This window comes from Rattus norvegicus, chromosome 6, assembly GCF_021556685.1.
Source record: "Rattus norvegicus strain SHRSP/BbbUtx chromosome 6, alternate assembly SHRSP_T2T, whole genome shotgun sequence".
NCBI lineage: Eukaryota > Metazoa > Chordata > Mammalia > Rodentia > Muridae > Rattus > Rattus norvegicus.
This window is the reverse complement of record NC_141539.1, coordinates 146,645,584-146,789,762: the sequence shown is the minus strand read 5'-3', so window position 1 is coordinate 146,789,762 and position 144,179 is coordinate 146,645,584. Positions and strand designations below refer to the sequence as shown.

Here is a 144,179-nt window from a genome sequence, read left to right as displayed (position 1 = left end):
CCCAAGGGCAGTTCCCACGTCCACTTACCCTGCTTCTCACGTGACTGAGGCCCTGAGGTCCGACCTTCTCCCCCATCAGGTGCTCTGCGCCCCTTCCTCTCCCAGTTCCTCACCTGCGCGAACCTCCAAGCCCCGCCCTACTCCACATTCCATTGGCCGTGGGCTCTTTATTGATTGATCAGAAACCAACTGGGGGCAAGGACCCCCCACTGTGCACACCGGGATTCCCGATGCTGGGGCCGGATTAAGTCAAGGCATTAGAACCCCAGCAAAAGCCACAGTGGGAGGATTGTGTTAAAGACTCGAACACTGGGAGTCTCAATGCACCAGGACCACAGTGAGGGGAAGGAACGGAAAGAGTTTTTCATTTTTTTTTTCACACTTTTTTATTCCATCCTCTAACACTTGTAACCTGCATTTACCAACCTTAAAACACTTTAGAGCCAAAAACTCTTTCTCAGAGCTTCCGTATCCTCAGACCTTGCATGAACTTTAAACTTTACCCTTTCCTTCTATCCAGTTGTTCACTGTGAGACACGGGAGGTCGATAACCGGGATCCGTTACAGAAAAGTGAGTTTCTTTAGGTAAAAAAACTCGTCCAGTCTTCAAACCCTTCAGAGACCTGAGAGGAGTAGATTTTACCAGAGTAGGCAGGAGTAGAATTCATAGGCCTACGTATCAATTAATGGCAGAGATTGGCCGGTTACCCGGATGCCCACCCGACTGGGATCCTGTGGTGTCGATGGCTTCACTGGGGACCAAGGTCCCACGGCAAGGTCAGCCTTGGCTGCCAGGCCTGGCAACCCTGACCTTCCTGGGGGAGAAACTCGGGAGACCGACCTGACTCTGTCTTAAGCAACACAAGGCCTGTCCTGTGCCCCATTTGTCCACGGGCAGGGTCCTGGCAGTGGGGGAGTCATTGGGGCAGTAACGCCCAATGGTCAGTGCACCCCAGTCCAGGTGCAGTCCTTTGTCATTGTTTCGGGTCACTGCTAAGATTTGGGAGTCTCTGTCATGGTGAATTTAATCATCTTAAGTGCCATTCTCAGCAGGTTCTCTGACAGCTTTGGGATGAGAATCTGAGTTAAACAACCTTTGTCTGTTTTTAGTTATCTATCTGCTCTAAACTGTCCTTGTGTGTTAAAATAAAATAAATACCTTTTAAAGAGTAAAGACAGAGCATAACCATAATTTTTGGAAGACAAAAACTAAGTTCTAACAATTGAAAAAAACGTGATGCCTTCACAATTAATACCAAGTGGGTTACTATTACGTTACAAGGTTTGACTGTCAGGGCCACGAAGCGAGGTCCGTTGTTTTTTGTTTTTTGTTTTTTTTTCCAACCCATAACAGAGATGACTGCCAGCCATGTGGCTGCCTTAAGTCAGTGGTGAAGCTATGACTCCTCCTTCTTTAACCCATAGTCAAGATGGCAAACAGCCATGTGTTGTTTAAACCATTCCTCCTACCAGCTTGGGTGTAGCTGTCCATGGAAAGGTCTGAAACAAACACAATTGGATAAATGTCCCAGCAGACACCTGGTGGCATCTGGCAATCGAGGGTTAGACCCAAAAGTGTCCATTTTCTAGTCTTAGCTGGAACCCAAAGGCTCAGCTGCACATAAACCTGGGGCTGTACAGTTGGGAATGAGGGTAGCCTGGGGTCAAACATCTAATCATTTTGCCTCTGACTCCTGAATGCTAGGATTACAGCCATGAAAACCACCATGCACAGCTCAGAAATGGAGTCCTGAATTTACATTTGTGGGTTTGCACATTTTCTTCTGTTTTTTAAAGCTTTTTTGTTTGTTTGTTTGATTGTTTGTTGTTTGCTGAGACAGGACTTCTCTGTGTAGTCCTGCCTGTCCTGGAACTCTCTCTGTAGACCAGGCTTGCCTGGAATTCACAGAGATCCTCCTGCCTCTGCCTCCCAAGTGCGGGGATTAAAGGCGTGAGCCACTAACACCTGGACTCTTTTTGAGACTTTATTCCACCTCCTTAGGAACTCTCACATTCCATGCATATACTTTTTGGATTGCTATATATTCTTAGTAATTAGCCTTTTCCTCCCAAGCAACATCATTCTTCGTAATTTTATCTTCTGAGTTCTACTTGGTCCAGCATTAGTATAGCGACTTCAGAATTCTATTGGTTAAGGTATTCACCATAAATATTCTTGTAGACAGTACAAAGTTTAATATTGCTTTTTAACCAGTTGAATACTCGCTGTCTTTTATTCGGTGTGTTTAAACAATTCATGATTAATATATTTTATGTATTTAATATTAAAATCTGTGGCATTTCTAGTTATAAATTGAACATTTTTATTATTCACTTCATGCCAATGTTGAATTACTACTCATTCCTTTTTATTCTCTTTGAAAAGCATTTGTTAACATTTAATGAATTTCCCTACATTAGACTTCAAGCCACCAAGAACCACTGCCTTAGTTAGGGTTTCATTGCTGTGAAGAGATCCATGACCAAGACGATTCTCATAAAGGTGAACATTTAATTGGAGCTGAATGTTCAGTCCATCATCATCTTAGCAGGAAGCCTGCAGCCTGCAGGCAGACACGGTGCTGGAGGAGCTGAGAGTTCTTGATCTGAAGGCATCCAGGAAGGGACGTCTTCTGCCCTGGGCAGAGCTTAAACATAAGACATCAAAGGCCACCTCTACAGTGACACACGTCTTACAACAAGGCTGTAAGTACGTCCTGAGGCAGCTCTGCTCTGACTTCCCAGGAGACTCCAGTGCTTCCTTGATCTGGAAGGCGTGTTGTATTCAATATGATAGAGCATCACAATTATTTTTCATACTTGTAGTTATCCCGGTGTTTACAGTGTACACTTTTAATGAATCAGAATCTACATTCAAATTACATGCACTGTGAAGACCTCAGCATAATAAATTAATATTTTCCTTCCTAACTTTGTGGTGCTGTTATTAGCATTAGCACATATTTTACCTCTGTGTGTTCTGTAAACACATGGACTATTGATACTATTTTTACCACTGCCAATTTTCCTTCGGTAAATTGGAATGGTAAAATAAAAATTATTTAAACTTTCATTTACTTGATTCTTAGTATTTTTTTGCACAGTGTAGATCCCAGTTTCTCTCTGGTATCATAGTCTTTCCTGCTTGAAAAACATTTTATCATGAAGTAGATCCACTGATAGAATTGAGTACACAGATGATGTGTACTCAGCATTTGTTTGCCTGCAAAGTCTTTATTCTCTTTACTTTACTTTGTATGTACAATTATGGATTAGTAGTCTCTTTCTTCATGTAGGCCATGTTAAAGACACCTTCAAGCTACTACAAGTTCTGATATGACAATGACTATACTTTTTATTTCACTTTCTGCAGTACTGCTGTTATTGTGTCTCTGGTTGCCTTCAAAATCTTTTCTTCTCAGAAATTCAACTATGGCACACCTATGTGTGTAGGTTTTTGACAGGCTTGTTGTTTTGGGTAGAGATGTAGCTGGTTGCATTTCAGATTTATAGGGCTTTATATTTTTAATTTCTAGAACTATTTATCTTTTTAATACCTTATAATTTTTAAGTTATGTAGCTGGTATTAATCTTGATTTTTAAAATCTATCAGCAATTGCTTCTTCAAATATTTCTTTTTATATTAAACACAGGTTTATTATGAAGATGCTTTCTGGTGGGCAGGTTCACTGGCCCCAAGGACCAAGGACAGGGAAGTTGCCATGGGGAAAGGGGATGGGGTAGGGGGGAGAGAGGGGCGTGGGGGCGTGGGCACTGAGAAAGGAGAGGAGAAAAAGAGCTCTTGTTTCCAAATCTTTCTTCTGTTCCTTTCTAGTCATATTGTGACTTGTGTTATTTTAAAACATCTTCATCTAACCCAAGGAGCTTACTGTGTGTTTTCAGGGCCTATGGGATGTTAACAAGTCACCCCAGGTTAGTTCCTATGTCTTTTTAAAGTGTGGCTTTTCCTGTCTCTGTACGTATGTATGTATGTATGTATGTATGTATGTATGTACATATGTATTATTTTTAAGTTTTTATATAACCTATATTCTATAAGAATATAAACTGAAAACACTTTTGATAAATTAATTAACCAATCTCTCTCTCTATTTGAGGAGGCCAAAGAAGGGACAGACTGACATTGGCCTCACCTCTGTACTGCAGATCTATGAGGAAGCAGCTCAACTCTCAAATAGGAGACCCAAGCAACTTGTAATTCACTCTCATCACCATGAACTCCTTATGCCTGATTCTACCTTTATAATATCCCAACATCATCTTTAGTCTTACACACAGCCTTGCATGTAAAACAACTGTTAGATGTAGACCATGTCACCTGTACTTTGGTGATAGGATAAACCATACATTATGCATATTAAGCTGCCTTTAACTCTCAAAAACATTAATTTCATGTGACTCAGTGTAACACTAAACTACTAAAAGATATTATAAATCCCTTCTTGAGAGATTCCCAGGCAAAGGTCCAAGAATACTGAATTAGAAATGAAAATTTTAGTATTTAAGATTGGAAGTTAAGAAATCAGGCTTTCATTATCAGTTTATTCTTCAGAATTTTTTGGGGGGGTCAACATTCATGTTCTGGCTAGTTTTGTGCCAATTTGATACAAACTGGAGTCATTTCAGAGGAGAGAACCACAATTCAAAAATGTTCCATAAGACTGGGCTGCAGGCAAACCTGTAAGGCATTTTCTTCATCAGCCGTTGATGTTTGAGGGCCCAAACCATTTTGGATGGGGCCATAGCTGGGCTGGGGGCCCTTTGTGCTATAGAAAAGCAGCCTGAGCAGGCCACAGTGAACAAGGCAGTAAGCAGCGCCCTTATATTAGCATTTTGGAGACTTGGTCAGCTTCATTTTCTTTACCAATTAAAGAATTAAAAAGCTGGAAAAATCTTGACAGCCTGCTGGTGGAAGAATGCGTTTGTTATGCAAAACCTTTGTTTTAAGTTGCCAGGCTTTTGTCTCAGGTCAACAACTTAGAGGGACAGAAGAGATGGCTCAGTGGTGAAACGATTTTTGTGCAAGCGTGAGGACCCCAGAACCCACCTGAAAACTAGGCACGGTGCCAGTGTGTTTGTAACCTCAGTACTGTGGAGTATGAGGGAGACAGACAGATCTTAGAGCTGGTTGGACACCAGTCTCACAGAATCAAGAAAGTGTATACACTTGTGAGTGTGCATGAGTTTCTGTGAGAGCATATATAAATTAGTTTGTGAGTGTCTGTGTGAGTGTGTATGAGTGTGTGTGAGTACGTGTGTGTGTGTGTGTGTGTGTGTGTGTGTGTGTGTGTGTGTGTGTGTGTGTTACGTAGAGTGAATTTGGGTATAGAAGCAAATGGGTATGACCTGTCTGGAGTTGATGAGGAAAACAGTAGTCATTCTGCACATTCCAAGTTTTAAACATCTAAGATAAAATCAGAAGCTCTGTGACTTTTACAAGAGCAGGGAGCACAGTTGCCAGGAGCAGAGAGCACAGTGGTCAGAACACCTGCCTGAAAGGCCAAATGAGCTGACAGTAGGGAGCACTAGATTTCTGCGGTGTCTACAAAATGAGAGCTACTAGAAAAGCTTTATGGCTTCTGTGTACCTGCAGCCAGCAATGTGGGACGACTTGTATACACATCTGAGCCACAACATTCAGGACAATGGCATAGTTTGACAACCCAGGCATAGTTTGGACATTTTTATGAGACAGACCTTGAGTTGATTCAAATGTGAGTGCATAGCACCCCCCCCCCCCATTAAGTCATCTGACCCCTACTTAGCCATAGAGGTCATATAGTCTTCCACATCAAACATTCACTTACTATAAAATGCTTCTAGCACAAGTGCTGAAAAGATGACCATGTTTTCTGTCAGTTACATTCTATTTTTATCTTTTATTTTTTTGAAACAGAAATGAATTTCAAGAAGTTGGTGGGAATCTAATAAAATGAATTACTAAAGCTGCAGTGGACTATGTGCAGAGAGGGGATGGTTAAGTGCCTGACTCAGTAATTCACAAGAAAAGGCTTTGTTATTTTTATTCAAAATAAACAATGCACCAGGGGGTTGCCTTCAGGGCCATTTGCCTTATGTGTTCTTTTGTAACACAGCTCTTGGGGCAGCCTAAAAGCCACGACCCTGAGATAGCTACGTTCACTGTCTAGATGGCCACTCTCCTCTTGTCAAAACCCCAAGTGTGATTGAGACTCAGGTAAACGATGCTTGGATCTCACTAAACTTGACAATCCATTACCAAAAGCTGGAGTAAGCTTGGCCAATGGAGCCTGGAAGGGATGGATATCTGCAGAAGATACTGTAGGGATGGTTTTATTCACTTAGGTGCATTAAAAAGTCCACGACAGAAAACAGCTTGTCTAAGGCCACCCTTGTCAAGCTTGGTCACTGTCCTCTTGGTGCACAGCCCTGGACAAAACCCATCCAGAGCCAAGCACAGCTAGAAGACTCCTGGTTTATAATAAAATCAGGGAGATCAGGGAGCTGCTGCTGGGCCTTGCCCTTCTCAGGACTCCTAGGGATTTTGACACACATTGTCCTTTACAGTCATTCAATTAGGGTTATTCTCATTTCACCTGATAACAGAACTCCTCACCTATGGCCCTCAGTGTCCTTGGTAATCAAGTGAACAATAGTAATGATGGTAGGAGAACTATTCTATACCAAATGTTAATCCTGAAATTGGCCAGAAAAAAACAGCTGCAACATTTTGAGCCAAATTTAAGGAAATCTTTAAATATTAAATATTGACCAAGGGATAGACATTACTGAGGACTGTCAATGCCCACATCGACACAGCACCGAGAACCAGGCGTAAGCCTGCAGGATTAAAAAACACATACACGAGGTAAAGATGCAGAACGCCCATTCTGTAGCTTTATTTTCCGAATATATATCCCAAGTTGACCAGGTGGAAAAATCTAGGAAGAACAGTAGGAAACCCCGGCTCAAGACTTCAGTAACAAAAGACCGAATACGTGCCCCCAATTTACTGGGGAGAAATCCAGGAAGACCAGTCTAAATCTCAAAAACAAAAGACAGGGAAGACCAAAGACAGGAACGAATGGACCATCGCTCCTTAGTTAGGAACAAAAGGCTTCCACATGCATCAGCAGGGCTCCATAGGGGTCAAACCCTGCGTGGGACCCAGGAGGTTCTGACAGAGGACCATTTCCTGGAATTTTCCAGTTAAGAATGGCCTCGAGCCATGTGTTGCAGTAGTTTATAAGGACAAACCTATAGGACAGGTATTTTCCTATGGGACTTTGTTGTTTTCTAAGAACTACAACTTCCAGCTTTTCAGGAAGTTACCTGGTCCCTGGTCAGGTGAGGCATACAGGTTAATTTTGGGCATTTACACTACCTTGATCTGTTGTCATCATAATCTCTTCACCTCTATTCACTGCTCCTCTAGTAAGCAGTGTGTATTATAAATGAGGTATTGCAAGTTAGACCGCAGGGAAACAAATAACCCTATTAAAAAATGGGGTTCAGAGCTAAACAAAGAATTCACAGCTGAGGAATGCCGAATGGCTGAGAAACACCTAAAGAAATGTTCAACATCTTTAGTCATAAGGGAAATGCAAATCAAAACAACCCTGAGATTTCACCTCACACCAGTGAGAATGGCTAAGATCAAAAACTCAGGTGACAGCAGATGCTGGCGAGGATGTGGAGAAAGAGGAACACTCCTCCATTGTTGGTGGGATTGCAGACTGGTAAAACCATTCTGGAAATCAGTCTGGAGGTTCCTCAGAAAATTGGACATTGAACTGCCTGAGGATCCAGCTATACCTCTCTTGGGCATATACCCAAAAGATGCCTCAACATATAAAAGAGACACGTGCTCCACTATGTTCATCGCAGCCTTATTTATAATAGCCAGAAAATGGAAAGAACCCAGATGCCCTTCAACAGAGGAATGGATACAGAAAATGTGGTACATCTACACAATGGAATATTACTCAGCTATCAAAAACAACGAGTTTATGAAATTCGTAGGCAAATGGTTGGAACTGGAAAATATCATCCTGAGTGAGCTAACCCAATCACAGAAAGACATACATGGTATGCACTCATTGATAAGTGGCTATTAGCCCAAATGCTTGAATTACCCTAGATCCCTAGAACAAACGAAACTCAAGACGGATGATCAAAATGTGAATGCTTCACTCCTTCTTTAAATGAGGAAAAAGAATACCCTTGGCAGGGAAGGGAGAGGCAAAGATTAAAACAGAGACTGAAGGAACACCCATTCAGAGCCTGCCCCACATGTGGCCCATACATATACAGCCACCCAATTAGACAAGATGGATGAAGCAAAGAAGTGCAGACCGACAGGAGCCGGATGTAGATCGCTCCTGAGAGACACAGCCAGAATACAGCAAATACAGAGGCGAATGCCAGCAGCAAACCACTGAACTGAGAATAGGTCCCCTGTTGAAGGAATCAGAGAAAGAACTGGAAGAGCTTGAAGGGGCTCGAGACCCCAAAAGTACAACAATGCCAAGCAACCAGAGCTTCCAGGGACTAAGCCACTACCTAAATACTATACATGGACTGACCCTGGACTCTGACCTCATAGGTAGCAATGAATATCCTAGTAAGAGCACCAGTGGAAGGAGAAGCCCTGGGTCCTGCTAAGACTGAACCCCCAGTGAACTAGTCTATGGGGGGAGGGCGGCAATGGGGGGAGGGTTGGGAGGGGAACACCCATAAGGAAGGGGAGGGGGGAGGGGGATGTTTGCCCGGAAACCGGGAAAGGGAATAACACTCGAAATGTATATAAGAAATACTCAAGTTAATAAAAAATAAAAAAAAATAAGTGAGGTATTGCATATAAGTAATGGGTATAAACAAAATTTCTACTGCTATGATCCATTACTAGCTTGAGTCCATTCTCAATGTATTTAAATGAAAGCTCTCTCTATCTCTGTCTCTCTCTCCATATATATATATATACTATACATATATATTATGCATACATATTGTATATTTTATACATGATCTATATATGGAATTAAGCTCTTATATTAAACTGACAAGATGATTTTATTTGAATAGATAGGCATGTTCTATTTGGAAAACACTGGATTTTCCCATATTTGTAGGATTCTACACTAATAGGCTAGTTCAGGAATACATATGTGAACCATTCTGTTTAGGAAAAAAATGAGATCAGGCTGATTTATTATGGCAGCCTATTTTGGTAGGCTCAACTTCTCATTCTTACAAGGCTCTGTGACCTGAGTTGGGGCCTGGTTCTCTCAACCATAACGCTTGCTCGATCTAGCAAAAATGTTTTAAATATCTATGACTTACACAGCAACAAGGGGGAATGGAAGTAGGGGGCACTGCCTTTTAGGAAGAACCAACAATCCTCTGAGGAAGATAAAAGAAAGGACATCTAGAACTTGAGATGGGCAGTGTTGCTGGAATTTCCAACCCCAATAAGCCCATATAAAAAATACAATCCAATTATTAGAAGCTCTATGTCTAGATTGGGCAAATACAACAGGACACTAACTTACTCCCCAGCTATAAGACCCCTTTCCTACTTGCAGTTTCTCCTGGTTACACAGTTCTGGTCCATTGTGCTTCCTCCTCCGGCGTCCTCTCTCCTTCCCCTCTCGTCTGTGCTCTTTTCCTTCTCTCCTGCCCCCAGTATTGAACCTACAGTCCCACCTTTCCCCTCCACTGCCCAACCACAGACTCTAGCCTTTATTATCCAGTTAAAATGGGGAGAAGGCTCACCTGAGATCACCCGAGTACCTGCAGCCCTCGGGAGGAAGCAGAACTAACATCAGAGTGCAAACAGCTTCAGGCCAACCCACAACAGGACTGAACCAGAGAGTTGGAAAAGAGAGTGCAGTGAATGGGCAATTACTAGATGCAAGAGAGGATGGGAGACTTCACAGGACATCCTGGGGCTGAGAGGACAGAGAGTCCACATGGAGAAGAAAGAAGGAATGAGCCAGTGAAGAATGTCAGCTCCTGAGGGCTCCTTGTGGGCACTCAAGGAGGAAGCCCCGTGTGGGTGGAAAACATAACAGGAAGCAGAAAAGCCCCTTCCAGATGGCTTGAAGGGCCTTGAACGCCACAGCAAACACTTGGGATTTCTATCTGTAAGTCATTCTGAGTCTGGGAGCGCCATGGTTTGTTCTGTCTTTCCTAGGAGAGGTCCTGGGAATAGAAGGAAATTGTAAAAATAGTTAATTAAATTAAAAATTTAAAAATAATTGGAGAGGGGAAAAGTTAAGTTTAGCCTATTATATAAAGGAAAAGCCATCACGATTACGTAAAAGAGAATCTATTTGAATGAAAAGGTTGTCACACATGCGTGCGGTATGGCAAGCCTAAATATCTAGAGCTTGGGAGGCTAAGGCAGAAGAGTGGAGAGTTTGAGACCAGCCTGAGCTACATACGGAGGCCTTGTCTCAAAAATAAAAAAGAAAGAGCAGAAAAGAGGAGACAAGAGAGGGAAGAAAAAAGACTGGAGGGAAGGGGGCTGCTTTCAAGTGGGGGTAGCTCGAATGAATTAATGGTTGAAATTAGTTGTAAACAGTGCCAAAGTTGACAGAAAGGGTAACAAGTGAAAGCTAAGTAAAGACTGGGGATTCAAACGTAAAAAAGCAATTTGGCTTGTGTTTGATCTCACATACCTCTTGTAACAGGCTGGTTCTGCTGTATTTTACAAGTACCGGTAACTACTGCTTGTAAAGTACAGAGTATGTTTTGGAAAGCAAATGCTTTTCTTTAATGCTTCCGACTCATAAGCGTAATTCTGGGGAACACATACTTTGACTGTTTTATTAGTTTCTTGTTGGGGGAGATGCTCTTTGTAATAAAAAGGCATTTGTCTCATATCTTAAGTTTATTTTTCTTTTTGAGTTCAGAATATATGGTTTGATTTGAAAATTGAAGATAGAGGACGTGAATGCCCTTTTAATTTAAAGAAAAAATAGCTGATGGAAGATAACAGAAATATAGTTACAGAGAAATAGCACCTTCTACTTTAGCAGGACAGCTGCTAGAAGGAGTAGAGCTAGAAATAAGAAATTGGGGACAAAGGGTATTGCCCCACTTCCACAGGAGCATGTGGGCATTGGTGTCTGCTCTCATAAAGCTGCCACCTACACATCATTACAGACTGCTTTGTAGATGGTGCATGGCACATACATATTTGCCCCGTCCTATAGGGCAGTTGACCAGAGTCTGGGGTTCACCTAGGAGAAAATGGGGGACAAGAGACGCAAAGAATGGACAGCAAGACAGAAAGTCTGATCAAGCTGACAATTTTTAATTTTTCTCAGGATCCCCATTGTTCATATGAGAAAAGTGAAGCTCTCTGACCCTGACCCTAACCCTAAGCCCTAACCACTAACCCCCCAACCCTAAATCCTAACCCTAACACCCCTAACCCTAACCCCTAACCCTAACCACCTAAGCCCTAACCCTAACCCCTAACCCCCTAACCCTAAACCCTAACCCTAACCCTCTAATCCTTAACCCTGACCCTGACCCTAACCCTAAACCCTCACCCTCATGCCAGTCAAGGTGGCGACGGCCTCTGAAGGAATGAGGAGGGGCAGGGGTAATGGCTGGTGTCCCGTCTTCTCCTCTGGCATGCAGCAGTGCATGGAGGGTTGGAGTGCAACCCATGGTTGGATGTGATACACAATGGCAGTAACAATGACTGCAGCGATGCCAAAATCTCTGTGATGACACAAGGTGAGGGTGAATCCTCCATCTTCATCCAAGGGCACAGGAATGACTCCAGGGACCCGAACCACAAGAGATGAATCTTCATGCTCCCAGCATCATCATGTCTGATCAGCCACTCTGGCAACTAGCACACTCCTGCAATATCCTGCAGAAAAAACAGAAATATGCCCTCTTCCCCATATGAAATACCTGAACTGGATCATGCCATATGACAATATGTGGATGCTTCCGTTTCCCCTAGGCCTAGTTGGAGGGTGCCATAAACGTTCAGAGAGTTCCTTGGCATCCAAATTATAAAATTTAAAGTAAAAAGAGCATTATTTAAATAATTATATGGCATACAGGGATATAACTCCCTCTTTTTTATTTATTATTATATTATTTTAAAGTTTTATAACACCTGTTTTATAAGGTATAAGTCCTCGAGGATTATGTGATACAGGAAGAAATTGAGGACACTGAGGACTTGTATTTATAATTTGACTTATATACCAAATTATTGTCTCAAGCATTATTGTTCTGGTGATATAAAGAATGAGATTGTTTGGCTAATTGTTGCTATGTAAGGCCTAAAATCTGCCTGGTATCATTGCCTTCCCTGGCTAAGGGGTCCAGGCAATCTAGACTGAGTTCTTAAATGGCCAATAAAGGAACAGTACAGTCTGGAAAAGCAGTTAGTGCTCTTAACGTCTGAACCATCTCTCGAGCCCTACACAAGCTTTATTTACCTAAACATTAAACATTACTTAGAAATGCCAAATCCTGCAAATATTGTCCAAATTCAGCCTTAGGAATCCTGAGCTGGCAGGGTGAGGCCGGGAGTTGAGTGTGAGCAAAGGGAGTCTTCCTCTTTCCTATCAACTCCACTGCCATTTCCAAAGAGCTGGGTGTGAGTCTGTGGTTTTGTTCAATTGCCAGAGCCAGAGCTCAGGAAGGACAGTGAGTAGTCAGACATTCACACTAAATTCGTCACTCACTGATTTCGTGCAGAAAACTTGCCTCCAATCAGTTGTATAACATAAATAATTGTAAAATTTGAGGGTTAGCACTATCTTAAAAGGGAAAAAGTTTGATCATTTGCAAACCATAAGCCACACATTGGCTATCAGTCTATGAATTGAAAGCTTGATTTTTCAACGTTTTAAAAACAGTGGCTACAGCACATAATTCAATAATCTGTGCTGAAGCAAGGGGAAACTCAAGAGAATAAATGTGATCCAATTATATATGTTGCCTGTTCATTAGATGAACCATCTATAAATACAGTAAGCACATTTTCTATGGGCTGCATGCACAAATTTACAGAAAATACAAAAGCATGCATAGAGTAAAATTATCAATTTTGCCTGAAAAATTTGTATATGTAGTCAGCCAAATATCAGTATTTTGTAATAACCAATTTAATTACTGTTTGGAATAAGGTATGTTTCACCAGCTTACTTTTTAAAATACTTTCAAAACTCTATCTTACAATTCTGTATTAACACAACGACAGCTTTATCTTCCCTGAGGATATCAAGCAAAGGCTTAAGTCCTCTGGTGGCAAGCTTAAGGTGAGATACATAGTCAATTAACATATCTTTAGAAGCTTTAAAAATATTTTGAATGTTGAAAAGGAAAATTGCATCTTTTCTGGAGCAACAACTACTTCCCAAAATTTAAAGCTCATTGTGAGAGTAAAGGTTTGTAGTAAAATTCCTTCAGAAGGATCAGCTAATAAAATGTCTATATAATGAATAATATACACTGAAGGATTCAAAGTCCTAACTTCTTGTATTGAAGTGGCAACAAAATTACATAATACAGGGCTATTAGCCATTCTTTTGTAAAATTTTTATTTATTTTATTTTATTTTTTTTGCTATATATTGAAAAGCACACTCATACAAGCATGTCCCATTGGGAACTCACTGAATTCGCCTAGAAAATTTTTTTTTTTATTAACTTGAGTATTTCTTATATACATTTCGAGTGTTATTCCCTTTCCCAGTTTCCGGGCAAACATCCCCCTCCCCCCTCCCCTTCCTTATGGGTGTTCCCCTCCCAACCCTCCCCCGATTGCCGCCCTCCCCCCCACAGCCTAGTTCACTGGGGGTTCAGTCTTAGCAGGACCCAGGGCTTCCCCTTCCACTGGAGCTCTTACTAGGATATTCATTGCTACCTATGAGGTCAGAGTCCAGGGTCAGTCCATGTATAGTCTTTAGGTAGTGGCTTAGTCCCTGGAAGCTCTGGTTGTTTGGCATTGTTGTACTTTTGGGGTCTCGAGCCCCTTCAAGCTCTTCCAGTTCTTTCTCTGATTCCTTCAACGGGGGACCTATTCTCAGTTCAGTGGTTTGCTGCTGGCATTCACCTCTGTATTTGCTGTATTCTGGCTGTGTCTCTCAGGAGCGATCTACATCCGGCTCCTGTCAGTCTGCACTTCTTTGCTTCATCCATCTTGTCTAATTGGGTGGCTGTATATGTATGGGCCAAATGTGGGGCAGGCTCTGAATGGGTGTTCCTTCAGTCTCTGTTTTAATCTTTGCCTCTCCCTTCCCTGCCAAGGGTATTCTTTTTCCTCATTTAAAGAAGGAGTGAAGCATTTGATCATCCGTCTTGAGTTTCGTTTGTTCTAGGGATCTAGGGTAATTCAAGCATTTGGGCTAATAGCCACTGATCAATGAGTGCATACCATGTATGTCTTTCTGTGATTGGGTTAGCTCACTCAGGATGATATTTTCCAGTTCCAACCATTTGCCTACGAATTTCATAAAGTCATTGTTTTTGATAGCTGAGTAATATTCCATTGTGTAGATGTACCACATTTTCTGTATCCATTCCTCTGTTGAAGGGCATCTGGGTTCTTTCCAGTTTCTGGCTATTATAAATAAGGCTGCCTATGAACATAGTGGAGCACGTGTCTCTTTTATATGTTGAAGCATCTTTTGGGTATATGCCCAAGAGAGGTATAGCTGGATCCTCAGGCAGTTCAATGTCCAATTTTCTGAGGAACCTCCAGACTGATTTCCAGAATGGTTTTACCAGTCTGCAATCCCACCAACAATGGAGGAGTGTTCCTCTTTCTCCACATCCTCGCCAGCATCTGCTGTCACCTGAGTTTTTGATCTTAGCCATTCTCACTGGTGTGAGGTGAAATCTCAGGGTTGTTTTGATTTGCATTTCCCTTATGACTAAAGATGTTGAACATTTCTTTAGGTGTTTCTCAGCCATTCGGCATTCCTCAGCTGTGAATTCTTTGTTTAGCTCTGAACCCCATTTTTTAATAGGGTTATTTGTCTCCCTGCGGTCTAACTTCTTGAGTTTTTTGTATATTTTGGATATAAGGCCTCTATCTGTTGTAGGATTGGTAAAGATCTATTCCCAATCTGTTGGTTGCCGTTTTGTCCTAACCACAGTGTCCTTTGCCTTACAGAACCTTTGCAGTTTTGAGATTCCATTTGTCGATTCTTGATCTTAGAGCGTAAGCCATTGGTGTTTTGTTCAGGAAATTTTTTCCAGTGCCCATGTGTTCCAGATGCTTCCCTAGTTTTTCTTCTATTAGTTTGAGTGTGTCTGGTTTGATGTGGAGGTCCTTGATCCACTTGGACTTAAGCTTTATACAGGGTGATAAACATGGATCGATCTGCAGTCTTCTACATGTTGACCTCCAGTTGAACCAGCACCATTTGCTGAAAATGCTATCTTTTTCCATTGGATGGTTTTGGCTCCTTTGTCAAAAATCAAGTGACCATAGGTGTGTGGGTTCATTTCTGGGTCTTCAATTCTATTCCATTGGTCTATCTGTCTGTCTCTGTACCAATACCATGCAGTTTTTCTCACTATTGCTCTGTAATACTGCTTGAGTTCAGGGATAGTGATTCCCCCTGAAGTCCTTTTATTGTTGAGGATAGCTTTAGCTATCCTGGGTTTTTTGTTATTCCAGATGAATTTGCAAATTGTTCTGTCTAACTCTTTGAAGAATTGGATTGGTATTTTGATGGGGATTGCATTGAATCTGTAGATTGCTTTTGGTAAAATGGCCATTTTTACTATATTAATCCTGCCAATCCATGAGCATGGGAGATCTTTCCATCTTCTGAGGTCTTCTTCAATTTCTTTCCTCAGTGTCTTGAAGTTCTTATTGTACAGATCTTTTACTTGCTTGGTTAAAGTCACACCGAGGTACTTTATATTATTTGGGTCTATTATGAAGGGTGTCGTTTCCCTAATTTCTTTCTCGGCTTGTTTCTCTTTTGTATAGAGGAAGGCAACTGATTTATTTGAGTTAATTTTATACCCAGCCACTTTGCTGAAGTTGTTTATCAGCTTTAGTAGTTCTCTGGTGGAACTTTTGGGATCACTTAAATATACTATCATATCATCTGCAAATAGTGATATTTTGACCTCTTCTTTTCCGATCTGTATCCCCTTGATCTCCTTTTGTTCTCTGATTGCTCTGGCTAGAACTTCAAGAACTATATTGAATAAGTAGGGAGAGAGTGGGCAGCCTTGTCTAGTCCCTGATTTTAGTGGGATTGCTTCGAGTTTCTCTCCATTTAGTTTAATGTTAGCAACTGGTTTGCTGTATATGGCTTTTACTATGTTCAGGTATGGGCCTTGAATTCCTATTCTTTCCAGGACTTTTATCATGAAGGGGTGTTGAATTTTGTCAAATGCTTTCTCAGCATCTAATGAAATGATCATGTGGTTTTGTTCTTTCAGTTTGTTTATATAATGGATCACGTTGATGGTTTTCCGTATATTAAACCATCCCTGCATGCCTGGGATGAAGCCTACTTGATCATGGTGGATGATTGTTTTGATGTGCTCTTGAATTCGGTTTGCCAGAATTTTATTGAGTATTTTTGCGTCGAAATTCATAAGGGAAATTGGTCTGAAGTTCTCTTTCTTTGTTGGGTCTTTGTGTGGTTTAGATATAAGAGTAATTGTGGCTTCGTAGAAGGTATTCGGTAGTGATCCATCTGTTTCAATTTTGTGGAATAGTTTGGATAATATTGGTATGAGGTCTTCTATGAAGGTTTGATAGAATTCTGCACTAAACCCGTCTGGACCTGGGCTCTTTTTGGCTGGGAGACCTTTAATGACTGCTTCTATTTCCTTAGGAGTTATGGGGTTGTTTAACTGGTTTATCTGTTCCTGATTTAACTTCGGTACCTGGTATCTGTCTAGGAAATTGTCCATTTCCTGAAGATTTTCAAATTTTGTTGAATATAGGTTTTTATAGTAAGATCTGATGATTTTTTGAATTTCCTCTGAATCTGTAGTTATGTCTCCCTTTTCATTTCTGATTTTGTTAATTTGGACGCACTCTCTGTGTCCTCTCGTTAGTCTGGCTAAGGGTTTATCTATCTTGTTGATTTTCTCAAAGAACCAACTTTTGGTTCTGTTGATTCTTTCTATGGTCCTTTTTGTTTCTACTTGGTTGATTTCAGCTCTGAGTTTGATTATTTCCTGCCTTCTACTCCTCCTGGGTGTATTTGCTTCTTTTTGTTCTAGAGCTTTTAGGTGTGCTATCAAGCTGCTGACATATGCTCTTTCCTGTTTCTTTCTGCAGGCACTCAGCGCTATGAGTTTTCCTCTTAGCACAGTTTTCATTGTGTCCCATAAGTTTGAGTATGTTGTATCTTCATTTTCATTAAATTCTAAAAAGTTTTTAATTTCTTTCTTTATTTCTTCCTTGACCAGGTTATCATTGAGTAGAGCATTGTTCAATTTCCACGTATATGTGGGCATTCTTCCCTTATTGTTATTGAAGACCAGTTTTAGGCCGTGGTGGTCTGATAGCAGGCATGGGATTATTTCTATCTTTCTGTACCTGTTGAGGCCCGTTTTTTGACCAATTATATGGTCAATTTTGGAGAAAGTACCATGAGGAGCTGAGAAGAAGGTATATCCTTTTGCTTTAGGATAGAATGTTGTATAAATATCCGTTAAGTCCATTTGGCTCATGACTTCTCTTAGTCTGTCTACATCTCTGTTTAATTTCTGTTTCCATGATCTGTCCATTGATGAGAGTGGGGTGTTGAAATCTCCCACTATTATTGTGTGAGGTGCAATGTGTGTTTTGAGCTTTAGTAAGGTTTCTTTTACATATGTAGGTGCCCTTGTATTTGGGGCATAGATATTTAGGATTGAGAGTTCATCTTGGTGGATTTTTCCTTTGATGAATATGAAGTGTCCTTCCTTATCTTTTTTGATGACTTTTAGTTGAAAATTGAATTTATTTGATATTAGAATGGCTACTCCAGCTTGCTTCTTCTGACCATTTGCTTGGAAAGTTGTTTTCCAGCCTTTCACTCTGAGGTAGTGTCTGTCTTTGTCTCTGAGGTGTGTTTCCTGTAGGCAGCAGAATGCAGAGTCCTCGTTGCATATCCAGTTTGTTAATCTATTTCTTTTTATTGGGGAGTTGAGGCCATTGATGTTGAGAGATATTAAGGAATAGTGATTATTGCTTCCCGTTATATTCATATTTGGATGTGAGGTTATGTTTGTGTGCTTTCATTCTCTTTGTTTTTTTGCCAAGACGATTAGTTTCTTGCTTCTTCTAGGGTATAGCTTGCCTCCTTATGTTGGGCTTTACCATTTATTATCATTTGTAGTGCTGGATTTGTAGAAAGATATTGTGTAAATTTGGTTTTGTCATGGAATATCTTGGTTTCTCCATCTATGTTAATTGAGAGTTTTGCAGGATACAGTAACCTGGGCTGGCATTTGTGTTCTCTTAGGGTCTGTATGACATCAGTCCAGGATCTTCTGGCCTTCATAGTTTCTGGCGAGAAGTCTGGTGTGATTCTGATAGGTCTGCCTTTATATGTTACTCGACCTTTTTCCCTTACTGCTTTTAATATTCTTTTTTTATTTTGTGCGTTTGGTGTTTTGACAATTATGTGACGGGAGGTGTTTCTTTTCTGGTCCAATCTGTTTGGAGTTCTGTAGGCTTCTTGTATGCTTATGGGTATCTCTTTTTTTAGGTTAGGGAAGTTTTCTTCTATGATTTTGTTGAAGATATTTACTGGTCCTTTGAGCTGGGAGTCTTCACTCTCTTCTATACCTATTATCCTTAGGTTTGATCTTCTCATTGAGTCCTGGATTTCCTGTATGTTTTGGACCAGTAGCTTTTTCTGCTTTACATTATCTTTGACAGTTGAGTCAATGATTTCTATGGAATCTTCTGCTCCTGAGATTCTCTCTTCCATCTCTTGTATTCTGTTGAAGTTTGTATCTACAGCTCCTTGTCTCTTCTTTTGGTTTTCTATATCCAGGGTTGTTTCCATGTGTTCTTTCTTGATTGCTTCCATTTCCATTTTTAATTCCTTCAACTGTTTGATTGTGTTTTCCTGGAATTCTTTCAGGGATTTTTGTGTCTCCTCTCTATGGGCTTCTACTTGTTTATTTATGTTTTCCTGGAATTCTTTCAGGGATTTTTGCGATTCCTTTCTGTAGGCTTCTACTTGTTTATTAATGTTTTCTTGTGTTTCTCTAAGGGAGTTCTTCATGTCTTTCTTGAAGTCCTCCAGCATCATGATCAAATATGATTTTGTAACTAGATCTTGCTTTTCTGGTGTGTTTGGATATTCCATGTTTGTTTTGGTGGGAGAATTGGGCTCCGATGATGCCATGTAGTCTTGGTTTCTGTTGCTTGGGTTCCTGCGCTTGCCTCTTGCCATCAGATTATCTCTAGTGTTACTTTGTTCTGCTATTTCTGACAGTGGCTAGACTGTCCTATAAGCCTGTGTGTCAGGAGTGCTGTAGACCTGTTTTCCTCTCTTTCAGTCAGTTATGGGGACAGAGTGTTCTGCTTTCGGGCGTGTAGTTTTTCCTCTGTACAGGTCTTCAGCTGTTCCTGTGGGCCTGTGTCTTGAGTTCACCAGGTAGGTCACTTGCAGTAGAAAAGTTGGTCTTACCTGTGGTCCTGAGGCTCAAGTTCACTCGTGGGGTGCTGCCCTCGGGCTCTCTGTGGCGGCAGCAACCAGGAAGACCTGCGCCGCCCTTTCAGGGAGCTTCAGTGCATCAGGGTTCCAGATGGCCTTTGGTGTTTTCCTCTGGCGTCCGACATGTATGTGCAGAGAGCAGTCTCTTCTGGTTTCCCAGGCTTGTCTGCCTCTCTGAAGGTTTAGCTCTCCCTCCCACGGGATTTGGGTGCAGAGAACTGTTTATCCGGTCTGTTTCCTTCTGGTTCTGGTGGTGTCTCAGGCAGGTGTCCTGCCGCTCCTGGGCCCTCCCCCACGGGAGTCCAGAGGCCTTATACAGTTTCCTCTTGGGCCAGGGATGTGGGCAGGGGTGGGCAGTGTTGGTGGTCTCTTCCGCTCTGCAGCCTCAGGAGTGCCCACCTGACCAGGCGGTGAGGTCTCTCTCTCTCACGGGGTCTGGGAGCAGAGAGCTGGTGCAGGCCGGGATCCGTAAAATTTTTTAATGATAACATTTCATGGCCTCTCTGAAATTGTAAGCAAGCTCACTAAATGAAAAGCTTTCACAATCTCCAGGATGTAAAGAAATGGCATAAAAATGGTCCTCTAACTCTGTCTTGAAATGGCAGTCGGAGTAAGCAAGCAGGCTGTAGTGCTCTCACAAGTTCCATAACAATCTCTATGTGTTTGATTTTTTTCTTAATTAAGATAAGTGTGAGTTAGCCATTGTAACACTGGCAATCCTTAACCACAGTCTTTAGTTCTCCTTGTAACACCAGAGCAGAACCTCAACTTTGGAAAGCAAAACTCAACTCCAACAAACAATCTGGTCTCTAAATCCAGTCTCCAAAACACCGCGTCTATCCCTCATGCCATAAAGTTTGACTGCCAGTTCCTGCATATGAACGCACAATGGTGCGGCCTTCCATACTTCATCAAAGAGATTTTGCCCTAAATTCTTTTATGAGCCTGGTTTCTAGGATAAAAATTGCATAAAAATATTATCCCAATTTAGACCTGTTTCCCTGGGTTGGCTCATGCCACATGTTGTCTAGAATGGCTCCATTACCAGTTTTAAGTCAACTTTCTGTTACCAATGTTACAATTTTTTAACCATATTCGATAACTTAAAAGCCAATAATCTATAAGCAAGACATGTAGAGAGTATTTATACATTAAAACCAACCAGAAACAAAAATGAAGTGGCTGCACATCTTTAATATTTAGACCAAACACCATTTTTACTTTTTCTAGCTGTAATTTTAAGAGAAGCACCTTGTCACCGCTAAGTCTAATAGTCAGTCAGGGATTTTTCTAAGAGAAACAGCCATCAGCTCCCGTACCATAGAAGCTGAGGAGCTGCTAGCGCCTTTAAGATTGGCTCCTGCAGACGCTCAGCTGGGGCAGCTTCTCCTGCTGTCCTAGGCTCCTAGCTACAGGTGCAGGGCTCCAAGGGCTGATTGAAACTGCTTTTTTATTTATTTGTTCCATTTTGAAATGAGTTAAAACCAAATCAAGACGTGAACGACTGGCAGATAAAGTTTTTTACCATTTTTTTCTTTTGAACATGAAACATAAAACATTTAAGTAACGAGAAACAAAGACCACAGACATGAACTGACAGACATGGACAGCTTAGTGCACAAAGAACAGACAATAGACATAGAGGGAACAAACTAGATGGTGTCCCACCAAAGGGACTCAGATATCCAACCTATGGAACCCAGGACCAGAAATAAGCATCTCCAATAGGAGCCAGCAGAGAGGTGGGACGTCTCCTGCCTTCCTTCTGTCCCTAGGAGAGCACTGGAAAAGTTTAAGCTCATTTTCCTTCTCTTTCTCCAAAGCATACGGGGAGAGTCCGGGAGGACTGTTTTTCCCAAACCCATTCTCTCTATGGCTAGGTTGTAAATTATCTCTAGTCAGGGTCCAAAGACTAAAACATAACTCTAAAAGAACACATACGCAAAAATACTTTACCATTACCTTGTCTTTTTTTTTTTTTTACAAGTTTTACTCACACTCACCCCAATATGTCCCTCCTTCTGCGCCAACCAGCTTCCCGGGACGACCCATCAGAAAACCTTCTCTTTCCCAATCTAGGTGGGACCTCCATTTGTCAATGCCTGCACCAACAGGGCACCAAGAACTGGACGTAAACCTGAAGGATTAAGAAACACACATATTTGGGTCATTCGTATCATAAGAATGCCAAATCTGTAGCTTTATTCACTGAATATATACCCCAAGTTCACCGGGTGGAAAATCCCAGGAAGCACAGTGGGAAAACCTGACTTAAGGCTTCAGGAGCAAAAGACTAAACACGTGCCCCAAATTTATTGGGGAGAAATCCAGGAAGCCCAGCCTAAGTCCCAGGAACAAAGACTGAGAACAAAAGACAGGAGCGAATGGACCATCGCCCAGGTATACGCCCAGGTCTATGCCCCATGTGTCGCTATCCGGCCAGAGGGTACCTTGGTTAGGAATAAAAGGCTTCTACCTGCATCAGCAGGGCTCAGCAGGGATCAAACGCTGCAGGGGACCCAGGAGGGTCCGACATATTTTAACAAATATTCCAGCTAATTATAACACTTTTGAAGTTAACAAACCTGTGACTTTAAAGAATATGTTACCATCTTTATTCCACTGTAGTGATTGGAATTGTAGAAGTAAATAGTTGATGGTTTCATTCTATTTGCTGTGTAAACCCATTAAAGTTTGCTAAACTGTGAAAACAAAAATCTATGAAACTTACGTAAGTTCAGAAAAGTAGGAGAGCATTATTAAATCATTACATGTTATTAGAACAAGGAACTTTAGTTTATGTTACTCTTGCATTATACAATGGGCATTATGTCCCATTTGTTATTAAAATGTTATTAATGACACAAATCATAGTTAACTGAAAATTTAATCTTTAATTTTTATTTGAATATCCAAAATATACATTTTAACAAAAAATTAGTGTAAACATCAACAAAGGAAAACCCTTATCTCTCTAAAACATGTGCCATTCTTATATTAGCACATGTATATTCCATTTTCACCTATGCAAACCATCCTATAATTTGCTGAGAAATCACACACAGCTCTTCCAATGTACAAAATACATTCAAGCTAATTTTCATTTGTAAATAAAAATTTGTCCAATGTTTTTTATAAATAAAGAGACATAAAGCAAAGACTCAAACTCAAACCAGTTGCATTTTAGTTGATGCTAATCTCATGTAATTCACAAATGTATCAGCAGATGGCAAACACGAACTCTACATTTGTTGTGTTTGGCTTTAGCCTAATGCAGTAATTGGCAAAATTCATGATAATTGTTTATTGATGGCTTGGTTTTGCACAGAGTTCTTCTGAACAAGCAATTTAGTAGTAGTTTAGGACAAGATTATATGTCTAAAACTGGCTTTGACAGTCAGGAAAACCGAGGCGGGCGGGGTGTAGAGTCTGGGGTTGATCACCCAGCAGACTTTTCTCTGAAGGAAGAAAACTTGATTCTCTGGGGCTGGCATTTTCTGAGCCAGAGAGAAACTCTCTGAGGCTGGAGAAAAGGGGTGGAAAATCTCATTCTGTCTCTGTCTCTGTCTCTGTCTCTCTGTCTCTCTCTGTCTCTGTCTGTCTCTGTGTCTCTCTCAAACACAGGCAGTGCATGAAGGAAGCTCCAATAATTTTACATATATACATTTAAACACACACCTCACACACACAAAACATTTGGTGAATGAGGTAAAACTCAAACAATCCCCCCACAGCTTAGCTATAGCAGCAAAATCTTTCAAGTAGTACAAAAATTACAGTTTGATTACATTCTCATGAACGATTACAAAAACCAGTATATTACCCAATACTTTACATGAATAAACATTTTATGTATTATAGGTGAAAAAATTACTTCCAAGAACCCACGTACATTGGTAACTAAGCAACTTGTTATAGGTTAACAAAGTGTGAGCAAGTAAGGCAATTTTCTCAGTCAGTTTTTCTTACTGGCAGGCTGCAATTTGGGCTACAAAGAAAGAATACATTATTTTATTATTTAATCTTAAAAAAATCTCTAAAATCAATTATTTTATTATTTATCTCTAAAAATCTTAAAAGAATCACAAATATAGAAACACCCATTTCTACCTTAAATCCCCAGGGCACATCTACTCATTAACAAATTTTTTATTAAATCATATCAGCAAGCTGAGTGCAAAAATGAGTCTAAGAAATTAACAACCACCTTGGTCACCAGGCCAGCCTTCGCAAGAAAGGCACCCCAGCTCGTGCCAGTCAGGCGGCCACGTTCTTTCTAAGTTGTTCCCCATGATTTTCTACAGCAGAGCCACTAACAAAAATATCTTGACCTAACTTTCCTAACAACCCACATCTCTAAGTTCTTTTCAAGGGTGGTGGTTGAGTCATTGATCTGCTCCAGCAGCGATGTTTGAAAAAGATCATAGTTATTGCCGTAAGTGCCAACGACACTGCCTAGGGAGGGCCTTGGAGCCTGCAGATTAGGAGGGACATGAAGACTTCAAGAGCAACCGGCAGAGCAATGCTCCACAGCAGCATGGAGTCCTCAGGACACAGCCATTGTGACTGTGCTAACCAATGGGCCACGTTCCATCAGTTCCAAAGCTTTTTGCCGTTTCTCTTGCATGGCCTCCAACAATTATATGTCTAAGTGACCATTTTATCCTAAATGCTACTTTACCCTAAATTTCCTTTTATTGTTGTTTTTATTATACGTCTGGGTGTGGATGTGTGAACAAAGTGCAGCTTTCTGAGGAGGTCGGACATAGAATCCCCCTGGAAACAAATTTACAGGAGGTCATGAACCCCACATGTGGGGGCTGAACTCAGGTCCTCTGATTCCTGTTTATGATCTCAGCCTCCGAACGATCTCTCTCCATCATGCCCCACATTTCTGAACGTCTGATCTTTATACTGTATCCTTGTCTCTAACACACAAATGCAATTTAAGGAATTCTTTAAAATGAACTCTTATGAATCTTATTAGGCCCTTAGGAGAGAGAATAATATGTCTAATAAGAACACAAATGGGGGCAGAGGGAGGGAAGGGGAGGGAGGGAGAGAAGGAAGGAGAGGGGAGGGGAGGAGGGGGAGAGGGGAGAGAGGGGAAGGGAGAGGGGAGAGTAGGAAGGAGACGGGAGGGGAGAGGGGAAAGGGAAGAGGGGAGGAGAGGGGAGGGGGGAGGGGAGGAGAGGGAAGGAGAGGGGTAGTTTAAAGTGACATTAGATTGAAAAGCCAGGACAACATGGAGATCCAGATATTTGCATGATTTGTGAGTAGTTCTGTCAGTCACTATGAGGGAGGCTGGAAAGATGAGAGAGAATAGAAATAAAATAATTGATGTAAACTATATGAATATCAGTGTGCATGAAAGCAACTGTGGCCATTTTCTTTCTTTCTTTCTTTCTTTCTTTCTTTCTTTCTTTCTTTCTTTCTTTCTTTCTTTCTTTCTTTCTTTCTTTCTGTTTCTCTCCCCATCCCTTCTTTCTTTTTTATGTTTGGGAAACATTAAAGAAGATGCATCAAAGGGGTGTGGCTACACTGAAAGATCGGATATATCTTGTTAAAATTTGCCATCTTTTAATAAAAATTATGCTTACTTGATATGCCTTCTAAGGCCTCATTTCCTTTGTAATCTACCCTTACTAGAAGTGAGTTGCCAATCCTTTGTTCAGCTTTTAAAATCCAAGTATATGTATATAAAAATGCCCTAGCACTGACACAGGTGCTGTGGAAATCTCATTCTCCTCCATCTGTCTTCAGCTCCCTGCAGAACAAAAATAGGATATCATTTTAACATTTTTTTGAAGATGGCTTTATGGCTACAGTTTAATGAGCTATTTGCTGACTGCAGATTCTGTGTGGGTGTAAATTCAAAGGCCTTTGACATTAAATATTCCAAAGAAGATGAACTGGAAAGTCTTAAGAAGAAAGTAGATAAAAATGGAATTTAGACAGGATGCATTTTATACACAGCTTTTTTCCGATGTTACCAGCAAAGCTCCAAACTAATGGTTTAAAATACCCTTTATACAGGCACAAGATGCTTTCATTCCAGTTGCTCAGTAACCAAAAAGGTGGCCTGCTGAAATTCAAAAGACAGCAAATAACCTAAAGATCACATTTGTTATTACATTATCTTGAATGCTGGGATTCATGGCCTATTTTGAGTTAGGTAGACCAGTGGCTGAAAGAGAGTAGCCGCGCCCCTTTGTATCACTTTTTCTTCATACTTCTCGTGATTCCTCTCACCTTGATCATATAGGCTGTAGTGCTACACTGACGCTTAGTTCTGGTTTGAAGAAAACCTTTCTTTTGGCCGTTAAATAGGCTAAACCAGGGCTCTAAAGGGGCACAGAAATTAATATATCTGATATATAAAAGAATAGTTTTATCATAAAAATGAGTTATTGCTAATAGTTTGTTGTTGTAAAAATATAAAAAATAAAAAAGTATGGTTGTCTTTTATCCCCCACTAGGTCTGGCACCTCAGTGCCCCAAGATATCTGCTGGATCTTAATTCTCAGTCACCAAAGCCTCTCACCTGCTTTGCTCCATTCCATATCGCACTGCCGAAGGCCTCTCTCTGAGCTGTCAGCAATCTCTCTACCTGTTTAGTTCCCAAGGCAGGTTTCCATGCCAGAAACACACATCCCAACTCTGTGGCGGCTCAGACCAGCCCCTCAGCTCCTTCTCCAGCAGATGTATGCATGAACACTGCCACACTTGCAGCCATAATGACCAAGAGGTGCAGCTCACACACGCTGGCGCCGAGACAGCTCAGATCACCTTTATTTATACAACTAATTTTTTCATAGCTTAGGAGGTTTTGCACTTATTTGCTCATGTACAATGTCTTTTAAGAACTACCTAAGTTTAACAGTAAAGTACGTCCTGTACTTTCCTCCTTCCTTATTATCCTCAATCTCTGTGGTTTCCTCATGAACTGTATCAAGAAAGAGGAAACAGCTTCAGCGAGCAGTTAATACCTAACCCAGCACATTGGTACACAACCAAGAGACCATGGTTGGCAGCAATTGCAGTTGCAGTATAGAGAAGTAAGAGACTACATACCTGGGAATTCTAATTTATCTATTGGCACCTAGCATCTCCCCATATCCTAATCAAGAGATCTAATTTCTCGAACACCCAGGGCTCTCAGCACAGTTGATCATCCTTGCTTGTCTCACCACTGAACGTTCCAGTTAAGTCTTGGTATCAATGATACAGCAAGGTTTCTAATCTTTTGATAATTATCTAGCTGTTGTTTGGCACAGGTTTCTGGGCACATTTTTGTCAGAACTAAGTTCCCATCGGAAGAGAACATCCAGACCAGGCCCTTGTGTTGACTTAGCCACATCACCACTGTTAACAGAGGAGTAGTGATTTATTCCACTCCTACGATTCTCAGAGACAAACAAGAATGAACCACAGCCCGAGTTTTCTTTTTCTGGTTCTGGGGAAATGCCTGTCATAGACAAAGTGAAAGTCAAAACTTCCAGTAGCGAAGCCAAGAATGCAAACGCAAGGCAAAAGTGAGCTGAGCATTCTCTCAGGAAAGGCCAGAGATTCTGCACGAGTATCCCCATGTCCTCAGGCTGCTGAGGGCGTCCCCGCCTTACAGAACGGTACTGGGCAGGGTCCAACAGCATTGGGTAAAGGCCAAAGGACTGATAATCTCTGCCCTGTTAACTATCTCTGGACGCTAGAAGCTCATGGCTTCTAGAAATTTAACATTTTCTTGCTTATTCTATGGCAAAAAAACCACTGGCTTCTTTTCTCTTTAACTCTGTGTTTTATTAAACTTTATAACTCTCTGTGCTTTTTTTAATGATGGTTAAATAAGCACTTGGGAAACTTAACTCTTTCTTACTGTTCTGTATTTTATTAATTGCTGGGGAAACTTAACTCTTTATTAACTCTGTATTACTTGTGTTTTAATAAGTGTTAATATCTGGCCATTAACATATGTTGTTTAGCAGCAGGGAATTAAATAAAAGGATTTATTGCTAGTGCTCCCTTCTCTGCTGACTAGGGGGCTTATTGATTCTGTTTGAATCAGAGAGAAAAAGGAAAAGAAAGATGTCACTCACGCAGACACACACACACCAGGTGAAGTGGAAAATGGATGCACCCACACATTTGGATGGATGGATAGATGAAAAGGGCAGAGCCCCCCAAGCTATGACCTTACTTCTTTTCTCTGTCCTTTTTATAGGTACGAGTTATTAGAAAACTATCGCACAGATAAAATGTTACAAAAAGGGGAGTTTACTGAAGGATGTGGATAGTGAATCCAAAGCAGAGTAATTGTGAAAGCTCACATTATTCCTTATCATGCAGCCTTTACTCAATATTTTGTGAGGAGTGGGCACATTCTATTCTTGACTTTAACCTTATTATATCTTTCTGGCAAAACAACTAAAACCATCTCTTAAAACTTTCTTCCTAAAATTTTTTGAGAGAAATCAGGAATTCTATAAAGCCATTCATTCATCTATGCAGTATTAATTCATGAAAGTTCATCTTTATGTTCATCTGCAGAAAATTGGCTCAGTTGGGTGGGTGAATGTCCAGGTATCTGTAGGTTATGTAATAATGACAGGAAAGGCACATCATCTTCAAGAAACAACCCTGAAATGAAGTCTCTTTGGGAACCTTGCTTCTCAGAGCATCATAGGTCATGCAAAATGGTGGGCCACCTCCAGGAAGGCCACCTGCCAGCCTTAACCTTTCCAAGAGGGCTTCTGACATCAGGCCTTGCCAAAAGAAGTGCAGTCTACATTATTCTCATGCACCTTTCCCAGTAATGGCTTAGTTACTTCCAATGAACTAAACTTCTGAAAGTATAAGCCAGCCCCAGTTAAATGTTTTTCTTTATAAGAATTGCCATGGTGATGGTGTTTCTTTACAGCAATAAAACTCAAACTAAGATGGGGTGGAGAGATAACTATCAAAATATCACGTTGGCAAAGGTAAATTCAAAGGTTCAAATGCAGGTACTATAACCAAATATCAAGGCAGTACCACAAAGTCAGAAATTTGGGTGTGAAATAAGAAGAGTAGAACATTAAGGAGAAAGGTTTGCATTGTAAACCTATAATAGATACATACTGCATGATTTGATTGGATTTATTGGTAAAAATTACCTCACCAATGGGTGAAATAACAGTGTCTATTTACTTTTCTTACTTCATGTTAAGTAGATGATGTCATTAGAACACTATGATTTGTATTTATGGATAACACTCATTTGAATGATGCTTAAAGTGGCTAATTTTCACCAGTTGCAGGACCATCCTTTTGCTATTGGAAAATAGCAGCAAACTAAAATTATTATTACTCACTATATTATGAGTTATAAACTTGACATCACCTCCACTAACTCACTTTATTTATAGGACGACATGGAGCCTTAGTTTTATTTTATGAGATTTATGTGAGAGGACCTATTAATGTACTCTGCAAACAGAAAAGATTGGCTGATGAGAACTCTCTGAACAGCAATGTGGGCTCTGGACATCTAGACATCTTTCTAAACAGGGCTTACAGAAGTCCGTGCGTGCGTGTGTGTGTGTGTGTGTGTGTGTGTGTGTGTGTGTGTGTGCGTTTGTGCGTGTTTGTGTGTGTGTGTGTGCGTTTGTGCGTGTTTGTGTGTGTGTGTGTGTGCGTTTGTGCGTGTTTGTGTGTGTGTGTGTTGTATTATATTAGGTTTCTATTGATGTGATAAAAACACTATGGCAAAAATAAACATGAGGAGGACAGGGTTAATTTGACTTACAGTTGCAATCCATCATCAGGGTAAGTCCAAGCAGGAATTAAAGGCAGGAACCTGGAGGCAGGAACTGAAACAAAGACTGCCAAAGAGTGCTGCTTCCTGGTTTGCTCCCTGTGTCTTGCTCAGCTTGCGTCTTTAAATACCATTTAAGACCACCTGTGAAGGGGTGATTCCACTCCCAGTTAGGTGGATCTTTTCACGGCAATCATTTATCAAGAAAAATGCCTTGCAGACTTACCTGAAGGCAACTGGATGGAGGCATTTCCTCAATTGCAGTTCCTCCTCCCACAAAGTGTCCAGTGGACAAATTCTAAACAAGGCAGGTGCTTTGTCATTCCCGGACTTATTTACAGTCCAGAGTGAGGGCAAGTGTTTGCCAGTAAAGCTGTGCAAGATGGAGTTGGCTGCTTTCTTTCTTGGACACAATTGGAAAACAAGCTTGAAACCTTTCATTCAACAATTCCTGGGATGGCATGGAGTGGTGTTTGAAAACCAGTTCTTGTATGTTGAAGAGAACCAAGAGCAAGGAGTAGTCATAAGTGCTGATCTCTGGTAGTTATCCAAATATATTGATGATATTTTAGATTTTTCTGTTAAGTTCTAGAGATGTTTTAGAAATTATCAGTAGCAAAATGTTGCTGAATTTGGGTAAAGGCTTGAAATACACTGGGTGAATAGGAAGTGAGTCCTTTAACTACAAATGAAGCACGACTTTAAAATCAGTGATTTTTTTTGTATTTGTTTTTGTTTTTTTTTTCCGGAGCTGAGGACCGAACCCAGGGCCTTGCGCTTGCTAGGTAAGTGCTCTACCACTGAGCTAAATCCCCAACCCCGAAATCAGTGATTTTTAACTGATGTAAAAAAGAATAAAATAGGCCCTTCATCTTTTAAGAATTCCATCTTTTAAGAATTTGGAGGCTTAAAATGAATGTGTCTACTTTTACTATAATAAGCATAATATTAAACTACCATAATCTTGAAACAATTTTCATCTTTTTAACAACACAATGAAAAATAAATTTATAGAACAGACATGTATTCAATGTGTAGTTCTGGCAAAGGGAGTGAAAACGTTCCTCTGTATACTTTCATTAGGCATACAATCTGAATTGCTTTCCTCTGTGATGAGTAAATTGACCACTTGTGGTTTATGGACTTCGAGTAATTTAATTTCTTGGAAGTCATACAAGCAAAAATACTACATATGTTTTCAGGAAGATGATTACTTAAAGAAAAAAAGAGTGAGTGATGCCAAGTTTGGAAATTCTGTTTGAAAACAGTGTTCTAACAAAATGAAACTCAAGATGGTCTCCCTAAGTTTCTAAAATATGTTTGCTAAATAATCTTTGAAAACTAAGGATATAAGGTTTAAAATATGCCATTTTTGAGTTGTTGAGGACACAAGTGAAAAGCAGAGTAGCGTTATTTTCACCTGCCCAAGCACAGAAATGCAGTACCAAGCACAGGAGAAACGGGAAATTTCTTCAGAAACAGGAGCTCAGCCACAGCTCATATTATTGTCAAAGGTTGAATGTTAGTGAGTTAGTATAATCTTTATGCAAGTAGCAAATTAAAAGAAAAAAATGCATCCTCCAAAGTAAGCTTTACCACAGCAGCTGCACACTACATTTACCAGGTTTTTTTCTCAGTCTGTGAATGAGTTTGTTTCCTGTAGAAGTTCTACTGACTGATTGTTGGTTGACTGTGAAAAGACTGGGGAAGCCACTTATTATCATTTTTCTATACCTTTAATGTCTTCAACTTCTCTGCATTAGAATATTTTCTAGTCTTTCCTATGTCAAATAATCACCTTTCTGAGTTTCATAATTCTCTGCCTCTGACTCCTTTCTTAAACATTGGCAGGAATCTGCCTCTTTGTCAGTGTCAGAATAAGTTTCTTTGCACATTTATTGAAAGAAACCATTTTTCTGTACCATAAAAAGAACAAGACTCAGGCTTCAAAGCATATGGTTTTATTACATAAACATCAAGAGTCATCATACAATGCTCCACTTCAAAACAGATGTGTGTATATAACACATATATACACATACAAATATATTTTAAAATTTCCTAGAAGTGACAGCTTTTCCTTTTTGCACTTAAAGCATACTCCACACCAAGCTTCACATATATTTTCCTAATTTAATATCAGATCAGATTTCTTCAATGGTAGATGTATACAGAAACTATGATGGAGGCACTCATGTTTTTTTTTATTCTTTGTCAGTTTGTTGTCAAAATTAAAATTTTAATTACTTGAATAATGTCTTCTAACTCCCCCCACTTATCTCAGAATACCCTTATACCCTAAGTAAACACTCCAATTTGAGCTAAGAAAGCACAAGTTTGAAATAATCACATTTAAAGATGTGTCTAAAATTGATTACACACACACACTGTGAACTATTTAGATAACCGCAGTGATTGAATCTCTTTTAACTGTTTTCAAAGAAATGATAGCCTACTTTGATTTTTAATATGTGTTTTTATAAATAAATTTAAAAGTCATTAAATGTGTTGATGTACTCTGTATTTTACATGCCTACAGAGAAATGCTAACAAAATTAAAGTTACTGGTTTCTTCCTTAAAGATTAAGCCACCCCCAGCGTAAATTTAGTATAACCATGTATGTGTGAGATTTCTACGAGTTTACAGTTTGCGTATTTAGAGGCAAGTATCATGCTTACGTGTAGCAGGAAATGAGTAGTGATGATCATGATTCATTACTTGAGATCAAATCTATGGAGACGATTTGTAATATACCAGACAATGAAGGATCCAAACGAGTGAGGAAGAGTTCAAAACTATAACCAAAATGTAGCAGAGGCCATTTATTTCTGTTCAGCCAGAATTTTCTAAGGAGTTCATCACAAGGTTTAATGATGACGTTGTCAAAGGCTCATGGAACCTTAGACCCAATTATTGCTGTTTTGTTAGCACAATGAAAACTCATGTTTTGCTTGTGATTATACGGTGTTCTCAAACCAAGCATGAAATGTATCAATTTAACTGTGATTAGTAACTCAGAAAATTGAACTGAAATTTGCTTAGATTTGGGAATTAATAAAAATATACAGTGCAATGTTACTTATTTAAAAATAGTAGGGGGTGATTGGGGAGGGGAACACCCTTACAGAAGGGGAGGTGTATGGGAGGGGGGCTTATGTCTGGAAAACTGAGAAAGGGAATAGCATTTGAAATGTAAATAAAAAAATCCAATGAAAAATAAAATAATATTAATTTGTACGTTGTCAGAGATTAATTTTCATAAATATCTCCAGAGTCCATGATGTTTGATCTTTTATACATATTGTTGGTTGGTATTTTAATATTCCATTGTGGAAGAGAAGAATTGGCTCTAGCCACATGAATGTCAGTTTATCTTTCATATTTATTATACTGAGAACTCCTTCAGACATTTCGAATATATATTTTCCAATACATGACCTTCATGTTAATCACCAAAGGAGATAAAACACCTAAAGTATAACAAAGGGAGTGTTAACTTCCCTTGGGTTACCATTTCTCAATTACAGAGCTTAATTTGGCTGAAAGTTCTATGAAATAAGCATATTAGGAATAATCTTAGAGAAAAAATGATTGAAGTTATGCTTATAAATCAATTTTAACAATTACTTTTACATAAACATCATAGTCACAGCAAAATACCAACAACTAAGTAGTTTACATTCATGCTTCAACATTCAAGTCACTCAGCTCCATATGTATCAGCTACAATGCTTATCTACCACACAATTGGTTTAAGAAAAAGTAGAAAATGGTCAGATAGAGTAGGAATTAAATATGTGACCTTGCGGGTTTAGAGAGCTTTGAGTGCTGGCCTTCTCAGAGCCAGTGGAATAATCTCATACTGCCACAATTTCTTCCCTATTACCTAGTTACATTCATGTAGCTATAAATATATGCTGTATGTATTTTCTGTATTTACAGTATATATACACCTACGTATACACAATGCTTTATTCTCAGAATTATTCATGAACATGAAGACCAATTTGCACAGCATAATGAAAACATTTATTTTTCTTACATAATATTAACTTGTTCAAAAGTGCAAAAATATCATACAGATTAATATTCTTTCTCTCACTAAAAAATCATCTTTTAAGCTTTAGTTTTTTTATAATTTACAAATAAATTATGAAATACAGTTCATTCACAAATTGAAATTAATTACAATGTTGTTGCAACAAGGCATTGCTGAGGTCTTGATTTTAGCATACTTGAAGTCATTTGTCTTTCAAAACAAAGACATCAATAAGTTATTGTTAGTTCTTGATGTGTTTACTTTTGAATTATTCATAAAATATGCAATTACAATTCTAAAGCTCATGCTAGTCAAATGATGTTTGTGTACAGTATTAATCACTTTGCCACTTTTTTTTGGAATAATCTTCTTCAGAATAATTGGTCATTCTGCTGAGATGACTAAGCTACATTTCTGGAAAGTTTATACCCTCTAGAAAGGGATAAAGGGTGAGTGAGACCAAATTGAGTGGACGCCCAGGAGAAATAACAGCAAATCCAGGAACCATTTCAACTGCTGCTCCCAGGTCTTCAGCCTCTCCTGCCTCACGGTCAACCTGAAAAATGGTCAGTTCTTTAAAACATTGATTGTACTCTTCCATTAAATATCAGTTGTGGTGCTCCATTGCTCATGTTGTCTGTCACTTCCTGTTATCAAAATAACATGAATTAATTAAAACTCACTTTTAGAATAAGACATTGATATGCTTGATAGAAACACAAAAATTACAGGCCATTGAAAACCATTTTTTTTGGGGGGAGGACAAGAATAGATACTGTTGTTGTGATTTAGGAAATGAAATTTCATGGCATCTTGTAGCACATGAAAATGTTTAAGCGACAGTCTAGGTTTATATACACAAATTAGTTCACTTTATCCACATACCCACCCCCACCCCCTTTCTTCGATTCTTTTCTGGAAGGAACTAACCTAGAAAAAATACGCCTAAGTGACCAGGTTTTCCCAATACCCAAGCTCCTCTGACAAGCACATCAACACTGCGCCAGCACATTCTACAGGTGTTCATAGAAAACCAGGGGCCTCTATGTTTGCAGTGAGGAAGATGTTGTGTTTAGACTTTATTATGTTTTAAACAGGTTCTCGAGATGTAGCCCAGTCTGGCATTAAACCTGAGTAGCTCAGAGTTGGTTCAAACTTGAAATCCTTCTGCTTCAGACTCGTGGGTGTTGAGATTCTAGGTGTAAACCATCATGGCTAGCCAGGAAAATAGTTTATAATGACACTGTCACTTGCACAGTGAAAGAGCAACAATGAAAACTTGGGGCACGTTTTTAAAGGATTCAGAGAAATTGCTTGGTAAGACATGTATATACAGATACAAAAAATAACGTAAAATTAAAAGTTCACTTGTAACTATAGAAAATACTGAAATCTTAGTTTATTTGAATTCATAGAGTTTATTGACTGTTTTTTGTTTGTTTGGTTGACTTTGGGAGGTTTTATGCAGCCCAGGCTTGTTAGACACATACTATGTTATCTGGGGATGGCTTTGAATTTCTGATCCCCTTGTTTCCACATTCTGAGTTTTAGAAACCCAGGAATGTGGCACTATGCCTGGTTCACAAGATGCTCAAGATACTAGGCAACAACGCTACCATCTAGGTTACATTCCCAGGTCCTGTATTTGTGCTATTAAGCTTTTCATTACACAGTGAGATGTCTTGAGTTCAGAGGCCAATTCACATTTGTCATAGTACATGCATTATAGTTTATTAGCAAATTTGTCTATTATGCAAGACTGACAATTCTACATTTCAAGAAGCCGACTTTCAAAAGGGTGGCAAAAACATTATAAGTTAAGCTGTTTTCTTAGTCTTTTGCTTGCTACCCATTACTACCTTGTTTCTGTTGGGGAGGCTTCTAAGGATGAACACAGTGAAAACAAGACTGAAAATGTGGAGTAATTGGGTTGTTGTTAAGCTTATATGATAAAAAGCAATTGACAGAAAGTTAACCACTCAATTCCCCAAATTATTAAAAAATTTAACAAAGCACATTTTATTTATCCTGCTAGAAGAGAAAGAAAACTTCTTAGTAAGTACATAGAAATAAGACTCTCAGTTGGCCTTTCCTTTCCCTAAAAATACTTCAAATTATAAAAGCCTAAGACTCATAAAACTAAAGTATCAATCTTTTTTGTAAGATTTTAAGAAAAATAATTTCTAAAATCTTATAAATTCAAAGAATATTCTTAATGAGATTCATTCAATCACAGACAGAGTAAAATTACCATTAGAAAATAATAGTGAAAGTTAGTTTTAAATGGATGAGTCTCATTTGCAAATTGGCATTTCCAATTTAATAAGACTATACTCCTAATTTGGGCAAGAACGTACTTGAATATTTATAAATAAATATATTTCCTTTAAATGGACTGCAAATGTAACTTTCTTCATTTCCAGTTATTTTCTTTGGCTAAACTGAGAGCCTTGAATATTTATTGTTAACAACTGGAAATAGGTGAAATGAATTGGAAATGTATATCAGATAATTTTACCAGAAGAAAAATTCCAGGCAGATATTTTACTATAGTAATGTTGAACTTTGCCTATCTATTCATGCAATTTTGGCATGATAGAAATACAGTTTGTCTTTATCCAGACTCATCTATTATTAAACGCAAAAGTCTCATCTGTGAATGATGATACTGAGTCAGAATTGTGATGAAGCAGAGGGAAGAGTGACTCATCCAAGCAGAACTGTGCTTGGATGTTTAGAGGAAGGCTGAATATTTGAAATACTCAACCAACTTTGAAGCTATAAAATTTTGCCATGTAGGTTTACGTCTGCTCCTCAGAGTAGCCCTTCTAAAACTGATACTTTGAGGAGCACACATCAGTCCAGACTGATCCGTGGACACCATGGCTTTCTAATAGAGGCAGTGCTTCCTGTAGCAACATTACAACATGGTAACTCCCTGGAAGTCAGCGTACCTTGTAGGTAACTCTGGTGTCGGGGGCACCACCGGGCAGCTGGGCAAGTCGGTTATTTCAATAGCCCTCAATCTCTAATGTAAATATAACAATTATACAATAAATATTGAAGAAACATATGCAAAGAAAAGCTAAATAACACCAGCATAAAAACAGAATATAAAGGAGCTACTATCACAATATGCAACAATCTTCTATTTTAATGACCTACTTTAAAACTAGTAAGTCCTTCTATTTATAATGTCAATTGTTTTATTTTGAATGACACAAATATGACCACAATTGCTCCCTTGGAGTAATTAATGAGAATCTCTTCTCTTTATGTATAGATAGTATAAAAAACAAAGACAGATGAACTATAAAACAAGAATTTCTTAACTTTAAAAGATGATAGAGAAATGTATCTCTTGCTACTATTTCTTTTTTGCTATGATTGTATGATTGCTATGATTTCAAGAAATAAATCAAAGTGTAGTTTGCCCATTATCTTAGTGAGTTAGTTTTACAGATGTTTATCTCTTCCTGAGTAGATGAAGTAATAGGAACTGAATTTAAAAATGTGTATCAGATGTTAGTAGGAACATATACAGATCTTTCTATACTGTTTGCTGCTTAATGCAGCTGATATAACTTCCTGTTTTAATAGGTTTCACGAAACAATTATGCAAGCAGCATTTTGTAAAAACCAGGGAAAGCTATCCAAAGATGCATGGAGTTTAGATGAGAATTCAGTGAAGCTTTATATGGGTTGTAATAGCCGCACGGATAGACAAGGCTTTCTATCGTCTTACTAAAGAGTCTCTTTTATACTTGAGGATCCAATTTACATAATCAAATGCATCTACTTATAAGCACAAAGGATGTACTAGAAAAGAGAATTCATGTGATTTCTAAAGCTGGCATTATTGAGTGGAGACTGAATTTAGTTTATGTTTTTCCTCAGTATAATACATAAAAATCCATATTTATAAGGTGCTTAATATTTTATAAAATGCTATTTTAGGAGCTTGGTTTCAAATAGACAGAGGCTACAAAATTCTGTTGAAAATAGCTGTGTTTATGAATTACAGAGAAAACTAATTAAATTTTCCTGTTCTTAATATAATAGGGTCAAAACTACTAAATGTGATCCCACAAATTGCCATGTAAGCTTGCAAATTGATTCACCTAGATTATAGTGTTTATTGTATGGCAACAGTGTGAGGCAAAATGAAAAAAAAAAACTCACTTTCTCAGCCATTTCATGAGAGTGATGCAGGGAATGTTCCCTTTCTGAGAACATCCTCCTTTGCTCATAGCTGGCTAGACGACAAGTGAGCCAAGAAGAGACAGTGCAGCCGCCAATGCCGATACATGCCAAAGACATGGAGGCGAGATGCAGTGGGTACAGGGATGAGGTCTTTTTTGTGACTGCCCGAAGAAACTGAAAATTCAGGATGCCTCCGATGAGTCCACAGATGCAGCAGGCTGAAAAGAGGATCATCTGAGAAAAAGAAGAAAAGGGAGTTAAAGTTGATGAGGCTGAGAGGTTCAGAACACAGAGCCTCATGTTGCTGCAGGCCAAGGATGCTGAACCTGCAATGAAAAGATTATGTTTTCTTTCTTTATAAGAACAGGTGTGCCTGTCAGTATGGACTCCATTCAGCCTGACATAGGGTTGATGAAGTACATCATAGAACTCCCAAAATGGAAGCAATGGTATATCTTATGAAACTCTTAAGGAAACCAAATCTAGCTTTTGTCTAGATTCAGATGAAAATAACACCCATGTCCTATATACATGCTTGTTGTTTGAGGAACAGATATCAACTGTGTGATGCCTAATATAACATAATTGTATTATACATTTATGCAATATTTATACAATATATTGTATAATACAACAATAATAATAATATTAGTGCAAGAAGCACTAATAAGATTTGGAAGAATGAATGGTGATCAGGTCAGATTCTCTGACTTAAATTCAATTTCATTCTGTTGTCTTCTCTAAGTATCCCAGTGTCTATAACTTTCTCCCTAGGTGACCTTCAGGAATTTATCTCAATCTTCTTTTTTCCCCTCATTACTCTCATCTTAGGGACTTTCTATTACCTGGTTCAGCATCGTTCAAATATTTTTCTTGCTCTCTGGCACCACTGTGAACTATTACAGTGTTGTTTGATTGACTTTGGTTTTTATTGTTGATCTTACTATTGGCTTAACACGAGTCTCTGTTCATAAAGACAAGAAGTTAACTCAACCTAAGGAGGATCCTTGGCAGCATGTGATTTCTGTTTAGTAAACATTCTTTGAGTACTTAGTACATTTAGTTGACTATTTAAAGAACTTCATAATAACTTTTGAGCATCGGGCAACTCTAAATTACCTTATGGGATTTAATAGATCTTTATAAGGCCATACTAACTTATTACCCATCCGTATTTCTATTTTCTGGAATATAGTAGCCTATTACACTTCTCTCCCTAGTCCTTGAGACAAAACATCAGATCCCTTTTATGGTAGGCATGGACTAACTTGTACAGTTGCACTATCCCCACCCAAGCCTTGTCCATTGGTTCACCATTTTATCTCAAGGACACATTTTCCTGAGAGTAATTTTGCTTTTTCTTTGGACCCCTAACAGAAAAAAGTTGTAACTTTTTCAGAAGGCCTTCCTGGACAGTATTGATCTCACCTGTTGTGTTAATTCTTTAGGGCAAACAGTTTTATAACTTACTTTAGTGTTTATTTTTACATTATAAGATACTGTTTGTTGTCAGTGGCTAGTTGAGTTCAACAATTATTTTTTGAGTATCTAGTACCTACTGGCCTTAAGTGAGACAGCTTCCATATAATGAGGAATTCTGTGTTAATATTCTTTTTTTATGATTTGTGAAGTGTTTCTTGTGTTTTAAGCCACAGTGAGTTTGTTTTTTTTTTTTTTTTTTTTTTTTTGGTTCTTTTTTTTGGAGCTGGGGACCGAACCCAGGGCCTTGCGCTTCCCAGGGCAAGCGCTCTACCACTGAGCTAAATCCCCAACCCCCTGTGTTAATATTCTTGAGTGTAGTGAAGTTTAACATACAAGCATGACATGGCCAATGGGGGTGGAGAGGGTGGGGGGAAGGTAGGCTGATTTAGGAGTAGAGAGAGGAATAAATTTATCCAAACAGTGTTGTAAGCAATTTTCTTGAATGAAGTTCCAAGTGAGGGCCAGGCAATGAATGTATGAAGCAGCACTAAATAAAGTTTGGCAGGCACAGTTTTCTATTAGTCCAGTTATTTGTTTTATTTCTCCAACTTAATTCTCCCTTACTTATGGTGGTTCTGCTAGTGTACTGTCAGCAGGGCTGAAGAACTTATGATGGAGAAATAGAATCTTTGTATACCTGATTTAATATAGCATTGAAAATTGATTACCAAATCAAAAATTCATTCAATTTAGTAGCAATATGTATTTCAAAATTTAAGTAGAATCAACCAGTTACATCCTATTTTAAATAATACTCATTTGCCTTGCAGCTTCTTGAGGCATTTACTAATTCACAGACAATACTGAATGATTGTACATTCTAGAATTCAACTAGGGAATGAATGTTATTGTAAAAGCAGATGAAATATTTATTTTAAAATAAACATGTCTCTTGTTAATGTTAGTCTCAATATCTCTAATGACACTGCATTTTATGTGTTGGTAGAATATTGTCACCTATGAATTAAAATGTTAGAATTAGTGTTCAGGTTCTCAATCATATACTGTTTTAAATACCATTAGACAAGAGATTCTGGACTGAAGAGATATAGTAAAGAAGAAATGTAAAACATTTAATGTACAGCATAAAATCCTTGGGGCTACCTATCTAGTGAACTTCATAAAATACAGAAAGATAATGGATGGTCTAATGGTAACTACGTCTACCATTTGCATAGTGATTTCCAATTAGAAGGACAGTGAAGACACAAGTGTCTTAAAACTTAAATCATACCCCTTTCTTCTCCCATCACTTCCATTAATTTTTGCCTTCTTTTAATTTCTCCTTCCAATAAGCTGTTTCAATACAATCATAACAAGTATCGAGAGTTAAAAGGTATAGAAAGAATAAAGGCCCCTCCTAAAGAGTTAGGGAAGAATCATAGATGCCAACTACAAATACAAATATATTTCCCAAAGAATTCCCATTTCATTTAAAAGTTTAACAATTATATTACACATGAATGTCACAGTGGATGCTTTTTCTGTCTTTCCTCAGTAGATATGATCACGAAGAAATTCGAGAAAGATGGAAGATTTGGATGGCTGGGCGGGTCCCATTCTCCTATAAAATGTTAAGATGTCTACTTTTCAGCAGGTAGTTAACAGGGAGTCTGTTGCCTACCCCGGAGTCCTATGGTGGTACAATAAACATCTGAAAAAGGTTAAATGAATACTCACAGTAATTAATGAATTAAATAAATCATGAATTAAAGACATGAATTAAATAAATCTTAAAGAATTAACTGTAACCATAGCATCACATCTGTCTTGGTGCTTTACAAAACTAGCTTCTCAGTTAAAAAAATCCTTAGACCCAGATCTATATTTAACAAGTTTAATTCCCCAGAAAGTAAGGTTTACCTTTATTTGCTTCTGGAAGGACCCAGGTGATTGCCTGCAAGTCTCTAAGTGGAAAACTGCACACAATCCCCTATATGGCCCCTATACGGCAAATATTCAAGTTGGAATATTCATGTACTAAAGGAGCGTACCAGAGATTTTCAGGGACTTTGGTGTTTTTTCTTATCTCTTATACTCTTGATATTTCTTTAAAATGATATGTCTAGGATTTGATTCACAGTTTTCCTTTAATTCTAAATTAGCTGCACTACTAATAGTCATCATTTTTTTCTTGAATGCTTGAATTTCAACTTCAATGTATTATATAAACAATGCAATAACTTACGACAAGTCCTGACTTTTTCTTGGCGCACAGTATTCCACATATGCCGCAAAGAAGAAACTGCAAAAGAAAGGAAGAATTATTGCATTAACATAGAGAGGAGAACCCTGGAGTTTTATCTTATTATAATCCATTCATGACATTTGCTCCCAGGGAGTTTACATGTTTCAGATTCCCCTCAAAACCAAAAAGTTCCTTGTTGTAGGGTACTAAAGACTAAAAAAGGGCTAAAACATATTTATTGTTCTTAAAAAGGTAATTGTGCAGCAAGCAAAATCAGTTTATCAGCAGGAAAAAATGTAAAGGATAGGAACTAGAATTTTGCTCCTTTTGATTCATTTTACTGTCATTTCCTTTTCTACTCTCTCAGAGACAACCATGTTATACTACGTATATTCATAGTAAGCACTTAGGACTCAATAAGTTATTTTATGGATAGGGAAGATAACCAAGATAAAAAGATCAGTCATCAAACAAAGAGATCATCCTCCATATAGACATTATTTGTACCTTTCACTTTGAGACGACAACTACATCATTTTGAATAAAAGATTGTCTTTGTGGACATTCCAAAGAACCCAAACAGATGAAGGTGTTGATAGCTTACGATTTCATATAAATACAAAATAGTCGCAGAGTTGCTTTGCAGAACTATCGTCCACCCATGTTAAAAATACTTTATAACATAAAATAGTCAAGAGTTTAATCTGGAAAGAAATGTTTATGGATATTTGAATGCAAATTTATTGATACTTAACTTGGTGTAACCGTGTAGCTAAACTAATTAATTCATCAATAAATAAAAAGAAGGGGCTGGAGAGATGGCTCAGAGGTTAAGAGCACTGACTGCTCTTCTAGAGGTCCTGAGTTCAATTCTCAGCAACCACGTGGTGGCTCACAGCCATCTGTAAGGGGATTGGATGCCCACTTCTGGTGTGTCTGAAGACAGCTATTGTGTACACATACATCAAATAAATTAATTAAAAATAAATAATAAGGAAGAGCTGATGGCAGTGCCAATCCCCAGTGCACAGGTTTTTAGAACTTCAGCTATCAAAATGGGCAGAATCTTTCTTTATCATGTCGGTGGTACCCATCTATTTTCTTGTGCAAACTGTGACACAATCCTGACCAACCGCTCAGAACTCATCTCTACTCAGTTCACAGGCACCACTGGTAGAGCATTTATTTTTCACAAGGTAGTTAACTTGCAGTACAATGAAGTTCAAGATTGGGTCATGCTCACTGGCTGCCACATGGTTCGAGATGTTAGCTACAAAAACTGCAATAGCAAACTGGGACGCATCTATGAGTTCGCCACTGAAGACAGCCAGCATTGTAGGTAAGGCCGTGTGATCTTGGAGCGTGCACTAGTTCGAGAGAGTGAAGACTTTAGGAGCATGAGCCATCTGATAACTCTTGAATAAAAAAGATAAATTCATCTTTTCCCACTGAAAACAAAACGCTCCTTACATACACTGTCACCTTAGCATCAGAATCAGACTCAGGAGCTGAGGAACAAGAGGTTGTGAAAATCTAAGATGGAACCTTTTTTTTTCCCTTTCTTTCTTTTTATTTTAGTTTTGTATTTTCCATCCAACAGCAGTTTGTAGAGAGAATTTAATGCATGTGTCATTATTTTCCCCTGTGTTTACACCTTGAGGCAGAAGAGTTTGCAGTTACTTGGTTGGCTTTGTAAGGAAAAAATTGGGGTCCTTAGAGTGAAAAGGAGTGTTTTGTGTACATTCTGAATGGAGAATATGCCAAGATCATGGTTTTAAAATTTATCTTAGCTTCATTTAAAAATTGTTTTTAACCCAATTACTTCACTTAATTTGTTAGCTGCAAGAAGAGATCCAAAGGCAAATGGAAAGAACTAGAAAATAACATCCTGAGTGAGGTAACCCAATCACAGAAAAACACACTTGGTATGCACTCATTGATGAGTGGATATTAGCCAAAAAGCTCGAATTACCCAAGATACAATCCGCAGACCACAGGAAGCTCAAGAAGAAGAAAGACCAAAATGCAGATGCTCCCGCTACTTCTTAAAAGGGGGGGAAAATACCCATAGGAGGGGATATGGAGGCAAAGTTTAGAGCAGCGACTGAAGGAATGGCCATTGAGAGCCTGCCCTACATGTGGCCCATACATATATACAGCCACCAAAACTAGATAAGATGGATGAAGCTAGAAAATGCATGTGGAAAGGGACCGGATATAGATCTCTCCTGAGAGACACTTCCAGAGCATGTCCAATACAGAGGTCAATGCTAGCAGCAAACCACTGAACTGAGAACACAACCCCGTTTAGGGGAATTAGAGGAAGGATTGAAAGAGCTGAAGGAGCTTGCCAACCCCGTAAGAGCAACAATGCCAACCAACCAGAGCTTCCAGGGACTAAGCCACTACCAATAATTTGATAGAAGGACTGTTTTGTGTTCCTTGGTTTGTCTGGAAAGCTATACATACCACCATTATTTATTTACAATAAAGTTCAAAAGGCCTGAACAGCATAAGCAGCATTCTCTATTACAGGTTGGTACATCTAGATGTGAGAAAATTGCTTATTCCCATTGAATCACTGAAAGGACTTCTGGAGTGAGAATGTGTAGTAGGAGAGATGTTAGGTAGCGTTTTCTATTGCCTTTAGTTGAGTGTTTTTGAAACATTCTCTAAAGGTTATTTATTTAGGGTATATAAAATAACAAAAATCTGAAGTACAATTGTAGAAATCTTGGCTTAAATTTAGCCATGTTAATTTATAGAGAAGAATATTCCCCAACAAAGTAGCAACCCTTTTATTCTATTGTCTGTCTTTATTTATAGCAGGTTGTGGCACTGGAAAGGAAATTCACAGATGATCTAATCTAGTTAGTCTTATTAGTTTACAAATCTTAAAAGGCCTGAAGAACTACAAGCCCAGGAAAGTGTAATAACTAAAGGTTACACGTGGAAATTATCCATCATGTGGATACCAAGTGCATGCAATTTGAAGTCTTTATTGTGTCTGTTAATTTGTTTATAATTCTATAGTGGAGGTGGTTTTCAAAGGGAGTTTTTAGTTTTTAGATTTTAGTGTGAGCATAGTATGCATTACACTAACAAAACACCTGTTCACCTACGAGGACATTCTTTAACCTTATTATTGCTAACATTTGTTGTAATTAAATGAGTAGAAAGTTAGTAATTGCACTTTAATATTCATCATTTTATAAGGGCATTTTCTAATTTGAGGTATTTAAGTACTTCATTCAAGATGCAAAACTCACTATAAAATTTAAATAAAAAATAAATTCACTAATGTAAGCTACTGATGGCTCTTCTCTCTCTCTCTCTCTCTCTCTCTCTCTCTCTCGCTCTGTGTGTGTGTGTGTGTGCATGTGTGTGTGTGTTTGTAACCAACCCCGTTCCTTTCTTAGCCCTTCCCTTTTAAGAAACAATAACCATAAATACTAGAAGGCAGCTAGCAAAGCCTTTCTATTTCCAGGACATGTGTAAGAATATATGCCAAGTCTAACTATAAAAAAACTATAAAAAATGTTGTCACTCACATGGCTCCAGCTGCATATGTAGCAGAGGATGGCCTTGTTGGGCATCAATGGGAAGAGAAGCCCTTTGTCCTGCCAAGGCTCGATGCCCCAGTGTAGGGGGATGTTGGGGCGGGGAGGTGGGAAGGGGTGGGTGGGTGGGGGAACCCTCATAGAAGCAGGGGGAGGAAGGATGGGATGGGGGTTTATGGATGGCAAACTGCGAAAGGGGATAACATTTGAAATGTAAATAAAAAATTCAATAAAAAATGTCACTCACAGAAGGCAGGAATTCAAATTAGATTGAACACACTATGCCTAAACTGAGTGAAGGCCATCAACTATTGGAAAAGAGAAGATTTTACTCTTAACCAGTTGTTTATATGAGGCAGACTTTGGCTGTCACAAGAGGGAGGCTACAGAATCTTGAAAAATTATCAACCCTGAGGCCTATGGGCAGGCACTGTCTAAACCGAGATGGGCCCGTAACAACAAAGAACCCTCAGCATTAGTCACCTGACTGTCACCGTAAGCCTGGACAGTGGGAATAACAAGTAATACAATTCTGAAGAACAGAGGGTGACATAGAAAAAGGAGACGTATGTGGAGGAGGATAGTTCTGAAGCAGAGGATGGCCACCGATGCTGGAGAATAGTCATAGAACTGGGAAACTATTTGGAGTATGAGCCAACCACAGGTCATGAGGAACAGAATTTAAAGACTGGCATCTCAAAGATAATCATAAGAACAAAATGTCATTCCTCAGTAGAATGATTCTCCTCATATTGATAATTTAAATTAGTATATTAAATAAAATAAACAATTCTTAATATGGTCTGGAATTTTGAGACAAAGCATCCAGCCAAATGTGAGATTTTGTGAATACTATGTCACACTTGGCCAGGGCATTGTAGTAGGTCAAATTATAGAGGTGACGGACTACTCTTATCTTAAGAGCCCATTAAAATTATTTTTCATATTACATTAATTGTATCAGATGAAATAATTTGAACCAATGTTTAAAAGATTGCCTGTCCAGAAAGCATTAAAAATGCCCCACTTTTCTTTCCAAAATTTGCTGAACTGAAAACTGAACGAAATACTTTAATAACTGTCATACGATCACACAATTTTATAAGGATTGGTTAATTTAAAGAATCACAGAAAGATTATCATGAAAATCACAAAGGTTAAAAGTAGAAACAGCATCTGAGTGGCACTGTAATGTTTCTTCTGTAGCTGGGTTGTGTAAACCAACCACTGTCGGCTCTTTACATTTTTTTCTTTTTCTTTTTTTTTTTTTTTTTTTTTCGGAGCTGGGGACCGAACCCAGGGCCTTGTGCTTGCTAGGCAAGCGCTCTACCACTGAGCTAAATCCCCAACCCCTTCTTTTTCTTTTAATTGGATATTTTCTTTGCTTACATTTCAATGTTATCCCCTTTCCCCATTTCCCCTCTGGAATCTCCCTATCCCTTTCCCCTCCCCCTGCCACCACGAGGGTGTTCCCCACTCACCCACCCACCCACTCCCTCTCTTCTCCCTGCCTTTGCTTTCTCCTCTCGGGGCCATTGAGTCTTCACAGGGTCAAGGCCTCTCCTTTCATTGATGCCAAATAAGGCCCATCCTCTGATACATATGTGGCTGGAGTCATCGGCCCCCTCCATGTGTACTCTTTGCTTGGCGGTTTAGTCTCTGGAAGCTCTGGGTGGGTGGGGTCTGGTTGGTGGTTATTGTTGTTCTTCCTGTGGGGTTGAAAACCTCTTCAGCTCCTTCAGTCCTTTCTCTAACTCTTCCATTGGGGTTCCCGTTCTCAGTTCAGTGGTTGGCTGTGAGCACCTTCCTCTGTATTTGTCAGACTCTGGCTCTCAGGAGACAGCTATATCAGACTCCTGTCAGCAAGCACTTCTTGGCATCCACAATTTTCTGGCTTTGGTGGCTGCATACTGGATGGATCCCTGGGTGGGGCTGTCTCTGGATGACTTTCCCTCAGTCTCTGCTCCACACTTTGTCTCTGTATTTTCTCCTGTGAATATTTTGTTCTCCCATTTAAGAAGGACTGAAGCATCTACTCTTTGGTCTTCCAACTTCTTGAGCTTCATGTGGTCTGTGGACTGCATCTTGGGTAATTTGAGATTTTGGGCTAATAGCCACTTATCAGTGAATGCATACCATGTGTGTTCTTTTGTGATTGGGTTACCTCACTCAGGATGGTATTTCCTAGTTCATTCCATTTGCATATGAATTTCATGAAGTCATTGTTTTTGATAGCTGAGTAATATTCCATTGTGTAGATGTACCACATTTTCTGTATCCATTCCTCTGTTGAAGGGCATCTGGGTTCTTTCCAGCTTCTGAGTACTATAAATAAAGCTGCTATGAACTTAGTGGAGCACGTGTCTTTGTTATATGTTGGAGTATCTTTTGGGTATATGCCCAGGAGAGGTATAGCTGGATCCTCAGGTGGTTCAATGTCCAATTTTCTGAGGAACCTCCAGACTGATTTCCAGAATGGTTGTACCAGTCTGCAATCCCACCAACAATGGAGGAGTGTTCCTCTTTCTCCACATCCTTGCCAGCATCTGCTGTCACCTGAGTTTTTGATCTTAGCCATTCTGACTGGTGTGAGGTAGAATCTCAGGGTTGTTTTGATTTGCATTTCCCTGATGACTAAGGATGTTGATCATTTCTTTAGGTGCTTTTTGGCCATTCGATATTCCTCAGCTGAGAAAGTTTTGTTTAGCTCCATATCCCATTTTTTTAATAGGGTTATTTGGCTCTCTGGAGTCTAACTTCTTGAGTTCTTTGTATATTTTGGATATAAGGCCTCTATCTGTTGTAGGATTGGTAAAGATCTTTTCCCAATCTGTTGGTCGCCATTTTGTCCTAACCACAGTGTCCTTTGCCTTACAGAAGCTTTGCAGTTTCATGAGGTCCCATTTGTCGATTCTTGATCTTAGAGCATAAGCCATTGGTGTTTTGTTCAGGCAATTTTCTCCAGTGCCCATGTGTTCAAGGCTCTTCCCCACTTTCTCTTCTATTACTTTCAGTGATTGGGTTTTATGTGGAGGTCCTTGATCTACTTAGACTTGAGCTTTGTACAGGGCAATAAGAATGGGTCAATTTTCATTCTTCTACATGCTGACCTCCAGTTGAACCAGCACCATTTGTTGAAAATGCTATCTTTTCCCCCACTGAATGGTTTTAGCTCCATTGTCAAAGATCAAGTGACCATAGGTGTGTGGGTTCATTTCTGGGTCTTCAATTCTATTCTACCTGTCTGTCTCTGTACCAATACCATACAGTTCTTATCACTATTGCTCTGTAATACTGCTTGATGTCAGGGACAGTGATTCCCCCAGAAGTTCTTTGTTGAGTATAGTTTTCACTATCCTGGGTCTTTTGTTATTCCAAATGAATTTGTAAATTCCTCTTTCTAACTCTATGAAGAATTGAGCTGGAATTTTGATGGGGATTGCATTGAATCTGTAGATCACTTTTGGTAAAATGGCCATTTTTACTATATTAATCCTGCCAATCCATGAGCATGGGAGATCTTTCCATCTTCTGAGATCTTCTTCAATTTTTTTCTTCAGAGACTTGAAGTTCTTGTCATACAGATCTTTCACTTGCTTGGTTAAAGTCACACCGAGGTACTTTATATCATTTGTGACTATTGAGAAGGGTGTCATGTTCCTATTTTCTTCCTCAGCCTGTTTATCCTTGAGTAGAGGAAGGTGCTGGGCACAAAAGTTGATTTTGTACCCAGTCACTTTGATGAAGTTGTTTGCCAGGTTAAGTAGTTCTCTGGTGGAACTTTTGGGGTCACTTAAGTATACAATCATATCACCTGCAAATTGTGATACTTTGATTTCTTCCTTTCCCATTTGTATCCCTTTGACTTCCTTTTGTTCTCTGATTGCTCTGGCTAGAACTTCAAGAACTATATTGAAAAAGTAGGGAGAGAGTGGGCAGCCTTGTCTAGTCCCTGATTTCAGTGGGATTGTTTCAGGTTTCTCTCCATTTAGTTTAATGTTAGCAACTGGTTTGCTGTGTATGGCTTTTACTATGTTTAGGTATCGGCCTTGAATTCCTGTTCTTTCCAGGACTTTTATCATGAAAGGGTGTTGAATTTTGTCAAATGCTTTCTCAGCATCTAATGAAATGATCATGTGGTTTTTATCTTTGAGGTTGTTTACATAGTGGATTGCATTGATGGATTTCTATATATTGAACCATCCCTGCCTCCCTGGGATGAAGCCTACTTGATCCTACATGATGGATGGTTGTTTTGATGTGTTCTTGGATTCGGTTTGCAAGTATTTTATTTAATATTTTTGTGTCGATATTCATAAGGGAAATTGGTCTGAAGTTCTCTTTCTTTGTTGAGTTGTTGTATGGTTTTGGTATAAGAGTAATTGTGGCTTCATAGAAGGAATTTGGTAGCGCTCCATCTGTTTCTATTTTGTGTAATAGTTTGGACTGTATCAGTATGAGGTCTTCTATGAAGGTCTGATAGAATTCTGCACTAAACTCATCTGGTCCTGGCCCTTTTCTGATTGGGAGACTTTTAATGACTGTTTCTATTTCCTTAGGAGTTATTGGACTGTTTAGATGTTTAACTGGTTCTGATTTAACTTAGTTGCCTGGTATTTGGCTAGAAAATTATCCATATTTCCCAGTTTTGTTGAAATAGGCTTTTGTAGCAGGATCTGGTGATTTTCTGAATTTCCTCAGATTCTGTTGTTATGTCTCCCTTTTCATTTCTGATTTTGTTAATTTGGACACACTCTCTGTGTCCTCTAGTTAGTCTTGCTAAGTATTTATCTATCTTGTTGATTTTTCTCAAAGAACTAGCTCCTGTTTGGTGGTTTTCAGCCCGGAATTTAATTATTTCCTGCCTTCTACTCCTCTTGGGTGTATTTGCTTCTTTTTGTTCTAGAGCTTTTAGGTGTGCTGTCAAGCTGCTGACATATGCTCTTTCCTGTTTCTTTCTGCAGGCACTCAGAGCTATGAGTTTTCCTCTTAGCACAGCTTTCATTGTGACCCATAAGTTTGGGTATGTTGTGCCTTCATTTTCATTAAATTCTAAAAAGTCTTTAATTTCTTTCTTTATTTCTTCCTTGACCAAGTTAGGAAGTAGAGCATTGTTCAGCTTCCATGTGTATGTGGGTTTTCTGTTGTTATTTTTGTTATTGTAGACCACCCTTAGTTCATGGTGATCTGATAGGATGCACAGGATTATTTCAATCTTCTTGTATCTGTTGAGGCCTGTTTTGTGACCGATTGTATATGGTTAGTTCTGGAGAAGGTACCATTAGGTGCTGGGCGGAAGGTATATTCTTTTGTTTTAGGATGAAAAGTTCTATAAATATCTGTTAAATTCATTTGGTTCATAACTTCTGTTAGTTTCTCTATGTCTCTGTTTAGTTTCTGATTCCATGATTTGTCCACTGATGAGAGTGGGGTGTTGAAATCTCCCACTATTATTGTGTGAGGTGCAATGTGTGTTTTGAGTTTTAGTAAGGTTTCTTTTATGTATGTAGGTGCCCTTGCATTTGGAGCATAGATATTCAGGATTGAGACTTTTCCTGGAGCTGCAACGTGCCACGCCTCAAAGATGGCGCTTGTTTCCACTTTCCACTCTCCTGACGGTGAGGGCTCCTTGAGTATACAAGTCCTTATTTGGCTATGCCTGCCTGGCCTGCTAGCTTCCGCATAGTGACAGCCTGTCTGCATGACCCATGTGGCACATTGAGGTTGGTCGGCGTTGGGTATTTAAGCCGATGCAGGGCGTTCCCCGGAGAGAGAGAAGAAGCTTGTACAAGGTTCCTGAATAAACTGCTTGAAGAAGATCTCTGCTAGTTGTGTCTTCCTTGCTGGTCGAGTTTGGGCGTGACACTGGATGAATATGAAGTGTCCTTCCTTATCTTTTTTGGTAACTTTTGGTTGAAAGTTGATTTTATTTGATATTAGAATGGCTACTCCAGCTTGTTTCTTTGGACCATTTGCTTGGAAAGTTGATTTCCAGCTTTTTACTCTGAGGTTGTGTCTGTCTTTGTCTCTGAGGTTTTTTCTTGTATACAGCAAAATGCTGGATCCTCTTTATGTATCCAGTCTATTAGTCTATGTCTTTTTATTGGGGAATTGATGTTAATTATTGAGTCCATTGATGTTAAGAGATATTAAAGAATAGTGATTGTTGTTTCCTGTTATTTTTCTTACTAGAGGTAGAATTATGTTTGTGTGTCTCTCTTCTTTTGGTTTTGTTACAAGGAATTACTTTCTTGCTTTTTTTTAGGGCGTAGTTTCCCTCCTTGTTTTGGAGTTTTAATCTATTATTCTTTGTAGGACTGGATTTGTAGAAAGATATTGTGTAAATTTGGTTTTTGCCATGGAATATGTTGGTTTCTCACTCTATGTTAATTGAGAGTTTTGCTGGATACAGTAACCTGGGCTGGTATTTGTGTTCTCTTAGGGTCTGTATGACATCTGTCCAGGATCTTCTGGCTTTCATAGTCTCTGGTGAGAATTCTGGTGTAATTCTGATAGGTCTGCCTTTATATGTTCCTTGACATTTTCCCTTACTGCTTTTAATATTCTTTCTTTGTTTTGTGCATTTGATGTTTTGACTATTATGTGATGGGAGGAATTTCTTTTCTGATCCAATCTATTTGCAGTCCTGTATGCCTCTTGTATGTTTATGGGCATCTCTTTCTTTAGGTTAGGGAAGTTTTCTCCTATAATTTTGTAAAGATATTTACTGGTTCTTTAAGTTGGGAGTCTTTCCTCTCTTCTATACCTATTATCCTTAGGTTTGATCTTCCCATTGTGTCCTGGATTTCCTGGATGTTTTGGGTTAGGAGTTTTTTGCATTTTGTATTTTCTTTGATTGTTGTGTCAATGTTTTCTATGATATCTTCTGCACCTGAGATTCTCTCTTCTATCTCTTGTATTTTGTTAGTGATGCTTGCGTCTATGACTCCTGATCTCTATCCTTAGTTTTCTATCTCCAGGGTTGTCTCCTTTTGTGATTTCTTTATTGTTTCTATTTCCATTTTTAGGTCCTGCATGGTTGTGTTAATTCCTTTACAAGTTTGGTTGAATTCTCCTGTATTTCTTTAAGGGAGTTATTTATGTCCTTCTTAAAGTCCTCCATCATCATCATGAGATATGATTTTAACTCTGAATCTTGATTTTCAGGTGTGATGGGGTATCCAGGACTTGCTGTAGTGGAAGAACTTTTTTCTGATGATGCCAAGTACCCTTGGTTTCTGTTGCTTATGTTCTTGTGCTTGCCTCTCGCTATGTGGTTATCTTTAGTGCCTGCCCTAGCTGTCTCTGGCTGGAGCCTGTCCTTCTTGTGTTCCTGGACATTAGAACTCCTCAGAGTGCAAGTGTCTTTGTGATCCTATAATCTTGGGATCCTGGGATCCTTAGTGTGTCAGAGCTCCTGGGAGTCAAGCTATCTCTGGGTGTTGCAGGAGTGGGTGGGGGTAGGCCAGGGCCCTGAGTTTGCTTTGAGCACAGATAAAAGTTGAAAGGAACCAGAGCCTCTGGGTTTCTTTATTGTTTCTATTTCCATTTTTAGGTCCTGGATGGTTGTGTTAATTCATTTAGCAGTTAATTCCTCATTCCTATATGGATCCCAGTTATGCTGGGTGTTGGGGAAGAAGTTGTGGCCTCAACTGTGACCTTGAGTGTGTCAGAGCTCCAGTGCTCTTGGTTGTGTCCGATCTCCTGGGAGTTGAGCTTCCTCTGTGGTCCTGTGGTCCTGTGGTCCTGTGATTCTGGGTGTGGTGTGTTGAGGCACCTGGATGAAGGGCTTCCTCTGGGTGTTGTGGGAATAGGTGCGGGACCAGTGCTCAAGGTCTGCTCTGGGCACAAGTTCAGACTGGAAGGTTAATTTTTTTTTACTACAGTCCAATCATTTCTTAGTTAAAAGTGATCACTATGAACTTTCTTAAAATTATTACTTTGGAGGTTAACACATAAAATGCACATAAATCCTGCCTAGACCACAGAACAATGAACTTCCTTCCGTTGGGATTGCATTTCCTTAATGATTCCTATAAAAACTGTGTAAAATGTACATCACTTTGAAAAACCTTTCTAAAGTCAGTGGTTCTCAGGATTGGCTGCAGATCAATTAAAATGCCCTAGGAATTTACCACTGGAACGTTGAGTGGAATCAGAAGTCAGCACTTTTTAATCTTCCCAGTGATTCCTGAATACAGTAGGGATCAAAGAATCACATGAACTAAGGTTCGCAGGCATGACTAACTGTACCTTACCTACCATGAAATCACTTGCTTCAGCTTCTATAGTAGCATTGACTCCATGATTACTCTCAGGGAGAGATGGAAAAGCATGAAGGCCAAATTAAGACTGTTCACTGGAGAAGTGTTGTCTAAGTTCATAACAGAAGGTCAAGAAGTCAGGTTATTTAGACTTGAATGGCTCTTAGAAACAGGTAGCTATTTCATTCTCCTGTAATTTTAGTCCATTGTGCCTTTCATCATTGCTAATAGGTTTTTTTTCCTCTTTAAACCTCTGATACTTCATAAACTTTCTCCAAATATTTTTATGCTTAAAGTTATCTTGATATATAATTAACCATGATGTGGGATGATCTGGAAAAATCCAAGTAATTGTATATTAAAATTTGAGAAAATAGACACTGGGGAGATATATAAGCAAATAATAATTATAGGAAAATATTAACAAGAAGGAAACATAATTAAGTGACTTCAATAATAAAATAGCAACTGAATTAAAATGTGCTCCAAAAGCCTGAATCTCCTGTTTTATTTATAGAATACAGTGGCTCAGTCAGAGTCTCAAACCCAAACTCCAAAAGACAAATGGGAAAGCTGTCAGAATTGAAATGAAGTCATAACTCACTCAGGGCAGACCCATCTTTTTGTTTGTGGGCTCTTTGTTTCATTTTGGTCATTTTTCTGTTATCTTTTTGTTCCTTTCTTTTTGCATAAGAAGGAAAGAATTGTATAATACAACTTACAACTTGTTCGTACATGTGTAAACTATTTCTAGAAAACCACAAAAGAAACAAATAGTCATTACCTGAGCTATGAGCATGATTGCAAAATGATGAAGGAAAAGATTTTTCTTCTTTTGAGTTGATATGTCTTTACATCATAATAATATTTGATTATTCAGAAAGGTTAAAAAGCGCCTCTCATCTCTACTAGGTACAAATATTATGGAGGTAGCCCACTGAGGTATTCATCTGTACTAACGAACCACTCAGTTTCAGGGTCACTGTATTTTTAAAAGTCCATAAATAAGCACGTTCTAATTTCCTTTCTCTTGCTGTGATAAAACACATTGACTAAAGGCATCTAAGGGAGAGCAAATAATGCATTAGGCTTACATTTCCAGATCATAATCCATCATTGCAGGAAGTGAGGCTAGGAACTTGAAGCAGAAATCAAGGAGAATTTACTTACTGCCTCACGGATTTCCAGACGTGTGCTTGACTAGCTTTCTTGTGTAGCTCGGAACCACATGTCCAAAGAATGGTATTACCCACAGTGGGCTGGCCCTTCTACATCAGTTAATTAATGCAGTTTCCATGTAATACATGCCCCATCTGATCCAGGGTGTCTCTTAATTAAGATACCCTTTTCAGCTGACTTTTAGTTAGAGCTAACTGGGATAACTCAGAGAAGTCAACCCATATTTGGAGGTTTAAGAACTCTTCTAGAGTGTCCTTAATCACAACCACAAGATTGCTTCCCATATATATAAGGCTGGTTTTTCATGATAAATTGAATTGAATTGAATTCAGATAATACTAGGATTACACTTTCCTGGCCCAAATCAAAAGTACTGAAGAATAGTTTTTAAGAATTGAGATCAGTCCTTCTTGAAGTAAATGAAACATATCATGGAGATTCATGAAGCTTACCATGAGATTTCTTTTCCTTTTTTTAACTTTATTTTTCTTGGATATTTTATGTATTTATATTTAAAATGTTACCCCATTTCCCCCCTTTCCCATACCCTCTCGGCCTTCCCTCTGCTCCCACTCCCACCCACCCACTCCAACCTCAACGCCCTGGCCTTACCCTACATAGGGGAAACAAGCCAAGGAATTTTCCTCCTATTGATGCTGGACAATGCCATCTTCTGCTATATATGTAGCTGGAGTCATGGGTCCCTCCATGTGTACCCATTGGTTGGTGGTCTAGTCCCTGGGAGCTCTTGTGGGGTCTGGTTGGTTGATATTGTTGTTCTTCCTATGGAATTGTAAAACCCTTTAACTCCTTCAGCCTTTTCTCTAACTCCTCCATTGGGGTCCTCTTGTTCAGTCCAATGGTTAGCTGCAACCATCCTCATCTGTATCAGTAGGGCTGTGGCAGAGCCTCTTAGGAGACATCCATATCAGGCTCCTGTCAGCATGTATTTCTGGAATAGTGACTGGGTTTGATGGCAGTGTATAGGATGGATCCCCAGGTGGGGCAGTCTCTGGACGCCTTTTTCTTCAGTTCCTGCTCCACTCTTTGTCCCTGAATTTCCTCCCGTGAGTATTTTGTTCTCACTTCTAAGAAGGAATGAAATATCCTCCATTGTTGGTGGGATTGCAAGCTGGTACAACCACTCTGGAAATTCGTCTGGCGGTTCCTCAGAAAATTGGATATAGTACTATCTGAGGATTTTGATGGTGTAAAAACATCTGTGCACACCCATGCCTGTTCACTGAATGCAGTGTCTGGGATCTTATGGTATTTTTGACAAATTGACTTTCTTTTGCCCAAATGGCATGAGTTACAAAGCACTGGAATAATGCTTTCCAAGAATGTCTTCTGTAAGCCATTTTAATCTTCATCAGAGTAACATAGAGAGATTCAATAGAAATACAATCTAGTTTGCCCCTCTTAATTCAAGTTTAGGGGAGTAAAATCTAAAACATTGCACCTTGGATCAACACCAAGGTAATTCTATGCTCCCTATGATTGAAGAACCTTGGCTGTGCACTTAAAACTCTAATTTATCTATCTGTTTTGGCATAGATAGGCCATCTTACTATGAAATATCCAGGTTTTTAAACCAAGTCATCCTGTAGGGAAGCTAGAGAATACTCTAAAGGACAGTGATTGGTGTCAAACATCAAATCACAAAGATGACCTAGTGAATAAATATCTTGTTTCCTGAAAGGTCTCTTTCTTTGTAAAGAATGCTCATCCCTTCTTTCAAAGGTGTTAAGCCACTTTTCAAATTACTCTAATAAGAGTTATGTTTTCTTATTCTTACTTTAATCAACCACAGTGAGGGAAAGCTAATACTGTTCTCTCTAGATGCTATTTTAGATATTTTTTTGCTTTTGTGTTGCAAGTTATTTAATTTGTGTTTAATTTCTTTATCATTTTATATTGGGTATGTATTTTACAAACATTCCTTATGCTAGCATTAATTATGAAGCCAAAGAGAATTGTTTTTCTCTCCAGATAGACAGGGAGAACCACTAATACTGTGGTGGAAATCATGATCCTTTATAAAGTCATGGCTCTTGGGACCTGCAGGTGCCAGACAGTGCATCTCTCATGCTTGTGCACTGGTTTGCTGATACAGTGAGGATAATGATTTCTTCAGATAGCTTTATGAAATGGATTAATAAGAATAACTTCCAAAAATTAATATTTGGAGTTTTCACCAACACAGTAATAATCCATGACCCACAGACCTTTATAGTAAGTGGCATCTAGTTCTCTCTCTCTTTTTTCTTTCCGGAGCTGGGGACCGAATCCAGGGCCTTGCGCTTGCTAGGCAAGCGCTCTACCACTGAGCTAAATTCCCAACCCTAGTTCTCTCTTCTGCTTTGGGTAATCTTTAGCTGGTTAGCAACATCAAAGATAGACTTGCCATAAGTTGCACCCCGTGGAGCTGTGAGTTTGTGGCCACCAGGACACATGTGAATTCGATATATGACATAACCTACTTCACCTTGTATCGTAGTCTGAGTGTTTTATCCAACCAGGACACATAGGAGCCTGGTAAAGTGCAGAAAGCTGGCAGTACAGCTACTAATAGAGACTCAGAGGAAAGCACAGCATGTGGTAGGTCTGCTTCTTTTTTCATATCTGCATTTTCTTTGTGGTTTATCTTTTAGAGGATGATTTCCTACATCAAGGAAAACTGATGGCATTGTTGATCTCTTAAGTTCTTTAATGCTTCATTTGTTACTAATTTCCCATGATATTGAATAACTTTTGAGGTCCAGGGCACTGATACTGAGGGAAAATTGGATCCAAGTATTCAACTCAATGCCTCAAAATAGTGAGAGGATTGCTTTAAACAGATCAATAATAGAGGATAAAAATTTGTGCCCAAGTTTTTCTGTCTCTATAATTCTCTACCTTCCTACCTTCTAAGTGCCATTAGAACTTAAGAGAGGAAGGAATGGTTGGAACTGAAAAGTATCACTCTGAGTGAGGTAACCCAGACCTGAAAGGACATGTGTGGTATGTACTCAATGATAAGTGGATATTAGCCCAAAAGTACAGAATATCCATGATACACCCCACAGACCCTAAGAGGGAGGCAAAGTTTAGAGCAGAGACTGAAGGAACGACCATTCAGAGCCTGCCCCACATGTGGCCCATACATATACAGCCACCAAACTAGATAAGACGGATGAAGCTAAGAAGTGCAGGCCGACAGGAACCAGATATAGATCTCTCCTGAGAGACACAGCAAGAGCATATCAAATACAGAGGTCAATGCTAGCAGCAAACCACCAAACTGAGAACAAGACTCCCGTTGGAGGAAGTAGAGAAAGATCTGAAGGAGCTGAAGGGACTTGCAACCCCATAAGAACAATGCCAACCAACCAGAGCTTCCAGGGACTAAACCACTACCCAAAGACTAAACATGGACTGACCCTGGGCTCCAACCTCATAGGTAGCAGTGAATAGCCTTGTTGGGGCACCAGTGGAAGGGGAAGCCCTTGGTCCTGCCAAGGTTGGACCCCCAGTGTAGGGGATTGTTGGGGGGGCGGTAATGGAGGGTGGATGGGGAGGGGAACACCCATATAGAAAGGGAGGGGGAAGGGTTAAGGGGCTGATGGACAGGAAACCTGGAACACGAATAAAATTTGAAATGTAAATAAGAAATACCCAATTTAATAAAAATGGAAGAAAAATGAGGGACATGGCTAAATAAAGAATTCTCAAGCGAAGGATATCAAATGGCCAAGAAGCACCTAAAGAACTAGGGATATTCAACATCCTTAGTCATCAGAGAAATGCAAATCAAAGCAACCCTGAGATTCTACCTCACACCAGTCAGAATGATTAAGATCAAAAACTCAGATAACAACAGAGCTGGTGAGGATGTGGAGAAAGAGTAACACTCCTCCATTGTTGGTGGAATTGCAAGCTGGTATAACCACTATGGAAATCAATCTGGAGATTCTTCAGAAAATTGGACATAGTACTACCTGAGGACCCAGCTATACCTCTCCTGAGCATATGCCCAAAAGATGCCCCAACATATTACAAGGACACATGCTCCACTATGTTCATAGTAGCCTTATTTATAATAGCCAGAAGCTGGAAGAACCTAGATGCCATGTGGCACATCTACACATTGGGATCTTACTCAGCTATCAAAAACAATGACCTCATGAAATTCATAGGCAAATGGAATGAACTAGAAAATATCATCCTGAGTGAGGTAACCCAATCACAGAAAAAGACACATGGCATGTACTCACTAATAAGTGGGTATTAGTCCAAAAGCTTGAATTACCCAATATACAATCCACAGACCACATGAAGTTCAGGAAGGATGACCAAAGTGCAGATGCTTCAGTCCTTGAAAGGAGTAACAAAAAAATTCATAGGAGGAGATATGGAGACAAAGTTTGGAGCAGAGACTGAGGGAATGGTTATTCAGACCCTGCCCCACCTGGGGATCCAGCCCATATACATACAGCCACCAAACCCAGTCACTACTGGGGATGCCATAGGTGACAGCAGCCTGATACAGCTGTCTCCTAAGAGGCTCAGCCAGAGCATGACAAATCAGAGGCAAATGTTAGCAGCCAACCATTGAACTTAGAGTGGGGTCCCCATTGGAGGAGTTAAAGAAAGGATTGAAAGAGCTGAAGGGGTTTGCAATCCCATAAGAACAATGATATCAACCAACTAGAGCTCCTAGGGACTAAACCACTACCCAAAGAGTACACATGGACAGAACCTGGGCTCCAGCTTCATATGCAGCAGAGGATGGCCTTGTTGTATGCCAATGGGAGGAGAAGCCCTTGGTCCTGCTAAGGCTGGACACCCTAGTGTAGGGGGAATGTCAGGGTAGGGAGTCAGGAAGGGGTGGGTGGTTGGGTGTGGGAAAACCATCATAGAAGAAGGGGGAGGGGGATTGTATAGGGATTTTATGGACAGGAAATGGGGAAAGGAGATAACATTTGAAATGTAAAGAAAAAAATCCAATAAAAGTAAAAGAAAAAACCAACCAACCAAATAAATAAAAGAAATGAAGGGACAAAAAATGAATCAGAGACTGAAGGAATGGTTGACTGGTGACAGGCCTAACTTGGGATGCATTCCATGGGCAGGCACCAGTCCGTGACGCTATTACTGATGCTACATTGTGCTTGCAGACAGGAACTTAGCATGGCTGTCCTCTGAGAGGCTCTACCAGCAGCTGACTGAGACAGATGAGATGATGCAGATGAGAGGGGACAGGAAGAGGGCAACATTTGGGATGTAAAACAATTAAAAAATAAATAATTACATGGAAGTTTTACGTTCTGATTCTTCAGCTTGCTGCGTTTTTGCATGGAACATAATATTGTAATTTTCTTCCTGTATGTATTTATGCAGAATTCATCACTATAAGAAATAGACTAGGGAAATTGGACATTGAACTGGAAAAATAAACATTCTTAGAAAGATACATTTCCAAATTTCATGGAAATTCAATGAGTTACAGTTAATGAAACCTGCTTGGAGACTCCTGAAGAGAAGCCCTTTTCTTTCTATATATTTATCATCTTCATATTAAACTATTTCAAAAGACAACAAAGAGAGGCAAGGATGAGCATCTCAAAGTGGGGAGGGGGCATCCCAAATGGTGTAATAGGGAATTACAAAATTGAAAAGAGATTAAAATTTTCTTTAAGAAATTACAATTTTCTCATAGCTCTAAAATTCTAAAATAGGAACTTACAAGAACATGATTCAAGCTGTTCAAGTTAGCAGATTTTGGGAAATGAATCTGGGGAGTGAGGGCTTAAGAACATGATTCTAGAAGGAATGAGTTTAACTGAGGCTCAGTAAATGCAGATGGTGTTTGAAGTTAAGGACTCAGCAAGGATGCTGAATTTCTGAGCTATTTCAGAATAGCTCTGAATGGTGGTTTCTGAGACTTATTGATTTATGTCATTAACATGATTGCTTTTAGATTCCTCTGGGTGAAGAACAATGCAAAATCATTCTGAACCTCTCCCAGCCTTTCACCAGGGCCTTTCTTCATGACTCAGGTATGGTGTTGTCCAGAGACGTTGTAGAGAACTATGCACTTGTCACTCTGCAGTGTTATGAGAGGGTACTACAGTCAGTCAAAAATAGCCCACAACTGCAACAAGCCAGATAATAGGTACTCGCTCACAACCCCCAAAAAGATTTAACCTGACAGGTTTCCTATTTCCTGGAGTTAAGTTGTGCACTTACTGAAAAACCCACAAAGGTTGCAGGAAGAAATAACAATGTGGTCTATTTACACGGGGTTATAATAAAGCATGTGACTTATGCCTTGGGGAAAAAAACTAAACACTGCCTTTTGCTCTCTATCCTTTTGCTATTACTAGGCTTGAAAAAAGAAAATTTACAAGATGACTCAGAAGATGTCCTTTTACTTTCATAGTCCAGTCCTTTCGTTAATAATTCCTGTGAAAATACTCTAACAGAAAATAATTTTGATACTCAACTGAAATAAATTTTCCAGTTTCCATAGCTTTGGATTTTTAAAGGTTTACAACACTGAATATCTGAGTTCTCCTCCCACTAACTATAGTAAAATTAAAAAGAGCACATTTTACTATTTTTATGTTGTGGGTAGAGAGAGGAAGATGCCAAAAATCACATAGCAACTCAGGTCAGACATTTAATGGGAGCTGAAATTTGGGATTCCAATATTATCTCCCACTTGGCTTCATTTTATGCTACCTCTGAACGATCCAGAGCCATGTTCTTAGATTTTTAGGTGAGGAACTTAATGTGAACTTGGTTGAAAACTTGAAGGGACATCTCTCTTGTGGCAAGGGCTGCCATGTAAGTATGTCTGTCACCTTAATGTTAACTATTTCCTGGAGATGTTTCTCTCTGTTCACATTCAAATCACATTTAGCTTCTAGTTTCTTGCTATATCTTCTTGTTATTTATGAATTAAATAAAAACCTTTCCATTACTCCCTTAATAAACTACTTAAAAAGGAATATGATTAGGAAAAAAAGAGGATACAAAAAAGAAAGAGATTGAAAGATCTATTTCCTTTTTGATATACATTTATCTAAGATCCAGTTCCCATTCTCTATCCTGTCAGAGGTACCTAGTATGGAGAACCCCAAGACGTTATCAAATCTTAGGAGACAAAGAGCAAGAGGTCACCACTGTGCTGTATCCTGTGGTTTATTTTAACACAGTGGTGGCTCTTTTGCAGTCTATTCTGATTTTTATATGCATTTGTCTTTGCGTCAAATGGCTCAGAATATCTGTATTAAAACTGCTAAAGTCCTGGGGAAATTAAACGCTTATGAATGGTAGTTTATGTCAAAAACAAACATTTTTTGTGCCATTAGATAAAGTTAGTTCTACCCAAATTCTATTGTTTGATCTATGTAGAAAATAGAAGTAAACTAGAATGTCACCAGTTGTTTCTGTGTCTAGATGCTGAATCTGACGATGCAGAAGAAAGCTGCATAGGAAGATTTCAACTAATTCCTAATGAATTCTAAAGACTAGATTTGACCACACAGTAGCTTACAGTAAATAATCTTGTTTTTATTGGAAATGTTTAAGGGAGGTATAAATGGTCACTTGTTAGGGTATAGAAGAGCTTGGTGGGATAATTCTGACATGAAGTTGGAATAGAACCCTAGGAGATAGGCTTAGCTGGAGGCTCAACTTTTAAAGCATTGGAGTTCAGCGATCTACATGTGGTACGGTGCAATTTATATTAGATTGAACAGAAGATATATTATGTTCATGCGGTAGAAAAGTTCCTGTTCTAGGACTCTATTGTTATGATCATAATTAGTCAAGAATTTATCAGTGTATAGATGTACTGATGAATTGAGACTTCTGTGTAATGCCAGATTTAACACAACTGAAGATCAAAACATTATTTGTACCTAAGCTTCTTCAGTAAGATTAATTCTTACAGTTCCTATTGTAATGAATGTATAATTTGCACCCACATATAGATTTTATGTTTTAGACCATATCCTATAAATATTAATTGTTCTTTATAATAACACAGTTACAGAAACCAAAAGTAGGCCTAATTGCTTTGATTGGGAACTTCCGGAAAGAAATTTTAGTGACCCAACCTAGACTTAAAACCTTTAGTTCTGTCTGCCCACTGTGCATTTCTTTTTGGGAAAAACAATAAAGTATCCTTGCTAAGGTTTATATGAGAAATGTTACTCACAATATCAATTATTCAAATATTTGCTCCCATGTTGGAGATCCTTTTTAGAAGAGATAATAGAGTACATTGCTAGGTGTAGGCTTTCAGAATTTATATAGCCTAACCTTTATGCTTCCGGTGTATGGTTGAGATGTGACTTTTCAGATTCCTCCTCCAGGAGCTTGCTGCCATTAGGAACATTTAGCCCCTGGAACAACAAGCCAAACTAGACCATTCCCTAAGTTGCCATTGGTCACAGCGTTTTATCACAACCGAAGAAAAGTAACTTATACACCTGTCATGGCTGACAGAGTTTGTGTTATGTGAGTTTGCTTGAGCCTCTTTATGATTATGGCAGATTGGTATATCAGCAATAATTGTAATGACAATATGTTATTATTCGAATTCAAGAAAGAGAAATGCAGTGAAATAGGCATCGAAATAATAAAAGAGTAGGCTTCCTACGACTGAGCACCTGCCAGGCTTGCTGACCTTATACACTTATTGCTTATTTTCTTCTTCAAAATTTAGCTAAGCAGTGCAATTCTCAGATAATTTTTATGGACATTATCAAACAAGTAAGTGGCAGGGTGACATCTATACACCAGTCATTTGAAGTCTATGACTTCGAAGTACTTTAGAATCAAGTAGTTTAGAATTTTGTTTTTGTACTCTTTACTTTTGTATTAAAGGACCCTCCTGGGACAAACAATGACAGTCTTAAGTTTCATTTGTAGCAGGATACAAAGGTGGTTGTAGAAACCAAAGAAACATTGGCATTTTATGAAGGTCAGATCTTGGTTGTCTATGACTTAATGGGATAGGAAGAAATAGCTCCTTCCATTTTCCTCTAAAGCCTGTTGGGTTCATCTCTGAAGAAGCATTTTGCTACCACTTGGTGGCAGTAGCTACCAATAAATTTATAACACCAAGTCTCAATCTATAACCAAAATACTGGCCTTTCTCTCTAATTGGGAATGACTTTCCAAAAAGAGATTTCTTTTTATCAATGCTAGACGTTTTTGAAAATTCAGGTTTTCCATAGACATAGCTCATAACTACCTACAATCTGTTATTATCAGGAGCATCAATGTCCTCCCTGAAATCATCAATGCTCTACCTTTCTTAATATTCTTACATTTACCTTTATAACACAACTACACATGAAATTTTTCACTAGCCATTCTACACTTAGAGATGTTCATCATGTGGTGATGACCAAAGTAAGATAATGATGTGGACTGTAAGGAATGAGGGATTTTTGTAACTAGAGTTGGATGGCAACTTTTAATCATCAAACATGAAATTATTACTGTGGGTTTACACCAACCACGGAATATCAAGCAATGTTTCAGTTCATACGGTTAATACACTTTGTAGAGGAAGAAACATACAGAAAGGCTTAAGAAATTCTTGTTTGGAATAAGTTGGGCAATTTATTTAGCGACTACATGTCAGAATCAGGATTTGAATCATGAAATATATGACTTGGAGCATCTGTACTCTGTATCATCTCATGATACATATATGAAAATGGCTATTACTGTGCCAAAACAATGATACATCCAGAAAATCATTCTAATCTTCATGTTTAAGAGGGCTAAAAATGCTAAGAATTTACTGCACAATGTAGAAATAAGTAGAATGAGTGAATTTGTAAAGGATATGGTCATTTTAGCTTTTAAGACAGATGGATAATTGAATTTGTCTAAAACCAACTATGAAAAATCTTTTTAAATGGAGTATAGATCATATTTACCTTAATTAGAACTATCTGATCGGAGACTAAATTACTAAATTACTTTTCTGAGGATATGTTCAACCACAGTAAAATGCCTATGAGACCATTTTTAAAGGCAGAATAACTTGGCATATGAGTGATATTCCATAGTGATAGTATCTTCCTACATTTACAGACTGGAACAGTAGTTTATGCGCGCTACCTTCACAACAGAAAAGGACTGAGATCAGAGTCCACAGCGTCTAGTTTTAGTACAATAGTGAGAAAAGATGCATTGACAAAGGCAGAAGGAAAAAGATGTTCCACCATCTCTTCCTTACTAGACTAACCAATCTGAGTAAAAATAACTGCCATTCACTTGGCAGAGATGAAATTCAGCTCATAGCTCTAGAATTGAAACCCATATCACAGCAAAATCCAGTATTAAGCAGAGTCCCAAACATCCTGCCACAGATATGTAAAGCAGCAAAACACTATAAAAGCACTTAGCTTGGCAGCTAAGTGACTGAAGCTACCAGGCCTCTCCAGCCTCTGGGAGCAGAAGAGGGACAGACATTTCACTGACTGGGAACAGGTCACCAAAGCTAGCACAGACTTTTGGTCTAAAGTTCAGTGTCAGGTCTACTGCACTAATACTCAGCAACAGGACAGAAGTAGTAAAGAAACAAAATATTCCTATGTACAGGCCTAGTCTCATGCATAGAGTCTTCGGACCATCTGCAGATCTAGGCAAACAATTGTCCTGGTAGAATAGATTCATGGTTTTGCAGCTACCATTTCTCCCCCCCCCCCCCGGAGCTGGGGACCAAACCCAGGGCCTTGCGCTCCCTAGGCAAGGGCTCTTCCTCTGAGCTAAATCCCCAACCCCGCAGCTACCATTTCTAGTTCCACTGTGTGCAGTCCCTGGGTGCACTGTGAGATTGCACCGGTTGTTAAAACTGCTAGCTTCAAATATCGCCCAGCTTAGTTCAGTCTCAGTAGATAAGGAACTTCTGTCTCCACTAAACCATCCTTGGACAGCAAAATATATATAGCAAGAATCCATTTGTTGGGATGGGGCAGGGTAAAGATGCAGGTGTTGATGTGGAACTCACGAATCGGTAAGCTGTTTAAAAATTTTGAATTTAGTCATTTCTCCAGCCTCTTAAAGCACTTGTTTTAAGGAAACTCAATGATCTTTAGGAAACAAAGAATATGTGTTTGAGAATGATAGGAAAACTTAACAAAGAGGCAGAAAGATAAAACAAAATTTTGGGTTCCATTTAGTACTTGACAGATCTTATTAACTCCTGTTCCCAGATCAGTGTCCATGAACAAGACCTCAAGACCTGGAGGCATAAACACCCAAGAAATTGTGCTTCTGTCTTGTCAATACCATGGGTATCTGGCTGTACAAACTGTGGGTCACATGCACAAGGCCCTCAGTAGAGGAAGCCCATGGCAGTGTGGACCTGCAAACCTGATATGTGACACAGTACTTCTAACACTGGTCTAACCGAGTGCAGTGTGGAACCTGAGGATTCTCCCCAATGGGGTGACTCATTCCAGAGTCAGGGACATTTCTGTACTATTTAACCAGAGAATGGCATTATGGGTGCAGTCTTTGGGCCATCCCTGCTTCCAGGGACAGAATTATGAGTATGGCCTGACTATTTTAAATACTCCTCCAGATCATGTTGAACAACACACCAATCGTACATCTGGGATAGACGTAAATTTGATTTGTCTTCTAGTATTGGAATAGTAGCAATGCGCCACTGAGGACCTAGTGGCAACCATGGACTGAGAGTGCCATCTTGTGCTGGCATACAAGTCACTTCAGGCTGAGGAAGAACCAGGAAGCGGCTCGTAATTTTCGAAAAGCCAAAGTAAAAGTGGACTAAGGCAACTGGAGTATAGGTTTAGTTATTTAATGAAGTATCAAATTCTTTATCAGCAATATGAAGAACTTTTAGAAACATGACCTTACTGAACGGTCAAACTAAATTACTAGACACTGAAAATTAATATGGATAAATCTTAAAGAGTTTAAAAGTTTTAAATTCGCTTTTTAGATTTATTTATTTTGATAGATGTATGAATGTTCTGCTTGCATATATGTATGTCACCGTGTGTGACTCTAGTGCCCATAGAGGTTGGAAGAGAGTCTCAGCTCCTCTGGGAGTGGAGTTACTGTTGGTCGTAAGCCAACACACGTGTCCTGGGAACCAAATTTGGGTCTTTTGCAAGAGCTATATGTACTCTCAACAATTTAGCCATTTTTTCAGCCCTTTAAAACACTTGTTTTAAGGAAGCACAGTGACATTTTGGAAAGAGAACATGAGACAGAAAAAAAGGAACAATATTTCAATATGATAGGAAAATTTAGCAAAAAGACGGAAGTTATTTAAATGATAAAACAAAATTTTGAATTAAAAACACAGTAATTGAATTCGAAACATGATAGATGACATCCATGGATGAGCAGATCAAATAGAAGGGCTAATTAGAGACCTAGAAGACAGGATTCAGAAAATATTCATTTAGAGGATGTATTATTACTTTTCTTGCTCTCTTGAAAGAAAAATCCTACAAAACTAACGTCTGTCAGGAAGCAAAACTTTATTTCAGCTAACAGTTTAAGAAGAGATACAGTCCATGGTGGTCGTCAGAAGTATGAGACAGCTGAGGTCAGGAAACAGATAGAAGTGACTGCTGGTTTTCATGTTTGTCCCTCCCCATTTTAGTCCACCTGAGACCTTCAGACAGTCCCTTTCCACACCCAGGGTGTGCTTTCCTAGCTGTTAAACCACTCTGATAATAAGCTCACAAACACACTGTAAATTTTATCTAAGAGGTGATTCTAAAATCCACACATTGACAGTACTAATTACCACAAAGAAGAAAACAACAAAATTGGATAGAAATAAAGCAAGCTATGAATTCTTTGAGATGGCATTAAAAACAAAAGGAAATATTTATACTTTTGAGGTCCATGGGAAATGTGTTTGTTAAACAGATAGAAAGGTTATTCAAATAGAATGTAACAGAAGACTTTCCAGACTAGAGAAGGATACAAATGTGTAGATACAAGGTGGACAAAGGCCACCATTCACAATGAACTCAATCAAATATAGGAACCAGAGGAAATCTGAGTGAGTGTGCGTTGTGACATGGAAAATTCATGTTAAGGACTCCAAGGCAGATCCATGGGAAATCGGCAGAGCTGCTGCCCATATGGGCCAGGCTCAAGTGAAATAGCAAATTCTTTTTTGTGGGAATCAGGGTATGAGTGTTTATTAACTAACGATCAGTATATAAAACCCTAAAAATTGCAGCTTTCTTCTTCTGGACGCTTATAGTTTGAGACTGTTCTCCTAGTTGCCTCCCCCCAGCTGTACCTAATGAATACACAGATGGGGGCCTGTAGCAAATTCCATCTGATCCTAGCTTTGATGTATGTGGTGTGTGTTTCTGTCTTTATTTTCTTGCTGCCACCCCTAGACAGGGTTCCAGGACCAAGCTCTTCAGTTCCAGGTAACCAAGCTTACCTCAAGCCATCTTCTAATCTACTTCTCCAAGGAATAAAAACCAAGAGGTTATTAATGTTGAAAGCAAAAGGAAACAAGTAAGATGTAAAGGTGTCCTGATTACTAATACAGAAGACATCGCAGCAGAAACTTTAAAAACCAATAGAAAATGTCACACAATTTTCATCAGTACCAAAGGAGACAAAGTAAATAGATATTAACAAAAATTTATTTAAACCAAGAATATACTCAGCAAAGCTATGCTTGCAAAATGAAAAAAAAAATAAAGACACTCACAAGTAGAAACTGAGAGAGAATGCCTTCATCATGTCTGTCTTATAAGAAATGATTCAGCCATAGAGAAGGAAACATGAATGAGTACAAAGAAATTCTTACAAAGCATAAAACATACTGATAAGACTAATGATACAAAGAAAAATCAGAATACTCTAGTATTGCATGTAGTATATGTAAGCCACTAATATTGCTAAAATGAAGAAAGAAAAATTAACTATAACAATAATTAGTAATAACAATTAATTAATGAAAGGGAGACACATAAAAGATGTAAATGGGACATCCAAGATTCAAAATGTGAGAAGCAATGAAGTCCAATTATTAATTTTATAATTATTTATTTATATATATATATATTTGTTCCTCCTCCAACCTCCTCCCCTTTTCTCCTTTTTCTCTTTCTTTCTTTCTTTTTCTAAAAGGAGATTTATTTATTTTATATATGTAAGTACACTGTTGCTGTCTTCAGACACACTGAAAGAGGGTGCTTGTGAGACACCATGTGGTTGCTGGGAATTGAACTCAGGACCTCTTAATCGCCAAGTCATCTCCAGTCTCTCTCTCTCTCTCTCTCTCTCTCTCTCTCTCTCTCTCTCTTTCTTTTTTTCCTTTGAGACAGTGTTTCATGTAGCCCAGGCTGGCCTTGAACTTACTACACAGCTAAAGATGACCTTGAGCCCCTAGATCACAGTATTTATACCTCCCAGATCCCAGGGTTGTAGCATCCTATCCTGTTTTGGATTTTTGGTTGGTTTCTTATTATTATGACCATGATATGTTTTTATCATTTACAAATTCTTATATGAAAAGAACTTAAATCTTTATGGCAATCACAAAGGAAACTTCTATGACAGAAAAAAACAAAAATAATAACTGAGGAATTAAAAATATGCTACTAAATCAAATCATATAGCAGCCTCTGATTGTTCCATCAGTCTATTTGATTGATGTGTAGTCACAGAAAATGAAATGAGTAGATTAAAGAAACATCGGAGTCCGATTCTTTATTGCAATAATATTAACAGAAGCAAGAGATGAAACAATTTAAGTATCAACTGATAAATGGTAAAGGAAGGGTAGTATATACACATATGGAATGTGTATGATGCAGCCATTGTAAGTGAATGAGATCCATTCATTTGCAAAAGCATAGGTGGACCTGGAGATCGTTGTGTTAAGTAAGTTAGGCAGGCATAGGAAGGCAAACATCATACCATATCACCTTTACGTGTAACATAAAATAGGCTCATAGAGCTTGAAAGGCGTTAGCTATAGAGGATGATCATGAACACTAAGTCATGTGAGACATGCATTTAAATATAAGAAATTAAATTACTGCACAGCAAGGAATTGTGTACTATATATCAAACAGCTAGAGGAAGTTATTTAAAATGTTTCTTCAAGAAATGACAGATTTTTGAGGAAATAGCTATATTTGATCTAACTTAAATACTATACAACACACACACACACATACACACACAGACACACAGTCACCTGGTAACTAATTATGTATAATTTTTTACAGTTTTATGCATCAGTTAAAATACATTTCAAAAGACTAATTTTTATTTAATAAAATATCAGAATGTAAGAGTTTATTCAGTATTAGTCTTGCATCACAAAAGGTTATTTTCATATTTATCAAGCTAAAATAAGCTAATGCTGTAAGCTTTCAAAAGACAATAAATTAAAATCTGACCTATGACTTGTGTGGGACTTACACACATCCACAAGGAGAAAACTCCATTATCTTACTTTATGGTGCATATCAGCATATGCATATTTATATCAGCAACTCTTGATGAAGGTCCAAAGCTGTGACCAGCATCCAGGGGAGTTCTATCCAATTATTCACTTTTTATAGAATATTTAATATTTCATATTTTAAATATACAAAATGAAACTATAGAATACATATTATCCTAGCTACTTTTTTATTGCTGGGATAAATTACCATGGCTGAAGCAACTTATGAAATAAAATGTTTAATTTGAAGCTTCTGGTTTCATAGCTTTATAGTTCATGACCATCATGGCTGGTAGCATGGCATGGAGCTAGAACAATAGCAGAGAAGTTATATCTGGAGATAACCAGCAGATATCAAGAGAGTCTCAGGTTTTTGAAACTTCAAAGTCAGCTTCCAGTGAAAACCTCCTCAAACAAGGTCATTAAAGTCCTTCCCAAACAGGAGATGAAGCATTCAAATGCATGTCTCCTTTCCAATCGGAGAGGCCCCTCTGTAGGGACCATTTTCATTGAAACCTCTATTTCTGTAGACAATAAAATGATTACTGTAATAAAACAAATTAAGATATTCCTTACTTCTTCTCACAGATAGGAAGGCCAAGCCTGTGTCTGTGTTAATACTCACTCATTAACGGCCTCTCCAAATTTTGTTTTTCCACCTTACCTGCTTTCTCTACTGTGCTCACATGTTATCCCAAATGAGCAACACTGACCAAGAACTACATCCACATGAGCTAAACCTAAACCCTGCTAGAGTGGGAACCGGGTTGCTAGAGAATGGTGGAAGCATTCGTAATTAAACATCACTACTTTATTTGCAAGTCTTGCCTATAAGATTTTTTCCAGTGTATGTTAAATCTTTTCCACTAACAAAAATGGACGTTTTCATCTTTTAGTCAGTCTGATTGTTAAAGTCCTTTCTTTTATAAAGATGAAGCATTTATCTTGGTTGTGTCTATTCACTGTCAAGAAGTTAAGACAAGAACATGCTTAACCCTACCTCTTCTTAGGGTGAAATCTGGCCTAGTTTCCCAGCCAGGCTCATGACCATGCTCTCCTGAATGTTCTTTCTTTTTCTCCTTCTCTAACTTTAAGAAGTTTGTCTTATTGGCAGTGACTTTTGCCTTGTATAATCTTTTCAGTTTCATGAGGTCCCATTTGTCAATTGTTGATCTTAGAGCCTGGACCATTGGTGATCTGTTCAGGAAGTTTTACCGTATGCCAATGTGTTCAAGGTTCTTTCCCATTTTCTCCTCTATAAGATTCAGTGTACCTGGTTTTATGTGGAGGTCTTTGAGCCACTTGGACTTTAGCTTTATACAAGATAATAAATGTGAATAATTTGCATTTTTTCTTCATTCAGGCTGCCAGCGAGATCAGCACCATTTGTTGAAAATGCTGTCTTTTTTCCACTGTATTATTTTGGCTTCTTTGTCAAAGATCAAGTGCCCATAGTTGTGTGAGTTTATTTCTGAGTCTTCAGTTCTATTCCATTGATTGACCTGTCTGTCTCTGTACCAACACCATGCAGTTTTTATCACCATTGCTCTGTAGTATAGCTTGAGGTCAGGAAAGGTGATTCCCTCAGAAGTTCTTTATTTGTTGAGGATTGTTTTTGCTATCCTTGGGTTTTTTTTTAATATCATATGAAGTTGCTCTTTCTATCTCTGTGAAGAATTGAGTTGGAATTTTGATGAAGATTACATTGAATCAGTAGATTGCTTTTGGTAAGATGGTCGTTTTTACTATGTTAGTCCTGCCTATCCATGAGCATGGGAGATCTTTTCATCTTCTGAGATCTTCTTTAATTTCTTCAGAGACTTGAAATTCTTGTCATACAGATCTTTCACTTGCTTGGTTAGAGTTACACCAAGATATTTTATATTATTTGTGGCTATTGTGAAGGGTATTGTTTTCCTAATTTCTTTTTTTTTAATTTTTATAGATCTATTTGTTTACTTACATTTCAAAGGTTATTCCCCTTCCCGGCTTCCTGTCCATAAGCCCCCCTTCCCTCCCCTCCCCCTCCCCCATATGGGTATTCCCCCTATACATTCCCCTTATTGCCCCCTATATTCCCCTGCACTGGGGGTCCAACCTTGACAGGACCAAGGGTTTTCCTAATTTCTTTCTCAGTCTGTGTATCCTGAGTAGAGGAAGGCTACTGATTTATTTGAGCTAATTTTGTATCCAGCCACTTTGCTGAAGTTCTTTATCAGTTGTAGGAGTTCTCTGGTAACATTTTTGGGGTCACTTATATCTTATCATCTGCAAACAGTGATTCCTTGCAAAATGGCAACCTACAGATTGGGAAGAGTTCTTCACTAACCCTACATCTGACAGATGGCTAATATCCAAAATAATCAAAGAACTAAAGAAGTTAGAGTCCAGAAAACCAATTAAAAATGGGTTACAGAGCTAAACAAAGAATTCTCAACTAAGGAATCTCGAATGGCTGAGAAGCACCTAAAGAAATGTTCAACATCCTTAGTCATCAGGGAAATACAAATTAAAACAATCCAGAGATTCTATCTTGCATTGATTAATACTCAGGTGGCAGCAGATCCTGGGAGAAAGAGGAACACTCCTCCATTGCTGGTGGGATTGCAAACTGGTACAAACACTCTGGAAATCAATCTGACGGTTCCTCAGAAAATTGGAAATATTTCTACCTGAAGAGCCAGCAACACTGTTCCTGGGCATATACTCAAAAGATGCTTCACCACATCACAAAGACACGTGGTCCACTCTGTTCATAACAGTCTTATTTATAATAGCCAGAAACTGGAAACAACCCATATGTCTGCGAACCAAAGAATGGATGCAGAAAATTTGGCTCATTTATACAATGGAATATCTCTCTGCTATTAAAAACAAGGACAGGTTGGGGATTTAGCTCAGTGGTAGAGCGCTTGCCTAGGAAGTGCAAGGCCCTGGGTTCGGTCCCCAGCTCTGAAAAAAAGAACCAAAAAAAAATTTAAAAAAAAAAACAAGGACAACATGAATTTTCCAGGCAAATGGATAGAACTAGGAAATATCATCTTGAGTGAGGTAACCCAGACCCAAAGGACATACATGGTATGCACTCACTGGTTAGTGGATATTAGTCAGAAAGTTCAGAATATCCATGATACAACTCACAGACCATATGATGCTTAACAAGAGGGAAGTTCAATGCTTCAATCCCACTTAGAAGAGGGAACAAAATAATCTAAGGAGGTAGAGGGAGGGAGGGACCTGGGTGGGAGAGGCAAGGGAGAGGGAAAAAGAAGGGCAGGATCAGGTTAGATGGGACAGGAAAGAAGCCCAGAGGGGCAGGAGATTGAATAGAAATGTGCAGCAGTGTGGGGTGGGGGGATGGGTGGAACCACTAGAAAATCACCAGAGATGTGAGAGGCTCCCAGGACCCAATGGGAAATGACATTAACCAAAATACCCAATAGTGGGGATCTGGAACCTGAAGAGGCCACCTCCAGTAGATAGATATGGCCCCTAGATGAGGGATGGGACCACCCACTCATCCCAAAATTTTTGGCTTAGTATTGTTCCTGTCTAAAGGAAATTCGGGGACAAAAATTGGAGCAGAGACTGAAGGGAAGGCCATCAGGAGACCACCCCTACTTGGGATCCACTCCATGCGCAGGCACTAAACCCTGACACTATTGTTGATGGCATGTTGTTTTTGCAGACAGGAGTTTGGCATGGCTCTCCTCTGAGAGGCTCTATCAGCAGCTAACTGAGACAGATGGAAATACTTACAGCCAACCATTGGACTGAGCCTGGGACCCCTATGGAAGAATGAATGGGATTGCAACCCCATAGGAAGAACAACAGTATCAACTCACTGGACCCCTCAGAGCTCCCAGGGACTGAGACACCAACCATACATAGGCTGGTCCATGATCGCTGCTACATATGTGTGGCCCTACATATGTATGCCCTGTGTGGCCTCAGTGGGAGGGGATGTGCTTGGTCCTGTGTAGACTTGATGTCCCAGAGAAGGGAGGTGCTAGAGAGGTGAGGTGGGAGTGGGTTGAGGGAGCGAAGGGAAGGGGGAGGGTGTGGGAGGTCCTGGAGGGAGGACCTGGAAGAAGGACAACATTTGAAATGTAAATAAAACAAACAAACAAACAACAACAACAACAACAACAAAAGACGTTTGGCACTATCTCCCCTCTGTAAGTGTAGATTTCAATTATTTTCATTCCAAAACAAATGCTAGGCAATACACTTATTTAGCTTGATTTAATCACTCCCCAAATTCGAGTTTATATTAAAACATTGCATTGCATCAATAAATATATACAATACTATTTGCTAGTGAAACATAATCAAATGATTAAGAGTCTCAGTAATGGAATTGCCTAGAAATTACAGACTTCCTTATGTTAGTCCAGAGAGACTTAATTTTTAGAAATTTTCTAGATAGTTGGGGTCTCTAATAATCATTTTTTATAATTCCCATACCTGTGTTAGATATTTGTATTTTAGAATAATTTCTTAATATTTATATTTTCATGAGTAGAACATTGATTTTCAGCTGTGCATAGCTCATATAGTCAGTTTCTGTGTTCTCTGTTTATTCCATATATTTTCTACCATCCAAGAGCCAGCAGATCACAACAAATGATGTTTGCAGTGCTCATAAGTCTATAAGCAGACACTGTCATGTATTAAATTCTACAGTAAAATTACGCCATTCTCCCAGAAACAAAGTGAGTCTTACATAAATTACAGCAAAATATAGATCTTCAGAATTTCAGAAGGCAAGACAATCATTTAATGCCTTTAAATTTTTCCTAAAAGTCTTAATTTATCAACACTCATTTGCTTCAGTTATACTAATTGAATTAAAAGAAATATTTAAAAATGGAATACGATTCAACTCATTTTCAGAAAAAGGTTACATTATGAAGAACAACAATGGCAGGAAAATATATTATGCTTATTTTTTTAAGGGTTAGAGTATCAAACTAGGAAGAAGTAGATTGGTAGGTTATTTTTCTTTCTGTTCAATCATATGAAGTATGAAGAGGAAACTGAATGGCTAGAAGGTGAAGGTAATCCATTTCCCAGGCATGTAGAGGTTTGATAGTGAGCTGGTAGCCTGTGATGAGCTAACAGGTATTTATGATAGCCTTTCCTGTTGAGATTATGTTTTGTGAGCACCAGAGGAGCCAAATAGATGAGTGACAACACTTGTCACTCTGAGAAAGTCTAAGCTGATGTGTGCTTTCTGGTAAGGTCTGGATTAGAACCAGCAGTGCTCTTTAGAACCAGGGCTTAGAAGAAATGGACAGAGTATAGCACAACAAATACGTTCTTCCACTCAGGTAGGCATGGACATTAACCTTGTTTCACATATGAGTGGCACTAATAACAGCTACTTCAGCTCTATGAATCTCACCTTTCACATCTTTAAAATAAATACATGACCAAGATGCTAATATTTATCAAACGATTCTGTTAAAAGAATGAAATAAAACATGTTTCAGTTAAAATTTTAATATCTAATAAAGCACAAATAAATGGAGATGCTCAATAATAACTATGAAAATTATATGACATTTTGAACATTATGGGCTCAGCCAATATATGAATTCCTGATAGAATTATAGAAAATATTTGGTCTATTTTGGCTTCCCTTTGTCATTTACAAAATTTGCCTATGCCAAAACTAGGTGTATCTTTTCTTCTCTCTTGTTTCATCCTCCATGGAGTTTGTTTTCTAAGCTGAATCAGTATGTATCTGGGATTTGGACACAATTCTGATCTTCAACCCATGACTCCAGTATTCTGTGCTGTAGTGAGCAAGACATTTAAGAAAATAATAAATTCTACAAATTTGCTTTTGATGCATTGATTGTCTAAATATCAATAATTCTTACATTTGAATATAATTTTCAGTGCAAATATTACATCTAAAATGTGTCTGCTTCAAGAGACAAGGGAATAGCACAGCATGCTGGTCACTGTGATAGCCTCATCTATTTTTAGTTCAGCCTACAATCATTTTGCAGTTCATTGTGTGCACAGACAGATGTAAAGCAGTCAATGAAAGGGATCCAGCAGGGATATTTTCAACATTAAAATCTCTCAAAATGAGTTTCAATTCAGTTTTTACTCAATCCTTTCTTATGTTCATTACTCTAATGTCTTTCTCAAAAGCTGAAAACACTTTTGGCTTTTCCTCTTCTTCTCAAATAATTTTCATTGAATTAGGCACTGTGTGCCATTCATTCCACATGTACAACCGTCCTCATTTCATTCAGGGTCTTACAAACCCTTATCTAGATTATCTAAGAACCCACAAAAGAATTTCATTTCTTGTGTTTCTCAAATAGTATTCCAACTTCATTTTAGATATGAGTTTCAGCATTTGGCCCCTTCACTCTGCCTTTTTTCAATGGCTTTCTTGACATCCTGGACTGCCAACAGGACTTAGACATATCCACTTAAGTTTGCCAACAAGTCCCCTGATGGTTACCTTCTCTTGTCAGACTGAATTTAAGTAATCTCGTGCATCTTGGATGTAGTATCTTTGCTCACTTGTCTTCTGTAGTTGGAACTTTTATTCACATTCTTAACCTGCTCAGATTGATTTTGTCAACTTGACATAAACCTAGACATATTTTAAAAGAGGAAGTCTTATGTGAGAAAACTCCTCTGTCAGTCTGAAATATTTTCTTGATTAATGATTAATATGAAAAGCCCAGCCAGGGTAGGCAACAGGTGGTTCTGAGTTTTAAAGAAAGCAGGCTGAGCACATCTAAGAAGCCAACAGGTGAGCAGTACATGCTGATCAGTGATACATAGTACTCAGCTGGGAAAATGAACTCCACCGAGGAGGAAACAGTAGAGAAGCAAAGATACTAAGAAACAATCCATGGTCTCTGCTCCAGTTCCTGCCTCCAGGTTCTTACATTAAGTTCCTGCCAAGACTTCTTTCAGTGATGGTGTTTCACCTGAAGGTTGTAAGATGAAATAAACCTTTTCTTCCCCAAGTTGCTTTTGGTTATGAGCTTTTATCACAGGCATAGAAATCCTAAGACTTATTTACTCTTCAGGGTCCACTTGAAATTATTTCATCAGATTTGATACCATCTAATTTTTTTCTGTTCTCACAGTAACCTTTTGGGGGTGGTATTACATTTGATTCATTTGTTTAGAATCTATGTCAATAGCCCTGGAACTCTGTAAGGAAGAACATGTGTTTTATTCATCTTAAAACTACCACCATCACATTTCTCACATCTGGAGTATTCTGTGTGTTCACTGGATTAGAGCAGGATTTGCTAAAATGTTGAAATGGAGGGGTAAGTCCTTGGTTATATTTATGAGTTATCCTTAGCTTCTCAATACTTATTTGTTATGTAAAGTGGTAGTTTTAATTACCATATTTCACTAAACTTTCACTTTTAAAGATTATGGATGACCTCTTACCTTTTGTCCCTACTCTCCTTGGACTCTGTTACTGTATTCTTTCCTCTGTTCATCCTTCTGGATTTTGTAAAGTCTGAGAATTCTTCTTACTACATGTCTTAGGGTTTCCATTGCTATGACCAAGGCAATTCTTATTAAAGACAACATTTACTTAGGCTGGTTTACAGGTTCAGGGGTTTATACAGTCCATTATCATCAGGGCTGTAAGCATGGCAGTGTCCAGGCAGGCATGGCATTGGAGGAGCTGAGAGTTCTACTTTTGTTCTGAAGGCAAACAGAAGACTGGCATCCTCAGGCAGCTAAAGGAAGCTCTCAAAGGCCATCCCTACAGCGACACACTTCCTCTAACAAGGCCACACCTACTCCAACAAAGCCACACCCACTCCAACAAAGCCACACCCACTCCAACAAAGCCACACCCACTCCAACAAAGCCACACCTACTCCAACAAAGCCACACCTACTCTTAATGTCACTCCATGGGCCAAGGATTTTAAACCACCACACTACATGTAGTGTCTTCAGCTGTTGCTTCTCTCCCAACAACTTTTTACATTTATGCATCAAGCACTGTCCTCCTTTGAACCCAGAGTTCCAACTGCATCTTCCAACACAAAGCTTACACTTTAATTACACACTTTAAAAATCTTAAATATATACTTTAATGGCATCAACTAGAGTTTAAAGCAGCAGAAGGCTGCTATTTTGATTTTTGACAATTTATTTATCACTATCTTGGTAATTATGCTTTATTTTTGTGCTAAAGAAGTCATATATCTCTTACCCTTGGTTGTGTTTCTCATTCCTCACAGCTCTGTGAACTAGGGCTGAATTTATTAGAATCTCGGATCTTAGTATTTGCTTCAGAGTCATACAACAAAGTGAGATAAGAGAAAATGAGAATAAATATTAGAAATTTTATTTGTCACTGTCTTCTGGCCTTAGAAATGAGAGTCACATCAGACCCACTTGTGGACATGATGTGGAAAGTGAGGATAAGACCAGCGCACTGAACTGCCTCACAGATCTCCTTTATTCTCTGGGTGTCCCGACTGCTATTATCTTACTACTAAAAACCTTTTCCCCTCTAGAGTTTCTCACTTCTGGAAATAGCACAGCGATCCACTTTGTTCTCATTCCAATACATAGAAGTCTTTATCAATGGCTCCGTCATACTCCCATATGCTATATTTAGTGAAATACATGACATAGTTCTGTAGATTGCTGTCTATAAGCAGGTGAGGGCAGGTAAAAGACGAGGCTGGAGCCTGTGATTGGACAGTGGAAAAGGCAGGTGGGCTGGAAGTTTTTTGTTGTTGTTGGTTTTTTTTTTTTTTTTTTTTTTTTTTTTGGAGCTGGGGATCGAACCCAGGGCCTTGCGCTCGCTAGGCACAAGCGCTCTACCACTGAGCTAAATCCCCAACCCGGAAGTTTTTGAGAGACGGGAGAGATAGAGAGGAAGGAAGGAAGATGGAAGAGGAGAAACACGATCCAGATTCTGCGTGGCTTTAAAGGTAGCTATGAATATCTTGTAAGAGATGGATAATTACAGGATAATTTGTCTTATCTAGGTGGGCAGTTTATATCAATATCAATTGGTTCTGAGTTCATTGTGTGTACGTTTTGTGGAGTGAAAATTTAGTGATATAAATCTGATAAATTAATTACAAGCCTCTAGAAATTTGATTTTAACAGGTTATGGGGATTTGTGACTGCTAACCACAGGGGGGCAGATGGCTGGGAACACGAGCAGAGTCTGCAGCAGGAGAGCTGAGAGCTGAGTGGTTGACACGTGGGTTTAGCCACAGAAGCAGCGAGACCGCTGGGGCCGAAGAGCAGCCAGGACTACCATGGGATGGCGCCTTTTTATAATAATTTCATGCAACATATTTCCCATGATTTCCAGGAAATTTCCAAAACCTTTGTTCAAGTATCCACTCCATTGCTTCAATGTGATTTCCAGACACTAGCATCTCTCACCAGCGCTACAACAAAGGTTCCAAGTTAGTCTTTCCTTGATTTATCAAGTCAATTGATGTTCGAAATTTTTACCTTCATGTTCAAAAATATTTCAAATATATCCAAAACTTTCATATTGCCCACAAGATACATAATGAGCTATCGTTTTCTCGAGCTTTAACCTTTACTGACTTTTCCTGAGCTGACTTTTCCTGAGCCTTTCAAACTTAGAAAATTCAGAAAATATGGCTTCATTTTCTTGAAATCTCCTTATTGCCTATTTGGATGGTGCCCATTCATGACTCTGTTTGCTGCTTCAAGGAAGTCTTCATCAACTTTCTTAAGTGAGTTATGCTATCCTCACTTTTCTTATTGCATTGTAACTAAACAGATATTACTTTACTTCCATAGTATAAACACTGGAAAAGGAAAAGGCTTTGCATTATTTGGGGGCCTATTTTTTTCTGATTCTCTACTACAATAAAGAGTAACACAACATTTGGTGCATAATAATGTAGATCCTTCATGAATAGGTGAACCAACGAAGACATTCATTATCCTGCCCCTCTCAAATGGATTTTCATGTTGATTCTCCCGACTCAGAGCACTCAGTGATCTCTGTAACCCAGAGTGCGAGTCTCTATCTCCACGCCCTTTCTTCCGCATTTTCCACAGCCTGAATCCCGGAAGACTCTGCTTCCTCGAGGTTTCTCACTGGAGCAATTTTTACTGCCACCCTCGGTGGTGTTTCCTCTATTCTGATCATTAGTTTTAGTATTAAAGGTATGAAAACCCTCTTTGGTTCTAAGTTTTTACACTTATTTGCATGGTTATTTATAGAAGAGATTAACCATGTGGATTTTATTCTCAGAAACTTTAAAATATTTTAATGACCATTCCTTACTAACACAAATATAACTCTAGTATCATCATATAGGACCACAGTTGTCATTGCTTAGGCTAAGACTGCTCTTGATTTTTTGTGCACTTTGTGCTCGGGCACCAGCATTCGTTTTGCTACTCTCATATTTTCGTGGACCATGCCCCCACCAACCTGACATGACATCTTTCTCATCTTTCCTGCATCCTTCCCTTTTTGTGTTCATTCATGTATCTCCATATTTGCACACCATTCAGCACTAAACTTAGTTTGTGTTCAGTAGGAGATAGTCTAATGTGATTAAAGTGACTTCTCTGGGGGTGGATTAGGAGGATTGAAGCATGGGTTTGTAGCTTTTATAAAGCTACTTAAAGTTTCTTCATTGTTTCCTCCTTAACTAGATTCATGGGTGTATAACTCATACCATTATTTAAAATATTAAATAGAAGAGTAGGCATCAGTCACTTAGATGAGCCCCAGTGTAATACATACAGTTTCTTGCATCACCAATCTGGTTGTAGAACCCGATGTGCTACCTACCTGTCTTCAAATTTTAGCAAAGTTCTCTTGCAGTTGTCAAAACGTTCTTCTGGGGGAATTACAGTTTCCTTCATGCTAAAGCTTTGTGGTTTTTTTTTTAATAAAAGTCTACTTTTATAATACCAGTTATATTAAAAGAACAAGCAGGAATGAGAAGACAGGGGGTGATAAATGATCTGAATTTTAAAATGGGAGATATTATGTGGCAAAAATGGCCAGTCACCCTTTCCAACTCTTTTAGAACACAGACAGGAATTTTGTGAAATTTGCCATATGTGAAAATTTGCCATAAAATGTATATTGAAGGGCTTTGTTACCAAGGTACAGTTAATCATGCACTATGGGGAGAAAATTCTATAATGGAGACAAGAACCCTGCACTTGCTTAGTTATTTTTAATGTATATATTTATACTAGACAAGTCAATGGGATTTTCTGAGTCTTTGGAAAAAAGAATGGGTTAAAATGAAAATGTGAGCTTCTTACAGTCTTGCAGTCTCTTATCACTAAATTACTTGGTTTTCTTTTTTCTCATTCATTTGAACAGATATTTCTCCACTATCTACCATGATATAAGCCACAGCTTTTTAGCACTAAGCATGTAATGTATAAAGTTACAGCTTCTATTATCTTTATAAAATGAACTAGTATTAATATCACATGGTTATGGGTTAAAGGGTGAACTCATGTGAGAAGTCTATAAATGTTTATTCTCTTCCCTTTTTTGGAAAATTCCTTAAACACTCAGTTGGTATTTGGAATTCACTTTAAGTAGACCTCATTTTGTGCACTAACGTAAGATGTCACTCTCTCTCTCTCTCTCTCTCTCTCTCTCTCTCTCTCTCTCTCTCTCATTTCAGTGATTCTTGAAGTATGAGAATGTGAATTTATTTCTGGTTAGTAGAAGTGGGCAGAAGCCTCCCCTTATCACTTTGGCACTCCACAGATGCTACTTGAAATCACTCTGATAAAAATATCACTGATTTTATCATAATTTCCTCAAATCACCAAATGTAGAAAGGACTGTATCAGGAGAGCAGGACATGTAGTGTCCATTCGGTAAAGTATGTTGTGACATTTAGCTGTCTCTAGTCTTGTCCACTAAGTCTGTCTTCTCCTTTTTAGATGTCAAAATGTCTTAAAGTCATTTTAAACTCAAATTGTCTTTGATTACGTATTGTTCATCTCTTAGCAAAACAAAGGAGGAAGAGATTGTTGACAAGCTACATACTCATTTTGATAAAAACAGTGTCTATAAAAGCTGTGTGTAATAGAAAATTTAATGTAAGCTCTAACAAATTTTCTGGCAACCATCTTAAGAGAAAGTTGAAATTAGTTTTAATAGTATCTTTTCTTTGACCTAATGTATAGTGGTTTGTTCATATATTAAGGGATTATTTTTCATTACTTTTTATACCCAGCCTTTGGAACTTAGCATGTATGAAATACTTTTCGCACACCTCAATTCAGGTTATCCACATTTAATGGTCACATGGGGCAAGTAGCTACTATATTCAAGTATGCACATCTCTATATCGTCCACTTTGACGTCTTCAATTTTAGTAATGGCCAAAATTCAGAATAAAATGAGTAAACTTCCTTCCAATGCCTTATCATCCCAGGATGTATTCCTAAATTCACTAATTTTGTGTGTGTGTGTGTGTGTGTGTGTGTGTGTGTGTGTGTGTGTGTGAGAGAGAGAGAGAGAGAGAGAGAGAGAGAGAGAGAGAGAGAGAGATATTTGCTATCCAACGGTTAAATTTCCTAATTACTGACTGTGTAATATCTTTTCTTGTAGCAATGGACTCTTTCCCCCTCTCTTTCTTTTTCTGTGTCTGTCTCTTGTGTGTGTGTGCATGTGTGTGTGTTCGTGTATACATATCTGTGCATGTAGAAGTTAGGGGTTGGTGTTGATTATCTTCATTTATTCTTCTTTATCTTATTGTTTTGAGACAGGACCTCCTCCTGAACCTGAAGTTTGTCAATTACACTAGACTGACATCAGACAGCTCCAAAAATCTACCTGTCTCTTCCTCTGCAGAACTTGAGCTACAGACACACACAGTCATGCTCCTCTTTTATATGGGTGCTGAGGGGTCTGAAATCAAGTCCCCATACTTGTTAAGGAAGTACTTTACCTGCTGAGCCATCTCTCTAGATCATCTTCCTTGCAATTTTATCAACCCTCATGTCTTTCTTTGTGCTTCAAAGACTATTGTAGAAATCTATCAGCCTAAGACGGTTGATGATACCAACCATCAGTAGCAAAACCAGTAATATTATATCCCTTTCTCCAAAATAACTGGTTTTTTTGAGAAGAACTTTTAATTATAATTGGCATTAAAAAGGAGATGAATGTTTTTCTCTTATAATGATATTTTAATGTTTTACCTCTACAGTAGAAAATGAAGTCTATCCTGTCATTAGAAAGTACACAACTATTATCAGCCATGATAAAAAAAAATCAATGGATGGAAGAGTACCTATATTTTAATGTGGCACTACTAAAAAGCATTTATCTTCAAAAATATTTTTTTAATTTTTAAGACGGTAAGAGTGAAGGCACAGCATATTCTTCCTAACCAGCTAGGGCAAATCATGTAGTGAACTTATTAATTGTTATTGTTTCTTATTTGAATTAAAAAGAGAATATACAGTAAAATTATTAATCTCAATAGAACTTTGACATCCCCAGTGCAATGTCTTTGAAAGTTCTTAGCTTGAGAAATGATCTCTGGAATTTGTTTTAAATCCTTTCTAAAAGCAGTTCATTTACTAGCTGAACTGATCAATAGTTCTAGTGGGTTTAAAAATAGTATTTAACCACTAAAAATTAGGCTTCTGTTTTCTACTTGGTTTAGAATGACACTCTTGAGGGCATGCCAGAATTTCTGTAGACAGTAGTCTCTGTGGAGCTTCTAGACTTCGAGAGAGCTGGAATCTCCTGAAATCGGTTGAAATACGTATTATACTACATCATACTTTAGCTGTACCAGCAATTTGGAATTATTCCCATTTGGTTTTGGCCAGGAGCCAGCATCTCTCTGTGACTGGGAGCTATTTAAGGATGACTCTATATTGAGACAACTGTGAAAGTAGTGTGAGACCAAGAGTTGCATGATTTGGATTTCTTCCTTAGGTCAATAGGTAGTTGGTTCAGCTAATTTTTTGAGCTTCAGGTTATTTATCTATAAAAAGATGGGCTTAGAAAAATATTTTATGATCGATTTATAATAATTTATTTTAAGACTCTAACCAGGTCATAATTGTGACTTAATTATAGTTATTTTCCATCAGAAAAATAAAACAGTTAATGACAATAACTAAGAAATTAGTACTAAGGACTAGCGTATTACTGTGATGATCTGACCGTGTTGTCTGTTGGATAAGAACCTTAGACTAGAAAAGTGGTTAAAAGCTTTAAAGCGGGGACTTAATGGACCGTGCTAGAATAATGTAGACTGTGAAGGTTCAGCTAAAGAGATTTCAGAGAGGAACAATATTAGCTGGACTAGAAAAAATTCCTGTGATATTTTAGAAAAGATTTGTTTAATTTTTGGCCCTCTATAAAAATCTGCTGAAGGCAAAATTGAAGAGTTTTAGACAGATGTCATTGGTGTAGGAAAATTTCTGTATAACCTAGGATTGACTGTGTCTAATTATTATTAACAATCAGTTTTATACAGTTCTACAATTAAAAGAAGCAAACCAGGAAGCCGCCAATCCTCCATGGCCTCTACATCAGCTCTACCTCCAGGCTTCTGCTCAGTTTGAATTCCTGTCTCAGCTCATTTAAGTGGACTGGGCCTTGGGATGTGCAAGAGTCATAGACCCTTTCTCCCCAGGTTGCTTTTTATCATGGTGTTTCATCATAGCAATTCTTATAATACTTGAACTACAAAGACTAATGCATAAGAATCATGAGTTTGAGGATGGCCTGAGTGACACAGAAAGACCCTATTTAAAAACAAAATAAAACAACAATAACAACAAACAGGCCAAAATTTCATTATATATATATATATATATATATATATATATATATATATCTTTAAGAGAGTTTTAGTTCTTTTTGCCTCTTTGATTCACTTCTTGCTCTGTCTTTTTCTCTTCTTCTCTGACTATTGTTTCTGAAGTACAGCAAATGTAGTTCACCTTAAGACATTTACCCACATTGATTTCCAGCATGGAACAGTATTATCTCTCCTTGTTATAGGAACATTTTGGTATTGTTCTTCAAAAATTTCTGTTTATTTATAGATGCGTTCCTCATTTCCTTGCTGATAATAAGGTTTTTTAATATTATTCACAAATCTATATCTTTTGCTGTTCAATAAGGTACAGAATGTCACTTAAATTCAAGCATCATTCATTCATTATCTACATTAGATTTTAAATTAAGTTTTAGAAGATCAGATATGACTACCCTTGTCGTATTCAGTCTAGATCTAACTCAGAACACAAAGTGTGTTAGCTCTGAACTTAATACTGATCAAATCTGATAGGAGAGAAAACTGAAGGCAGTGAGTAACAAGCTCATAGGAATGGACACAGGACTCACCCCTTTGGCTTCCCACACAGTTTTTCATCCCAATCCCCATTGTTGTCCTTTGTTCTCCTCTCACCTCTGCTCGCACAGAGACTAGGCCATCGAATATCATCGCTACCTGCTGCAGCAGTGACTTGCTTTTTCTCTGTGAGCCTACGTTAGTGGACCCAGCCCCGTGCTGTGCTCTTTCATAGTCCAGTCTTCACTGAATCCACTGATCTCCAAAATGTCATTTACTTTATACATTCCAAACTTTTCTGCATATTTGTCAGTGTTCATCTTTAAGAGGAGCCACTTTTCTGCTTTCCTATTTATATTCCCTACTTTTCTTAGTCCATGGAAAAACCTTGCTAATTATGCAGTGTTCTTTTCCCCCAAAGCTTAAACTAATTTCTTATTTTCCACCACAGAACGATGCACTGACAGCTCAGTATAGCATGTTACTTCCACTCCAAAAATTTCACAATCTGTAGAACTGGAAAAAGACTCAATAGATGTCATTATTAACGGAGCAAAGATTTTTATAAGTATATTAATTGTGCTAAAAACCCCCGGAAATACTAAGAAGATGACATGTGCACCAGACACAAGCTGACCTTTGTTAGCATCGGGCCACAGTTTGGTTTAGCTGACTGGGTGAAATAAGTTACCCAAGTATTGTGTGGCAATGAATGAAAGAGCCAAACATTTCTGAATAAAACTACATTTAAAACCATCACTGAAACTTCACATTGCACCAGGAGCCAGGTCTTCTGGTGCAGAGTACAAATGATTCTTGATTCTCAGAATGGAATTTCTTCACTTCTACTGCAGTAGCCATCTAATGTAATATTTCTTGTATTCATAAAATGTGATATTTCTTGTTCTTAACATTTTTCTGTATCCCATTCTGTTCCAATTTTGTTTTGTGTTCATTCTTCTTTTAAAAAATAATCTCTTGAATATTTTGAGCATGTTAAGTAAACAGGCATTTTGTTTCAGGGCTGTTGCTGTTCCAAAAGTGGCTAGGGAAATTATAACTAAACATGAATTTTTCATGAGAAGAACTTTGAATTTGTAATATATTTACATGACAATTATTCAAATAAAGCTTACAGTAACTTTCACATTAGTGTTTGAAAAAACAAAACCTGTTTCATATATACCAGACGCAAAATCAAAAAAGTTCTTATGATTCTCAATTTTTATCATTTTAGCCAAATATGAAAGGTACATTATTTTAAAAATTCAATAAAGTAAACATGTACGATAATTATGACTTATGGGAAAGTGAGAGGGCATGTGATCAATACTGGTTATTAGATATAGGTGTTATCTGTAACATTAAATTGATTACGGCAATTTTGTATTGTATATAACTTCTGTATTATCTAAATCATAACAGCAGTTTAAGTAGTATATTTACACGTAACTCAAGTATTAATGTAGATTATCTTGATTTTCTTGATTTTTGTTTATATTTAATGTTTAAGAGGTCTTTGTCAGAAGTTAGTAACAGCTTAGATACTGGAATATTTTAGAAAGATAGTCAAATATAAGACTCACAATTTGTTATGTGGGAACTCTAAAATATTTTAAACTGTAGATGATGGACTTACTTATGGGAAAAGAAAATAATTATTTCCTTTGGTACACGCTGGTTTGGAGTCTGATTTGTGACTTGCTCTGTTGGAGTTGGAAACAGACAGTGACCTGAGGGAAGTAGGAAGTGGAAATTATGCTCTCTCCATAGATAGCCAACACAACAGATGGATGACCGTCCAGCATGTGCAGCAGTTCCTGGAAGTTAGCCAGTTATGGAAATAGAGTGCAGTTGTGTAGAGGGTCACATCGTGAACTTGTCCCCTGTCAGGGCGTGAGCAACCCAAATGTAGCATATAAGTGACAATTATCATCTCCCTCAAAGATTTACTTATCTGTTACTTGTCCTATGCCAATGTGTGCATACCACACCCATGCGTGTCTCTTTATGTGATTTAAACTTTTATTTCCTCTAATTAGTTATTTGATTATCTGGTCTTAAATCACTGAATTCTAAATATCTTTGATGACCCTATTGCCATCTTTCTATGTGAAGAATTTTGTTGGTGAGATAAATAGTAGAATTAAAGTAGCAATTCATAGGCAATATAGAATATTATGCATATAAATTGCCAGTTATCTTAATATTAATGTTATCATCTTTTAATTCACCATAAAAAGCCATGCAAGAAAATGATTAGCAAGAGACAAGTAGAGAAAAGATCTAATAGTAAAAGTAAAATGATGAAAAAAATCAAACACATATCTCTATTTGGAAGATCAAATAAAAAGTATACTTCTTTATTTCTATATTTACTTAAAATAATTGTTCTTATATCCTGAAACATGCACATTAAATCACAACCATTACTGCTGTCCCACATTGGCCATCAAGGTAACATACTATCTAAAATGGGAATTACAATGGGAAAATCTATAGTCTATGATCAACACTGTCAGTGGAATTATAATAAAATTATCTCTAGAAATATCTATACCATATAAAAATAAAATGCAGAAAATGAGAAAATGGATTTTGTGAACAAAAAGTAAGAGCATGCAGCATTCTTGTGGACCAGACATGATTGCTGAATACTTAATAAGTATATTAATTACTTTTATATGAACATAAATTTAATTTTAAGAGATTAATGTTTGCTATTTTGTAGATGAGTTAGTAATTTTTAAATGAGATAATGTACCTTTTTTATATTTAAGAAATAAAAAGGGGCTGGGGATTTAGCTCAGTGGTAGAGCGCTTGCCTAGCAAGCGCAAAGCCCTGGGTTTGGTCCCCAGCTCCGAAAAAAAGAAAAGAAATAAAAAATGCTAACAAAATAATTTATAACTGGAATTTAATAGCTCCCCAAGCCTGTACTCCTTTCTTTCTTCCTTTTTTATAGGTTAGGACATTTTTTAAAATTTAATCTAATTTTTTTTTTTTTACTTATTCACTTTACATCCCACTCACTGCCCTCTCCTGGTTACTCCCTCACACATCCTCCCCCATCTCCTTCTCCTTCTCCTTTGATAAGCTGAAGGCCCCCTGGGTATGTAATCATTTCTTTGTTACATGGTGATAACTCTAATAAAATATACAAGTTCTTATTTTTCACTTACCAGGAAGCTGTTAGAATAATTGAATACAAGAAATTTATAAGCTTATAAATCCACCATTCACAGGAAGGGCAATCAATAGATATAGTTATATTTGTGGCATACATTCTAGTTCCTTAATTCTCATGACTTCAAGGTTTTCTTCTCATCAATGATGGACATCTTGAGGTCAGAGGCAGTGACTGTATTGAAGTTAAACAGTAATTCTTGTGTCTACGGTCATAGCCTCATCCATCCAGTTCTATCCTAGCACAGTTCTCCAAGTCTGACTGGTTTTGCCATTTTTATAGGACTCTTTTAAAACTCTTCCATTTAACCTAGTATGATGTCTGGAATGAGAATGACCCTTATAGGCTTCTACAGTTGACTGCTTGGTTCACAGTTGGTGGAACTATTAGTAGAAGAATTAGGAGGTGTGTCCCTGGGGATGGGCTTAGAGGTGTCGAAAGCCCACAACAGGTCAGATTCTGCCATTTTCTCTTATTTTGGATCAAACGTGAGCTCTCAGCAATTGCTCCAGTGTCACATTCCCTACTTTGATAATGGTGGACTCACATTTTGAAACTGTAATCAACCCCCTGATTAAATGTTCTCTTTTATGAATTGCCTTGATCATGGTATATGTTTACAACAGTAGAACAGTAACTAAGATACCTAGGTAGATTATTACTTACCAATTTCTACATATACACGTGTCTGTCTTAATAATGCTCCAAACACTCCTTTATCATTGTTCTCACCCTCCATGGCTTTACATGTGCCTTTGTTTGTACTCGATTCTCTTTTCTCTACCTACTGGAAGCTCGTCTGAACTCTGAGCCCAGATAATACTTCATGAAGTTATCTTAGGTCCATCCCCTGTACTTATTTTAAGTACTGTTTAAATTTGCTATTTTCATCTTTATGACTTCTTATAATGTTTAAAAATTATGTTGCATGAATAGTTCATTTTTTGTTTTTAAAGCCTAAGCTTAACCTTTAAAAGTAGAGAAAATTTATGTAGGTTTTAAGTCTATAGATTCTGTTAACATGTAGGTTATGCTTATTATTGGTTGGTTATACAAGTATCTTTGGAAAAGAGGATAAATATATAGTTGAGACCTGGCATTATGCCACCCTGTTTGACTTATATGTATTCAGTGGTGTAGAACAAATAATGAGGTCAAACCTCAATGAATTATTTTTTTTTACAGAAATTTCCAAAGTACCACGCAATGTCATAGAAAAATTATAGACTTTGAAATAAAACTGGTGGGCTTTAGTATTGACTCAGTTGATTAATAACAGAAATAAGTTCTAGATGGGCTCTTTCCCTGTATAAACTTTGTAAAATAATAGTTGTTACAGTTATAAATTCCAGTGTCTATGATAGTATCTCAATGTGAGTAATTCTAAGTAATAAACTGTCACTATATTTCAACAAAGCAAAAAGAACACAGCACTTTACCTTTGAATGTAATCTATTTGACTATTAATACTTCTTTGTACTTTGCTCACACTGTTTTGTTCACTATTTAAAATAGACCATAAAGCAATAGAATATGGTTGTTTCTCAATAGTCCTAGTACTGACTCAAAAGTCATTGCATTAATGAAGGTTGCTGTGGTCCTTATAATGATCTTGACAGACAAACAACACACCTGGGAATGATACAAGATACAATAAGCTACACTGAGAGCTGCTTGGTAGTAAAACCATACGAATTTCTAGAACGTGAAGTGTCTTTAACAGAGAGAGAGAGACATTAGCATGTGGTTTGGTTATGATCTTCTGAGAAGTGTTTGAGTCTTTTAAAATGTTTCCTGAGGATTTTGTGTTATAATACAAATAGTACTTACCATATCCCTAGTTTGGATAAGTGACTAATATATTTGATTACCGAATATATTTATGCTAGTTTTGACTACTTTAGCCTATTCAAAGAGAAAAACAAAGAAAGAGACATATTTTTCAATTAATAATTTTTCAGTAGTCTTTTTCAAGACTATTTTTCTCATTTGCCTTTAGGCTGAATTCTTACATAATTATTTTCATATGGTATTTTGGCATATTCATGTAGTTCATATCCCAATTAAATAAAAACCTAACATCACACAAAGAACACAAAGAATAGTCGAATTATGATAGACTAAGGATGTTGGGGACAAGTTGTATTCCAAGGCACTGCTTGTGAACTTAAAGACCCCAACAGTTTCCATTCACAAGGGCAATGGAGTGATAGTAGGAACTGACATTCACGGGACCTGCTCTGTGCAAGGCTCTGGATAACATTTGATAAGCATTGACTTCTTAGCATCACATCTCCAAAAAGATAGCGACTAGGACTTCCCTCTTTGTGTAAATAAGACTTAGAAAGGAAACACAGCTTATCTAGTATTACCGTTAGATGTCTCAATCCAGTCTATCACTGTTTGAATGAAGTATACACAGAATAGATCTTCACTCATGAGAAGGAATACATGGTTTTGATTCTTGCAGAGGAAGGTAGCCATGTAGCTCATTTCCTATCATTGCTTATAAAAACTTGTTTATTGAGGTGCTCTACTTATAGTCTTCTATGGGGATTGTCATCGAATGCTAAAATATCAGATGATTTCATTAAATTACCCAAGCAATAAAACAAATACTTTGATCAACTTTAGATATAGTTATCTTGTTATACACACATTCTTTATAAGCATGCTCTCTCTCTGCCTCTGTTTCTCTGTCTCTCTGTGTGTATGTGGTACGTATCTACACACAAGATGTACACTCTAATGCTAAGCTATATCACAAGCTCCCTGTTTTGAAATCTGAAATCTGAACTTCTCTAAATATAAAATTGTTGGAGTGCTAACATGACACTATAAGTAGAAAATTACAGAGCTAACCTCATGAAATGCTTCAGAGCCAAAAGGCAGATTCATCAAAATATTGTGTAAAATTGCCTTCAGTTTATGTACATAAAGTACATATGAAGCACAAATGACTTTCATTTAAAAGTGTTCTATGCTCTGAATAACTCACAATATATACACAACTATTCCAAAATATGACATAATACAAAATCTGGAGCATTTCTAGTCCTCTGTGTGTGTGTGTGTGTGTGTGTGTGTGTGTGTGTGTGTATGTGTGTGTGTGTGTTTGTGAGTATGTGTGTGTCTGTCTGTAGATTTCATAATTAGAAAGACATTTCAGATATAATATTAATTAGATATTAAAGTGTCAAAGCATCTCCTACTTTGGTTTCATTTATGCATGCTGTATGTGCATATGTATGTATACATAAAAATACGTGATAGTTCTTATGGAAGAGGAAGATAAACACTTATGATAGAATGGTTGGTCATGCCTCCTATCTGTGAATAGAAGTTTATTATAAAAATAATATTGCAAAATTTTTATTTCCTGGTTATAGTTGAAGTGCATACTGGATAGACTAACATAACTGAGTCCCTATTAAAAAATCAACTCAATTATTTTAGTCAAAAGCATGCAAATTAATAGATGTGATTATGTTTGGATCATGTTTATATTAAGCAAATTAGCAATAAATATTTCATTCCCTAATGTTCCTAAACGAAGACTTTAATGTACATTACACCCTTGGATCAGTCATGGATGGAAACTCTAACAGATACCATTACTCATAAAAAGTATTTAGATTTAAGAACATCCCATAAGATAATGGCCAAACATCATTTCATTCCACCATTCCACTATCAGTTAGTATTAGAAGTGACACATTGTAACTGGACTTTGGCTACTTTGTGGGTTCCTTTTTTCTTCTACCCTTCTTTATCCCTTTCGATGCTTTCAACTCCCTAAAAAGAGAGAGAAAGGGATAGAGGACAAAGAGGGCAACATTATCCTTAGACTACGTCCTGATGATTAGAGGCATTGAGATCCGTGGGGCAAGTTTGACCATTGCTGTCAGGATATCTCATTTCTTCTTGCTGTTATTTCTTCTTTGCCCATGACTACTTATCAAACTATGATCAACGACAACTAACAGCACCCAACAAACAACCAACAATCGCCATGTCTCATGGGGCCCTAGTATTTTCATACCCCCTGAAAAGTTCCCAGAATTCCAAATATCACACAATCACAGATTATCTGCAGCTAGACAAACCACATCCCCACCAAAGCACGAGGCAAATCATAGTCTGCTGCTGTGAACAATCCAAAGCAACCCTATTTCCCATACCTGGAATTCTAAAAATACTTATAATATTTTTGTATTTTTTAAAAGAAACCCAAAAATACCAAGATTGTCACTACAACACATGTTTATGCTAGTTGTGATGCACAATGTCGTTCCTTGAATAATACATCCACTAGAAGTTTAATAATTTAACTTTCATATTTTCTAATATCAGTACATACTCAGTCATACTTGAAAATGAGAATGCAATTCACATAAGAGTCTCTGCTTGGGCTTTAACATAATTCATGAATAGTTACCATTATATCTAGAAACTCTTTCACAACTGGGTTCTATTTCCAAAACACAGCTATTTATTCAAGGAGAAATGTTTCTGAGGTTTTAATTAGATAATGATAATTAATGAGATGTATGGAGAACTTTGGTATTCTTTAAATCAGCATCTTAAAGGCATCTTTTCATAATAACTTATGTAATTAAAATTAATTTAAAAGAACATAGATAAACATTTTTAATTTTGTCTGATGATAGGGAAGGGATTTACATTGCCTGATAAAGAATTTTGGCATTGTAGAAAAATAATTGGATAGACTCAGCTTCAAGTTGTATACACATAAGGTAACTAAGAGGTTTAAAATGTTGCTTTGTTTTTCATTAATCCTAACATATTTAAATATTAAAAATAATATATTGAAGCAATTATCACTTGCATACTGCACCTCTCCTCTGAAATAAAGTGTGAAAGGTCTTATACTTGGCTGAGTTGCTGAAATGGTGAACTAAAAGTCACAGAACAGGTATGTGTGTTAATTACACTATACATCTTATCTCAGAGAGAAATATCAAAGGTATTAATTAGATAAAGTTATAATATAAACCTGAGTATGCTTCGGAATAATAGGAGATTAACTTACTCAAACTTTAAGTGATTTGTGTAAGGAAAATATTAAAAATATAAAAAGATTGCCTTGTAGTTTACCTGTGGGAGAATCAGGCATAGAAGGTTTAAGGAGTCAAATCTCACAATATGAATGTCAGATAAAGATGATTAGACTTATAGCCTAAGGCCAAACAAATACAATTCCAATAGAATTCTAAATGACAGCTTCTGAATCTCTAGACTTCTGAACACCGAGCTAGACCAACAACATAGAGTTAGTGGTTCAGTGACCTCAATGCTACTGAATCCATCCCTGTTGTCAAGGACGCTCAATAGGCTGAAGTTAGTGATTCATAGTCACTTGGAAACACAGCCGTGTTAACTAACTCCATTCAATAAATATTTCAAATTGATTCTGCCTCACATGTCTGATTTTTTTCAATGGTTCATTCATTGTCACCCTGTAGTTATGCATCCATGATTTCTGATTTAACTATGAATGTCTTAGCTATAATGAAGTGTCAAGGAAGAACAAAACAGCCATGGAAAGTTATACCCTTCTTTCCCTGTGAAATGAAATGATCTTTTCAATCTAATTGTCCTTATTTTTAGGATTGACTATAGAATATTCTTTTTCTAATTATGAAATAGTTCCTGAAAATCATCTCTGTAAGCATGTATGTTACATACACAGAGCTCTTTACCTAAATAATATATCATTTTAAGTCATTGAAAAGGCCAAATAATCATATAGCTTCCTAAAATTTCCATGTACTTATCCTAGATAGAAACACATATGATTTTAGTCCCTCTCAATAAAAAATTATCCTCTACAGTGCAGCCTTTATTTCTACTAACTGTAAATTTAATTCAGAAAGCTGTAATAATGATATTAATGTTTTGAAGGAAAACTTCATACACTAATCAAAACAGTCTGATTTAGACTGTGTATTCTGACAGGTTAATTTTTGTATGACTCATTTTTATTCATAAAATACAGACATTAATTGATAAATTGCCAGAGAAATTAAAGATTTTTCTATTGACCTTCTCTGTCTATCTTCTTGGAGTCTCTTTGGGATGTAAGAATTAAGATGATGATTATTGGAAACATGACAACATCTATTACTTAAGCTTGACACAAGCATGTCATGGTCTTGCCGCCATCACTCTGTCTTTATGTTCATACATTCAGACCTTATAAAAACAAGGGAGTTTTTATATTTTGTTCCATTCTAGTTCATTGCCTTCATCCACACTGCCAAAGAGGTTCTCACTTCTTATACCCATCACCGCAATCTTGGATGTCAGGACTAGCTGTTCACAGTTACCTCGTTAATTGATAAATGTCTTAATTCTCTTTTTTACATGGAGGAAATTGTTAGTCCCCCAACTAGCTAATGGTAGGTAGGTCTGGGATTTACAGCCAGTTAATTTGCCTTAGGACCTTATGAGATATTAACACTGTGATATCGACTCCAGGAAACCTTCAAGGTCATTAGTACTTCCATGGGTATTTCACTGTCCACACCAAATATTCTCTTCCCTCTTTATCCCTAACCTCTCTGAGGCCATACTCTTACCTCCACCAATGCTAGTGATCTGCTTTTTTGGGAGGGAGGGGGTTGGGTGATACCTCTCTGGAGACTGCATTCTGACTCATATTTTATAGTTTCTGTAGTAACTAGGAAAATGCCATTCACACGTTGAACATTCTATAAATATTGGTTACATGGATTTACCAGAGAAGAAACGAAAAGATAGTCAAAAATATATCACAAAAGAATTTGAAACCATTTCAATAATTTGCTAGTCACTCTATATTTTGAAAACCATGAAAATTCTAACTGGGAATTTATTTCTTTACAAATGCATTTTTTCTTAATTGTTTAAAAAGTAAACAATTATTTGAACATTTCAGTTTCAAAATAACTCATTCAGTTGACTGAGTCCTTTGATTTTCTTTTCTTTTTCTTTCTTTTTTATTTTTTATGAAACCGTATTGCAGTATTCAAAACTATTCTTCCAAGAATCTTGGTGAATTGTGCTTACTGTAAAGTAGAGATCATTGTTTATAGTAAATAATAGACTATATCAATATGGCCGATCTGATTCAAAAGTTTTCTGCACCTGTGCATACATTAGTTCATTTATATAATACCCTTTTTGGAAGGGAAAAGATTAATTATGTTTAAAAAGGAAGCTAACATAGTTATTTAAAGTATCTTAAGATAGAAGGGTTTTAATGTATTACTTAGAGGCAGTTTACTTTAATTCACTCAATTTCTTACGTTTAATGAATGGGGAGACATGAGGCATTTTTTTCTTTGAGCCATAAGATCACATTTAACCTCTTTTTAAAAGTATGTTTGCATTGTACTTTATTTTGACAGTTGACAAGTAGAAAATTTATTAACAATAGCTACAATTCTCAAAATATTTTTAACTGCACATTAGGTATGGAATTTAAGATGTGCCCCTTTGAATTCAAATTCAAATTCAAAGCTATACTTACATGGGCAACAGTTCCATAATAAAGAATAAGGTAGGTAATGTGGATTGATACAAAATTATAGAATTTAGAAAAAGGATTCTAGGGGCAATTCAATGCTAGATTTATTCTTTTCCTTTTTGTCTTTTAAGTTGTGTAATCTATAAACATGTATCATACCTGGAAAAAAGTATAAAAGCTAATTATCCAATTCCACAGTACTCAGAGGGCTGGAACACCTTTTATGAATGACTCTGGTATAAATGTTCTTAAATTCCTAAATGGTCCTTCTCTAAGTAATTTAGTGATGAAATGATGATTGTTAAATACAGTTTAGATTGTCAACAACAGAATGCCTCCTAGTGAATTACACAAAAAATACAATCAAGTTAGAGACCTAGATGGGCATGGCAGTTATGAGGGGATAAGAGAGAGGGGGCAAGGGGGAAAAGGAGGATCAACACACACACACACACACACGCACGCACACACACACACACAGAGAGAGAGAGAGAGAGAGAGAGAGAGAGAGAGAGAGAGAGAGAGAGAGAGAGAGAGGGAGGGAGAGATCTTTTTTTATTATCAGGTAGTTATTGATTCTGGTGGCAGCAAAAGGTCTGCTTCCTTGCAATTCTCTCTATATGACCAAACAAGATGCTTGTTAGATCTGTCCCTGACCTGAAAAAAAAGCACAAAACAACAAACAACCAAAAATCCCCTCAAACCAACACTGTTTTCTGAGTAGGTAAGCACTTTAAGTGAGTTACTCTACAATTACATTCCTTACTGTTGTTTGTTTAACTGGTGGCCTTGAACTTGACAGACTATTGAGAGATGACTGTGAGGCAGGCAGCAAGGCAAATTCACAGCAGTGCTCTCTGGGACAATGCCCACCCCTCCTCAGACCTGTCAGAGGCTCAGCTCACTTTCCGTTTTGGTCATATCACTGTTGCATCGGCGCACCTTCAGCGTACTGCCCTCAGATGAACAGATAACTACCTCCTGCTTGCTCTTGGTACAATAAAATGATGTAACATTTTCAGTAAAAGACATAAAGGACAAGTAAGTTCGCCCTTGTCAGATGTAACCGTAATGAATAACACTGGTCAGTCTTGCAGAATCAGTCAGACGATCCCAACCCTCAAGTTTAAATAAAGCCATTCATTTTGGTTTTAAGCCCAGAAAAGAGGAAAAAAGCTTCCCCAGTACATAAAAAGACAACGTAAATCAGCAGAGCTTGTCATTTGGAACCTACAGGCAGAGGAGTAATATAATATTCTCTCCCCAGGAGACAGTGACTAAGGCACGCACACTGACCATCCCCGAAAAGAGGTAAAGAGAGAGTGAAATGGCTCAACGTACACACACCCCGCTCCATACCGGGGACGAGTCTCCGAGCTGCGGCGTGTGCTCTCGGAGAGCCAGGCTGAAGCTGACCGCCCCCACGGCCACGCTGGACACCCCCAGCCCTATCTCCAGCACAGAGAGCACCAAAAGGCTCCCAATGATCTGGCCGCTGGTGCACATTCTCCTTGGGTCATCATTCCTTCCAGCTCAGAGATGGAAGCTGATCATCTACCTTCTTTCTTTCAAAGTCCTCTTCAGCCCTTTCCGCCCCCTACCACAGTCCAGCTCCTCAAACTTTTCTTTCTTCACCAGCAAAACATTATCCAAAGGGTCTGGATTTCCAGAACCAGAGAACCATTTCCGTGGCGGGGCCAGAGAGGACAGAGCTGATCCAGCCCGTGGCGCGTTCACCCGGGGACCGCGGGCGATGGGTGGGAGTCCAGAAGCTTTTACGGAGGAGCCAGGCTCTGGAGAGCAAACCCTGGATCTGAGCCTTGTCGGTGTCGGAGGCGCAGTCCAGAGTTCTGCCGCGTCTCTGCTCTGCGCTTCCAGGAGCCTTCCGCACCTCTCTGGCTCCCTTCTCCTTCCTGGCGGAGGAACCGAGCTTGGTTTCCTAGCGATAAAGGGGAGCAGCTCGCAACCCCTCTCCGCCCGTCCTCTCGCCTTCCCTCCTTTGTTTTCCTGCCTGCGCAAAGTGCTTCTGTGAATCCCTAGGTCTCCAGGCAGAGCGGGTGGATTGTATTCAGCACCACGTTCCTAGCACTTGCTGTGTCGCCAGAAAAAGCGACCTTGTCTGATGGCCTCTTTCCGTCTGGTTTTTCTCCCCCCTCTGTCGTTTTCGTCCTCCCCCCACCCCCCTTGATCCGATTCTCTCTCATCGCTATGACCTCATTGGGGTTAAGGAGGCTAAAAGAGGAGGGAGAATCCTGATGTATTTGTGGGTCTAGGACCAATAATACTCTTGGCTGACCCCCGGGTCGCCCCGGCCCTGGACCCAACCCCAGGATCCTAAATTCCTTACTTCTGCACCTCCTCTACTCAATTCCTCTTGGGTTTCTGCCTCGGCCAGGAGGGGTGGCTATTCCTGGTTCCTATATCAATATGGGCTCATTCTATGTAAAACTTTCTTCTACATGTACTTGCTCTGCTTGAGGAGCAGAGAGCAAAGGGAAGCCCAGTGCACTGAAATAGAGAGAAGCCAGACCCCTATACAAAGATTATAGGGAACCCTAATTGAAGGACTCGACTATATCAATGAACCCAGCCTGGAGCCTGCTCTTTAAGAGAGAGGGTCCACTCTGCCATCACTACCTTGTATCTTCCTATCCTAGGGGAAGACGCTGTCTGCTGGAGTCATACTTTCCTTGCTAGCCACACACCCATACATCCTGAGAGGCATAGTCAGAAGCAGTGTGGCAGAGACCTTGAGTTCTTATCCCATTTCAGTTGAGATAACACGCACTTGAGTATTACACCAGAACAAGCGTTACTTATACACGGAGAAAAAAGTCTGACCTAGTACATAACTAATTTTTACCATCTTCAACTCAATCTGAATCATCATGGCAGGGGCTCACGCGTGGGTTGTGTAATTTTGTTGTTCTCTCTGGTGAATTTTGGGAGTCTAGATATAGTAGAACTGCTATGCATGCATCAGGGTTATATTTTACTGATTTTCCCTCCAGGAAACATCTCAGGTGTTCTACTGAAAATATTCAGGATAGAGAGGGAAGAGTTCTGAGGTATGGATCCATTAATCATCTTTCTCAAGAACCGATTCTTCAGTTAGAGATGGGTTGAAGGGAAATATAGACAACGGGGATCCACAGTATGAGGGCATCTTGGCCTCTGCCCACATGCAAAGAAGTGCAGAGTAAGCACCTTTGGGATTACACAAGGCATTGTTTTTTGTTTTTGTTTTTTGTTTCTTTTGTTTTGTTTTGTTTTTCAAGATCCAATGTTGAGGAAGCAGAAGCCCTAATTCTGTCCCAGGAGTGTCAGTTTCACCTTTAAATATTTTAATCAGAACATGCTTCATAGCTTAAATCCTACACTCTCATTTCTTTCTTTCTAATATGCTTATTTTATGAGTTTTAAAATTTGAGAACAAAAATCAAAGGATTACAAGTTATTAAATGCTAAGGAATTTTCGGCTATTGTGATAATCAGAGCACAATGTACATACTAATGTTGACTGATAGTGATGTTCCTTTCTACTTCTCAAGACCTTTTCCCTCAGATAACCAGTTTCCAGAATTTCTCAGTTTGTAGATTCAATAAAGCAACATTTATGATATTTACATATTTTATAAATCAAACATAAACAGAAATAATGAGATATCTATGCTGCTTCACTTGTGGTTTGAATTTAGCCACTTTGTTTTGCTTTTCTATTTTTTATTCTTTTTTTTTTTTTTTTTTTTTTTTACTCCATAGCTTTTTTTTTTTTTTTTTTTTGTTTTTTTTTTTTTGTTTTTTTTTTGTTTTTTTTTTTTTATTAACTTGAGTATTTCTTATATACATTTCGAGTGTTATTCCCTTTCCCGGTTTCCGGGCAAACATCCCCCTCCCCCCTCCCCTTCCTTATGGGTGTTCCCCTCCCAACCCTCCCACCATTGCCGCCCTCCCCCCATAGACTAGTTCACTGGGGGTTCAGTCTTAGCAAGACCCAGGGCTTCCCCTTCCACTGGTGCTCTTACTAGGATATTCATTGCTACCTATGGGGTCAGAGTCCAGGGTCAGTCCATGTATAGTCTTTAGGTAGTGGCTTAGTCCCTGGAAGCTCTGGTTGCTTGGCATTGTTGTACTTTTGGGGTCTCGAGCCCCTTCAAGCTCTTCCAGTTCTTTCTCTGATTCCTTCAATAGGGGACCTATTCTCGGTTCAGTGGTTTGCTGCTGGCATTCGCCTCTGTATTTGCTGCATTCTGGCTGTGTCTCTCAGGAGCGATCTACATCCGGCTCCTGTCGGTCTGCACTTCTTTGCTTCATCCATCTAGTCCAATTGGGTGGCTGTATATGTATGGGCCAAATGTGGGACAGGCTCTGAATGGGTGTTCCTTCAGTCTCTGTTTTAATCTTTGCCTCTCCCTTCCCTGCCAAGGGTATTCTTTTTCCTCATTTAAAGAAGGAGTGAAGCATTCACATTTTGATCATCCGTCTTGAGTTTCGTTTGTTCTAGGGATCTAGGGTAATTCAAGCATTTGGGCTAATAGCCACTTCTATTTTTTATTCTTTTGGAGGGGAAAAAACAAGTTGTGATCATCAAAATATACTAGTGCAGTTTTCTGTGGAAAAGAATTACCCCGAGAGAATTATAGTGAACACTTATTTGATGTTAACCGTATAGGAGTTTTAAAGGCACAAAGAAACATGTCATCTATTGAGTTTGATTGTTCATTTCTGACAAAGATGATCATTTGAAACCGGTTACTTCAGTATGTAAAACTCTAGTCATATGCCCAATTATAGCCACCCTTGATTGTTTCTGGATCACTTGTATAAAACACAAAACTTCTGAAAACCACAAACCAGAACTGATTAAATCCATGAGTAACTACAGAAGAGTTAAGATCAAACAAATATTTTAGGAGTAATATATTAAAAACCACTATGTACAGAAGAAATTAATTATCCTCTTTCAACCAGCAACATTACAACTGCAAGACATTTATAACACCTTTTCTTTGCTACAAAGTATATTTTACACATATTTTCAAACAATGTAAAGTTTCCTCAAATGATCCCAAATACTTCTAAAATTTGTTCATACTCACAAAAATCAAGGACAAAAAAGAGTTCAAACTGAGAAAATATTATTTTTATCATTATCTCTCAAAATCATGTCAGAAAAAGAATATAGTATTAAGCTATAAACCAAGAGAATTCATATAAAATCCATTCTATCTAAATTCCAGTGCTTTCACAATCCAGAATTTAACTTTTCTTACATCACAGTACAATGAACAGTATTACTCATGAGATCCATTGAAATGGCTCAATAATTCCTCATATTTAATAAGAGCAAAACGCAAGCTCGTTACCTTATGTGTGATATAAATAAATGTACAGGTAATCTCAAAATAATTCGAAAGCTCCTAAACTAATAATTCTTTATGGCTTTTTCCATTTAAGGGTCTTATAATTGCAAATCAGCATTCAAAAGTGATTAGGTCTTTATATACTTATTTTTACAAATTAGAGTTATAGACATTTTAATATTTTGTTAAAGAAACACCCAGAAATTGGTAAACAAATCATTCCATCTATGTTATGAATGATGACCCCAAAGCCTTGTTGAGTAAAAGTTCACTCCTTAGCCTGTGATTGGAAATGAAGGAACTTAGGTCTTAAGGGGGTCACATCCCTTCTCTTTCTTTTCTTCCCCTTGTCTTGGCTATCACAAGGTGAGCAGGTCACTCAGCATATGATAGCTACTAAAATGTTTTACCTCACCACAGCCTAAAATGCTGTATGACTGATTAACCATGGAACTATGAGATGAAATAAATCCCTTCTTTTTAAAGTTGGATTCACTCAGATAACTTGGTATTATATCAGAAAATTGGCCAATATTCACTCCCACTTAATGTAATGACAAACATTGGCTAAGTGATAATGGTACTTACTAATCAGGGTGTTACTAAAAAGTCCCTAATTAACACAAACCCTGTGGCAACTTAACACAAGCTAGAAACACTAGAGAATTACTCAAAAGAGGAGTTACCTTCATCAGGCTGGCCCGTAGGCATAGATTGTAGGGGAATTTTCTTGATTAGTGCTTCATGTGGACAGGCCTAGCATACTGAGGGCCATACTACTCCTGGGCAGGTGGTCCTAGGCTCTCTAAAAAAGCAGGCCAGACAAATGGGGAACAAGGCAGTAAGTAATGTTTTTCCATGTTCTCTGATTCAGATTCTGTCCCTAGGTTCCTTCCTCGAGTTCTTACATTAGCTACCTTTGTGATGGACTGTAACATGTAAGCCAAACAAACCATTTTATTCCAAGTTGCTTTTGGTCAATGTCTTTATCACAGTGACAGAGAAGAAAACTAGAATAGTTCCTGAAAACTTAAAGGGTCACTTTTGATAATGATAATATTTGTGATGGTACAAGCACTGAACACAGTGGTCAATGTAGCCTAAATAACTAAGGAAAGAAACATCATAAAACTATTTTAAGCCATTTGCCAGTTGTGAAGGAATAAAAGTTGACTTAATATTTTGATAACCATGTTAGTGCAGTTAAAAAAGACTGTAGTTATAATGAATTTGCTTAAATAGACAGAAAAAGTTTGATTTTTTTCTAATTTGACAGTAACAAGCCGATGCAGTGAAATCAGAACTTATTTTTGCCATTTATTGTCCTTTAGTGGCAATGTTACTGGGAGTATCTTCAGTGTTTGTGTTTATTACTTGGAGAGAATACAATATATTACTGTGTTGCTATTATATTTTCATTTATAGCTAAAGTATCACCTGTTTGTTATTGACCTTAAACATATGAATATATTATATAAAATGATTTCTATTTTTTATAAAGAATATGGATTTTCTCACACCTAGTTTTATGATGAATGGAACTGCATTAACTCATTCACTGTGTCCAAAATACATCCACCATTTTGAAAATTTCCAGATACAGCACAGCCATTAGCAAGGGACTATCAGCTATGTAGAAAAGAAACAAGGTTTTTCACCTTGGTTTTATGTCATGGGGATTTAACAATCTTACAGGCAGAGGGTACCAGACAGAAAAATGTGGCCTTACAGAATTTAGCAACTAGATAGCAGAGTTCTTTGGAACAAAGTGTTGCTCCAAGATTCATGTGTTACAACCTTAACCTCCCCAGAGATAGTATTGTTAGTGTTGGCTTTTGGTGGATCATTAGGTTTAGAATGCTCATGTGGGTAGATCCTCTCTGAAGGAATTAATCCCTTTTCAAAGGAAAAAAAAGACTATAGCTCACTTTCAGAATCTGAAGCAGAGAACATTAGGAAACATTACATACTGGCTTGCTCCTCATGTTTTGTTCAGCCTGCTTTCTTATACAGCCAGAGATCACCTTGTAGAGATACAAGAAGAAGACAACTATCTTCAAACCAGCAGGAGAAATTTACCACACATTAAGCTTAGACTTCTTAGACTGAAGAATTTAAGGAGTTGTTTAAGCCATGCAATTTATGGCGCATTGTCAGATGACTAATTGGTGATTATAAGATGACTAATCCATTGAACTGGCCAACATTTTAAGGGCTGAGTCTTGGAGAGCAGGAGTTATTGAGAAAAAGATCTATAAGTCTTCATAAGTAATCCTTGAATTTCTTCCTAAATTCATGTAGTATAACTGAAGGATACAACTCTTCAATGTTACATAAAAATTACGAAGTGGTAATTTGGTGAAGGATATAAGTGTTTATGTAGGAAGGATATAAGTAGGATAGGCAAAGGATAAACACTCCGTGGGATAGGTCAACCAAATTTCTAAAAGCCAACAATAAATATTAAAACATTAAAAGAAACAGAGAAAGGGGGCATATTATATGTAATAGAGGCACAATTCTGATACTAAAACTATTTCATCTAGTACTAAAACTATTATAGAAAGAGCAAATTGAATATATTACATTAATAAAATTTAAAAACAAGCCAAAACTAGGTGTAGATTTCTTTATCTAGAAATAAATAATAAGAAATAAAAGGGAGGCCTCTGCCCAGAGCTGACTCGGTGCCACAGCTCTCTGTACCCACATCCCATTTGGGAAAGCTGGTTTCTCAGAAGTGCTGACAAACCTGAGAGCACAGGGAAGACCACCATTTCTGCTCACATTTCTGACCCAAGTGGAACCCTCACGTTGCCGTCTAGACACAGGAACTGAGGAGCAGTCTGGGACAGGATCTTTCCCGTTTCTGCCTGTGTCCGGAGCTGACCCTGTGGCACAGCTCTCTGTACCCAGATCTAGAGGGAAGACAGCTGGTCTCCCAGGAGTGCTGACACACAGGCTTATAGGAGGGTCAAGCCACTGTCAGAGAAAGCAAGACCAGCTAACACCAGAGATAAGCAGATGGCTAGAGGCAAAGGCAAGAACCTAAGCAACAGAAAGCAAAGCTGCTTGGCATCATCGGAACCCAGTTCCCCCAGCACAGCAAGGCCTGAATACAGGAACACACCAGATAAGCAAGATTTTGATTTAAAAATCACAACTCATGAAGATGTTACAGGATTTTAAGAAAGAGATAAATAACTCCCTTAAAGAAATACAGGACAACACAGGTAAACAGGTAGAAGCCCTTAAAGAGGAAACATAAAAATCTCTAAAAGAAGTATAGGAACGGTTTCTGCTCTAGAACAAAAAGAAGAAAATACACCCAAGAGGAGTAGAAGGCAGGAAATAATCAAACTCAGGGCTGAAATCAACCAAGTAGAAACAAAAAGAACTATACGAAGAATCAACAAAACTAGGATTCTTTGACAAAATCAACAAGATAGATAAACCCTTAGCCAGACTAGCCAGAAAGCACAGGCAGTGTATCCAAATTAACAAAATCAGAAATGAAAATGGAGACATAACAACAGAATCTGAGGAAATTCAAAAAATTCTATATTCAACAAAACTGGAAAATCTGGAGGAAATGGACAAATTTCTAGACAGATACCAGGTAACAAAGTTAAATCAGAAACAGATAAACCATCTGAACAACCCCATAACTCCTAAAGAAATAGAAGCAGTCATTAAAAGTCTCCCAACCAAAAAGAGCCCAGGTCCAGAATGTGTTCGGTGCAGATTTCTATCAGACCTTCATAGAGGACCTCATACCAATACTATCCAAACTATTCCACAAAATAGAAACAGATGGAACACTACTGAATTCCTTCTATGAAGCCACAATTGCTCTTATACCTAAACTACACAAAGACCCAATGAAGAAAGAGAACTTCAGACCAATTTCCCTTATGAATATTGACACAAAAATACTCAATAAAATCCCTGCGAACCAAATCCAAGAACACATCAAAACGATTATCCATCATGATCAAGTAGGTTTCATGCCAAAGATGCAGGGATGGTTCAACATATGGAAATTCATAAACATAATCCACTAAATAAACTCAAAGAAAAATACACATGATCATTTCATTAGATGCTGAGAAAGCATTTGACAAAATTCAATACCCCTTCATGATAAAGTCCTGGAAAGATTAGGAATTCAAGGCCCACACCTAAACATAGTAAAAGCAATATACAGAAAAGCAGTAGTTAACATCAAACTAAATGAAGAGAAACATGAAGCAATCTCACTAAAATCAGGGATTAGACAAGGCTGTCCACTCTCTCCCTACTTATTCAATAGAGTATTTGAAGTCCTATCCAGAGCATCAGACAGCAAAAGGAGGTCAAAGTGATACAAATTAGAAAGGAAGAAGTCAAAAGATCACTATTTGCAGATATGATGATAGTTTACTTAAGTGATCCCAAAGGTTCCACCAGAGAACTACTAAGCCTGATAAACAACTTCAGTAAAGTGGCTGGGTAATAAATTAACTCAAACAATTCAGTAGTCTTTCTCTACTCAAAGGATAAACAGTCTGAGAAAGAAATTAGGGAAATGAGCCTGGGCCTTGCTTCATATACTTCTTGCTTCCTTCACCTTCCCAAGCTAAATCTGGAGTCAGTACTCTTCCTTCCATTGTTGTAGTTTCATCCTAGCCCATGTTGAGAGCTCTTGGTGCTACCTTGTATGAATTTGGCAGGAATTTGACATTGGCCTAGAACAAAGAAGTAGGTTTAATATGAATAGAGCTGATGATGTGTTCTTTGTATCTTAGTGAGTCTTGTTAATACCCTGAATACAGCAATCATGGGACCTTTGTTTATGCCTTGTTTGTTCTTTAACTATGTTATGCCTTAAGCCTGGCTATATTTTTTGTATGTACTTAAAATGATATAAAAGACAACTGGAAGAAAATTAAACCCGTTTCAGCTTTAAAAAAAAAGAAATTAGGGACATGATATCCTTCACAATAGTCCCAAATAATATAAAATACTTTGGTGTGACTCTATCCAAGCAAGTGAAAAATCTGTATGACAAGAAATTCAAGTCTCTGAAGAAAGAAATTGAAGAAAATCTCAGAAGATGGAAATACCTCCATGCTCATGGATTTGCAAGATTAATATGGTAAAAATGGCCATTTTGCCAAAAGAAATCTACAGATTCAATGCAATCCCCATCAAAATTCCAACTCAATTCTTCATATAGTTAGAAAAACAATTATCAAATTCATTTGGAATAACAAAAAACCCAGGATAGCAAAAATTATACTGAACAATAAAAGAACTTCTGGGGGGAATCACCATCCCTGACTTCAAGCAGTATTACAGAGCAATAGTGATAAAAACTGTATGGTATTGGTACAGAGACAGGCAGATAGATCAGTGGAACAGAATTGAAGACCCAGAAATGAACCCACACACCTATGATCACTTGAGATTTGACAAAAGAGCTAAAACCATCCAATGGAAAAAAGATAGCATTCTCAACAAATGGTGGTGGTTCAACTGGAGGTCAACATGTAGAAGAATGCAGATCGATCCATGCTTATCACCCTGTACAAAGCTTAAGTCCAAGTGGATCAAGGACCTCCACATCAAACCAGATACACTCAAACTAATAGAAGAAAAAGTGGGGAAGAGTCTTGATCACATGGGCACTGGAAAAAATTTCCTGAACAAAACACCAATGGCTTATGCTCTAAGATCAAAAAATAACAAATGGGACCTCATAAAACTGCAAAGCTTCTGTAAGGCAAAGGACACTGTGGTTAGGACAAAATGGCAACCAACAGATTGGGAAAAGATCTTTACCAATCCTACAACAGATAGAAGCCTTATATCCAAAATATACAAAGAACTCAAGAAGTTAGACCGCAGGGAGACAACTAACCCTATTAAAAAATGGGGTATACAAGTGAAACAAAGAATTCACAGCTGAGGAATGCTGAATGGCTGAGAAACACCTAGAGAAATGTTCAACATCTTTAGTCATAAGGGAAATGCAAATCAAAACAACCCTGAGATTTCACCTCACACCAGTGAGAATGGCTAAGATCAAAAACTCAGGTGACAGCAAATGCTGGAGAGGATGTGGAGAAAGAGGAACACTCCTCCATTGTTGGTGGGATTGCAGACTGGTACAACCATTCTGGAAATCAGTCTGGAGGTTCCTCAGAAAATTGGACATTGAACTGCCTGAGGATCCAGCTATACCTCTCTTGGCATATACCCAAAAGATGCCCCAACATATAACAAAGACACGTGCTCCACTATGTTCATAGCAGCCTTATTTATAATAACCAGAAACTGGAAAGAACCCAGATGCCCTTCAACAGTGGAATGGAAACAGAAAATGTGGTACATCTACACAATGGAGTACTACTTAGATATCAAAAACAATGGCTTCCTGAAATTCATAGGCAAATGGATTGAACTAGAAAATATCATCTTGAGTGAGGTAATCCAATTACAGAAAAATATACATAGTATGCACTCACATTAGTCCAAAAGCTCAAATTACCCAAGATGCAATCCACAGACCACATGAATCTCATGAAGAAGGAGGACCAATGTGAGGATACTTCACTCCTTCTTAAAAAGGGTGCAAAAATATTCATAGGAGGGGATATGGAGGTAAAATTTGGAGCAGAGACTAAAGGAATGGCCATTCAGAGCCTGCTCCTCATGGGGCCCATATTTGTACAGCCACCAAAACTAGATAAGATTGATGAAGCTACGAAGTGCATTCTGACAGAAGCTGGATATAGATGTCTCTTGAGAGTCACAGCCAGTGCATGTCAAATTCAATGGTGAATGCTAACAGCAAACCATTGAACCAAGAATGGGATCCCCTTGGAAGAATGAGAGAAAGGATTGAAAGAGTTGAAGGACATGCTTTGGATGTGTCTACTACCGAAAGACTATACATGGACTGACCCAGGGCTGCAATTGCATATGTAGCAGAGAATAGCCTTGTTGGGGCACCAGTGGAAGGGGAAGCCCTTGGTCCTGCCAAGGTTGGACTCCCAGTGCAGGGAGATGGGGGCCAACGAGGGGGATGTATAGGGGGAATACCTCTATGGGGGAGGGGAGGGGAGGGGAGGGAATGGGGGCTTATGGACAGGAAGCCAGGAAGGGGAATAACATTTGAAATGTAAGTAAAGAAATATATCTAATAAAAATTAAAAAAATAAAAATATGGAAAAGCTCAAAAAAAAAAAAGAGTAGACATGGACTGACCCATGGCTCCAGGTGCATATGTAGCAGAGGACAGACTTGTTTTGCAGCAATGGAGGGAGAAGCCCTTGGTCCTGCCAAGGCTGGACACCTCAGTGTAGAGGAATGTCGGGGGTGGGGTGGGAAGGGGAGGTGGATGGGGAGGGAAACACCCTTATAGAAGAAGGGGAGGGGTATGGGATAGGGGGCTTATGTCCAGGAAACCGGGAAAGGGAATAACAGTTGAAGTAAATAAAAAAAATCCAATAAAAGAAAAAAAGAAATAAACAGAAAAAATAAACTAGGAATTCATTGCAATAATATTGGTTTGTGACTGATAATTAATAATTTTTTAATTAATTTATTTATTCACTTTACATCCTGATTGTCCCCTACTATGGTCCTTTCTCTTCTCAGTCCTACCCTTATAAATCTCTCTCCCTGTATAGGAGAGGACAGTTTTAGAATGTTGTATTAAATATTTAATCTCAATCAAAGGTCTCTTCAGTGCCTTTGATCATCCAGTTCCCAGATGAAAGACACACGAGTTTTGTATTTATAATAAGCCTTTACAGCACTAGAGTTGGACAGATATCTACCTTCTAAGCTACTAGTATGTACTTCCCTATCAATAACCCGAGTTATAACTTGCCATGTTACATCTGGGCCACTCTTAACTTCAATTGATCAGTCTTCATCATCATGTTTTTATGATTCACCTATCCCATTGGCATTTTCCCCTTTCTCTACCTCATCTCTACTCTCCTGACCCCACCTATCTCTCTATTGCCCAGCTATAGGGTGTCAGCATCTTTATTCAACCAATAGTTTTGAATTAAGGAACAAGGTCACATAGCATCACTTGGTGTGAGTATTCTCTTGTCCTTGCAGTAACCAGATCTTGGGGGCCAGTATTAGCATCACAACACACAGCAAAGGAACAAACCTTAACAATAGGATGACTAAAAAAATGTTAAATAACAAGGGATAGTCTCATAGGGCAGTAGATGCCTAGAGAATTGATTGTTACATTTGATATGTTACATATACATATCTGTTTATTGCGTAATTTGTGAATAAATTGTTTTTCCCATCCAAAAAATATGATATTGAAAATTAAAAAGGATACACCACAAGGACTTCAGAGGTAGGCTAATAAAGGAGAAAAGAAAGTCAACTTGTATGGTGCTGGCACTGTTGTACGGTTTGTTCTTGTGGTGGTGTTGCACAATGCCTGTGTTATGGTGGTGGTATTCGTGTATGTGGTGGTGTGGTAGTAGTTGGGGAAGCATTTGAATGCATGTGAATGTCAGAAGTCAACATGCAGTGTCTTTCTCTAAAGCTCTTCATTTTGTTCTTTGTAACAGGGTTTCTCACTGAAACTGGATCTTGTCATTTCAGCTAGACAGGGTGCCAGTGAGTCCACTTGATCTTTCTGTCTCCACCCATCATGCTAATCCCTGTACTGGTGTCACAGATGTTCACTGACATGCCCAGCCTTGATATATATGCTGGAGATCTGGACTAAAGTCCTTATTCTTGCACAGCAAACACTGTCTCACTGAACCACCTCTGGATTGTAGTCCTGGATATGCACTGATATTAATAACTCCATTAAATTTATTAAAATGATGAAATAAACATTACAAATAACAGAAATTATTAAAAAGAATAATCAAAGGGAAAGGCCCAACTATAGATTTTGTGCAAAATATTATTTTAAATAAAAATGTAATTTTTAAAAGTAAATGGAAAAGAATGATTGTGTTTTCAGTAACTAAAATATAATCCCAAACCTAATTGTTGCCATAGACAGACATTGGTAAAATAAAAGGCAAAGGATTAGCTTATCAAGTGGATGACAGTTGCTTTCTCTTGACCCATTCTTGAAATGATTTCTGCCTCTCAGAATTAAAACCCCGTGTACTAGCCTCCCAATCAGCATCGGCTGGACATGTTGATGAACATTTAACCAATAGAACAGGGAAAAGTGATGGGATTTCCTTTTATGACTGCTTCACTACCCTTCTTTGTTTGCGTGCTTTTAAAAGTAAGCTTTTTGTGTTGGGGAGGTTCACAAGACCAGGAATTGAAGGTTGATTCAAACTATCAGTCCCTGAGACATTAGCACCCTCAACCCAACAAAGAACAAAGGACCAATCTTGCTAATAACTACTTGATTATCCTGGGAACACATTTTGACAAGTCAAGGGTTGCATGCTCACCCACCTAACAGATACACTGATTCTAAAAGAAGACCGACTCGTGCTGCTCCCATGATTCTGATCTTCATATTTCCAGATAATAAATTTTGTTTAACAAGTCTCTTTTGACAGAGGAGTTTATGGACATGAACCAAATTTATAAGACATGAACTAGATGTTTGATGTGAATATTCCTAATAACAGAACTTGAGGCATGTGAGGGAAATTATAGAATTAAAAACAGAAACATAAACCTATATAGTTGCATTTGGTAATTTTTGACAGTCACTAGATGAGCAACTGGGAAAAACAAAGACAAAAGATCTCAACACATTATCAAGCAAATTTTAGAAGTCTGTTTAACAAGCACTGTATTTCTGCATTTTTCATCTTTTTTCTTTTCTTTTTCTCTGTGTACTCTTGGACATCCTGGAACTTGCTCTGTAGTCCAGGCTGGCCACAAAATCATAGAGATAACGCTTTCCTCTGCCCCCTGGATCCTAGGATTAAAGTAATGTACCACCACTGCCCAGCTATGCATTTTCTATCTTAATGAGAATCAAATTTTGTCTATAAAGGCTCATTGAAATGCTGAACTTTGCACAAATCTTATAGCCAAAATTTTTTCACAGCCTTTTAAGACTTCTGATACTCCCACGATCACTCTAAAATTAGTGTTTAAATATTTAGCAATTGTTTCTATTATGTACTTTAGATAACCGAGCAATCATTTACATAATTATCTAAAAGAAAAAGAAATTGATGAGAACAAGCTATTACATTAACCAAAGTGAAAAGTAGACTAACATAAAATACTAAAGCTAAAGGGGCTGGGCATACCTTTTTTCTTAGATTTTGCCCATGTTTAAATTCTTTTTGCTACTATGTGACCTCTTCAACTTTTTGAATGGCTGGGAATACCCTGAACTAATAAAATGCCTAAATATTAAGCTAACATCTTGGTTTATGAATTCAATCCAGTTTTCTAGGTTTTATGTATAATGGAGAACAAGTGTACAAAACTATTTTATTTATAATAACTAGTAAATAATTTAAAATTATATATTTGTTTAGCAATCAAAGATGAAAAAATGCTTGCTGAGAGGAGCCAGACATGGGTGTCCCTTGAGAGGCTCTGCCAGAGTCCTCCTGATACAGATGAGAATGGTTGCAGCCAACCATTGGACTGAGCAAGGGGACCCTAATGGAGGAGTTGCAGAAATGACTGAAGGAGGTAAAGGGGTTTGCTACTCCATAGGAAGAACAACAATATCAACCAATCAGTCCTCACCAGAGCTCCCAGGGACTAAACCACCAACCAGTGAGTACACATGAAGAGACCCATGACTCCAGCCACATATGTCCAGCACCAAGAGGAGGAAAATCCCTTGGTCCTGTGAAGGCTCATTTCCCCAAATGTAGGGTAATGCCTGAGTGTTGAGGTGGAGTGGGTGGGTGGGAGTGGGAGCATCCTCATAGAAGCAGGGGAAGGACTGACGGGGTATGGGAGAGGAAGGAAAGGGGATAACATATGAAATGTAAATACATAAAATATCCAAAAATTTAAAAATTAATGAAAAAGAACTTTGCCATAAACTATACAATAATTTTTATCAGTGCTTTTGGTAATGCATTGGAGTTTTTTTATCTTTATACTTTGTGTATATTTCAATTTTTATGTAATAATACTTAATATTATTAAGTAATGCTTACATCAGCAGTATACATAAAAAGTTGGAATGATATAGGAAAGATTAGCATGGCCCATGCCAAAAGGATGAACTACAAATTCATGAAGCATTCTATGATTTTTTTTTTATTCTGGAGTTTCATTTTTTTTTATTGGATATTTTCTTTACCTACATTTCAAATGTTATTCCCTTTCCTGATTACTCCTCTGGAATCTCCCTATCCCTTCCCTTCTCCCCCTGCCTCCATGAGAGTGTTCCCCACGAACCACCCACTCCCTCCCATCTCCCCACCCTGGCTTTCCCCCACACAGGTGCACTGAGCCTTCGTGGGGCCAAGGGCCTCTCCCCTCACCCATGCTCGATAAGGCCATCCTCTGCTACACATGCAACTGGAGCCATGGGTCCCTCCACGTGCACTCCTTGGTTGGTGGTTTAGTCTCTGGGAGCTCTGGGGGTCTTGTTGGTTTACATTGTTGTTCTTCCTATGGGGTTGAAAACCCCCTTAGCTCCTTCAGTCCTTCCTTTAATTCCTCCACTGGGGGCCCCATTTCCAGACCAATGGTTGGTTGAGAGCATCTGACTCTGTATTTCTCAGGTTCTGGCAGCCTCTCAGGAGACAGCTATATCAGGCTCCTGTCAGCATTTATTTCTTAGCATCCACAATACTGTCTGGGTTTGGTGACAGTATATGAGATTGATCCCTGGGTGGGGCTGTCTCTGGATGACCTTTCCTTCAGTCTCTGCTCCATATTTTGTCTCTATATGTTTTCCTATGATTATTTTGTTCCCCATTCTAAGAAGGACTGAAACACCAACTCTTTTGTCTTCCAAGTTCTTGAGCTTCATGAGGTCTGTAGACTGTATCTTGGATATTCCGAGCTTTGGGGCAAATATCCACTTATCAGTGAATACATATCATGTGTGTTCTTTGGTGATTGGGTTACCTCACTCAGGATGATACTTTCCAGTTCCATCCATTTGCCTAAGAATTTCATGTAGTCATTGTTTTTCATAGCTGAGTAGTATTCCATTGTGTAGATGTACCACATTTTCTGTATCCATTACTCTGTTGAAGGGCATCTTTCAGTTTGCCCTTATGGCAAAGACACAACTTCTTATGTTATAAACTTGGAGAAATAAAGCTGGTATCTAACTAGAAGTTTCATTCTTATTGACAGTTTTCATGGTGCTGAAATGTACTTTGCACACTACCAGATGAGAAAGGTATGCATTCCAGCTATGAACTCTGTTGACCTATAATAGAGACCTGCATATATATTATATGATACACAGGTGAAATAGTGATACAAATGTTATGGCAGCCATCAAACATTCTTGCTTGGACTTAAAGATGGAACCCATACCTGATACTGCTAAAGTGGCCAAGATCATACAACTAGGTAGTACATGTGCCTAGGGGAAAAACTTTATATTATTATTCTGTTAAAGGAACATAGCGATAAAATGACTCATAATGGCATACTGCTATACCCATATATCAGTGTCTGTTCAGACCTCATCAGAGAAGCTTTCTCTTGCAGTAGACTGGAATGGTCACAGAGACCTGCAACTGGACCATGTACCAAAAGTGAAAGACCTTGTACCAGTCATCCCTAAATGGGATGTTTTCACAAAAAACCCCTATTTTCATTACTCAGATATCTATGCAGAAGGAGAGAAGTAAAGACTGTAGGAACCACAGGTGTGGATGACTCCTTGGAAACAGCATCTTCCAGACACAACAGGACCAACACATATATGAACTCATGGAGACTTGTGACAGCATGCACAAGAACTTCACAGGTTCAAACCAGACAAAAATCTCAGCACTGAGAAGGTACAAAGTCCCACACTTTATCAAGAAGGTACTTGCAATCATTGCCTGCAGAGCATGGGAAGAATCAGTTTTTCCAAAGAAATTACCCTGGTGTATCAACCACACTGTAGGACAGGCCACACCCTCAGGAATCATTAAGAAACACAAAATGGACAGCATGTTATTTTGTTTATTTGTTTGTTGAGATGGTGTGTGTGTGTGTGTGTGTGTGTGTGTGTGTGTGTGTGTGCGCGCGCGCGCATGAAGTTTTTCTTTTGTTTTGGCATTTTTGTCCTATTAGTTTTCTGTCTTTTATCTTTACTTTGTAGTTTTTTTCTCCATCTTTATTAAATTGGGTATTTCTTATTTACATTACAATTATTATTCCCTTTTCCGGTTTCCAGGCCAACATCCCCCAACTCCTTCCCCTCCCCTTCTATATGGGTGTTCCCCTCCCCATCCTCTCCCCATTACTGCCCTCCCCCCAACAATCACATTCACTGGGGGTTCAGTCTTGGCAGGATCAAGGGCTTCCCCTTCCACTGCTACCTATGCAGTTGGAGCCCAGAGTCAGTCCATGTATAATCTTTGGGTAGTGGCTTAGACGCTGGAAGCTATGGTTGCTTGGCATTGTTGTACATATGGGGTCTCAAGCCCCTTCAAGATCTTCCAGTCCTTCCTCTGATTCCTTCAACGGGGGTCCAGTTCTCAGTTCTCTGGTTTGCTGCTGGCATTCGCCTCTGTATTTGCTGTATTCTGGCTGTGTCTCTCAGGAGAGATCTACATCCGGTTCCTGTTAGCCTGCACTTCTTTGCTTCATCCATCTTATCTAGTTTGGTGGCTGTGTATGTATGGGCCACATGTGGGGCAGGCTCTGAATGGGCGATCGTTCCCTCTGCGTCTGTTCTAAACTTTGCCTCCCTATCACCTCCCAAGGGTATTCTTGTTCCCCTTTAAAGAAGGAGTGAAGCATAAACATTTTGGTCATCCTTCTTGAGTTTCATGTGTTCTGTGCATCTAGGGTAATTCCAGCATTTGGGCTAATAGCCACTTATTGATGAGTGCATACCATGTGTGTTTTTCTGTGATTGGGTTACCTCAGTCAGGATGATATTTTCCAGTTCCATCCATTTGCTTATGAATTTCATAAAGTCATTGTTTTTGAGTAATATTCCATTGTGTAGATGTACCACATTTTCTGTATCCATTCCTCTGCTGTAGGGCATCTGGGTTCTTTCCAGCTTCTGGCTATTATAAATAAGGCTGCTATGAACATAGTGGAGCATGTGTCTTTGTTATATGTTGGGGCATCTTTTGGGTATATGTCCAAGAGAGGTATAGCTGGGTCCTCAGGTAGTTCAATGTCCAATTTTCTGAGGAACCTCCAGACTGATTTCCAGAATGGTTGTACCAGTCTGCCCATAAACATATAAGAAGCCTACACAACTCCAAATAGATTGGACCAGAAAAGAAACTCCTCACATCACATAATAGTCACAACATCAAAGGGAAAAAGGTCAAGTAATATATAAAGGCAGACCTATCAGAATTACACCAGACTTCTCACCAGAGACTATGAAAGCCAGCGGATCCTGGGCAGATGTCATACAGACCATAAGAGAACACAAATGCCAGCCCAGGTTACTTTGTAGTTTTTTTGTGTGTTTTTTTATTGTATTTTTGTATTGAAATAGAAAGAATATGAGATTTGATGGGTAGAAAAATTTGGAACACATGGGAAGAGTTGGGGAGTGCAAAATATGATATTCTATAATATACTATATATTATATTAAGAATTAATTAAAAGGGCAAAGAAAATATAAAATAATGGTTACAATTGTAAATAGATAAGACTCTCTGGTCAAGAGACATGGAGATATGAAAGCTTTAGAAATAAGACAAAATAATATCCAATGATATACCACTTACAAAAGGGCTTAACTTCCTGAGGATCCAGCTATACCTCTCTTGGACATATACCCAAAAGATGCCCCAACATATAAAAAAGACACGTGCTCCACTATGTTCATCGCAGCCTTATTTATAATAGCCAGAAGCTGGAAAGAACCCAGATGCCCTACAGCAGAGGAATGGATACAGAAAATGTGGTACATCTACACAATGGAATATTACTCAGCTATCAAAAACAATGACTTTATGAAATTCGTAGGCAAATGGTTGGAACTGGAAAATATCATCCTGAGTGAGCTAACCCAATCACAGAAAGACATACATGGTATGCACTCATTGATAAGTGGCTATTAGCCAAAATGCTTGAATTACCCTAGATGCCTAGAACAAATGAAACTCAAGACGGATGATCAAAATGTGAATGGTTCACTCCTTCTTTAAAAGGGGAACAAGGATACCCTTGGCAGGGAATAGAGAGGCAAAGATTAAAACAGAGACAGAAGGAACACCCATTCAGAGCCTGCCCCACATGTGGCCCATACATATACAGCCACCCAATTAGACAAGATGGATGAAGCAAAGAAGTGCAGACTGACAGGAGCCGGATGTAGATCGCTCCTGAGAGACACAGCCAGAATACAGCAAATACAGAGGCGAATGCCAGCAGCAAACCACTGAACTGAGAATAGGACCCCCGTTGAAGGAATCAGAGAAAGAACTGGAAGAGCTTGAAGGGGCTCGAGACCCCTTATGTACAACAATGTCAAGCAACCAGAGCTTCCAGGGACTAAGCCACTTCCTAAAGACTATACATGGACTGACCCTGGACTCTGACCTCATAGGTAGCAATGAATATCCTAGTAAGAGCTCCAGTGGAAGGGGAAGCCCTGGGTCCTGCTAAGACTGAACCTGCAGTGAACTAACTAGACTGTTGGGGGGAGGGCGGCAATGGGGGGAGGGTGGAGAGGGAAACACCCATAAGGAAGGGGAGGGGGAAGGGGGATGTTTGCCCGGAAACCGGGAAAGGGAATAACACTCGAAATGTATGTAAGAAATACTCAAGTTAATAAAAAAAAAAGGGCTTAACTTTAGTTTTTTAAGCAAGTAGAAATTGAAAGAGAAGTGATAGAAAAACACTCCATGAAAATAGTTCGAAATAAATAAAGCATCATGGTTATACTTATATCAAATGAAATAGTCAAGGTCAAATTGTATGGGGAGACAAAAATAACTTTATATAATGGCATAATGATAAAAGATCAGGTTGACAGAAAAACAACTAAAAATATAAGCGTATATGTGTGTGTGTGTGTGTGTGTGTGTGTGTGTATAGTCAGCACTAAGGCATCTAAGTATATAAAGCAAACATTTCCAGAACTAAAATGAGAAATAAACAGAAATATAATAATATTTGGGTATTTCAATGAGACATACTTAATAATAGATAGATAATCTATACAGAAAATTAGAAAGTAAATAGAAGACTGAAAATCAATAAGGAAACCAATAGACCAAAAGACAGGTACAGAACATTCTACTCATCAGCAAATGAGCGCTCACAGAATGTTCTCCAGGACAGATCACATTTCAGGGTTAAAAAAGTCTTTGTTCAGTAAGATAAAAGTGATTCCATTTATTTTATTTATCACATTAAATTACACACACACACACACACACACACACACACACACACACACACGTTCCAAATAGCTACATTTTTTTTTAATTTTAGATTTTATACCTCTCTTATATTTGTGGTTAGTCTTGCTTGACAAAACAAAATTCTACACATGTGCAGCCCATCCTTCTTCTTGTTTATGCTTGCAGGCATGGAACTTTACAAATTACCTTTGTGATGCATCCTTCCTCCTACCACTTAATTCACTGCTGGAGGCTTCTGAGTTTCTTTCTCTATACAGATCCCACCTCCAACAAACTCCCTTCTCCATGCACAATATTAACAGACAGGTTGACAGTGGCGATAATCCTCTCACTAGGGCACACAGACAAAAATAGTATTGGCATTCTTTGTGACCACAGGAGGCTAATTTTATTTTTATCTTATTTCTTTTTATATTCACTTGGTAGTTATGGCATGTGGTGCTTGTTCCATAAAAACATGACCTCTTGGTTGAGTGCACTTAAGATAATTATTCTCTGGATAAGTAATACAAAAAGTAATTATAAAGGGATAATATGTCATTTATTTTCTATACTGGCAATTCTGACGAGATTGAATCTTATCATGTAGGTTTCAAAATTAATACTTATGAACTTGTCATGTTCCATATCTTTTGACCTTACTTCCTCCTCACAGTAGCCCTTGGAATATTAAAATCAATTTGCAAGTTCAGCTTTGAACTTAGGTAGTGTGATCTCTTATAACTAATACAGTATTTTCTCAGGATTTTCTCTTTGAGGTAACTATAAAATGTATTTTAAAAAGTTTACGAAAGTGTACAGATTTAGGGCATTTTGCAAAGTGAGCACATTAATATAACCACCACTCAAACTAAGAGTCTAAGCTCCTAAGTAAATATTTTTCATTCGCTATCTATCCCATCAACCTTCAAGACTGATCAGAATCCTAAATTATAGTAGCATGCATTGTAACCTTTGTATTTTATATCAATGCAACAATAGAGAATTGTAGGGTGATGTCATTATGCGGCAAGGCAGGTCCAGGATAACGTGAAGCCTATCATTGGGTGAGAAGGAAGGGTAGGAGGGAAAAAGTCTAGGAGAGGGAGAGGGGGAGGGGGAAGGGGAAGGGGAGGAGGAGGGAGAGGGGGGAGGAGGAGGAGGAGGAGGAGGAGGAGGAGGAGGGGGAGATCAAGATGAGTCTATAGAGAAGGATGGTTCAGATTTAGGTGAACTAGATCGAGTTTATCTTGTCTAAATGGGTGATTTTTATCTTTATCAATTGGGAGTGAATTTATTGTGTGGATAAATTGTGGATTGAGAATTTAACATGTAAATCTAATTGCTAAATTAAAAGTTTGCGAAACTTTGATTTTAATGGAATAAAGAGGGCAGTGTGTGGAAGAAATGGCTGGGAGGCAGTTGGAGCATGCGGATCTGATTCTGTTTGCCTGCGTGGAGTGAGAACACGCAGGGCCCGCATGTGTGTCAGCCATGGACTGCATGGAGAGGGCGGCTGAAAGGCTGGGAGTGGACGGATTGCGGACTATGTGGCGGAGTAGCAGCTGAAGTGAGTGGATCCGGTTCGTGGGTACTGATGGAAAACGTTCCTTTTTAACTTTTCCCACAACAGAGAATATTGTTTGTCTTCCCTAATTTGACATTATTTGTGAGTTTTTTTTTTTTTTTTTTTTTATTCTTTTTTTTTTTTTTTTTTTATTAACTTGAGTATTTCTTATATACATTTCGAGTGTTATTCCCTTTCCCGGTTTCCAGGCAAACATCCCCCTCCCCCCTCCCCTTCCTTATGGGTGTTCCCCTCCCAACCCTCCCCCCATTGCCGCCCTCCCCCCATAGACTAGTTCACTGTGGGTTCAGTCTTAGCAGGACCCAGGGCTTCCCCTTCCACTGGTGCTCTTACTAGGATATTCATTGCTACCTATGGGGTCAGAGTCCAGGGTCAGTCCATGTATAGTCTTTAGGTAGTGGCTTAGTCCCTGGAAGCTCTGGTTGCTTGGCATTGTTGTACTTTTGGGGTCTCGAGCCCCTTCAAGCTCTTCCAGTTCTTTCCCTGATTCCTTCAATAGGGGACCTATTCTCAGTTCAGTGGTTTGCTGCTGGCATTCGCCTCTATATTTGCTGTATTCTGGCTGTGTCTCTCAGGAGCGATCTACATCCGGCTCCTGTCGGTCTGCACTTCTTTGCTTCATCCATCTTGTCTAATTGGGTGGCTGTATATGTATGGGCCACATGTGGGGCAGGCTCTGAATGGGTGTTCCTTCAGTCTCTGTTTTAATCTTTGCCTCTCCCTTCCCTGCCAAGGGTATTCTTTTTCCTCATTTAAAGAAGGAGTGAAGCATTCACATTTTGATCATCCGTCTTGAGTTTCGTTTGTTCTAGGGATCTAGGATAATTCAAGCATTTGGGCTAATAGCCACTTATCAATGAGTGCATACCATGTATGTCTTTCTGTGATTGGGTTAGCTCACTCAGGATGATATTTTCCAGTTCCAACCATTTGCCTACGAATTTCATAAACTCGTTGTTTTTGATAGCTGAGTAATATTCCATTGTGTAGATGTACCACATTTTCTGTATCCATTCCTCTGTTGAAGGGCATCTGGGTTCTTTCCAGCTTCTGGCTATTATAAATAAGGCTGCGATGAACATAGTGGAGCACGTGTCTCTTTTATATGTTGAGGCATCTTTTGGGTATATGCCCAAGAGAGGTATAGCTGGATCATCAGGCAGTTCAATGTCCAATTTTCTGAGGAACCTCCAGACTGATTTCCAGAATGGTTTTACCAGTCTGCAATCCCACCAACAATGGAGGAGTGTTCCTCTTTCTCCACATCCTCGCCAGCATCTGCTGTCACCTGAGTTTTTGATCTTAGCCAATCGCACTGGTGTGAGGTGAAATCTCAGGGTTGTTTTGATTTGCATTTCCCTTATGACTAAAGATGTTGAACATTTCTTTAGGTGTTTCTCAGCCATTCGGCATTCCTCAGCTGTGAATTCTTTGTTTAGCTCTGAACCCCATTTTTTAATAGGGTTATTTGTTTCCCTGCGGTCTAACTTCTTGAGTTCTTTGTATATTTTGGAAATAAGGCCTCTATCTGTTGTAGGATTGGTAAAGATCTTTTCCCAATCTGTTGCTTGCCGTTTTGTCTTAACCACAGTGTCCTTTGCCTTACAGAAGCTTTGCAGTTTTATGAGATCCCATTTGTCGATTCTTGATCTTAGAGCATAAGCCATTGGTGTTTTGTTCAGGAAATTTTTTCCAGTGCCCATGTGTTCCAGATGCTTCCCTAGTTTTTCTTCTATTAGTTTGAGTGTGTCTGGTTTGATGTGGAGGTCCTTGATCCACTTGGACTTAAGCTTTGTACAGGGTGATAAGGATGGATCGATCTGCATTCTTCTACATGTTGCCCTCCAGTTGAACCAGCACCATTTGCTGAAAATACTATCTTTTTTCCATTGGATGGTTTTGGCTCCTTTGTCAAAAATCAAGTGACCATAGGTGTGTGGGTTCATTTCTGGGTCTTCAATTCTATTCCATTGGTCTATCTGTCTGTCTCTGTACCAATACCATGCAGTTTTTATCACTATTGCTCTGTAATACTGCTTGAGTTCAGGGATAGTGATTCCCCCTGAAGTCCTTTTATTGTTGAGGATAGCTTTAGCTATCCTGGGTTTTTTGTTATTCCAGATGAATTTGCAAATTGTTCTGTCTAACTCTTTGAAGAATTGGATTGGTATTTTGATGGGGATTGCATTGAATCTGTAGATTGCTTTTGGTAAAATGGCCATTTTTACTATATTAATCCTGCCAATCCATGAGCATGGGAGATCTTTCCATCTTCTGAGGTCTTCTTCAATTTCTTTCCTCAGTGTCTTGAAGTTCTTATTGTACAGATCTTTTACTTGCTTGGTTAAAGTCACACCGAGGTACTTTATATTATTTGGGTCTATTATGAAGGGTGTCGTTTCCCTAATTTCTTTCTCGGCTTGTTTCTCTTTTGTATAGAGGAAGGCAACTGATTTATTTGAGTTAATTTTATACCCAGCCACTTTGCTGAAGTTGTTTATCAGCTTTAGTAGTTCTCTGGTGGAACTTTTGGGATCACTTAAATATACTATCATGTCATCTGCAAATAGTGATATTTTGACCTCTTCTTTTCCGATCTGTATCCCTTTGATCTCCTTTTGTTGTCTGATTGCTCTGGCTAGAACTTCAAGAACTATATTGAATAAGTAGGGAGAGAGTGGGCAGCCTTGTCTAGTCCCTGATTTTAGTGGGATTGCTTCAAGTTTCTCTCCATTTAGTTTAATGTTAGCAACTGGTTTGCTGTATATGGCTTTTACTATGTTTAGGTATGGGCCTTGAATTCCTATTCTTTCCAGGACTTTTATCATGAAGGGGTGTTGAATTTTGTCAAATGCTTTCTCAGCATCTAATGAAATGATCATGTGGTTCTGTTCTTTCAGTTTGTTTATATAATGGATCACGTTGATGGTTTTCCGTATATTAAACCATCCCTGCATGCCTGGGATGAAGCCTACTTGATCATGGTGGATGATTGTTTTGATGTGCTCTTGAATTCGGTTTGCCAGAATTTTATTGAGTATTTTTGCGTCGATATTCATAAGGGAAATTGGTCTGAAGTTCTCTTTCTTTGTTGTGTCTTTGTGTGGTTTAGGTATAAGAGTAATTGTGGCTTCATAGAAGGAATTCGGTAGGGCTCCATCTGTTTCAATTTTGTGGAATAGTTTGGATAATATTGGTATGAGGTCTTCTATGAAGGTTTGATAGAATTCTGCACTAAACCCGTCTGGACCTGGGCTCTTTTTGGTTGCGAGACCTTTAATGACTGCTTCTATTTCCTTAGGAGTTATGGGGTTGTTTAACTGGTTTATCTGTTCCTGATTTAACTTCGATACCTGGTATCTGTCTAGGAAATTGTCCATTTCCTGAAGATTTTCAAATTTTGTTGAATATAGGTTTTTATAGTAAGATCTGATGATTTTTTGAGTTTCCTCCGAATCTGTAGTTATGTCTCCCTTTTCATTTCTGATTTTGTTAATTTGGACACACTCTCTGTGTCCTCTCGTTAGTCTGGCTAAGGGTTTATCTATCTTGTTGATTTTCTCAAAGAACCAACTTTTGGTTCTGTTGATTCTTTCTATGGTCCTTTTTGTTTCTACTTGGTTGATTTCAGCTCTGAGTTTGATTATTTCCTGCCTTCTACTCCTCCTGGGTGTATTTGCTTCTTTTTGTTCTAGAGCTTTTAGGTGTGCTGTCAAGCTGCTGACATATGCTCTTTCCTGTTTCTTTCTGCAGGCACTCAGCGCTATGAGTTTTCCTCTTAGCACAGCTTTCATTGTGTCCCATAAGTTTGAGTATGTTGTATCTTCATTTTCATTAAATTCTAAAAAGTTTTTAATTTCTTTCTTTATTTCTTCCTTGACCAGGTTATCATTGAGTAGAGCATTGTTCAATTTCCACGTATATGTGGACATTCTTCCCTTATTGTTATTGAAGACCAGTTTTAGGCCGTGGTGGTCCGATAGCACGCATGGGATTATTTCTATCTTTCTGTACCTGTTGAGGCCCGTTTTTTGACCAATTATATGGTCAATTTTGGAGAAAGTACCATGAGGAGCTGAGAAGAAGGTATATCCTTTTGCTTTAGGATAGAATGTTCTATAAATATCCGTTAAGTCCATTTGGCTCATGACTTCTCTTAGTCTGTCTACATCACTGTTTAATTTCTGTTTCCATGATCTGTCCATTGATGAGAGTGGGGTGTTGAAATCTCCCACTATTATTGTGTGAGGTGCAATGTGTGTTTTGAGCTTTAGTAAGGTTTCTTTTACATATGTAGGTGCCCTTGTATTTGGGGCATAGATATTTAGGATTGAGAGTTCATCTTGGTTGATTTTTCCTTTGATGAATATGAAGTGTCCTTCCTTATCTTTTTTGATGACTTTTAGTTGGAAATTGATTTTATTTGATATTAGAATGGCTACTCCAGCTTGCTTCTTCTGACCATTTGCTTGGAAAGTTGTTTTCCAGCCTTTCACTCTGAGGTAGTTTCTGTCTTTGTCTCTGAGGTGTGTTTCCTGTAGGCAGCAGAATGCAGGGTCCTCGTTGTGTATCCAGTTTGTTAATCTATGTCTTTTTATTGGGGAGTTGAGGCCATTGATATTGAGAGATATTAAGGAATAGTGATTATTGCTTCCCGTTATATTCATATTTGATGTGAGGTTATGTTTGTGTGCTTTCATTCTCTTTGTTTTGTTGCCAAGACGATTAGTTTCTTGCTTCTTCTAGGGTATAGCTTGCCTCCTTATGTTGGGCTTTACCATTTATTATCCTTTGTAGTGCTGGATTTGTAGAAAGATATTGTGTAAATTTGGTTTTGTCATGGAATATCTTGGTTTCTCCATCAATGTTAATTGAGAGTTTTGCTGGATACAGTAATCTGGGCTGGCATTTGTGTTCTCTTAGGGTCTGTATAACATCAGTCCAGGATCTTCTGGCCTTCATAGTTTCTGGCGAGAAGTCTGGTGTGATTCTGATAGGTCTCCCTTTATATGTTACTTGACCTTTTTCCCTTACTGCTTTTAATATTCTTTCTTTATTTTGTGCGTTTGGTGTTTTGACAATTATGTGACGGGAGGTGTTTCTTTTTTGGTCCAATCTATTTGGAGTTCTGTAGGCTTCCTGTATGTCTATGGGTATCTCTTTTTTTAGGTTAGGGAAGTTTTCTTCTATGATTTTGTTGAAGATATTTACTGGTCCTTTGAGCTGGGAGTCTTCACTCTCTTCTATACCTATTATCCTTAGGTTTGATCTTCTCATTGAGTCCTGGATTTCCTGTATGTTTTGGACCAGTAGCTTTTTCCGCTTTACATTATCTTTGACAGTTGAGTCAATGATTTCTATGGAATCTTCTGCTCCTGAGATTCTCTCTTCCATCTCTTGTATTCTGTTGGTGAAGCTTGTATCTACAGCTCCTTGTCTCTTCTTTTGGTTTTCTATATCCAGGGTTGTTTCCATGTGTTCTTTCTTGATTGCTTCTATTTCCATTTTTAATTCCTTCAACTGTTTGATTGTGTTTTCCTGGAATTCTTTCAGGGATTTTTGCGATTCCTCTCTGTAGGCTTTTACTTGTTTATTAATGTTTTCCTGTGCTTCCCTAAGTGTGTTCAGGTCTTTCCTGAAGTCCTCCAGCATCATGATCAAATATGATTTTGAAACTAGATCTTGCTTTTCTGGTGTGTTTGGATATTCCATGTTTGTTTTGGTGGGAGAATTGGGCTCCGATGATGGCATGTAGTCTTGGTTTCTGTTGCTTGGGTTCCTGCGCTTGCCTCTCGCCATCAGATTATCTCTAGTGTTACTTTGTTCTGCTATTTCTGACAGTGGCTAGACTGTCCTATAAGCCCGTGTGTCAGGAGTGCTGTAGACCTGTTTTCCTCTCTTTCAGTCAGTTATGGGGACAGAGTGTTCTGCTTTCGGGCGTGTAGTTTTTCCTCTCTACAGGTCTTCAGCTGTTCCTGTGGGCCTGTGTCTTGAGTTCACCAGGCAGCTTTCTTGCAGCAGAAAATTTGGTCTTACCTGTGGTCCCGAGGCTCAGGTTCGCTCGTGGGGTGCTGCCCAGGGTCTCTCTGCAGCGGCAGCAACCAGGAAGACCTGTGCCGCCCCTTCCGGGAGCTTCAGTGCACCAGGGTTCCAGATGGTCTTTGGCTTTTTCCTCTGGCGTCCGAGATGTGTGTGCAGGGAGCAATCTCTTCTGGTTTCCCAGGCCTGTCTGCCTCTCTGAAGGTTTAGCTCTCCCTCCCACGGGATTTGGGTGCAGAGAACTGTTTATCCGGTCTGTTTCCTTCAGGGTCCGGCGGTGTCTGTGGCAGGGGTCCTGCCGCTCCTGGGCCCTCCCCCACGGGAGCCCAGAGGCCTTATACAGTTTCCTCTTGGGCCAGGGATGTGGGCAGGGGTGAGCAGTGTTGGTGGTCTCTTCCGCTCTGCAGCCTCAGGAGTGCCCACCTGACCAGGCGGTTGGGTCTCTCTCTCACCGGGTCTGGGAGCAGAGAGCTGCTGCGGGCCGGGATCCGCGGGTGTGGGACTTCCGGTAAACACAGAACGTGCCCGGTTCTAGAGAAATTCTGCTTCCGTGTGTCCCAAGCTCACCAGGCAGCTTTCTTGCAGCAGAAAATTTGGTCTTACCTGTGGTCCCGAGGCTCAAGTTCGCTCGTGGGGTGCTGCCCAGGGGCTCTCTGCAGCGGCAGCAACCAGGAAGACCTGTGCCGCCCCTTCCGGGAGCTTCAGTGCACCAGGGTTCCAGATGGTCTTTGGCTTTTTCCTCTGGCGTCCGAGATGTGTGTGCAGGGAGCAGTCTCTTCTGGTTTCCCAGGCCTGTCTGCCTCTCTGAAGGTTTAGCTCTCCCTCCCACGGGATTTGGGTGCAGAGAACTGTTTATCCGGTCTGTTTCCTTCAGGGTCCGGCGGTGTCTCCGGCAGGGGTCCTGCCGCTCCTGGGCCCTCCCCCACGGGAGCCCAGAGGCCTTATACAGTTTCCTCTTGGGCCAGGGATGTGGGCATGGGTGAGCAGTGTTGGTGGTCTCTTCCGCTCTGCAGCCTCAGGAGTGCCCACGTGACCAGGCGGTTGGGTCTCTCTCTCACCGGGTCTGGGAGCAGAGAGCTGCTGCGGGCCGGGATCCGCGGGTGTGGGACTTCCGGTAAACACAGAACGTGCCCGGTTCTAGAGAAATTCTGCTTCCGTGTGTCCCAAGCTCACCAGGCAGCTTTCTTGCAGCAGAAAATTTGGTCTTACCTGTGGTCCCGAGGCTCAAGTTCGCTCGTGGGGTGCTGCCCAGGGCTATTTCTGAGTTTTATCCACATTGCTGCATGTATTTATAGATCACTATTCTCATTTTTGTGCAATATCTTATAAAATGCTTCTATATCACAATTATATACTCAGCTGCTGGCGGATACTAAGTATTTATATTTTGGAAATATTAAAATAGTGTGAGAATTCTAATACATGCATACTATTGAAATATGTATATTTTGGTAATAATTTGCTAATGTTTTTTTTTTTTTTTTTTTTTTTACAAAAGTTCACTCATTTACTCATCCTTTCACTTTCTATACAAATATCATCTGAAACTCTGGCATTTCATAGAAATCAAAGATCAAAGTTTTACATGGGTTAAGTGTATATTCCACATCAATTGTCCGATTCCCTTCTTTTTTTTTTTTTATTAACTTGAGTATTTCTTATATACATTTCGAGTGTTATTCCCTTTCCCAGTTTCCGGGCAAACATCCCCCTCCCCCCTCCCCTTTCTTATCCGTGTTCCCCTCCCCACCCTCCCCCCATTGTCCCCCTCCCCCCAACAGTCTAGTTCACTGGGGGTTCAGTCTTAGCAGGACCCAGGGCTTCCCCTTCCACTGGTGCTCTTACTAGGATATTCATTGCTACATATGAGGTCAGAGTCCAGGGTCAGTCCATGTATAGTCTTTAGGAAGTGGCTTAGTCCCTGGAAGCTCTGGTTGCTTGGCATTGTTGTTCATATGGGGTCTCGAGCCCCTTCAAGCTCTTCCAGTTCTTTCTCTGATTCCTTCAACGGGGGTCCTATTCTCAGTTCAGTGGTTTGCTGCTGGCATTCGCCTCTGTATTTGCTGTATTCTGGCTGTGTCTCTCAGGAGCGATCTACATCCGGCTCCTGTCAGTCTGCACTTCTTTGCTTCATCCATCTTGTCTAATTGGATGGCTGTATATGTATGGGCCACATGTGGGGCAGACTCTGAATGGGTGTTCCTTCAGTCTCTGTTTTAATCTTTGCCTCTCTCTTCCCTGCCAAGGGTATTCTTGTTCCCCTTTTAAAGAAGGAGTGAACCATTCACATTTTGATCATCTGTCTTGAGTTTCATTTGTTCTAGGCATTTAGGGTAATTCAAGCATTTGGGCTAATAGCCACTTATCAGTGAGTGCATACCATGTATGTCTTTCTGTGTTTGGGTTAGCTCACTCAGGATGATATTTTCCAGTTCCAGCCATTTGCCTACGAATTTCATAAAGTCATTGTTTTTGATAGCTGAGTAATATTCCATTGTGTAGATGTACCACATTTTCTGTATCCATTCCTCTGTTGAAGGGCATCTGGGTTCTTTCCAGCTTCTGGCTATTATAAATAAGGCTGCAATGAACATAGTGGAGCACATGTCTTTTTTATATGTTGGGGCATCTTTTGGGTATATGCCCAAGAGAGGTATAGCTGGATCCTCAGGCAGTTCAATGTCCAATTTTCTGAGGATCCTCCAGACTGATTTCCAGAATGGTTGTACCAGTTTGCAATCCCACCAACAATGGAGGAGTGTTCCTCTTTCTCCACATCCTCGCCAGCATCTGTTGTCCCCTGAGTTTTTGATCTTAGCCATTCTCACTGGTGTGAGGTGAAATCTCAGGGTTGTTTTGATTTGCATTTCCCTTATGACTAAAGGTGTTGAACATTTCTTTAGGTGTTTCTCTGCCATTCGGCATTCCTCAGCTGTGAATTCTTTGTTTAGCTCTGAGCCCCATTTTTAATAGGGTTATTTGTTTCCCTGTGCTCTAACTTCTTGAGTTCTTTGTATATTTTGGATATAAGGCCTCTATCTGTTGTAGGATTGGTAAAGATCTTTTCCCAATCTGTTGGTTGCCGTTTTGTCCTAACCACAGTGTCCTTTGCCTTACAGAAGCTTTGAATTTGCTAATGTTTTACTATGTTTTAATCCATGTTCATAGGAGAATATGGTGTTTGGTTTATGTAATTTTATCATCTTTTTCTGGTTTGGGCACAAGGTTAACATTAGTCTTATGACTCATACTCTTCTGCCTCTGTTTTCTGAAATATTTGTGAAGAATAGGTATCTTTTTTAAAGTTCTTGGTAGAGTTCAGTGAAGATATCTGGGCCTACTGGCTTTTTTGTTGAATGTAGCAAATTATTATTAAATTTATTTAATAGGTATGAATAAACTCAGATGGCTTACTGAATCCTTTGTGAGTTTGTAATAATTTGTCTTCAAAGGGGCTGTTTCATTTCAGATCAGATGGGAAAACTTTTAGTTGCTTGCAAAACTGACGTCTATGAGATTTTTAAAATATTTTGCTATTATTTGAAACTTTCCCCCTCTTCTTTTGACTGGTCTGTCACCAATTTTCTCGATCTCTCCAAAATAACAGGCTTTATTATTTCTTTGCTATGTCTTTTAGTTTCCCTCTTTTAAAGTTTTGCTGATATTTCTTTCAATAGCAATTACTTTAAAGTGCTGCTTTCCTTCTTGCACTCATGGCATGCGAAAAAGCTGGAAACAGGAAGGCCAAAGTAATGTAGAAAATACAAACACATTTTGAGACGTTTTATAGTATAAAAAGCTCAAACCAGAAATTTAAGCCTACAAAACCAGCAATGATTTTCGATTTCAAAATCTCTGAGAAAGGATAGACACAGAGAAATCACTCTCATACTCAAAATTCACTTAGCCCTGGTATGTCTGTCTGCTGACTGATTTCTACAGTCCAAGTGGGAACGAAGCCTTTCTGAGAACATTTAGAAAGTTGAGACAAAGTTTTGGGTGTTTTACAGTGTTTGAGATATGTCAGAATTTACTTGTTTAACTATCAACTTATTTTTATTTTATATATTACTGTTTTACCTGCATGCATGCAAGTGTAGTACTTGCATGTGGTAACCATGGAGATCAGAAGAAGACTGAATCTTCTGGATCTGGAGCCACAGATTTGTCACCATGTGCATGCTAGGACCTGAACCCAAGTCCTTGGGAAGAGTAGTCAGTGCTCTTAAACATTTAATGGTTAGACAGTAAATATACATATTATTTTCATCAAGTATTCAATTAGGCTATTCTTTCTTTTAGAGAATGTGTAAGAACTAATCTGTCCCTCATTAGCAATTACAAATACTATCATAAATGTAGTCAAGGTAGTCTACAAATATCAAAGTAGTATTACTTTGTATTCAGGAAGTAGATACAGATAAACCAGACATACTCTGCTAAATAAATTAGTAAGTTCACTGAGATAAATAAGTACAAATGTTTTCTGAGTGCTGTAGACTCTCTTAAGTATAATCAAAGTCAACAGAGAAGGAAGAACACATTTAAAAATAGTTCTCATAAAATATGAATTAGTGAAAAGAAGTAATATTGCATTATTTGTTGAGTTGAGATTTGCACAGTAAACATCCCATCAGTCATTTTAATCCCTTTACTCTCATTGAGCTTTTCCAGTATCTTTGGCAGTGAGAATACAGTGATCGTGCTATTTTTATAACAATCTAGAAAGCAATAACCAGGTTACAGAATGCTTTAGAAATCAGTATTGCCTCAAAGTGTAGTTCACACAGTTTATTTTCTCTTGCTATTATTTCATATTTTTATTGCAAGTTGTTACTATCTAAGTAACATCCTGTCAGGTACAAAAAGGATAAATCATTCATTTATTCCATTACATATTTCTTCTTAGTGTCAACTATAAGACTTCTTGGGCACATCCTCACTCTGTCCTGTTATGTGCACTGACAAATAGCTTCTTTCTATTGTGTGGGAAGCCTTGCTTCTAGAAGATCAGTGTTATGTTGTTTGTAAAAGCTAAGCATGCTCTCAGTCACCTGATGCTCAAGTTGCTATTTAAGAACAAACCAGATACTTCATAAGGTAGACGGTTCATTAAAAATAAACAAAATAGTAGCATACTCTTCTTTCTCACATTATCCAAACTGCTGGTGACTCAAAGTTTACTTTAGCTCAATGATACTGACTCTTTCTCAGTGAAATATTGAGCCACTGAGTCATTGGTGTGTCTATTCATGGATTCTTATCAATGGAATCGGAAAAATGATTAATAACTTCTAATTACTTTTACAAACCTAAAGTGGGAACTTGATTCATGCTGTATTAGTCAGTAATGGTTCTCTAGAGTCACAGAATTTATAGAATGAATCTATCTCTAACCTATCTATCTATCTATCTATCTATCTATCTATCTATCTATCTATCTCTCTCTCTCTCTCTCTCTATCTCTCTCTATCTATCTATCTATCTATCTATCTATCTATCTATCTATCTATCTATCTATCTATCTACATCTCTATATATGGAGTTTATTGGAATGAAGATGAAGTTGGCTGTTTTAGCTGGCCTTCTGTATAGAAGTTGGAATCCTGAACAAGTGAGATCCAATGGATGTGCTGGCAAAGTGAGTGCAAGCAGGTGAAGTTCTTCAACCAACCCCTTTCACTGTCCTTATGTAGGTCAACAGCAGAAGGAATGGCCCAGATTAAGGTTGTGTCTCAAGATCTGGATTAAAGACATGTTGTCATCCACCTCAAAATCTGGATAAAAAACCTATGTCTTTTTGCCAGATCAAAGGTGTGCCCTCCATTTCTGGATTGTAGTTCATTCCAGATACAGTCAATTTGACAACTGAGATAACCATCACAATTCATCCTTGTCAACTTGAAACACATATCTCCTTATGTCCAAATGAAATAACTATTCCATGTACAACTTCAAACACATAAGCAACAATCAGGTCATATTAATACATAATGTGATTTAACCATCCCTCATATAACCACAAATGCAATGTAAATTTAGAATAGGTGGCAATGTCCTTTGGGAGCATCCTTTTAGCATCTCAAACTTAAATATGATAAAGAAGTTGAAATAAAAGACAAATATCTGGACAAATGTATTCTTAATAAAATACAGCAGAAGCACTCATGTCAATTATAATCGTTGTTTCTGTAACTGGTCACGTAGCCTCAGATGTATTTATATTTCCCTTCTTCTTTTACCAATTCTGTATTTCCTCCACCCTCTGCAAGCACCTCAGCTGGTGTTGGCTTCTTTCCTGGAGGAGTGACCGATACCTTCATTCTTGATTGGTTTGTGTCCTTGGTCATTCTGCTTAGATTAGGTTGTTATAGTTTCCCATTGATTTTAATCACAGGACATGGTAGCACTAAGAGATGTCCTAAATAACATTCTACCCTTCAGCCATAGTCCTTCTTACCTCCATCCAATTTCCTCATGGTAATCTGGATCTATCACTCCTCCTAACACTGTTATTATTTTCTTAGCCTGTTGGTTTAAGGGCATTAGAAGCTCAAAGTGGCCAGGGGTAATTCTAAGCTTCCAGTTCAAATAAATCTTTGTTGTGGCTGCTGGAATGAACTCCCCTGGAACCAAAACTTCTAGGCCAGCAGAACTTAGGGTTACAGGAACGGGAAACAAAAACTTTCCTAGCGGGTCGCTAGGAGTGATAATGAGTGCAACCTTTTCTGTCTCTTGGTTCCTGGACACATGGATCCTGGCTATGGGAGAGAGCCACAGCCCTCTATGCTGCTACCACCTCACTGGCACTGTAACTGTAACTTGAAAAGGCTGCTCCATCTTTCTACCAGCTGCTCAGGATGGTGGGAAACATGGTAGTGATTGTGGGCACACTGTCCCATTTCTCTGGCTGTGAAATGAGTTCCTTGGTGAGAAGCATACTGTGTGGAATACCATGGCAGTGGATTAAGGCATTCTGTAAATCCATGGATGGTGGTTTTGGCAGAGGCTTTATGTGCAGGAAAGACAAATCCATAACCAGAATAAGCATTCTAGTAAGGACAAAATGATGTCCTTTCTACAAAGGAAGTGGCCCAATGCAGTCAATCAGCAATCAGATTGCTGGCTGATCACCCCAGGGAATGATGCTACAACTGGAGCTCAATGTTGGTTGCTGCCATAAAAGTAAATTTTATTTACCAGATATAATTGTTGTCTTGGAGACTTACTGCTAAATAAGCTGAGGTTTTTTTTTTTTTTTTTTTTTTTTTTTTTTTTTTTTTTTTTTTTTTTTTTTGTTCTTTCCGAACTCTGGCTGGCTGGTTCAACTCAGTTCTTCTGGCTCAAAATTCCTTTCCAAGCTGATTGATTCAAACTGGCTTCTTTCAGCTTCTCACTGAATTGCCCTGCTTGAGACATCTGCCTCTGAATTCGACAAACTGAACTGTATTGACTGCACAAACTGAATGGAACTGAAATCCACTACATTTCCTGAACTCAAATGAGCTATACTCACTTAACTGCCCTGCCCTGCCCTGCCACACTCTTTGAAGTAGGCGTCCTTTCCTGTCCTTGTGAGAGTTGAGTGTATTCTATCTCTGACTCATTCTGTAAAATCATTCTCTGATTTTTCACTTTGTCTGTCCCTCAATTAGGCTTCACTTTCAACATGGCTGCATCTTTTTTACAAACTAACTTTACCTTAATTGTTTGGGATTAAAAAATATATACTAGGGGCATATCTGTACTCCAGTCAAAGGAATTAAAGATGTGTGGCATATATGCCTTTCAGCAGGATCACATAGACCTAGGTATTTGTATTTGATCCTTTGCCACAGCAGAAATGTTTCTGAATTAAAATTTCTCTACATCTGCTCTTGGCAGACCTGGCATTCAGCAGCAGCTATATCAAGACTAACCTTGATGAGTGGAAGTTCATTTGTTGAGCCCATGCATAACCCTCATCTCTGCTCCCCAGGACAGTTTTGTTCATGTGACTATGGAGCCATGACAGGAATGGCTTGGAAAAGAGGCTGATTGTTCATAGAATGGGTCATTCTATTTACTTGATTATTGAATTTCTCTTCAGCTGAAGTCACATTTTTTATTGGCTATTTTCTTTATTTACATTTCAAATGTTATTCCCTTTCCCAGTTTCCCCTCCAGAAACCCCCTATCTCATGCCCCCTTCCCCTGTTTCTATGAGGGTGCTCCCCCACCCACCCACCCCCTCACCTCCTGGCCTTGGCATTCTCCTACACTTGACAGGACCAAAGGTCTCTTCTCCCATTGAGCCAGACAAGGTTATCACTTGCTACATATGTGGATGGAGCTGTAGGTCCTCTGTGTACTCTTGGGATAGTGGTTTAGTCCCTGGGAGTTTTTGGGGGTCTGACTGGTTGATATTGTTGTTCTTATGGGGTTGCAAACCCCTTCAGTTACTTCAGTCTTTAACTCCTCCATTGGGAACACATTCTCAGTTCAATGGTTGGCTGCAAGCATCTGCCTCTGTATTTGTCAGACTCTGGCAGAGCTCTGGTATAGCAGCCTGGACCTGTCCAAGACCCTTCTTGTTATATGGGCTGGAATAACACACCCAAATGAGGAATATGCTGTCACCTGAATCCAAATAGGCCCACTAAATGTTTATTTCTTTGTTGGTGGTGGGAGGAGACAGGTTTAATAGCTTATCCTTCACCTTAGAAGGAATATCTCTGTATAACACCCACCACTGGATTCCTATGAATTTCACTGAGGCAGAAGATCCTTGAATTTGATTGGATTTACTTCCCATCCTCTGATGCACAAAATGAGTTGAAAGTGGTTGGTACCTCCTGCTCACTTGGTCTACTCAGCATAATGTTGTCAATATAATGTACCAGTGTGGTATTTGGTGGAAGAGACAGATGTTCAGGATGCCTTCTAACTAAGTTATGACACAGGGCAGGAGAGTTAATATATGCTGAGGCAAAACTGTACAGGTATACTTCTGGCCTTGCTGACTGAAAACAAATTGATTCAGGTAGTCCTTATCCACAAGTCCTAAGAAAAAGGCATTTGATAGAGCATACCATAGAATAAGCATACCACGATATGGGTTAATTCACTCAAATAAGGGCACTATATCTGATACAGCAGCTGCAATAGAAGTTACTACTTGATTCTGTTTTTGAAAGTCAACTCTCATTCTCCATGCATCTGTCTTCTGCCCTGGCCAGACAGGAGAGTTAATCGGAGATGTGGTGGGAACCACCACCCCTGTATCTTTCAAGTCCTTGATGGTGGCACTAATTTCCAGTTTCTCCAGGGGTAAAATACTGTTTTTGATTCACTATTTTCTTTGGCAGAGGCTACTGTAAAGGATTCCATTAAGCTTTTCCAACCCCAATATCCCTCACTCCACAGATCAGGGAACCAATGTGTGAATTCTGCCAACTTCCAAGTATATCCATCCCAGTTATGCATTCTGGAATTGAGGAAATAACCACAGATGAGTTTGGGGACTTACTGGATCTACTCTGAATTGGATATCAGCCAAAACTCCATAAACCTGCTCTCCACAAGCCTCTAATTTAACTGGGGGAGGGGGCACAATGCTTCTTGGGATCTCCTGGAATCAGCATCACTTCAGAACTAGTATCCAATAGACTCTAGAAAGTCTGATTATTTCTTTTCCCCCAGTGTACAGTTACCCTTGTAAAAGACTGCAGGTCCCTCTAGGGAAGAACTAGAAAAAGGCTAACAGTAAATTTTTTCAGGTATCTTATCAAGGTCCTTCCTCAAGGGAAACTTGGTACCTCTTCATTCACGGGGATCTGGGTTTACATACTAGTTTAAGTCAGGAAATTGATTCACTGGCCAAAACAAAAATGTTTTTTGTCATGATTCAATGTAGCCTTTCTTTCATTTATTTGAAAAAAAATTCTGTTCATACAGATAAAACAGAAATGCAGTATGCTTCTTAAATATTACATGCCTGGAAACATCACAATAAGATTAACCAGTAGCAAAAGTTCATACAAGTCATGTCATTATAAAATTGCCTTGCCTGTGGTGAACACTGCAGGTTAGGTCATTATGAATGTTGTTTTTGTCTATGCTGCCTATTGTGATAACTATGATCACCTTGTGTCTGGCAATCCAAAGCTACCACCTGGCCTCTGCTACCTTGGGGTCCAATTAAACCCATTGCATTTAATTCACCCATTCGAGTAGTGGCTGCAGTCGGTAAGGTCTGGTACAACGAAAAGGATGAAAACAAAACTCTTCAAATGTGCTGGTGTCCCTCTTACCATTTTGCATCTTACAGGATTTCTGAAAGGCATGTTTTATGGGCCTTCCCATTGTGGAGGATTAGATTTTACACAGCATTCCCAGCTACTCTAGTATTACCATTTCCCCGAGTCTTAAAATTCCTTCAATAGCACTAAGCCAAGGACTATCAGGCTCTAATTCTATTTCATAGGCCATCTTTGGATAAATGCTTCAGCTAACCATTCAAACAAAGTTTTGAGACCCCTTTATAACTGTGCAAGCTTTTTTAAACCTAGAATCTCCACTGAGAGGGTCCAGATCAGTAAACAGTGTGATCTAGTTTTATGTTCCTTCTCACACCCTTAAAATCAATTCCCACATTGATAATAACAAATTCATTAAGCTCCTTAGTAGTGTAGCACATTTCCTCATGGACTACACCTTCTACTTCCCCTCTAGAAGCCTCCTTTGCATTGAGTTTGCTTACAGATCTAGAGGCAACTATTGGTGGGTTTTAGTGGTATCAGTATTGTATTACCTGGCATTTCCTTCACAGAAAGAAAGATTAATTTCCTCAGGTGAAAAGGGCAATATTTGAAGGGGTGAGGCTAAGGGTACTACTTCTTCAGGTAAGGTGAACTCTTGAAAATATAGGAGCTCAAAATCCTCAGCTTTACTAGTGTTCTTCCATGAATCTCTACCCCAAGTTATAGGATCCCATTCTTTGCCTACTAATGTCCTTATGTTAACTTCTGACACCCTCTATGGCTGAGACTTGAATTTTTGATGTAATTCAGCCAATCTTATACTAAGGGCAACTCGAGCTCTATGGCTGATGGAGAGAAGATTCTTTTCAAGGGCACATTAAGAAATCTTTAGATTGTTTATTTGTATCTTTAGCTAGTTAATTTTCTTATGGAGCTCATTCTTGTCCTTTATTAATTTATTCAGAGATGCTAAGAATAACCACCCAGCAAACATTTTTCTTATTTCCCCCCCAAACTGTCAAAAGTTTCATATAGCAGCTTGCCAAATCTGTTGTCACCCCCAATTGTTGGATCAAAATAATCAAAGGAATTTACCTGTTTTGTTTTAAATATAGTTTCTACTATGGACTTTCAATACTCTCCAAGCTCCCAGGAGAGAGAGAGAGAGAGAGAGAGAGAGAGAGAGAGAGAGAGAGAGAGAGAGAGAGAGAGAGAGAGAGAGACTGGAGAAGTTTCAGTAGCTGAAGGTGCTGGTAAATTTGAAGGTACTGGTAAGTTATAAAGCCTATTCCAGATAATTAAAGGATTTATTCTCATACTTTTGTTCCTCCTGAACCACTTCTGGTTCCAAATATCCATCCATTTTCTGTCTGTCTGTCTGTCTGTCTGTCTGTCTGTCTGTCTGTCTGTCTATGATGTACAGGTTTCAGTCCAACTAATCCAGCAATGGTCAGCTTTGAATGGAAAGTCCAAAAATCTAGTAGATGCTCAGTCCCCGAGGCTAGATATTTCAACTGGTTGTCTGTACAAGCTGGAATCCTGAAGAAGTAGGCTCCAATGGATGTTCTAGTAAAGTAAGTGCAAACAGACAAAGAACAAACAACCTCTTCCTTCTCCCATTGTCCTCATATAGGTCTCCAGTTGAAGATATGGCCAAGATCAATGGTGTGTCTCAAGATCTGGATTAAAGGCATGTCATCCACCTCAAGATCCAGATCAAAAACCTGTGTTTTCCTTCCTCAAGATCCAGATCATAGGTGTTCCTTCATTTTTTGATTCAAGATACAGTCAAGTTGACAACTGAGACACACATAATTACACACATACATATATGTATCAAATATAAAAATATATTTTTAAATATATATTTCTCAAAGGAGATAATTTATCATAATTAGGTATTTTTCACTTCAGCATTCATTTATTTTTTTTTTTACTAATGAGCATCTCTCAATCATAGAAGAGTTGTAAGGCATTTTGTATAGATAGATGACATATGGCCTTTTCACCTATAATATTGAGAAAGAAGATGATAAACATGTATATTATTATAAAAATGGTGTGCCACACAGTTTACAAAATGGTTTCACCTATGTTTCCAGTTCAAACTTCTTAAATTTTCATGTAAGATGAGAATTAAAAAAATCTAGACATCATCCCTAATCTTTTTCTTCATGATAGTAGAAACCAAACGGCCCTTATTTCCCTTGTCATCAGTTAGCAGCTCAGTGACGGTGCTCACTGAGGATCAAATGAATGTATGTAAAATAATTAACTGATTGAAGATTGCAAAACCAGGTCTGGATGTGAGATGGTGAGAGATGGACAAAATTCTACATTGTTGTGGAATTTCAATGGCAGGATTTGGTGCTAATACCCAACTGTGAAAATATGAAACAGGAGAAAAACCAACTTTGTTGGACTATTTTGAATGAGGTCACTAGTAGAGAAAAAATACATCTTTCTTAGAAGTACACATAGTACAGATGAAAAATAGAGAGAAGTCACAGAAGTATATGAATATGAGAAATCTCCTGATACTGACTCCATACAGAGAGACAATTTCAAGAGGAAAGGGATTTTCAATGGGATTCAATGTGGATTAGTTTTAGAATATGCCTGCAATAGGTTCTGTGGTCAACTTGACACAAACCGAGACCTAAAAGAAGGGACCTCAACTGAAGCAGTTCCTTGATCAGACTAATCTATTGCCTTGTCTGTGATTTCTTGATTGCTATTTGACGTAGGAGGGCCCAGATGACTGTGAGTGGTGCTATCCCTAGGCATTCAGGCCCAGACTATGTAAGAAAGTCGAGCAATCCAGAGGTAATAAACCAGTAAGCAATGTTCCTCAATGATTCCTGACTCTGCTTCTGTTTGAATTCCTGCCCTGACTTCCCTCAATGATGGTCTGTGGTCAGAAAGTATAAGCCAGATAAATATTTTTCTAAGTTGGCTCTGGTCATGTTGTTTATCATAGCAACAGAAATAAACTTAGCAAAGTATTGATTATTGAACTATTATCTAAAGATATATCAGCTATGTTTTCTACAGGTTCAGTCATAAGGTCAGGGGTTTCTAAAGATAAGACACTGTAAGCAAGAGACATAAGGTATAGACCACTAAAGTTCCAGTTTTCTACGCTGAAGACCTGTCATGATAAATTTTTACATCAAAACTGAAAGATGAGTCAGTCAAAACTTTTCATGGATGACAGTGATTCCTAGTAGCTTCAGTAGGATACATGCCCAATATTGACCGATATGTGCAAGGCAACCATTGCTTGTGGCTGAGTCTGAATGCTCAGTGGTGTGTTCTGATTTGCTGTTGCCATGACACAATAGTTGTTAAGTATTTTGACTTTGACCACTATGCTCCATTAATATCGAACAAATGATGGAATTTGGAACAATGCATCTTGATAAATGCATAAGAAGTCATGTTTCAGGTAGAGAATAAAGTGAAAATTTGTCTATATCTCTATTAAGAAAACTCAAATAAAATTATTGGCTAAAAAGACAAACTTTTACTAATAGAATTGACAGGATTTTGACACAAGAAAAGTCACAGATGGAATTTATTGTACTTCCAATCAATTTTATGCTAGATTAATTATTCTTACTTGAAATAAAAGTCTTCTTTGTTTGAATTTTATCTATGTTAATATGTTAAATATAATAAAATAAAAAAATAAAAAACAAAATCTACTAGGTCTCATTTTTTTTCATCTTTATTAACTTGGGTATTTCTTATTTACATTTCAATTGTTATTCCCTTTCCCGGTTTCCAGGCCAATAACCCCCTAACACCCTCCCCTTCCTATGGGTGTTCCCCTTCCCATCCTCCCCCCATTACTGCCCTCCCCCCAACAATCATGCTCACTGGGGGTTCAGTCTTGGCAGGACCAAGGGCTTCCCCTTCCGCTGGTGCTCTTACTAGGATATTCATTGCTACCTATGAGGTTGAAGCCCAGGGTCAGTCCATGTATAGTCTTTGGGTAGTGGCTTAGTCCCTGGAAGCTCTGGTTGCTTGGCATTGTTGTTCATATGGGGTCTTGAGCCCCTTCAAGCTCTTCCAGTCCTTTCTCTGATTCCTTCAACGGGGGTCCCGTTCTCAGTTCTCTGGTTTGCTGCTGGCATTCGCCTATGTATTTGCTGTATTCTGGCTGTGTCTCTCAGGAGAGTACTACATCCGGTTCCTGTCCTACTGCACTTCTTTGCTTCATCCATCTTGTCTAATTGGGTGGCTGTATATGTATGGGCCACATGTGGGGCAGGCTCTGAATGGGTGTTCCTTCTGCCTCTGTTCTAATCTTTGACTCCCTATTCCCTCCCAAGGGTATTCTTGTTCCCCTTTTAAAGGAGTGAAGCATTCACATTTTGGTCATCCTTCTTGAGTTTCATGTGTTCTGTGCATCTAGGGTAATTCAAGCATTTGGGCTAATATCCACTTATCAATGAGTGCATACCGTGTATGTTTTTCTGTGATTGGGTTACCTCTCTCAGGATGATATTCTCCAGTTCCATTCATTTGCATATGAATTTCATAAAGTTATTGTTTTTGATAGCTGAGTAGTATTCCATTGTGTAGATGTACCACATTTTCTGTATCCATTCCTCTGTTGAAGGGCATCTGGGTTCTTTCCAGCTTCTGGCTATTATAAATAAGGCTGCGATGAACATAGTGGAGCACGTGTCTTTTTTATATGTTGGGGCATCTTTTGGGTATATGCTCAAGAGAGGTATAGCTGGATCCTCAGGCAGTTCAATGTCCAATTTTCTGAGGAACCTCCAGACTGATTTCCAGAATGGTTGTACCAGTCTGCAATCCCACCAACAATGGAGGAGTGTTCCTCTTTCTCCACATGCTCGCCAGCATCTGCTGTCACCTGAGTTTTTGATCTTAGTCATTCTCACTGGTGTGAGGTGAAATCTCAGGGTTGTTTTGATTTGCATTTCCCTTATGACTAAAGAAGTTGAACATTTCTTTAGGTGTTTCTCAGGCATTCGGCATTCCTCAGCTGTGAATTCTTTGTTTAGCTCTGAACCCCATTTTTTAATAGGGTTATTTGTCTCCCTACGGTCTAACTTCTTGAGTTCTTTGTATATTTTGGATATAAGGCCTCTATCAGTTGTAGGATTGGTAAAGATGTTTTCCAAATCTGTTGGTTGCCATTTTGTCCTAACCACAGTGTCCTTTGCCTTACAGAAGCTTTGCAGTTTTATGAGATCCCATTTGTCGATTCTTGATCTTAGAGCATAAGCCATTGGTGTTTTGTTCAGGAAATTTTTTCCAGTGCCCATGTGTTCCAGATGCTTCCCTAGTTTTTCTTCTATTAGTTTGAGTGTGTCTGGTTTGATGTGGAGGTCCTTGATCCACTTGGACTTAAGCTTTGTACAGGGTGATAAGCATGGATCGATCTGCATTCTTCTACATGTTGCCCTCCAGTTGAACCAGCACCATTTGCTGCAAATGCTATCTTTTTTCCATTTGATGGTTTTGGCTCCTTTGTCAAAAATCAGGTGCCCATAGGTGTGTGGGTTCATTTCTGGGTCTTCAATTCTGTTCCATTGGTCTATCTGTCTGTCTCTGTACCAATACCATGCAGTTTTTATCACTATTGCTCTGTAATACTGCTTGAGTTCAGGGATAGTGATTCACCCTGAAGCCCTTTTATTGTTGAGGATAGTTTTAGCTATCCTGGGTTTTTTGTTATTCCAGATGAATTTGCAAATTGTTCTGTCTAACTCTTTGAAGAATTGGATTGGTATTTTGATGGGGATTGCATTGAATCTGTAGATCGCTTTTGGTAAAATGGCCATTTTTACTATATTAATCCTGCCAATCCATGAGCATGGGAGATCTTTCCATCTTCTGAGGCCTTGACCCAGTTATTATTGAGTAGAGGGTTGTTCGACTTCCATGTACATGTGGGCGTTCTTCCCTTATAGTTGTTGAAGACCAGCTTTAGCCCATGGTGGTCTGATAGGATGCATGGGATTATTTCTATCTGTATCTGTTGAGGCCTGTTTTATGTCGGATTATATGGGCAATTTTAAAGAAAGTACCATGAGGTGGCGAGAAGAATGTATATCCTTTTGTTTTAGGATACAATGTTCTATAAATATCTGTTAAGTCCATTTGGTTCATGACTTCTCTTAGTCTGTCTATGTCTCTATTTAATTTCTGTTTCCCTGATCTGTCCATTGATGAAAGTGTGGTGTTGAAATCTCCTATTATTATTCTGTGAGGTGCAATGTGTGCTTTGAGCTTTAGTAAGGTTTCTTTTATGTATGTAGGTGCCCTTTTATTTGGAGCGTAGATATTTAGGATTGAGAGTTCATCTTGATGGATTTTTCCTTTGATGAATATGAAGTGTCCTTCCTTATCTTTTTTGATGACTTTTGTTTGAAAATCGATTTTATTTGATATTAGAATGGCTACTCCAACTTGCTTCTTCAGACCATTTGCTTGGAAAGTTGTTTTCCAGCCTTTCACTCTGAGGTAGTGTCTGTCTTTGTCTCTGAGGTGTGTTTCCTGCAGGCAGCAAAATTTTTGGTTCCTCATTGCATATCTAATTTTTCAATCTGTGTCTTTTTATTGGGGGAATTGAGTCCATTGATGTTGAGAGATATTAAGGAAAGGTTATTGTTGCTTCCTTTTATATTCATATTTGGAGGTGAGATTATGTTTGTGTGCTTTTCTTCTCTTTGTTTTTTTGCAAAACAATTAATTTCTTGCTCTTTCTAGGGTGTAGCTTGCCTTCTTGTGTTGGGCTTTATCATTTATTATCCTTTGTAGGGCTGGATTTGTAGAAAGATATTGTGTATATTTGGTTTTGTCATGGAATATCTTGGTTTCTCCATCTATGTTAATTGAGAGTTTTGCTGGATACAGTAACCTGTGCTGGCATTTGTATTCTCTTAGGGTCTGTATGACATCTGTCCAGGATCTTCTGGCTCTCATAGTCTCTGGGAGAGGTCTGGTGTGATTCTGATGGGTCTGCCTTTATATGTTACTTGACCTTTTTCCCTTACTGCTTTTAATATTCTTTCTTTGTTTTGTGCATTTGGTGTTTTGACTATTATGTGACAGAAGTAGTTTCTCTTCTTGTCCAATCTATTTTGAGTTCTGTAGGCTTCTTGTATGTTTATGGGCATCTCTTTCTTTAGGTTAGGGAAGTTTTCTTCTATGATTTTTTTGAAGATATTTACTGGTTCTTTGAGCTGGGAGTCTTCACTCTCTTCTATACTTATTATTCTTAGGTTTGATCTTCTCATTGTATCCTGGATTTCCTGTATGTTTTGAGCCAGTAGCTTTTTACATTTTACTATTTTACATTATCTTTGACAATTTTGTGAATGATTTCTTTGGTATCTTCTGCTCCTGAGATTCTGTCTTCTATCTCTTGTATTCTGTTGGTTATGCTGATAACTGCGGCTCCTTGTCTCTTCCTTTGGTTTTCTATATCCAGGGTTGCCTCCCTTTGTGCTCTCTGTATTGCTTCTATTTCCATTTTTAATTCCTTCAACTGTTTGATTGTGTTTTTCTGTAATTCTTTCAGGGATTTTTGTGTTTCCTCTCTATAGGCTTCTGCTTGTTTTTTTGTGTTTTCCTGCATTTCTCTAAGTAGGCTCTTTATGTCTTTCTTGATGTCCTGCATCATCATGATCAATTGTGATTTTAAATCTAGATCTTGCTTTTCTTGTGTGTTTGGATATTCAGTGTTTGCTTTGGTGGGAGAATTGGGCTCCGATGTTGCCATGTAGTCTTGGTTTCTGTTGCTTGGGTTCCTGCGCTTGCCTTTTGCCATAAGGTTGTCTCTGGTGTTACCTTTTTCTGCTCTTTCTGACCATCCTATAGGCCTGTGTATCAGGAGTGCTGTAGACCTGTTTTCCTGTTTACTTTCAGCCAGTTATGGGAACAGAGTGTTCTGCTTTCAGGCATGTCATTGTTCTCATCTACTGGTCTTCAGCTGTTCCTGTGGGCCTGTGTTCTGAGTCCACCAGGCAGGTCACTTGTAGCAGAAAAGTTGGTCTTAATTCTGGTCTTGGGCTTGAAGTTGCTCCTGGGGGGTGGGTTTCAGCTCTCTGTGAGGGCAGCAACCAGAAGTGCCTGCCCCACTTTTCCTGTGTCTCTATGCACAGGGGATCCAGATGGCCCTAGGTGTTTTCCTCTAGAGTCAGAAATGTGGGCAGGGAGTAGTCTCCTCTGGCTTCCCATGCATGTCTGCCCCTCTGAAGGTCTAGCTCTCTCTCCCAAAGGATTTCGGTGCAGGGAGCTCTTTGACCGGGTCCTTTCAGATCCAGGTGCAGTCTGGACTCCAGTGTTCCTACAGCTTGAGTGCCCCTATCTTCCTGTGCCCAGAGGCCCTATACAGTTTCCTCTTGGTCCAGGGAGGTGGGCAGGGGTGGGCAGTATTGTCGGTCTCTCCTGCCCTGCAGTCTCAGGAGTGCCTACCTGTCTGGGCAATGAGCTCTCTCACGGGGTTTGGGAGCAGGGATCTGTGGGCCAGGATCAGCGAGGTTCAGGCTCCAGCTAGAAA

At 38.7% G+C, this 144,179-nt stretch overlaps 1 protein-coding gene, 1 non-coding gene and 1 pseudogene across 10 annotated transcripts; 2 read left to right on the top strand and 1 right to left on the bottom strand.

Annotated features, from left to right (window-relative positions):
- Window positions 1-31,410: 31,410 nt before the first annotated feature.
- On the bottom strand, window positions 31,411-118,091 carry Tmem196 (transmembrane protein 196). Of its 9 annotated transcripts, none has more exons than XM_087554374.1 (5): window positions 117,867-118,091; window positions 41,379-41,435; window positions 37,688-37,942; window positions 36,460-36,533; window positions 31,411-34,152 (listed from the first exon to the last, which is right to left on the bottom strand). In XM_087554374.1, exons 1-5 carry the CDS (start codon window positions 117,954-117,956, stop codon window positions 34,146-34,148), a joined length of 483 nt encoding a protein of 160 aa, XP_087410500.1. In that variant the 5' UTR covers window positions 117,957-118,091; the 3' UTR covers window positions 31,411-34,145.
- On the top strand, window positions 42,386-42,798 carry LOC108351317 (protein yippee-like 5 pseudogene; annotated as a pseudogene).
- LOC120093304 (U6 spliceosomal RNA) lies at window positions 112,412-112,518 on the top strand. Its single transcript, XR_015623657.1, has one exon. It is a non-coding gene; the product is annotated as a U6 spliceosomal RNA (small nuclear RNA).
- Window positions 118,092-144,179: the final 26,088 nt, after the last annotated feature.

Coding starts and splice junctions, on each gene's coding strand:
- Tmem196 (XM_087554371.1), bottom strand. CDS start 97,418: ATGTGCACCAGCGGCCAGATCATTGGGAGCCTTTTGGTGCTCTCTGTG. Junction 41,436..97,253: donor CGGTATGGAGCGGGGTGTGT/GTACGTTGAGCC, acceptor TTTCTTTTGCAG/TTTCTTCTTTGCGGCATATG. Junction 37,943..41,378: donor AGAAAAAGTCAGGACTTGTC/GTAAGTTATTGC, acceptor TCTTTTTCTCAG/ATGATCCTCTTTTCAGCCTG.